The 130138-nt window shown below is 39.3% G+C and overlaps 1 protein-coding gene across 3 annotated transcripts; it reads left to right on the top strand.

Moving 5' to 3' along the window:
• Positions 1-54648: 54648 nt before the first annotated feature.
• On the top strand, positions 54649-128081 carry LOC149791087 (uncharacterized). Of its 3 annotated transcripts, none has more exons than XM_089973006.1 (15): positions 54650-54721; positions 57518-57571; positions 62460-62500; positions 84612-84774; positions 86176-86223; positions 90758-90835; positions 91188-91271; positions 91688-91729; positions 92723-92785; positions 94950-95030; positions 95569-95610; positions 101572-101730; positions 103420-103595; positions 127078-127200; positions 127885-128081. In XM_089973006.1, exons 1-15 carry the CDS (start codon positions 54703-54705, stop codon positions 127981-127983), a joined length of 1272 nt encoding a protein of 423 aa, XP_089829132.1. In that variant the 5' UTR covers positions 54650-54702; the 3' UTR covers positions 127984-128081. The 3 variants fall into 3 exon arrangements, with proteins under 3 accessions (XP_089829134.1, XP_089829132.1, XP_089829133.1); XM_089973007.1 differs by having other exon boundaries at positions 54651-54721; positions 101596-101730; XM_089973008.1 differs by lacking the exon at positions 101572-101730 and having other exon boundaries at positions 54649-54721.
• The last annotated feature ends 2057 nt before the right edge of the window (positions 128082-130138 follow it).

The following is a 130138-nucleotide window of genomic DNA, read 5'->3' as shown; positions in this document are numbered from 1 at the left end:
TACGCTTTGTGACAAGAGTTTAACATTTGTGAGGAAAAAGGTCTTAATTCAGTGTTGTACCTAAATCGTTTAAGTGGTGAGTTTGTAATTTCATCACAGTCATGATGATGTTTGAAAACGATGGAGAAATAAAGGATAGTCGAATGTTATCTTGAAACTGAAATTAAGCAACAATCTAAATTTCGGTGCAGTGTCTGGTACGGGTAAAGGCTGCAAGCTTGCTGATGCCACACACGTAGAGTTTGACACAACCATTAAAATATTTTGTGTGCTGATAATATGTTCTGATGTGTACATTATGAGACAGTACGGCGATGTTCATGCAGGCGTCTGTCAACATCGAGAAAAATGTATGAAGGAAAATGAAAATCTCTTTATTCTGGGACAAAAACAGACGTTAATTTGACCCCCAGCCCCCGAAAACGTTGAAGGATTATATGTGAGAAATAGATGAACCCAAGACGCTGCACTAAAGTTATTTTTATATGTTGGTTCCTCGTTTTAATGCAGCAATTAATTGCATAAGCGCATGGTGGATGCAAATCGAAGGAAAAAGATGGTACTCGCCTTAAGAAAAAATGAAAATACACTCAACAAATCTCTGGTAGACATAAGGAATCATTCAATTTCTGAAATGGAAATGTTTATATTTTCACTCATGGTGAAGCCACAATGTTTCCGTTTCAGTCTGAAATATTTCCTTATATATTCTCAAGACAGATCTTCTCTCTGTCGTGTTCTATATATATATACATACATACATATATATATATATATATATATATATATATATATATATATATATATATATATATATATATATATATATATTGTGATCACCATGTGGTCTTAAACTAAGTAATATAAAAGAGTCAGTACAGCCAATTTTGTAAAATTCAACAAATAATTTATTTCCCTTGAATACAATGTGAAAATGTTTAAAAATAACGTACAATATTGTGAATTAAATCGCAAATAATCGTAAACATTCTATCAAAAGTAAAAATGTATAGATTTCAAATGAATTATGGTGGTATTCCAGATAAATTCCAGTATTGAATAAGCTGATGTGACAATAGCCTCAAATGTGCTATTATGCCAACAGTATTGATGTATCACAAATGATAAAATCCAAAATGTCCATGCGTGAGTTGACAATAATTCCAAAATAGTTATTTAGTCAAGGGGGTACTAACGAGCACTTTTGTAATTCAAATGAATAATATAAATAAATAAATCCTCCAAAATTTAAAAGTAAACACAAGAATAAGACTGGTTCCATTTCGGATATTAACGAAGGAATGATCATTTCTAATATAATCAACCTTAATAAATAAAAACTAAGACATAATTTAATAACTAGTACGAGTCATTTTCCAATAAAATTTTATTCCAGGATATTTTAAGTTTTAAATAAGGTCAGGTCATAGATATACGCACATACAAACAAACAAGTAAATAAACATATGGCATTAAATAAATGTTCTGGAGGCTATGGAGTGACCCTGAAAAAAGCCGGTGATTTCTTCTCTATTTTACTTCATTTCTTCCACCATCTCCTCTGTTTGCCTATAACTTCTCTTTCTGTTTTATTATTCAGGAATCCAGTCTGGATGACCCATATCTCTGAACCTTTCTTGCACCCTCATCCAGTCGTTATTTAACCTCTCAAAGTTTTTCTTTATCTTCTTACTTTCTTTATCCTTCCTCTCCTTTGCCCATGTGGGTTTGATCTCTATCAGTTTTTTCTTTAATGACATTCCTTTCTATATTCCATCTTAAACTCCTTGTTTTAATAACTATCCACGCTGGCATCTGTCTTCGTTAAAATAATACCTTGTCCCTTCCATTCAACTCACCGCCTCCAACAAATTTTCCTTATCTACAATATTGAAAGTCAAGATCCCTTTCATCCTCATCTCTTCCTCCAGCTATACATCTTTGACAAGTTCCCTAGCCCTGTTAAGGTATGACGCTTCACATGGAGTAATTTCTCTGTGTAATTCCAGTTCTTCTCTTTTTTGTTTAAAACATGCTCCATCTCCAACATGCAGTCCCCAGTTTCTCACAAATTATTTTCGGAGCTCATTTTTGTTTATGCGCTGACGGTTCAACTAGGGTCGCTAGACTGGTTAAATCCCACCCTTATATACCTTAGGCATGGTCTTGAACTAAAACATCCCTTTACATACAATACACATGACATGCAAAGCATTCAAATGAGATGGTAGCGCTGATGTAAAAGAATCACTCTTTATAACGTTTACAAACAACCACGCTATTACAAACAAAATATACTACACTCGATATCAACAAACATTTGAGAAGGTAAACTGTGTTTAAAGACAGTCTTCAAAAATTACATACAATAACCAAACGCACACTATCACACAAGCAAAATTAGCAAGTGCGTTTACTCATGCCACTAAACCCTCACATACAGACACACGTTAGAATATGGAAATGTTGGGTTTTTTTAGGGAAAATGCACCTGCTTAATGCCCTCACTTCCCAGGACGAGCACTACAAATATATCGTAAGCTCCATCTATCTCCACCTCGACGTTGATTTTGCGATGGGGAGTGCAGAGACAGTTTGAGTGGCTTCAGAATCTAATCTTCCTATTTAGGGATTCTGAAGACTACCTCACTAGTCTATGTTCTATTTGTTGGAGTTTCTGCCGCTGAGGCTCCCACTCTTGCCACTGCCTCTCCATCTCCACATCCCAGTTTTCAATCTGGAAGACAAATCCCTCTGTGGTGGTGCTTGGCGTTGTGATGGCAGTGGTGTCTTCGCCACACGCTTCACTACGCAGGTCTGTCCCATGATGATGTGAGGCAGTATCTTTCTTTTCATTTACTTTTTCATTTTTCTTCCTCTTTTATCTTCGCCGCTTTTTTCTCGCTAGCTCGTCCAGGTGGTGACCAGCCTATTCAAGCTGCGTTTGAAACTCTAACAGTTTGTGTATCCTTCATTTTGGGGCTGTTGATGAGTCAGCGATGGGTAGCCATACCTTACTTAACTTGAATGTACGTCGCTTTCGCCAATAATGCATATGTGTCGAGTTTATCCACGCAATACGGGCTAAATAATTAATCGCAGGAGGGGAAAGAAGCATCACCTCCTACGCTTTTATGCTTTCATAGTGAGCTGATTACTTCAATTTTAGTCGCAGGACAATGATGTCCCAGTCGACTTGTATGCAAGCCCTTTTGAGTGGGAATCGACCAAACACTCACTCAGTATGATACATGAATCGTGAGGGGTGGAAAGGAACTGCGCCCTATCATGCATATATGCATAGCTTATTCACATTTTTGCTTCCGGACGTGGACGGCAGGTGGAATGGAAGCAAGGCAGAGTTATTTGTTCCAACGTAAATAATTGGGGCCAATTAGATAAAATATTGCTTTCCGCATTGTGCGGAGTTGCCTGATGGCAGGGTTTTTGCAACCTTATATTGTGTAAAGTGAGGTCTTAATGACTGATACCTATCTATTTAGTTGACGCATTGTGCAGCTGGACCTGATGGTCTTGGGATTATGCCCACCTTATAATACTAAGTTTAAGGTTTTGTCTCCTGCGAGAGTGAGTATTTCAGTTGATTTGTATTGTTAGAGATTAGTATGTCTTATACAAGATTGTTAATATTGCATTGCTTATGGTTAATCCCCTATATTGCTGCCTTCATTTGTGAGTTTTCTTTTCCAAAGTTTGCTTATTGCTTATTTATTATTACTGTTGTAGTATCAGTCCTGCTGCCATTGCCATTACTAAGTCGAAGGCATGCACCCACATCATAGCACGGGGGGGTTGGGGGTTGTTCCATATGTCTCTATCAGTATGGAGTCAACCGTATGCACACTGGTATTACTCCACACCCTAAGCGGTTGGTATGAAGCATTTCCCAATTCTAATGTCACCTTTCCTGCCCACCCCCAAGGTCCCAGTGCCGCACCCAATAGAACTGCCTAATTTATTCAAGTTACCCTTGAATTGCTTGTTTGCTCTTAACTATGTGGGGGTCCTGTTTCACTGAACTGCTTTTGATTTTGTTTGCAATCGCTGTTTGCATTGCCTTATTGGGGTATTATACCGGGTTTAGCTGACGTAAAAACGGTATGAGTGTCGTTTCCGCTGTTAGATCCGAGTCTGCTCACCGCCCTATGCGATTCAAATTCTCATGTATCTCATCAGCCGGCATAGATCATGCAGCCATTTGACAAGGCCTGCTAGGTCCCGAGTTTTATTTCCAATGGTGTGTGGCATGGAGAATGAGAAAGTGAGTATTAAATTTCCCCCTCTTTTCACAATGTCTTAAAAAAATTTGATGCTGTGTAAGAATGTTGGTTTATGTTTTCTGGACTCCGGCAATACAGTTTATATTTCAAGTGTTATTGTTCACCACATAGTTTCCTAACATGTTTTCTTGTGGTGTTTTTTCTCAGTTCTTATTTTATTAATAATTGTTTGGTCGTCATTATTTACTAATTTAGGAGGCCTGATATTTCTGAGGAGGTGGTTGAAGAAATGAAGGAAATAAGAGAAGAAACCAATGGCCCTGTTCAAGGCCACTCCATAGCCTCGAAAAGATCTGCTTATTGCCATGTTAGTTTCCTTGTGTGTATGTATATGTTTATGACAGCCTTTACATAGGCACTCCATCAAAAAGATCGCCTTTGTAAGGGAAATAATCGATATGATAGATAAACTGATAAATGACAGTGCATATCTGGTACGTTTATCAGCCCAAGCACTTTCGGAATTTACGATTCCTTTTCCAAGAACACAAAGCCACAAAAGAAAAATTGCACAAAGAAAACATAACCAAACACAAGAAATACAAAAACGTGATAACTATGAAAAGTCTACATTGTGTTTGCTGTAAACTGGTACTGTTAATTACAAATAAAAGTTGTTACCTTTTTGTAATATCAAGGCAAAACAAATCACATTTTCCTGCTATTTATTCGCTTTCTCAAACACATGGTATTACCTGTCATTTTAATGTAAAAATATCAACAACAACAAAAAAAACAGATTGACAAACTTATTGAAAAGCGCTTATTAATCTATTAAATATTACAAATTCAATGATTCAATTATGCTCTAGGACATAACTTCGTGCTTTGCAGAATAGTAGATCCAGGATGAATTATTACATCCGGGATGTAAACTTTTGTAGATGGCGCAGACAAATAATTGCTAACCTACTAACGTATCCAAACTCCATCTGTTATACCATCATTTTGCTGTGGATTGTTTACGATTCTTTCTTGGACGGGATTCTGTCTTTTCAAAATGTTAAAGAATTGATTTAGTAGAAATAGCTATTTAATATTTGCTAATCTATGTCTTTTTTAACGGATTAAATATGTATATGTTTGATAGTGTGTTTGCCTTCTGTCCCTTCATTTTATCAGAAAGCCTCATGGGAATGTATTGAAGGAAAAAACTCATTATTTCACAGACAAATCATAATTGCCAAAATAAGTTTAAATATTGTTTCACGTCCACTTAGGTGCTTATTTATGCTGACTAAAGAATGCATTTATGAAGTAGCTAGATTAGGAGGATATGCTAATGCTTTGTCCTAATGTATGCTGCGTAATATGTGAAAACATTTAAATATAGTTTTGAAATTTATGAGGTTAGATCATAAATATAGGTCATGTCCGATAGTATCAGACCGAAAGCTTTGAACGATTCCAAAACGGGTTAGAAATGTTTGCAAAACAATATTTTCTTATGTTGTACGACATACTTTGGGAGGACCTGATTGAAACGTATACAGATGGTCGTTGCAAGGACTTTTCAGAGATATACATTAATAGAAACATATGTATTTATTATTTTTCTATTAAGGCATCCTACTGTTGATTGTAAAAGTTAAATTTTGAATTATCCTAATGTTGATGTTTACGCAAATGATACGTTTTCTCAATGTTGATGGGTATCCAGGTCAGCATGTTATATTTGACACGTAGGTACCACAGTGCTTTTAAACCGTGTATACGTCGTTAAATAAATACATTATTTGTACATACTCGTATCCACACCAAAATTGTATTGTGTACGCCGTAATCCGCCCAAATACATACTCGTATCCACACCAAATCGTATTGTGTATACCGTCTCGTCTCTAAAATGCAGATGCCAGACGCCAATCTCCTTTGATATAAACATCGAAGATGCATAATTTAGTTTTTCTTTATAGTTTCGAACTCTTAAATAAGTTATGGGAACTTGTTTCTGTCCCAATTAACCGCCGCCTTTAACTTGTGATTCATGGACTCGCTGTTGTTGTTTCTCCATGGTGCACTGACTAATCCTTTGCGTGGTGGACGGTAAACATAAGTGTTGATTTTGTCCAGCACGAACCTTTGCCAGTTTTGATTTAAATGCTAGAAATTGTTGGAAATAAATTTCCAAATTATGACATCTTGAATAAAATTCCGTTTCATCAAAGGCGAATATTATTCCATCATTTTTTTTCCAAAAATAATTTAGAGTATTTTTTAAGTGCTAGTACACATGCTTCATTTTCTTGAAGATGTCGTTTATTGTCATGAATATGTTTGGTACATAAAGAGTTTGCCTGCGGAAATTTTGCTTTCAGGGCGTTCGTCATGCACTTTCTTTATCACTTCCAATAGTTAATCGAGCATTGATTGTAACAAGATAACCGGGTGGGATATTTCGGATTGACAACAGAACACGTTTTGAAGACACAGATATATATGGTTTAATGTGGTGATTTATGAGCAGGAGATTATGAAGACGTGTGCGTATTTATAATACAAATATTGGATTTATTTAACATAAAACGCACAGATTCAAAGATGGAAAAAAAAATACGAATAAATTAGTTTAGTAACACAAAAAAACCACAGGATAAATGATTCACAAATGATTCAATAATGGAAAGATGAATATAGTTCACTCAAATAGTAAACGATGTAAGCTTTTTACTCATAGTAAAAATGTATTCGCTCAGGTAGCGAAATTATGTAGCTAAACACAAGAACGGATATACCATCTATCTTTCCAGTCCTGAATGATACACTGGGTCTTACTAACCCAAAATTAGCCTACAGCTAATAAAATACATGTATGGAGATGCACTCCGTGCACCATATCCGCTCCACAGCTCCAACGAATCAATTTCACAACTGCCACAGACTCCGGACCCTCGGAATACTATGATCACTCGGAACATTAGACCCTCCGGACACCCTGGTCCTTTGACGGCTCTACAGCTGGGTCACCTTAGTCACTCTTGACATTAGACACTCCGGACACTAGACATTAGACACTCCGGCACCTTAAACGTTCCAGACAAAAGGACGTTTCTACACTCAGACGACACCGGACACCCCGGATATTCCTACCCTCAGACAACACCGGACACCCCAAAAATTCCTACCTTCAGACAACACCGGGCACCCCGGATATTCCTACCCTCAGACAGCCCTACAGCTGGAGTTGTGCGAATCCTTTAAGCAGGCCGCTTTCTGACAAAACCATTAGTATTGTAAAGACCCTTTGCATACAGTAAAGTATTGATACGTTTGGACTTTTCGTTTTGCCATATCGAAAGCACCTTGCACGTGTGGCATAGGACGAATCGTACTCACGATTTCGAAATACAATAGACCATATATATAATCACCCTCGGGTATCGTTGTACAGCGAAAAAAACGAAACCCGAGTATATGTATTTAATGAATAACATTTACACCATTCCGTGACATTGATTAAAATCCATCGTTAACGTGTGAGAAACATTTCCCGTAAGTTGACTTTTTGGCATCAAACTGTATCGTGCACGTCCCAAACATCACCGGCAAATCATTGGTTATATTGCTATCTCACATCGGATTTGGAAACGACTGACAGAGACATGTACCTAATTGAAAGTTCTATGAACAACAAGAATAGTTCCGCCATCTTATCACAGTTTATGATCGTATCACTCAATTGTTGGCTACTATTAAAAAAAATGAGATCTCATGTGTTTCGTCAACATTATTTCTTGGATGACTAGATTATTGTGATGCGCACTTGAAACACTGTCCACATCATGAGCCATGTTTTTTTTTGGAGTGTATTTTCTTCACGTTTTCGCTTCCGGTGTCCGAAGGTCTTGTCAGTTATTTGTTTTTTAAATTTTTTGAACATTGAAACTGTTGTCTTCCTTAAGTTTTGTTAGAAGTTTGTTGACTTTCTTGTGATTTGCCAATTCAACTGCTCTGTGAACCTTTGGGGGGTTTTTTTGTTGGGGGGGGTGTGCGTGTTCTTACATATTACTTCGATGTCTTACAATTTCCGTGTTGTTTAAAGACTATTGGCATGTTCCCGCAGTATTCCACAAAAAAGGCTAGTATTTTGTTTCAACAGGAATGGAATCGGGCAATCTAGCAGTTATTGTTACGCATTTGTAGTAGTGAATAGGGGCACCCTAGCGACAATGGGAATTAGCATTACAGAGACCCCTGGGCAACTCTAGCGACAATGGAAATTTAACATGGAGAAAAATCGTGGGCAACTCTAGCGACAAGGGGAATTTAACATGGAGAAAAATCGTGGGCCACTCTAACGACAAGGGGAATTGAACATGGGGGAATAAAGTGTGGGTCTATCTAGGGACAAGGGGAATTGAACATGGGATTTATTTTTTTTTTTAAAATATAAAAAAAAATTTCAAAAAGGGGTAGGCAATGGAAAGTCATTCTCTTTTCGAGAAATATGGGTGGCCCTGAAAAGGGCCCTTGGGTTTATGTTAATGTATCCATTGACATAAAGGGCATCTGCGGCATCTTCTTGTCCTCAAGCTGCGTCTTACTCGAGGGCCATAAATTAGTGTCCTCTTGAGGCAACCTTGTTTTTCTACGTACACTCTTCGTATCCACAGACTGGTGTCTGACTTGTCGACAACGGTCCACTTGGACGGGACATACATGAGCATGTCCGTCCTAAACATCATTGAAGACACAAGGGTGGATGATTCGACTGTGGTCCACATCTTGAAGCGACGAGAACAGGTGAATCAATGCAGTGAACTGCGCTTATTTATAGGTAGAGGAAGGATTGAAACGGATTGAGTTCATTCACCAATCCGAACACGCGTTACAAAATTCAGTCAGCCCGCATCCAATCCGAAGAGAGCAGTATGTGACGTCACGTGGTCTATATAGATTCGCTAGCGCTTGTGTACAGTCAATCTATGCGACAGTGATTCAACATGACGGAAACTCAGAAAACGATCCATTGGGGTGCACCAGCAGGGGAGACTGCCCAAGGGAACCCGGATTTACTTTCAGAAGAGGTGAATTGGGATTTTGTGGATTTTCTTACCTCGCAAGAATTTGTTCCGAAACCTTCGTTACCTTCTTCATTACCGCAAGTGGAGAATTTTAGACAGAGACAGAAAGAAGAATTGGAGAAATTTATACAACGACAAAAGAAAGCGGAACAAGCTTTTCTCCTACAGCAGCAGCATCAAGAAGAAGAGGTAAGAAAAAAACGACAGCAACAACAGCAAGAAGAAGTAGCAGCAAAGAAACAAGAGGGTGAAAATCAAACGGTCACGGTACTGTTGGACATTTTAGCGGAGTTCAGAAGTCTGAAACAAATGTATCAGACTTCTTTATCACGACCGAAGAGAATACGACCTTCCCGAGCTAAACACGTCAACCCTGTGACTAAGCCTACCGTTCCACCCTTAGTGATTTCAACCCAATCATCATCATCAACATTACGCAGTCCAGAAGTAGGCCTTGGCCGTGGCAAACTCTTAAGGCAGTTAAAGTTGATTGCTTAAACTCACCCCTACACCAAAAAAAAAGGCCCTTTTCAGGGCCACGCACATTTCTAGAAAAGAGATAGCCTTTCAATTTGCCAATAACTCAAAAAAAAAAAAAACCAACCCATTTTACCCCTATAGTACGTGTCTGTGTATGAGTGCGTGAGTGTACGTTCTTATTTTAAAATCATAACTCAAAAACACTTACCTTATATCATTAATTTATTCTTTTATCCATTGTTACGATCCAATTCACAATTCACAACAGAACACTTTAATTAAAAGTTCATTTACTTCTTCTTTCTCCTTGTTTGGTCTCTGTTTTTTTGAATTTCTTCACCGTCTTTTCCTCTTCTTTCTCCTCATTTTCTTCGCTTCTTTTCTTCTCCTGTTTCTTTGCCTCTTGTAAATAGAATTGTCTTCTTTCTTCCTCTGAAGAATCCCTCTCTTCCTCTGAAGAATCCCTCTCTTCTTCTGAAGAATTCCTCTTTTCTTCTGACTCCTGTTGTTTCTTTTTTGGGCAATCTGGAGACCAATGTCCTTTTTCTTGACAATAATAACAGGTATCTTGACTTTTGTCTTTTTTAGCCCTTTTTTTTTCTTTTTTGACGGTCTGGACACTCTGAAGACCAATGCCCTTTCTTCTGACAGATATAGCAAGTATCTTGACTTTTATCTCGAAAGGAAGGAGAGTAGTCCGTCGGCTGGTCTGAAGAGAATTTTCTAATGACCCCTCGCAAAGCTCTGACGAAACGTTCGATTTGGCTAGTCTCTTCCATCGTTGTGCTCAGCTTGAGAGTGAAATGAATAGTGAAACGACAAGACACACACCCTTTTATATACGCTGGTCTGCCATGACTATAAATTAGTCTATGGTGTTTAAACTTGAGTCATTTGACGTTTTTCACTCAAGATGAAACGATCCTATTCATTCGAGAAGAAAGAAGAAGAATGTAAGAGGCAGAAACGTGATCTATCGCCTCGTACCAGGGCTGAAATCTTGGCACAAATTCATGCCAGTGATTTTGAAGAGGACATGAGTGAACCAGAATCCGAATCCTCTAAACCAAGTTCACCACCCTTAGTCAACCCTGAAAAATACTATTCCATTCGAGAGACGGAAAAGCGCTTCTCTAGAAAATTTAGAACCACGGCTTACAAATACACGGTGAAGTTTAAAGATTTCAAGGCTGAGGTGCCGTTAGAGAAAGCAGAAGTGTTTATCACTGGGGTGTGGGATTCTTTGCTCACTACACTCAAGCGACAATGTCAACCCAAAGAAGACGATCGCTTGAGACGTTCCATACAACACGACGGTTTGAAATCCCCTGTTTGGATCGAGTTTAGCACAACTGCAGAATTGACCGCTTCCAAAGTCATGGACAAGATTCAACACGTACAACAATCTAATGACCAGTTTGACATCACCGATGGAAAAGCCACACTGGACATGACCCACGTCTCTCCTCCTCAAGGGACTGGACGCAAAAAGATGTTATTGGTGGACGACCTTCGCAACACCAAAACAAGTCTCGTACGAATTAACAACCCTCAAGACCAGATGTGTTTAGCCCGTGCCATCGTGGTGGGACGAACCTATGCCAACAAGAACGACACGGTAGAATGGAAAAGAACCTGGAAAACTATTCAACGATCCGACCGAGCCAAACAACGAAACGAAACAGAACTCCTGTTACAACAAGCCGGACTGTCCAAAGATACACCCTGTGGCATTCCTGAGATGCAAAAATTGCAAGATGCCCTAGCTCCACGATACACCTTGAAAGTGCACCCTCAAGAAATGCGCGGGCCTCTGTTGTTTCGAGGCCAAGATTTTAAGGACGGAAAATACATTCATGTCTATTATCACGATGACCATTTCGATACTATTACCAGTATCACTGCATTCCTGGGATACAGTTATTACTGTGTGAAATGTGATTATGGTTATAATAATCGAGAGCAACACAAGCATTGTTGATGGAAATGCTAAGGATGTTTGGCCTCTCCACCCTGTCTGAGCGAAGAACCAGTGCCTTGTTCAACTTGTCTGCGCACGTTTGTCAGCCCTACCTGTTACCAACAACATTTGAAGACGCAAGGTTCACAGAAGAAATGTGCTTGTCAACTCCTGAGATTGTGCCCTACGTGTGGACAAGGCATATGTACCAATACTGCTAAGGCACACGTATGTCGAGGGAAGAAAAAATGTCACATTTGTCACCACATCGTGGACTTGGAACACCAATGCTACGTGCAAAAATACCAACCTCCACCAGAGAAAGAGGACGGTCACAAGAAGAAAGGCAATTTCATCTTTTTTTATTTCGAATGCATGCAAGAGACCGGCATTCACATTCCTACTTTATGCGTGGCTCATCGAGCGTGCGAGAAGTGCATTCAAGAACCTATCTTCAGTCATTGTCCTCACTGCAGTAAGATTCCTGGAGGGCGTGAAAAAATCTTTCGGGGACCGAACACGTTAGCCGATTTTGCCCAGTGGGTTTTAGAGCCCGTCGACAAGACGTGGAGCCAAGAGGACATCGAACGTTACGGAGATTGTCATCGTCATGCCACGGTGATGGCTCACAATTTTTCCGGATACGATGGACAGTTTCTTTTGAGATACTACACGGAACAAGGCACCGAGCGTCCTAAAGTGACTTTCAACGGAGCCAAGATCATTTTCATGCAAGTGGGACAAGTACAGTTTAAAGATTCGATGAGCTATTTGGCCATGCCTTTGAGCCGAATGCCTAAAACGTTTGGAATGACAGAAATGGCTAAAGGGTACTTTCCACACTTTTTCAATACGGAAGCCAATCAACACGCCGTTCTACCCCATTTACCTGAGGCTCACTATTACGACCCCGACAACATGCGTACCGAACAACGAGAAGCTTTCTACGCTTGGTACCAGGCTCACGCCTCGGACCCTTTCGACTTTCAAGAAGAAATGCTAAAGTATTGTCGTTCCGACGTGGACATTTTACGGCGTTGCTGTGGAAAATTTCGAGGACTGTTCATGGAACACGGAGGGGTCGATCCTTTGAAAGAAGCTTGCACCATTGCCAAAGCGTGTTCCTTAGTGTATCGACAACGATTCATGCCTGAAAACACCGTAGCTGTCATCAGCCCTCAAACGACCCACTATGTCAAACGTCAATACTCGGTCAAAGCCCTACGTTGGTTACATTACTTGTGCGACAAGGAAGACAAATGGATTCAGCATGCCCGCAACGGAGGGGGTGAAAAGACCATCGGAGCGTATTCGGTAGATGGCTGGGACTTAGAAAACCCCAAGATCGTGTACGAGTTTAACGGTTGCTTATTTCACGGATGTCCCGTCTGTTACCCTGATCGTAGCACTAAAAATCAGTTTTTACAACGAACCATGGAAGACTTGTACCAGGACACTTGTCAGCGACGCCTAAAGTTGGAACAGGAAGGATACCAAGTGGTGGAAATGTGGGAACACGAGTACGATCACCGTATGAAAACCGATCCCGAGTTTAAACGCCTCGTGGAAAGTTACCAGTTCATGGACCCGCTGAACCCGAGGGATAGTTTGTACGGAGGAAGGACCAATGCCACCTGTTTGCTGTACCAAGCCGACGAAGAGAAAGGAGAAGAAATCAAATACTTGGACGTGTGTTCGCTGTATCCTTACGTGTGCAAATATTGTCGCTTTCCTGTAGGGCACCCGCAATTGTTCACGGAACACATCGACCTGAAAAACATTCGACAATACGAAGGCTTGATCAAGTGCAAAGTTTTGCCTCCCACGAACCTATACCATCCCGTCTTACCTCACCATTGTCAAGGCAAACTGATGTTTCCATTGTGCCGTACTTGTGCCGAAACGTGCAACCAAGACCAACCTTGTCAGCACACCCAGGAAAAACGGGCCTTGACGGGGACGTGGGTCAGCGTGGAATTGTTCAAAGCTCTGGACATGGGATACCAACTGTTAGAAGTGTACGAAATTTGCCACTTTCCCAAGACAGAACAATACCACAAGGGTGATCCCAGTCAGAAAGGCATTTTCGCTGACTACGTGGATGCCTTTTTGAAACTGAAACAAGAAGCCAGCGGCTATCCTTCCTGGTGTCACACTCCCGAAGACCAAATACAATTCAAAGAGAAATACTATGAACAAGAAGGCATCACTTTAGACCACATCGAGAAAAACGAAGGCAGGCGATCGTTTGCCAAAGTGATGTTAAATTGCTTGTGGGGTAAAATGGCACAACGACCGTGTTTACCCAAGACGGAATATTTGACAGAACCTTCCCGCTACTTCCAAATGATTCACGACAAAACCAAATACATGAAACACGTGGACGTCGTTCGTGAGGATTTGATCTTGGTCAATTACGAAGAAGATCTGGACTTTGTACAAGACGACCCTTTTGGAAATGTCATCATTGCGGCTTACGTGACAGCTCATGCTCGTTTAAAATTGTACGAAGCTTTAGAACTGTTAGGGGAACGCGTCCTGTACTTTGACACGGACAGTTGCATTTACACCCATCACCCGAGTCAACAGCACCCTGACATCGAAGGAGACCGTTTAGGAGCCTGGACAGACGAGCATCCCGACGACAAGATTCTAAGTTTCGTCAGTGGCGGTCCCAAAAATTACGGCTACGAATACCGGGACAAACAAGGAGAAGTGCACACGACGTGCAAAGTGAAAGGACTGACTCTGAATTATCGTACCAGTCGTGTGTTGAACTTTGGGGTATTGAAAGAAGCCTTGCAATCAGGAGAGGATGAACACTTTAAAGTGACCACCTATCAACCGAACAAGATTGTACGTTTACCCACTCACCAAATCGTCAGTCGGCCCTTGGAAAAAGTCTATGAAATCGTGTACCAGAAGCGAGTTCGACTTCCCAGTCATTTCACCTTACCGTATGGACACGTTGGTATAAAACATTGGTTGTAAGAGGATAGTCACCCGCTAGAAGGATGACTTCGCCACAGCAAGAATCGAGTGAGAAACCAGATGAGAACTCCAAGTTCAAACCCTACCATTTTCCAGTCTTCTTGCCTGACTATTGTGATTGTGCCCGTCGATTGGACACGTTTCAGAAATGGCCTACGGATAGGGAAGGATTACCTTCTTCGCATGTTTTAGCTAGAACAGGATTTGTCTACTTGGGACCTGAGTCAGGATTGGGATACGAGGTACAGTGTTTCGCTTGCGGACTCAAGTTACGAATGGATCTATGTATCTATAAAGATTCAGCTATTCTGGAACATACTCGATGGTCTCCGCACTGCCCTTACCTTTCTATGGCCTTCCCACCCATCACACTACGGTACAATTATGACGGTACCTTAGAGACGGTACCTTCCAGAACAAGACATAAAAAACATAAAAAAGGAAAGATGTACAAGCTGGAGACTGCATTGCGACTAGTATAAAAAGGGGCTATGGTCAAGATCGATAGTTCATTGTGACTACCAAGACCGAGCGAACAAGATGAATACTTTCAGAGAAACACAGAACAAGTTGTTTAGAAAGGCACAATTCAAGTGTGAGGCTTCGGAAGTGGAATGCGATTGTGAGCCTTGCGATGGGTACGATGCTGTACGTTGTGACCTTAGCGATGCCGTAAAGCATCATGGGAACTTTGTTCTCACTACACCTATTATGGAAAGTGATGCTGTGCGTGTCAAACCTGAGGGATGCGAAAGTGATGCCGCTCGTCCTCTTGGACATTTTACTGGGTTTCGTTTTAAAGGGGAATGTTCACCTTCACGTCTACCCCCCTACGGATGTCATCCAGCCCTGAGCAAACTCCTGTTCATGTCACCCAACCCTCATCGAAACGAACCTGTGAAAGACGAATATTCGTTTCCTGTGCGTTTGTCGGAATACTGCGACTTTGAAAATCGTCTTCAATCGTTCAAAGGAAAATGGCCTAAGTATCTGGGAGGCCCGACCCCCGAAGAATTAGCCAGAGCCGGATTTTTCTACTTGGGCGAAGGAGATAAAGTCAAGTGCTTCAGTTGCGGTGTGTCACTTCACCACTGGGAACCGCAAGATTCGGCCTACGTAGAACATGCTCGATGGTCACCGAATTGTCATTACTTACCCTTAGTGGGACCCAGACATTGAAGTAACTTACCATAAACTGTTCATGGATACTTTACAAGAGAACATTCGTGCTTTGCCTGTGGAGTTGAGAGAACGCATTTACCGAGAGCTGGTCAAAATCCAAGTGAAACGTAAAGAACAATTGTATCCGTTACGTCACCGGTGTTTGAACCACTGGTACCTGAAGGCCTTACAAGTACTGATTCAATTGAAAGTGTTCCATTGGACAGACATTGATCAACGATCCCCTAGTTTTAAAAAGGATTGGTTTGTTATGGACGATTCTATCTACTACATCATTGTAAACTTACTGCATCGAATTCCAGAGGAAGAGTTAACGAATTACCAACATCTTGAACACAATGTCAACTTAGTGAAAGAGGAAACTTCTGAACGAATTGTAATGTGTAAATTAGTGACTAAACGATTTAAATTCGACACTGAAGTAAAACCATGTCTGTGCAAAGAGTACATTTCTTGTGTCAGACCAAAGAGGATTTAGTATGACCTATTCATGGATACTTTGCTAGAGAACATTCGTGCTTTGCCGGTGGAGTTGAGAGAACGCATTTACCGAGAACTGATCAAAATACAAGTGAAACGCAAACGCAAAGTTATTCAACCGTTTTTAAATTATGCTCTGTTCCAAAGTACAAGAATACTGATTATGAATGGATATTACATTAGGCACAAAGGTAAACGAGGCTATTGGCCACCACCCAAGGATTCCAAAAACAGTGTATATACTTATGGATACTTTACAAGAGAACATTTTGGGCTTGCCTGAGGAGTTGAGAGAAAGGATTTACCGAGAGCTGGTCAAAATACAAGTCAAACGTAAAGAACAATTGCATCCGTTACGTCACCAGATCTTTAACCACTGGTACCTGAATGGTATAAGAGGACTGATTCGTCAGAAATTGTTTCAGTGGTCAGACCTTGTTAGTGAGTTAGTGAATTAAAGAAATGTTCATCATTTTGGTTACTTCGAGATTCACCTAGAGCAACGCATTGAGGAAGACGAGTTAAAGGATTACCAACATATGTTACATGGAATCTACTTAGTGGAAGAGAAAACTTCTAATCGAAGTTTGAACTGTAGGTTACAGTATTCAAGATTTCCTACTGGAGAACGAAGATGTCTGGGTAGAATGTACATGTATTGCTTCCGAAACAAAGAGAGTACAAAAACAGGAATCCATGCCACGGCTTATGTTACAAGTGATTGAACAGATTCCGTGGAAGGAACTCAATGACCATATTCAAACCGTGGATCATTACCATCAATTATTACAAGAACTGTATCCATTCAATTTGGGTCGACAAGTGGTGTGTGTCTTAGTGACTTGTTTTCTGGGATTTCGTTTACCAGCCGATTCCTTGTGGACTCTTTACGAACAGTACTTACCAACTCAATGGCTTAAATGGTCACGAAAGACTCCTTTTGCTCAAAGCCTTGCGTTTTCATCTGGATACTTCTCGACCTCAACAGGAAAAAAAGATTCGTCAACTTTTAGCTACCCAAGACGTGTATGACGATGTGTGTGTAGCTTGTGACTTACATCCCCATTGGACAGATGTCCGTGCCTGGAAAGAATGGGATTTTGAGGCTTGGACCCAAGAAGTGGCCCAGTATGCACGAGAGTTGTTCAAGGAAAAAAGTTACTTTTCAACCCGTGTTAGTGACGGTGCCAGAAGAACCCGTCACCCAGGACGGGACTGTCGTGGACAGGCCTGAAAGACCCTTTCGGGAGGACACTTGCGTGACCTTACCCCCTACTATACAACTGGTTAGAACATTACCCAAAACATGTTGTACAGATACTTGTGTTTATTCCACGTTAATGGTTATCATGTGCCTTTTATCTTTGTACTTAAGCCTTTGGCTTTTATGTATTGTTGTCTTTCGTATTCATGTTTGAAACATTAAATAAACGTGTTCTGAAAAAAGTATATAAACTCTTGTCTTGTTTGTTTTCGTGTCACAAGTGACATTTCTCACACTATGGCTACCTCTGCTGTCTCTGCTCCCTCTTCCTCTACTGTCAAAGTCATCGACGAACACTTAGATCGTGCCAGTTGGGAGGCTTTGTATCTTCGCCATCCTTTTAACATGCTCATTGCCGGACCTAGCGGTTCAGGCAAAACCGAATTCGTCAAACGTTTGATCGAACATAAACATCATTTGATCGATCGGCCACCTCAGCGGATCGTGTGGTGTTACAAAGAGTGGCAATCGGCGTACAGCCTTTTGCGAGAAAGTCAAGGCGATTCCATCGTGTTTGTGGAAGGCATTCCTAAAGAAGACGACGGCATCGTCTCTGACTCCAGTCAAGCCCATTTGGTCATTTTCGACGACATGTTAGGAGAAGACGAAGAAGAAATTAAACTGTCGTTCACGCGCAAAGGGCATCACCGTAATGCCAGTGTCGTTTACATCACCCAAAATTTGTTTCAACAAAGTAAAGCCCATCGCACCATCAGTCTCAATGCGCATTACGTGGTCTTGTTTAAAAGCCCTCGAGATAAATCGCAATTGCAAGTCTTAGCCAAACAGTTAGGAACGTCTTGGCTGACTCAGGCGTACGACGATGCCAATCAAACACCACACACCTATTTACTCGTCGATTTGAAACCTACGACCCCCGAGGATTTGCGATTTCGTACCCACTTGTTTCACCACTGGTGCCAAGACGGAGGGCCTGTCCTGTACACGTCTCCGTCCTCGACTTAATTTCACGCCACATAAAAAAATCTATAAAAACCTCAGACCCTTTTTCGTCTGTCTCACAGAACGTCAACATGACGTCCCTTCAGTCGCATCTTCCCGTCAAATTGATTCGTGCCTTGTATGGCATCAGTCGAGAAAAAAATCCACAAATACGAGCTCGTGTCTTAGAAGCTAGTCTCAAAGAAGTCTTACGATGGTTCACGGTGACGGCACGTCAATTACTCCAAGGAATCGTTCAGATTCCTCATCAAACCAAACGCTTTTTTGATCGAAACAAAGTCGCTTTGGTCCAACTGGCCGATCTCCGCATCGACACTCAAACCAAAAAACATTTTGAAACCTGGAGGGAGCGGTACTCTAGGAGGGGTCATCATTCGCTCTCTCTTAAGATGGGATCCTAATGCCCCCAGAGTTATACTCAAGAAAACAGTCCAACGAAGCCCCAAGAAGAAAAAGAAAAAGACCAGGTCCCCAAGGAGAACTTCTCCAGTGGCGGGACCCTCCTCTTACCAGACACCACCCCGGAAAAAAAAGAAGCCCCCAGAAAAAGAAACAGAAAAATTCCCCAGAAAAAGAAAAGTCCACAGAAGAAAACTAGTCGCAAGAGAGGCACTTCGGCCAGGACGCAACTTTACACTCGCAAACCAGTGACTGCGTCTCCGGCATCCTCACGTTCATCCACTTCTCCGTTGATGACACCAAGAACTGAAGGTACTTGGAGACGTTGATTACACCAAGAACTTCACCGTTGATGACCCCCAAAAGAACTTCCCCAGTGGCAGGACCCTCCAATTTAGCGGCAGTGGCTGCTGCTCACAAAGTACCTTCTGCCAAAATCAAAGTCCAAGAAAGATCGGGCATGTTACAAAGTTTACTGGATTTGTCCAAGCAAGAACTGGCTCGATTTAGTCCGTTACGTACCCCTGCACGACGTGTCATGCCTGTCCTCAAACTAATACGACGTAAAGACAATCAGTGGCGACGCGTTCCAGTATAAAAATGGCCTGTGACCAAGTCGGGGTATCAGTGTTTTTGGTGCTCCTGAAGACTCAAAGATGTCACCCTCCAGAAAACCCCAAGGAAAGAAAAGGAAAGGACTACCACCACGTTTAGTCAAACATGGGGACATGTTATCTGTCCTGTCCAAAGCTTCTCCACCTCTACGAAAAAAACTCATTCAATCGGCCTCTAAAGAGGTCATCGATACCGTGTGCGAATGTTGTTTGAACGTCTTGAAAGGCACGATCCCTTTGTCCAAACACCAGAAACAATGCTTAGGCAAACATCGTCACGTTCTTCGCCAAATGGTTCAAAAGAAAATTCCCATTCGTCAAAAAAAGATGTTGGTCCAACGTGGAGGCATTTTACCCCTCTTGTTAGGTCCCATACTGAAAGGAGTCTTGGGAACCATGTTGGGAGGACTGGTGGGAGCAAGATAAAAAGGCCTCGGAAGTTCCAAGATCTCAGAATCGACCCCTGACAACCCCATGGAAGGACGAAAACTAGCTTTAGTGCCTTACAAACGATGGATGGAATACCATCGGTGGCAAGAACAACGCACCCCGCATTTACCTCCCAATCCCAATTTGAGCGAGATGTCCCAGTTACAACACGAATTGCAGTCCTTGATGGATCGCCAAGATTTGTCCGAAACAGAAAAATCGCAAAAGTACGGTCAACTCTTGCAACGACTGCAACTCTTTCACCAGAAAGCTTTAGACGAAACAGCTCTGCCCACTCTGAAAGATTTTAAGACCTTGATGAAAAGTCCAGCACCATCACCAGTACCAGTACCATCACTACCAGCTACCAAGACAGAAAAAGGAGGAGAAGAAGAAGAAGAAGAAGGGTTTCAAACTCCACCAGAAAAAGTACGCAAGTTAACAACACCACCTACCTCCAGAATTGGATGGATTAAAAAGATGATGGCCACCCCTTCTTCATCACAAGAGAAAAAGAAAGTGAAGACAGAAGTGAAACAAGAACCGATATCCCCTGCTCAGACATCCTCCTCCTCTTCAACACCTATTGCCGGTCGCACACTCAAAGCTTTGCAATCCAAGAAAATACCCCAAGATAAAAAGAGTAGCATCCTCCAAGAGTGGGTGCCTTATTAACACATAAACACAAAAAAATAAAAAATGGAAAAAGTCTTAGCCAGCATTTACTACGATCCCTCCCATCCTGCAGGTTACGCAGGAGTTCAAAAATTGTATCGTGCTGCCAAAACTCGATTGAAAAGTCTCCGTTTACCACAAGTGCAACGATCGTTACAAGAACAAGCTACCTACACTTTACACAAACCCATTCGACGCAAGTTTGCCAGCAGTCGCACCCGAGTGGAAGGCATCGATCATCAATGACAAGCCGATTTAGCCGATGTCTCTCATTTGGCCAGCTACAATTATGGCTACAAATATTTGTTTTGTGTCATCCACGTCTTTTCCAAATTTGCCTGGGTCGTGCCCTTGACTTCCAAATCGAGCAGCGAGTTAGTGCGAGCCCTGCAACGGGTGTTGAAACAAAGCGGTCGTCACCCTCTTCGATGGCAAACGGACAAAGGTACCGAATTTCTAACCAAGCTTTCCAAAAAGAATTAAAGAAACGTGACATTCATTTTTTTACCACCGAGAATCCCGAAACCAAAGCCAGCATCTTGGAACGTTTTCAACGCACTTTGAAAGAACGCATGTGGAAATATTTTACGCATCACCACACTCTGAAGTACATCGACATCTTACCGCACCTGGTGCAAGCGTACAACCAATCTTACCATCGAAGCATCGGACGTGCCCCGCAAGAAGTGACTCCCGACAACGAAGTGCTGGTGTTTGAGCGTCTGTTTGGTACGTCCCCGACGAGGGCTGTCCCCAAGAAAAGTGGAGAGTTGGCCGTAGGAGATTGGGTGCGCACTGGCAAAACCAAACGCACTTTCGACAAAGGTTACTTACCTAACTGGATGACCGAATTGTTTCGTGTCACTGGACGAGTGCATGGTCGTCATCCTGCCGTCTATAAATTGGAAGACATGAACGGAGAAGACGACGTGTACGACATCGAAAGCATTCTCGAACGCAGAACCCGTAAAGTGGGCAAACGACGTGTCAAAGAAGTGAAAGTACGTTGGAAAGGATATCCACCCAGTTTTGATTCTTGGATCGAGGCTTCGCAAGTCATCGACTATAAAAAGAAGTGACCATCATGCCCTTTCACACAGACGCAGCTACGTCGACCACTCCTCCTTCACCTAGTTCTTCTGTGCAAGATTTACAAAAACAACCCTTGTGGGTGTGGTGTGGAGAACGTGTGCCTAAAACGCAAATCGTTTTTTTCTGCCAAATCTTTGTGGTGTATTGTGTCATCGGGGCAGCCATTGCCAATTTGAGTTTGCAACAAGGAGACAAACAATTGTGGACCATTTTATTGAGCAGTTGCATCGGTTACCTGCTTCCCAATCCCTCCCTGAAATTCTCCTCGAACGGGAACCACGGGAACCTTGTGTCCAGTGCCAGTCACCACTCCAACAACAACCACAACCAGAACCCCATTTTGGGCGGAGACACGCCTCTGACGTCCAGTTACCCCTCGGACAGCCACAGAGCTCTGGAATTATGAGTCACCAAAACCAATTTTACTTAACCTTACCCAGTGACAGTTCCATAGAGGTGTTTCCCCACAACACATTGTGCTGTTACACGGCCAAATTACCTCAGGCCATCCCCTTAGATCACGAAGCCCATTGGGAAGTGGCTTTGGTAGAAATTATTCACCCAACACAAATCAAAAACATCACTGAAACTCAAAACACTTTTGACGTCGAAATTCTGGACCCAGCAGTGCAGCAACAGATGACGGGCAGTCCTCAACATAGATCACATCTTGCGAAGGACCCAATACCCCGTAACAGCAGTGACCCTTCTCCTCCTCTTTACGTTTATCACTTTAAAATTAACTCAGGTCATTATTTTAGTGGTCAACATCTGGTGGAGGCCATCGCTGACAAATTCTATGCAACCTTTGACAAAGTTCTGACCAAAGTAGGTAAACGTGTCACCATCGAGTACCACAAACAGTCTCATCGTCTACTCATCAAATTTGAAAATGAGGAAAAAAGTATACGTATTAAATTTTGCCCTGGATTGTATGACATTTTGGGTGGAGACCTCAATTTGGTCACGGATAAGCAGACCAAAACGATTCATATCGCAGACATTGACAACAACATGCATTTTGCATGGTACTTTCATTTCCCGGTAGAACTGAACCAGGGACTAAATTTGATGTTTGTGTACTCCGATGTGGTGGAGTACAACGTGGTGGGACACACCTCCGTGCCGTTACTGCGTGTCATTCCTTTCAAAGTAAATTCTGCCACGGCCACTGACGAGGAAGGTGGAAACACTTACCACGTCCACCGCGAATTTGTACATCCTCATTATTTGCCTGTCAGCAAGTCGTATTTGGACACGGTCAACATTGCTATAAAAGGAGATTTGGGACAAAATATTCCATTCACCAAAGGAAAAGTCACGGTGAAACTCCATTTTCGAAAACGGTTCTCTCACGACTCGTAAGTCATGTATCCAGTGTACCGAGGGGTTTTTCGACAGCGAGGACACGGTTTAGGAGATATGTTAAAATCGGCCTTTCGTTCGGTGGCCCCAGTGTTGAAACCGATGGTGACACGCGGATTGCACGCCTTGAAAGATGCGGCACTGACGCAAGGCAAAGAATTTCTTCAAAATGTCATCATCGACAAACAAAACCCTAAAGAAGCCTTCATGAGGGCAGGCAAAAATGTCTTGCTGCAAACGGGCAAAGACCTTTTGGGCCGACGAGACACACCTATAAATGCCCTGCACGCTACCGAATCAGGCATTCAGCGAGGACAAGGCAGAAAGAGACGACGAAGAAAACACCCTTTCACCAGACTTCACGCGTCTAAAGCGAGAAAGACCAAGAAATGAAGAACCGTTCGAGACTTAGACGTTTTTGATTATTGAGACACAGCAATAAAAAAAATGATGCACCGAGAATCTTGCGCTTGTTCCAAGTCGGAACTGGACCTGTTTGCCATGCCTCCCACGATGATGACGATGCAAGAATCCCAATGGGTGGAATTTCACCCCGTCTCCTCACTGACCGATTCCGCTCCCATCGAGTTTGAAATCAAGGGACAGCCCGAAGATTACATCGATCTGAATAGCAGTTACTTGTACTTGAAAGTCAAAGTTCTAGATAAGGATAACGGTGGAATAGATGCCACTGAGAATACAGCTCCCGTCAACAATTTCATGCATTCCTTGTTCAGCTCAGTGGACTTGTACTTGAATAACAAACTGGGCAGCAGCAGCATGGATACTTACCCTTACCGTGCCTACCTGGAAAATCTCTTGACGTACGGAATAGATGCCAAGAATACTGATCTCAATGCTTGTGTGCTATGGGAACCTGACGAAGCGAAGAAGTTTGAAACATTTAACAATGACAATGACGGCTTTGAGGAAAGACGAAGCAAAATCAAAGATGGACAGAGTTTAGAACTAATGGATCGTTTGCATTTGGACATGTGGTTGCAAAAGAAATATTTGCTGAACGGGTTGAATGTCCGCTTGAGACTGAATCGCAGCAGTGCCGCTTTCCATTTGTTGGCTGATGATGATGCTACTAAGACTGGCAATCCTAAAAGCAAAATCGAGGAGGCCAAACTCTACGTACGACGCGTGGAAGTGTTACCTAACGTGGGAAACGACATCAGTCAGACGTTGAGCAGAACGACCGCCAAGTATCCCATCCGACGCGTGGAAGTGAAAACGTTCACCATTCCCGCTAACCATCAATCCATGATCGAAGATCATCTGTTTCAAGGACAGTTACCCAAGCGTTTAATCCTTGGTATGGTCAACAATGAAGCCTTCAACGGAGACTTCGATAAAAATCCTTTAAACTTTCAACACTTTAAGGTGAAGAAAATCGAAGTCAGTCGCGATGGCAAGACCTTGTGTACCCGACCTTTCGAACCTGACTTTAGTGACACGAAGTTGAATTACTTGAGATCGTACTTGTCCTTGTACGAAGCCACCGGTCAGTTAGGAACCAACACCAGTCACGGCATTACGTACGAGGATTATGCAGGAGGCTATGCTTTGTGGGCTTTCGATTTCACTCCAGACCAGGGCAGCGACGAGGGACATTTCCACCCTATAAAATCTGGCCAGATTCGTGTGGAACTTCAGTTTGCAGACCCACTGAAAGAGACAGTGAACGTCCTCCTGTATGCAGAATTTGATAATACGATAGAAATCAACAGTTTGAGAGAAGTCATTCTAGACTATTAGAAGCTATGGAAGACTGTTATCCCTCTTTACCTAGTGGAGAAACTTTGAAGATGGAATGTGAGGAGACCATGGAAAAAGAAGAAGTGATCATGATGAAGTCGAGATGGCCAGAACAAGAAGCCCATTTAGTCTCCTGTTTTGCCAAACACTTGGTGGAAAAAATGACGGAATTGATCAAGAAAGATTGCTATGGATGTCAAAACGATCATCCCAGTCAAATTCAACACGATAAATGCCTAATGTTGAGTCAAGAAGAAAAATTGGACGAGTATCTGGACGATGCTTGGAGTCTCATCTCGGACGAAGACGTGTTGCACCAGTGGTATAAAGACTTGCGTGAACATTCTTGTCCACCATTAACCATTCAAGAGATCGATCGTATCGAAGCTCTCCTGAATCAGAGTGAGGAGACGAAACGAAGAAACGGTTATTTGTCAGACATTTTCAAGCAAAAAGTCAGGATCGAATTGATGACATATTATTACCTGTGAAGAAGAAAAAAACCCCACACAAATGGATACCTGGGAACTTTATTACCTTTTGAACCACAGTTCGTATACGGCTTCTTGGAATCCTGTCGTCTGTGCTAAAGATGAACTCCCTCATCGCAAACCTCAAGACCATCAAGCTTACGTGATCAACACGGACGACAGTCATCTCCCAAAAACCCACTGGGTAGCCGTTTACTTTCCTCAAGAAGGATGTGTGGAATATTTCGATTCATACGGATTGCCCCCTTTGGAAGACGGTATCATTGACTTTATGAGAAGAAATGCTCAGACCATCCGATTCAATAATGTGAAATTACAAGGCACAGATTCCTTGGTGTGTGGACAATATTGTGTGTATTTTCTGCATCATCGCAGCTTGGGCTATTCCTTAGAACATTTAGTGACTCATTTTGATCCTCGTTCTTCTTCTAGAAACGATGTGAAAGTAGATCGATGGTTTTGTGACCATTATGCTTATCTTTTGTCTCAAGCTAGGAAACGTAGTGTCCATCAATGGCCTAATGACTTCCAACAGTGGAAATGACAATTTCATTCACAACGTTGTCAGCCCTGTTTAAAGTAGACTGTAAATTGAAAAAATGTTTGTGATTTGTGTAACAAGATAACCGGGTGGGATATTTCGGATTAACAACAGAACACGTTTTGACGACACCGATATATATGATTTAATGTGGCGATTTATATGAATAGTGGATTATGAAGATGTGTGCGTATTTATAATCCAAATATTGGATCTTTTAACATAAAAACGCACAGTTTCAAAGATGGAAAAAATATACAAATAAATTAGTTCAGTAACACTAGAACACAGGATAAATGATTTCACAAATGATTCAATAATGGAAAGATGAATATAGTTCACTCAAATAGTAAACGATGTAAGTCTTTACACATAGTAAAAAAATGTATTCGCTCAGGTAGCGAAATTATGTCACTAAACACAAGGACGGATATACAATCTATCCTTCCAGTCCTGAATAATACACTGGGTCTTACTAACCCAAAATTAGCATACAGCTAATAAAATACATGTGTGGAGATGCACTCCGTCACCCGTGCACCATATCCGCTCCACAGCTCCTCCGAATCAATTTCACAACTGCTATAGACTCCGGACCCTCGGAATACTATGATCACTTGAATATTAGACCCTCCGGACACTTGAAATATTAGACCCTCCGGACCCCCTGGTCCTTTGACGGCTCTACAGCTGGGTCACCTTAGTCACTCTTGACATTAGACAGTCCGGACGCTAGACATTAGACACTCCGGCACCTTAAACGTTCCGGACAAACGGACGTTTCTACACTCGGACAACACCGGACACCCCGGATATTCCTACCCTCAGACAACACCGGACACCCCGGATATTCCTACCATCAAAAACACAGCCCTACAGCTGGAGTTGTGCGAATCCTTTAAGCAGGCCGCTTGCTGACAAAACCATTAGTATTGTAAAGGTCCTTTACATGTAGTAACGTATTTATACCTTTAGAATTTTCGTTATTCCTTATCGAAGGCACCTTGCACGTGTGGCATAGGACGAATCGTACTCACGATTTCGAAATACAATAGACCCTAATATAATCACCCTCGGGTATCGTTGTACAGCGAAAAGAAACGAAACCCGAGTACATGTATTTAATTAACAACATTTACACCATTCCGTGACAATTTGAAAAAAATGTTTGATGTTATAGTGTTGGATTATTGTTAAAAAAATGTTAGAGTTGTTGTTTAGTGTTAAGTGATTTTTGAATAAAAAATGTTGTGTTTTGAAAAAAATGCCTTTGTCGTTTGTTTGGCTATAAGAATGTTTGATTCATGCTCTTTGACTTCTTACTATCCCTCTCATGACACTCATTGAACGTTGTGGCTCGAAAACCATGGAGGGATGTTTTCCTTCACGTCCGCGCTTTGACTTTAAGAACCGGGTTGTTTCCAGTCTAACCATCCATTGTCGACTCATCCTCCTACGAAGATGTGCTCCAAACTAGCTAAGCTAAACGAAGCCTACGTGAATTTGCATAGGGTCAGACACAGTCTGATACCGAAACCAGAAGAGATAGAGAATGTGAGAATGCTAAAAGTCACTGAAGACCTGATAGAAGAGCTCTTCAGAGAAGAAGTGAACAGGGAGAAAGAAGAATGGACAGAGAAGTACAGACTTCAGAGACAGCAGCAGCAACAACAACAACAACAGCAGCAGCAGCAGCAACCTGAACCTGACAGAGGCTTTGTCGATTGTCGTATCGACACCAAAGAGTTCTTCTTCTCTTTTTTCGAAGAAGCAGACCTATCGCCAGAAAGTATCCTCAGAGGACATCGCATTCTTAGAAACTAAAAGATTGCCATAGGTAACAAAAAAAAAACAGCCCTTTTCAGGGCTACCCCAATACTCTAGAAAAGAAATAACCATCAATTTGCCAATGTGTGAAGGTAGAGTAGTGTGAATATAAACACTAACTCTTTTTTATAGTGTGAGGGTATGTGTTTGTGTATAGGATTGTGTGTTACTAAGTGCTCACGTACGTTGGTGTGGATAGTAGATTAAGATCATGTCTTTTTTGGTGTTTGAGGTGTGGGGAGAGTAGATTTAAGGTTAGATTACTTTGCGTATGTGGATAGTATATTGAAGTGATTAATGAAAAAATTTTTAGAATAGTGATGGGTAGTATAAAAAAGTGAGTGAGTGTTTCTTTTAGGTCCGCGCGTTGTTTTTGGTCATGATCTAGGTAAGATCAATTTTATGTTTTTAGGGGGATGTTTTCCTTCACGTCCGCACTTTTAGTATAAATTGAAACTCGTTCCGCAGTCCAGCTACCCTTGTTGATTCATCAACACCAGAATGAACACCAGACTAGCGAAACTGTTGGAACTTCTTGTGCATCTGGAATATGCCAGGCGCCTGTTGAACGAACTGGCCGCGGAAGCCATTGTGGAAGAGGGAAGGATGAGAGAGGAGGAGAGAAGATACAAAGAAGAGGAAGAGGAGAGAAGAAACAAAGAAGAGGAGGAAAAGGAGAGAAGAAATTTCAGAATCCCAGAAACAGAAATTTGGGATTCTGAAGCTATTTATCCCGCCTCTGCTCTCTCCCCAAAAAAAGTAAAAAGCAACTGGAAAACAAGATGTGTATGTGGCGCCAGGCCTGGAAGGCGCCATCATTAACCAGGTGTCCATGAAGTTAAAAAAAAACAGCCCTTTTCAGGGCTACCCAATACTCAAGAAAAGAAATAACCATCAATTTGCCAATGTGTGTAGGTAGAGTAGTGTGAATATAAACACTGACTCTTTTTTTATAGTGTGAGTGTATGTGTTTGTGTTTGTAACTGATCACGTAAGTTTGTGTGAATAGTAGATTATGGGTTTCTTTATTGTTTCTTAGCGTATGTGGAGAGTATAGTTAGGTTTTATTATATGAAATGAGAAAGTGGGGGATGTTTTCCTTCACGTACGCGCGTTGTTTGGTCATGATCTAGGTAAGATCAATTTTATGTTTTAGGGGGATGTTTTCCTTCACGTCCGCGCTTTTCGTATAAGAACCCACAGTATTCGTCGTTCAAACCATTCTACAAAGAATAAAAAAGAAGATGGCTTCGAACCATCTTGACAAAATGCAAAAATTACAAGACGTTTTGGACAATTTAGGAATAATGGAGCAGATGTTAGTGAGACTCAATGAAGACCACTATTCCTATAGTCCCCATCGAGTAAAGATGGAGATTAATAACTTAAGAAAAGTAAAGGACATAATAAGTGGTGTCATGAAACAGATAAAGGAGGATGAAGAGGAAAGGACAAGGATAAGAGAATGGAACGAAAAAATTGAAAAAGAAAAAGAAAATGAGTGGAGGAAGAAATAAGAGGAGGAGAAGAAAGAATGTTTGATTGATTGTTTGTTTTTTAACGGCGCATCAGCACTTTTAGGCTATTTAGCGCCAAACAAAGTGTTACTTGTATAATCTTTTAAAACTTATAAAAGGTTCTATATCGACCAGCGATATAAAATAACAAATGGTTGAAATTAAAAACGGTAAGATGGTAACGGTGCAAAATAAAGCTTCCCGATCAACGGGAGATGTAAAAAGGTGAATAGGTATTAAAATGGGACGGTATATATAATGCATAAAACTGCACAAGGTGACAGCATAAAAGTCAGAGTTTAGAGTAAATATTTACGGCTTTCAAGAACTCGATAATACGAGTGATGTTTATATTATCAGAAAGTTCTTTCATGTCATGCACAACGTAATAACGATCGCGCGTAGGTTGTAGGTCAAAGCACTCTATCATAAAGTGCTTGACAGTGAATGGTTCATTGCAAGAAACGCACTCTGGTGGGTCTTCACCTTTTAGTATGTGGGTGTGGGTGATATAAGTATGACCAATTCGGATTCTTGCAATGACTACCTCCTCCCTACGAATGGTTCTGTAGGAAGGAGTCCATTCTCCTAGAGTTGGTTTGATTGCATGAAGTTTGTTATTTACAGCATCATTCCATGATGCCTGCCACTTCTGACGAAAGAACTTTCTGATACAAGGTTTAAAATCAGTATATGGTATTTTAACATCAGATGGTTCTTGAGAAAGGGCCATTTTAGCAGCGCGATCTGCTTTTTCGTTACCTTTAATACCAATGTGGCTAGGTAACCAACAGTATATTATATTGTGGGAGACACTCAGCTCGGTATTTTTTACGAGTATGTTTTTCAATAATGGGTTCTCCAGTTTTCTATTGTGTAGTGACTGGAGTACTGATAGCGAGTCGGAGAAGATGATACTGTTTAAAATACAGTTCTTTTCTATATGTTGCAGAGCAAGGTCTATTGCTCTGATTTCGGCTGTAAAAATTGATGCTCCATTTGGTAAGCGAACTTGCGTTGTGTGATTTCCACAAACAAAGGCTGCAGCAGCCATTTCCTCATCCTTTGATCCATCAGTGTAAATTCTGGTGTAGTTTTTAAATTCGGTGAGGAGTTCATGGTAAGAGTTGTGGAAGATAGAAGGGTTTGTTTCGGATTTTTTTTCCATCGTGTAGCGTAAAACGTACTTTTGGTTGTTTAATTAGCCAGGGTGGTGTTTCGGAGATGGATGTTTTCTGAATTTTTGAAAGATCTATATTTGTAGTGTCAAGGCTGGATGATATTCTAATGCCAAATTAAGGTATGGCGTTTGGTTTATTTTCGTATAAAGTTTTGTATTTGGGTTGAAAAACAGCCGAAAAAGCAGGATTCAGAGGGTTTGATTTTAATTTGAGAGCATACTGTGCGGAAAGCATTTCTCTACGATGCGATAACGGTGGTTCATTCGCCTCAGCTAGAAGGCTTTCACACGGGGATGTTTTAAATGCTCCCAGAGCCAGTCTTATTCCCTGATGATGAATTGGATCAAGCATTTTAAGATACGATTTTCTGGCTGAACCATACACAACGCAACCATAGTCCACTTTGGAGCGAATAAACGTTCTGTATAAATTTAGGATGACTTTTCTATCAGCACCCCAGTCAGTGTGCGCTACTACTTTAAGTAGGTTAAGTGCTTTTAAGCATTTAGCTTTTAAGTTCTTTAGGTGTGGAATAAAGGTCAGTTTTCTGTCAAAGATTATACCTAAAAATTTGGTTTCCTCAACAACTGGAATAGGTGTTCCATCCAGCGTGAGGTTCGGTTCATCGTGATGTTTTCGTAGTTGACAGAAATGCATGCATACCGTTTTTGATTTCGAGAATTTGAAACCGTTTGCACTGGCCCAATTTTGAATTTTGTTTATATTTTGCTGCAGTTGTCTTTCAATTGTATGCATGTGCTTTGACCGATAACATATTAGAAAATCATCAACGTATAACGAGCAATCCACACCAGGAGTCAAACACTTGGTGATGCTATTAATTTTGATGTTAAAGAGCGTCACAGATAAAATACTGCCCTGGGGCACACCCATCTCTTGCTCGTGCAGATCTGAGAGGGTAGAGCCCACTCGTACTTTGAATTCTCTGTCGGAGAGAAAGCTGGATATGAAAGAGGGCAGACGGCCTTTTAGACCTAGATCGTTCAGGTTATTTAGTATCCCGTACTTCCATGTCGTGTCATAGGCCTTTTCTAAATCAAAGAAAACCGCTACTAAATGTTCTTTCTTAATAAATGCATCGCGAATGAATGTTTCTAGTCTAACCAGATGATCATTGGTGCTCCGGCCATATCGAAAGCCACTTTGGAAAGGAGATATTAAATTGTTAGTTTCCAAATACCAGACAAGCCGAGAATTGATCATTCGTTCCATTGTTTTGCACACACAGCTTGTGAGTGCAATTGGTCGATAGCTGTTGGGGTCTTCGCTATCTTTACCGGGTTTGGGAACTGGTATTACAGTTGCTTCTTTCCAGATTTTTGGTACATTACCAGTAATCCATAAATCATTGACGCCCGAGAATTTAAGTAAATATCGTATTCTCCGGGCCAAAGCTCGCCGCACAATCAAAGAAAGTAAACGAGCATCATGGATGAAATATGTTTCCTCTTTAAACTCTCGTTCCTCAATTAAGAAAGTTTGGGACACGATCCGAAAAATAAATGGAAAGAGAAAACACAATTCTTTCCGACATCTAAAAGTGAACAATAACAATCTTAGCTCAAAACGTGACATAGCAAATGTTCTTGCTGATACATTCTCTAAAAATTCGTCATCATCTAATTATTCCGAAGCCTTCCAAAAATTGAAAACTCAAAAAGAAAAGTCACGTTTATAATTCACATCCAACAACTCGGAAAGCTACAACCAGCTGTTTTCACTATCAGAACTTATGGAGGCTTTAGACAAGGCCCATGATACTTCCGCTGGGCCTGACAAAATACATTACCAGTTTTTAAAACATCTTCCAGAATCATCTTTAACATCTCTTTTAAAACTCTTCAATGATTTATGGATTACTGGTAACCTACCTAAAATATGGAAAGAAGCAACAGTAATACCAGTTCCCAAACCCGGTAAAGATAGCGAAGATCCTACCAACTATCGACCTATTGCACTTACGAGCTGCATGTGCAAAACAATGGAACGAATGATCAATTCTCGGCTTGTATGGTACCTGGAAACTAACAATTTAATATCTTCTTTCCAAAGTGGCTTTCGTTATGGACGGAGCACCAACGATCATCTGGTTAGACTAGAAACATTCATTCGCGATGCATTTATCAAGAAAGAACATTTAGTAGCGGTTTTCTTTGATTTAGAAAAGGCCTATGACACAACATGGAAGTACGGGATACTAAAAGACCTGCACGATCTAGGTCTTAAAGGCCGTCTGCCCTCTTTCATATCCAACTTCCTCTCCGACAGAGAATTCAAGGTACGAGTGGGCTGTACTCTCTCAGATTTGCACGAGCAAGAGATGGGTGTGCCCCAGGGCAGTATTTTATCTGTGACACTTTTCAATATCAAAATTAATAACATCACCAAGTGTTTGACTCCTGGTGTGGATTGCTCACTATATGTTGATGATTTTCTCATATGTTATCGGTCAAAGCACATGCATACAATTGAAAGACAACTACAGCAAAATATCAACAAGATTCAAAATTGGGCTAGTACGAACGGTTTCAAATTCTCGAAATCAAAAACGGTATGTATGTATTTCTGTCAATTACGACGACACCACGATGAACCTAAACTCACGCTGGACGGAACACCTATTCCAGTTGTTGAGGAAACAAAATTTTTGGGTATTATCTTTGACAGAAAACTGACCTTTATTCCACACCTAAAAAACTTGAAAGCCAAATGCTTAAAAGCACTTGACCTACTTAAAGTAGTAGCGCACACTGACTGGGGTGCTGATAGAAAAGTCATCCTGAATTTATATAGAACGTTTATTCGCTCCAAACTAGACTATGGTTGCGTTGTGTATGGTTCTGCCAGAAAATCGTATCTTAAAATGCTTGATCCAATTCATCATCAGGGAATAAGACTGGCTCTGGGAGCATTTAAAACATCCCCGTGTGAAAGCCTTCTAGCTGAGGCGAATGAACCACCGTTATCGCATCGTAGATAAATGCTTTCCGCACAGTATGCTCTCAAATTAAAATCAAACCCTCTGAATCCTGCTTTTTCGGCTGTTTTTCAACCCAAATACAAAACTTTATACGAAAATAAACCAAACGCCATACCTTCCTTTGGCATTAGAATATCTTCCAGCCTTGACACTACAAATATAGATCTTTCAAAAATTCAGAAAACATCCATCTCCGAAACACCACCCTGGCTAATTAAACAACCAAAAGTACGTTTTACGCTACACGATGGAAAAAAATCCGAAACAAACCCTTCTATCTTCCACAACTCTTACCATGAACTCCTCACCGAATTTAAAAACTACACCAGAATTTACACTGATGGATCAAAGGATGAGGAAAAGGCTGCTGCAGCCTTTGTTTGTGGAAATCACACAACGCAAGTTCGCTTACCAAATGGAGCATCAATTTTTACAGCCGAAATCAGAGCAATAGACCTTGCTCTGCAACATATAGAAAAGAACTGTATTTTAAACAGTATAATCTTCTCCGACTCGCAATCAGTACTCCAGTCACTACACAATAGAAAACTGGAGAACCCATTATTAAAAAACATACTCTTCAAAAATACCGAGCTGAGTGTCTCCCACAATATAATATACTGTTGGTTACCTAGCCACATTGGTATTAAAGGTAACGAAAAAGCAGATCGCGCTGCTAAAATGGCCCTTTCTCAAGAACCATCTGATTTTAAAATACCATATACTGATTTTAAACCTTGTATCAGAAAGTTCTTACGTCAGAAGTGGCAGGCATCATGGAATGATGCTGTAAATAACAAACTTCACGCAATCAAACCAACTCTAGGAGAATGGACTCCTTCCTACAGAACCATTGGTAGGGAGGAGGTAGTCATTGCAAGAATCCGAATTGGTCATACTTATATCACCCACACCTACATACTAAAAGGTGAAGACCCACTAGAGTGCGTTTCTTGCAATGAACCATTCACTGTCAAGCACTTTATGATAGAGTGCTTTGACCTACAACCTACGCGCGATCGTTATTACGTTGTGCATGACATGAAAGAACTTTTTGATAATATAAACATCACTCGTATTATCGAGTTCTTGAAAGCCGTAAATATTTACTCTAAACTCTGACTTTTATGCTATCATCTTGTGCAGTTTTATGCAATATATATACCGTCCCATTTTAATACCTATTCATCTTTTTTACATCTCCCGTTGATCGGGAAGCTTTATTTTGCACCGTTACCATCATACCGTTTTTAATTTCAACCATTTGTTCTTTTATATCGCTGGTCGATATAGAACCTTTTATAAGTTTTAAAAGATTATACAAGTAACACTTTGTTTGGCGCTAAATAGCCTAAAAGTGCTGATGCGCCGTTAAAAAACAAGCAATCAATCAATCAATCATATATATATATATATATATATATATATATATATATATATATATATATATATGTATATAGACTCACGGGAATACAGTGTTATAAAACTAAACTAATGCTAGTATTCATTGTTTTTGTATATTTAAAAACACAACTGTTATTCAGATTAAATTATAGATTTCGTTTCAATAAGATCAGATGCAGCATCCATTGACAGTATCAAATATAAATGAAACTAAATTCGTACATTTGTTCAGTTGTGTCCTTCAGCCTGTACCACTTCTTGTGGACGTTAATTAAATGTCACGTATGTTCCGTGACTCACCAAACTGTGAATCCTAAATGTCTAACAACGGAAGAACAGTTGCCATGTATTTTCTTATCTTTGTACAGGTTAATAGTTCAGGATACCTTGCACCACAATTATGTGATCAATGTGTCACACTGTCCCATCCAAGAATGTGCCATTCTCAGTCTTTTGTGCTGCAAATACGAACTTATTCGTGTTGAATACCCCAGCGATACGTTTTTCATTGTAACCCTTATTCCTCTCGTTACGTCAAGTGTTAATCCGATTGGCACTTTCTTTCTGATTTAACCCATAGCGGGTCCGGGGTTGTATAATTGGCCCGACATGCCTCGCTACCTGTCGTAAGAGGCGTCCATTTAGAGGAAACCTGTTTGCCGTGGGTTGCGTCCCGTGTCGGGGGAGGAAAGGATCCTGGTAGTTGCCCAGAGGCTTTCCGATGCAATACACTACTGTGGACTCGACTTCTTCTAGACGGGTGGTCGGGATGGGTCCGGTCTCGACAAATTGGCTCGTCACGCCGAGCCTTAGTAAGTCTTTATTTACTCGCTCACCTTTATCTTTCTTGTATCTCTCTTGATACCACCGTTGCCCCTATAGTCTATTCCTTTATCTTTCCGTTTCCAAAGTATTAGAAGACTTCATAGAAGTGGTGTCTTAACGGGTCAATCAGGAGGTAATTTTACCGACCCTAGAAGACGGTGGGTTCACGGGTCAATCATAGGTAATTTTAACAGTATAGCATATGTGTATCCTTGACACTTTAAAAGTGTCCCCCTGATGGGCAACATGGTGGGTGGGGAGCAAGGGTGCTGAATTTTAATAAATCCAACATGGACATTAAAAAAAAAAAACGTACCGAAACTGGATCTGAATTAGATGACGAACGATGTAGTGTGGAGTCATTTCCACGTTTCATGGTCATACGGTATTAAGATGCCACAAAACCGCTTGCCTCACCATCTCCATTTGTCATTGAAAAGATGATCACAGTATCTATTGGCACACCAAAAATTTTAATCGGATGGCCTTTTCATTGAGTGTGAGCGACGAGGTCAAACGGAAAACATCAAGAAAATGAAAACTTTCTTCGGTATCGCAGTGACCTCGTTCGCTCACACCACATTCAATACGGCCAAAGGCGTGATTCGCTGTCGTGACTTGGCTGGAATCGGCGAAACATATAGAAGAGATGAAAAACGAAGGTGTCACTGCAGTTCGTAGAATAAGTATGCAGCGTAATAACAATATGTAGGACACTAACACCATAGTACTCGCCTTCAACAAACCAACAGTACCCAAAGTGGTAAAAGTTGGCTTTTTGCAAGTGAAGGTCGAAATCTTCATTCCAAACCCCTTTCGGTGCTATACGTGTCACAAAATACGGCCATCACGAAGACCGCTGTTCAAAAAGCCAAGTATGTGGCCGATACGGAGACCATTCTCACCATGAATCTGATTGTAGAGCAACTGTGGAAAGGAGCACCACGCCAATTCCAAGGATTGTGATACTTAGAAACAGTAGGAAATACAGAGGGTAAAGTACACAGCTAACATTCCCTATCCACATGCCATAAAACTTGTACAGGCCAAACCAGCCCATCCTTCTCCGCAGTAGTGAAGAACAATCCCAAAACAACGAAAGCAGCTCAAACAAAGACATTTACCACCAAGCTCTAATAATTCCCGTTACCAAGGACATAAAACACGGCATCTATTCCGATAAACTTTAATAATACATAAACCACCGTAATCACCAAAGAATACAAATATCGTAGAAACAGGCAACAAAAGGGGTTGGATGACCCATCAAGCTCTATAACAATTGGAGACATTGAGAGCATGGATGCAGGAGAAACTGCTCTATGCGCTCAAGGTAGCTCCAGACCTACAAACAAAAAATGCAACCAAATTTCCTCCGTGAAAGGTCTAACCTAGCTCCACAATTTTTGATTTAAACATATAATGAAGAACACCATCATATAATGGAACTGTCGAGGAATTGAAGCAAATTACAATGATATTCTCATTTTAAAAGAACATGATCCTGCAGTACTATGCCTTCAGGAAACATTCTTGAAAGATACGGCTAACATTACATTTAAAAACTACTCCAAAGTCTTGACAAGGCCTCGGGAGTTTCTGTTGTTGTGGACAATAGAGCCCCTCATAGCGTCCTCCTTTTAATCACAAATGTGCAAGCCATTGCTGTAAGCGTCACTCTGCATCGAGTGGTTACATTTTGTTCTTTTTGCTTATCACCAAACATTAATGTAGTACCAGCTGATTTAAACAAACTTGTTCAACAACTTCCCGCACTAATTGTTTTACTCTGTGATTTTAATGGCCAAAACATTTTATGGGGATCAAACCACATAAGTGAACGAGGCCGCAAAGCAGAAGAAGCTATGTTAAAAATCAAAATTACACACACCCGTGAACGGGTACATACACGTGTATCGAATTGACAATGGTTTCCCCATCGCTGCTTTTGGACAATGAATGGAAGGTCGCTGATGACCTTCACAGCAGTGACCACTTTCCAGTCTCTTTTAAGAACACCAAGGCTAGAATTGAGGAAGGAATAACACAGTGGAATTTTATGAAAGCCAACTGGGCCAAATTTGAAACTGTGCACAGCTAGGCTTAAAAGGGATTCCGTTTTAGACGACGATAACCCTTGTTCAATATTTTCCTTCTGTTTTAACCGACATTGCAGAAGAATCCATTCCCATATCCTCACCAAACTGAAAGAAGCCAACTGTGGTTTGCAAAAGAATGTAAAGAAGCCATTAGACAACGTCGAGAAGCACTGAAAAAGTTTAATAATCGTCCAACGCTCGAAAATTTAACTAAGTACCGTATTGTTCGGGCCAACGCCCACCGCACGATTAAAGAACGTAAATGAACATCTTGGAACAAATGTTTTAACTTTAAATTATCGTTCGTCTATAAAGAAAGTTTGGGACACGATGCGCAAAATAAATGGAAAGGGAAATTAAAATTCATTTCGGCATCTCAAACTAAACAAGAATTTCAATTCCAAACTTGACATAGTTATTATACTTGCTGAAAGTTTCTCTAAAAATTCACCATCGTCTGATTATTCAGAAGATTAAAAACTCGAAAAGAAAAGACATGGTTGAAATTCACATCGAATAACTCAAAGTTATAATCAACCGTTTACACTGAGCTGCTAAAATTTCTGAATAAGGCCCATAATACATGCACTAGTCGTAACGAAACACATTACCAGAGTTTCAAACACTTTCCAGAACCATCATTAACAGTTAGTCTAGAAATCTTTAATGATTTATTGATTACTGGTAATGTTCCTAAGATTTGGAAAGCAACAGTAATACCAGTTCCTAAACCAGGTAAAGATAGCGCAGATCCTGCCAACTACCGACCTATTGTCACAAGATCAAGCCTGGTTGGGGCTGGGTTAGTGAATCCACACAAAGCAACTGCGTTAACAAGATGTATATATAAACGCAAATTAAATATTAACAAATCTCACACCTTTATAAACAAAAAAGATATGGAAAATTATAAAGTTCCTAATATTGAACTATTAACAAGTAAGTCAACGAGAAAACTCAAACATAAATTTACCGAATGGAATTTCAAACAAACGTGAATTAAGTCCTATCACCGATCAACAAAATAAGAGTATATAATCTACACCCCAATATAAACAAGGTCTTATTAAACACCAAGGCATCTGTATGAAATGATGAATCTATTATATATATAACTATCGTGGAGCGCATTTGACGTCCAAGATGTATCTCCGGTTTTAACACAGACCCGATGGTAGCGAAGCATTGGTCCCCCGCATTGAGAACACCAGTACGTTCTTCCGAACCAAGGTCAGCAGACACAACGTACACGTCACAAGAAACCACACAGTTATGTGACTCCACATCACCAAACCATACATAAGGCAGCTCTACAGCTGGAGATTTACTCCCGTAAAGAGGTAAGCTTCCTGACAAGACTCGTCATGTAATTAGTTTATAGAGAATTTGCTATGTATACTAGCTGTGACAGATATGCGCAGCTAGGTACTTAGGTTTTTGCTGCAGGCAATTTGCACATGCAGCATGGGTTGAGTTTCGCTCAGTATTTCGAAATAACTAGAGCCGAAAAAATATACCACCCTCGGATGACGCTGTACGCGGCAACGAAACCAGAGTACATTTTTGATCACACATACATATTGATATTAATCATACACAATTCCGTGACACCTATTGCACTCACAAGTTGTGTGTGCAAAACGATGGACCGAATGATAAATTCTCGTCTTGTATCGTACCTGGAACGTAACAATTTAATATCTCCTTTCCAAAGTGGCTTTCGATATGGCCAGACCACCAGTGATCACCATTTACATCCCCTTTTGATCGGGAAGCCTTATTTTTCACCGTTACCATTTTATCGCTTTTAATTTCAACTAACTGGCTTTGGTATCGCTAATTTTTAAACGATAATACATATAAATTTTGTCCCCCTGCGGGTCCGGGGTTGTAGAATTGGCCCGACGTGCCTCGCTACGTGTCGTAAAAGGCGACTAAGTAGAGGCAACCTGTTTGCCGTGGGTTGCGTCCCGTGTCGGGGGAGGAAAGGATCCTGGTAGTTGAGCAGAGGCTTTCCCTGCAATACACTACTTTGGCCTCTACTTTTCTTAGACGGGTGGTCGGGATGGGCCCGGTTCCGACAAATCGGCTGGTCACGCCGAGCCCTAGGAGGTCTTTATTAACTTTCTCACCTTCTTTCTCTTTCTCCTTGTATCTCTCTTGATACCACCGTTGCCCCTATATTCTATTCCTTTATATTTCCCTTTTCCAAGTCTTACAAGGCTTCCTAGAAGGCGGTGGCTTAACGGGTCAATCGGGGGGTAATTTTACCGACCTTAGAAACTGGCGACTTCAAGGTCAATCAAAGGTAATTTTATCAACTGAGTATGGCATTTGTGTATCCCTGGCACTTGAAAAGTGTCCCCTTGTTGGGCTCCTTGGTGGGTGGGGAGCACGGGTGCTGAAATTTTAATCTAGCCATCATGGATAATTCCAAAAAAAATCAGCCGTCTGTGGAAATCACACAACGAAAGTTCGCTTACCAAATGGAACATCAATTTTTACAGCCGAAATCAGAGCAATAGACCTTGCTCTGCAACATATAGAAAAGAAACATAGCTTAAACAGTATCATCTTCTCCGACTCGCTATCACTACTCCAGTCACCACACAATAGAAAACTGGAGAACCCATTATTGAAAAACATACTCGTCAAAAATACCGAGCTGAGTGTCTCCCACAATATAATATACTGTTGTTTACCTAGCCGTATTGGTATTAAAGGTAACGAAAAAGCAGATCGCGCTGCTAAAATGGCCCTTACTCAAGAACCATCTGATTTTAAAATACCGTATACTGATTTTAAAACTTGTATCAGAAGGTTCTTTCGTCAGAAGTGGCAGGCATCATGGAATGATGCCGTGAATAACAAACTTCATGCAATCAAGCCAACTCCAGGAGAATGGACTCCTTCCTACAGAACCATGCGTAGGGAGGAGGTAGTCATTGCAAGAATCCGAATTGGTCATACTTACATAACCCACTCCAATCTACTAAAAGGTGAAGACCCACCAGAGTGCATTTCTTGCAATGAACCATTCACTGTCAAGCACTTTATGATAGAGTGTTTTGACCTGCAACCTACGCGCGATCGTTATTACATAATGCGTGACATGAAAGACTTTTTGATACTATAAACATCACTCGTATTATAGAGTTCCTGAAAGCAGTAAATATTTACTCTAAACTCTAACTTTTATGCTGTCACCTTGTGCAGGTTTATGCAATATATATACTGTCCCTTTTTAATACCTTTTCATCATTTTTCATTAACATACGGTATATAAATCCCCCTTGATCGAGAGGCTTTCTTTTGCACAATTACCGTCCTACCGTTTTAATTTCAACTGTTTGTTTTTTATATGGCTGGTCGATATGAGACTTATCATAATTTTTAAAAGATTATACATATAACATTTTGTTTGGCGCTAAATAGCCTTACAGTGCTGATGCGCCGTTAAAAATAGAATCAATCGATCAATCGATTTCGGCCTCGGTAAGAGCACGAATGAGAATTATTCGTCTAAATAAGTAATTATGAACTGAAAAAAGAACTTTATAATTTTATTCGTTTTTATTTAGGTCTTTTTTCTTAAAGTTTCCTTATATATATATATATATATATATATATATATATATATATATATATATATATATATATATATAGATAGATAGATAGATAGATAGATAGATAGATAGATAGATAGATATATGGACTATCTCATTCAATTCCGATATGAAAGACAAATATGCCTGCCATGGGGCAAGTACTGAGTTTATCGGCTCTGAGTATCTTAACAAATTTGGCGGCTAGAAGTAGAGGCATTCTTTAAAAATGGAATGGCTAATATGAAGTGTTCGCTTTTTAGTGGCGGAGCTCTTAATCGTAGGCGTTTCCCAATCAGGTAAGGGTTATGTGAATTATTTATTTCTATAGTATGTTCGGTTTACACTAGGATTTGTAACTCAAAGTAACTCAATTCCTTAGTACATTTTGACTAACTTGCAACCAGTTTTGTTTAACTAAGCTAAGAAAATTTGATGTGGATGATGGTATTGGCATTCAGAACTGTATTAGGATTTTTTAGATTTTCATTTCTTAGAATTTTGGGAGAGATCTACTTGGAAAAATGACGCAGTGGATGAGTGTGACACTTCGTATAACATGGTATCATGGTTATTTGCTCTGTATAAAATACACACTGTCATGGTTGTTAACAATGTGCAAGAGGATGAAAATATTACTCTATCTTTCATGTGAAATATGTGAGGTTATAAAACGCGGAGATATACCGATAGATATATGTGAGATATACGTTCAGTGCCTTTTTACTTTTTTCCAGAATATGCGTTCCTCTATATATGGCAACGAATGGAACTGCCTGAACGTACCCAACCTGATTTTGTGTTCATGTGTGCTTAATGTGTAGGTGTGTCATTTATAATCAGATTTTGCTTACGATCTTCACAGAACCATGCTGAGTTGGTAAGTCAGCCACATCAAGTATCGTGGTTCAATAGTTAAAACTTTTATGTATTTTGTAAGTTGCTTTTGTGCACTGTTGATCGCACTTGCCTTCTACTCATTGGTGAGACGATATAAGTCCAATATTTTGTTCAGTATTGGATTTATTGTGCATTATTGGGTTGATAGGTGGAGATTGAGACATTTCTCCTTGCTTTGTTACATACACCCTCATCAAAGAACAGTTTAGACCAGGTTAAATGAACAAACAAATTATGCAGTGTACAAACGAGTCGAAACATAAATATCAGTCTATATAAGCACAGGATGAATATCACTGTCAATGACAAGACTCAGATGATATACAAAGTCTCAGTGAACATGCTTCACAGAACATTTCTTGAATCCCATGAATGAAACAAAATAAACACAGTCGGAGTTCCATTTGTATTATTCTAAATTGATATGGCTGGAGTACCAACATGTCCACATCCACTGGCAGCGTGATACTAAAGGGATTGCATCTTTTGCGTCTATTCTTGTTTAATCCACTTGGTCCTGCCCTCCTTCCATCATTCACATATACACAGCCTCGGCTTCAGCACAATAAGTCCCACGACCCTCAGCACAGTAAGTCCCACGGTGGGCGCCAAATGTTACAGGACTTTCCTTCTACTCACTGGTGAGACGATACAAGTCCAGTGTTTTGTTCAGTATTTGGTTTATTGTTCATTATTGGGTTGATAGGTGGAGATTGAGACATTTCTCCTGCTTTGTTACATACACCCTACAAATACAATAAATATACTTTTACTACAATAATTAATATCGTGATCAGTGCATTATTGTTCTGCATGTTTACATTGATAATCTTTACAGTACATTCAATACGAATAACTTACAATTCCATATATTTATTAATTATCCATCTAGAGAAATAGTGGATCACCTAAACCTAAACAACAGTCAGTGTTTAGAGCAAAAGTAGGGTACAGACAGACAGACAGACAAAGGTATGGACAGAACGATATGCTAATAATAAAATGCAGGTTGATAACCTATTAAAATGTATTAAAATACATCAACATGCATTCCAGAGAAATATGCAGAGTACATATAAAATAAACTATTACATTAACCATATTATAAATCTATTTACCTTATCATATGGGACAAAGGCCAATTTACATCTTCTTGCAAGCACATGAAACATCAGGCACTTTAATGCAATGCCATGACCAGCACCCTTCAGAAACTCTAATGGACTGACCACTAATATGCGGTTCATACTATATTGTTTATACAGACAAGTAGCAAACTAACCAATAAGAAAGTTGTTTACCACTTGTCATACAATAGAACAACCCAGCATGACCAGCAATCAGGGTAGCTGCATTGCTCAGTGAACAAAACTCTTAACAGGTAATCATGGTTCAAGGTTACCTAAATGGCTAAATGTGTAAAATGAGAATAACACAATAATTACAACTGATTACTGTATTTCATTCAATAATAAATATTAACTACATAAAACAATAAAATACCTACTTCTGTGTAATTAAAACATGAATATAAAATTATAAAACATATGCTCCTGCTACATTACGTCACACCATTGTAAAGGTCTACTCAGTCCTCGTGACTTTCGTTATCTTATTGTGTTATGTATTATGTGCATAGCAAATAGATAATGAGCAAATCAGATATTTATGAGTTGACAAAATTATGGCATTAGACGTGTTAGACTTGATACCGTTACACTGTGGTAATTCTGAGTTACACCAGGTAGCATGTCTCGTTAATACGGTGAGAACAGTTACAGCTAAGTGATGCACGAGAGGTAGCAGAACATACAACTGTTATATATATGTGGTTATATATCTGTGTTCTAGACCCCCTGCGGGGCCGGGGTTGTAGAATAGGCCCGACGTGCCTCGCTACGTGTCGTAAAAGGCGACTAAGTAGAGGCAACCTGTTTGCCGTGGGTTGCATCCCGTGTCGGGGGAGGAAAGGATCCTGGTAGTTGATCAGAGGCTTTCCCTGCAATACACTACTTTGGCCTCTACTTCTCTTAGACGGGTGGTCGGGATGGGCCCGGTCTCGACAAATCGGCTGGTCACGCCAAGCCGTAGGAAGTCTTTATTTATAATCTCACATTTATCTTTCTCCTTATATCTCTCTTGATACTACCGGTGCCCCTATAGTCTTTTCCTTTATCTTTGCCTTTCCCAAGTCTTAGAAGGCGGTGGCTTAACGGGTCAATCATGGGGTAATTTTACCGACCTTAAAAATTGGCGACTTCAGGGTCAATCAAAGGTAATTTTATCAACTGAGTATGGCATCTATATATCCCTCGCACTTGAAAAGTGTCCCCTTGTTGGGCTTCTTGGTGGGTGGGGAGAACGGGTGCTGAATTTTAATTAAGCCAAGATGGAAAATCAAAATAAGCGTACCAAAACGGGAACTGACTCAGATGATGAACCATGTAGTGTGGAATCCTTTCCTCGCTTCATGGTCATCCAATCAAAGGATGAAACCAGATTCCTAGCCGCACTATCGCCATTTATAATCGAAAAGACTATACTTGGATTAGTCGGCAAACCAAAATGCATTAAAAAGATCAAATCAGGTGGTCTGCTTGTGGAGTGCGAACGTAAATCACATACTGAGAACATTAAAAAAATTAAGATATTTCATGATATCCCAGTAACTTGTTTCGCACACACATCTCTAAATACATCAAAAGGCGTCATTCGTTGCCGTGACTTGGCTGGAGTCAGCGACAAAGAAATCGTAGAGGGGATGAAAAGTGAAGGTGTCAGTGCAGTTCGTAGATTCGTATCAAACGAAACAACAATCTGCAGGACACCAAACCATTATACTCACCTTCAAAAAACCACGGTACCTAAACTTGTCAAAGTTGAGTTCCTACAAATTAAGGTTGAGATATACATACCAAATCCCTTCCGATGCTACAAATGTCAAAAATACGGTCATCATGAAGACCGCTGTTCCAGAAACCAAATATGTGGACGATGTGGAGACCCTTCTCATCGGCAATCGGAGTGCAAAGCCAATTCAAAAGATTGCGATACATGGAAACAGGAGAAGGAAATCCAAAGGGTTAAATACACATCCAACATCCCATATCCAGAGGCCAGGAAGCTTGTACAAGCTAGAACATTAGTCCCCGGCCCTTCCTTCTCAACTATAGTGAAGAGCAACCAAAAATCAACGAAAGATGTCCAAACCCAAACAGACCCACCTGAATCCCATTCCGACTCGAACATTCCGCATTACAAACCCCAGAAAAACTCAACATCGACGCAAACAACATTCAACAATACTCCACCACCAAGATCACCAAACAGTAAAAAAAAAAGTCGACAACAAATAGGCAGCAAAATGAGTCTAATGACCCAATAAAACTGCACAATAGGTTTGGAGACTTAGAGCATATCGATGCAGAAGAATCTCCTCCATGTCCTCAAGGTGGCTCCAGACCTAACAACAAAAAATACACCCCCGTACTTCCTCCAGATAAATAATCAAACAGATTGCCTCCGCGAAAGGTCTAACCTAGCTCCACAATCTTCAATATAAACTTGTAATGAAGAACACCATCATACAATGGAACTGTAGAGGACTTAAAGCCAACTACCATGATATTCTTCTGCTTTTAAACGAACATGATCCTGCAGTACTATGTCTTCAGGAAACATTTTTGAAAGATACGGATAACATCACACTTAAAAACTACTCCCTGTTTAACAACTACTCTCATAAGGTTGACAGGGCCTCAGGAGGAGTCGCTGTTATTGTGAACAACAGAACCCCTCATAGCGTCATCCCTTTAAACATAAATTTACAAGCCATTGCTGTGAGCGTCACTCTACATCGGGTGATTACCTTTTGTTCTATCTACATATCACCAAACACCAACCTAGTACCAATCGAATTAGACAGCCTTGTTCAACAACTCTCCGCACCCTTTGTTTTACTCGGGGATTTTAATGCCCATAACATTTTGTGGGGTTCAAATCACATAAGTGACAGAGGTCACAAAATAGAAGACTTCCTTTCCAGACACGATTTGTTTCTATATAATACCAAATCACCGACATATTTACACCCATGAACGGGTACATACACATGTATCGATTTGACAATTTGTTCCCCATCGCTGCTTTTGGACTATGAATGGAAGGTTGCTGATGACCTTCACAGCAGTGATCACTTTCCAATCTCTCTTAACAATACCAACGTTACAACTGACGAAGCAGTTCCACATTGGAATTTAAAAAAGGCCGTCTGGGCCACATTTGAAACACTTTGTACAACTAGACTTAACAAGGATACTGTTTTAAACGACAATAACCCTTTTCAATATTTTACTTCTGTTTTAATCGACATTGCAGAAGAATCCATTCCCAAGTCCTCACCAAACGGTAAAAAACTCTCAAAACCGTGGTTCACAAAAGAATGTAAAGAGGCCATTAGACAACGCCAAGAAGCACTGAAAAATTTTAATAATCGTCCAACACCCGAAAATTTAACTAAGTACCGTATTGTTCGGGCCAATGCCCGCCGCACGATTAAACAAAGTAAAAGAGCATCATCGAAAAAATATGTTTCCACTCTAAATTCTCGTTCCTCTATAAAGAAAGTTTGGGACACGATCCGCAAAATAAATGGAAATAGGAAATACAATTCCTTTCGACATCTCAAAGTAAACAACAAGAATATCAATTCCAAACATGATATTGTTAATATACTTGCTGATAGCTTCTCAAAAAATTCCTCATCCTCTAATTATTCAGAACCCTTCAGAAGATTAAAAACATACAAAGAAAAGACACGGTTAAAATTCATATCGAATAACTCAGAAAGTTATAATCAACCGTTTATACTGTTTGAGCTGAAGGAATCTCTGAATAAGGCCCACGATACATCCACTGGGCCTGACTAAATACATTACCAGTTTTTGAAACACCTCCCAGAAACTTCATTAACAGCCCTTCTGGAAATTTTCAATAATTTATGGATTACTGGTAATGTATCTAAAATCTGGAAAGAGGCAACAGTAATACCAGTTCCCGTACCCGGTAAAGGGAGCGCAGATCCTAACAGCTATCGACCAATTGCACTCACAAGTTTTGTGTGCAAAACAATGGAACGAATGATAAATTATCGGCTTGTCTGGTACTTGGAAACTAATAATTTAATATCTCCTTTCCAAAGTGGCTTTCGATATGGCCGGAGCACCAACGATCATCTGGTTAGACTAGAAACATCCATTCGCGATGCATTTATCAAGAAAGAACACTTAGTAGCGGTTTTCTTTGATTTAGAAAGAGCCTATGACACAACCTTTAACTACGGGATACTAAATGACCTGCACGAGCTAGGTCTAAAAGGCCGTCTGCCCTCTTTCATATCCAACTTTTTCTCAGACAGAGGATTCAAGGTACGAGTGGGTTCTACTCTCTCAGATCTGCACGAGCAAGAGATGGGTGTGCCTCAGGGCAGTATTTTATCTGTGACACTTTTCAATATCAAAATTAATAGCATCACCAAGTGTTTGACTCCTGGTGTGGATTGCTCGCTATATGTTGATGATTTTCTCATATGTTATCGATCGAAGTACATGCATACAATTGAAAGACAACTGCAGCAAAATATAAACAAGATTTAAAATTGGGCCAGTGCAAACGGTTTCAAATTCTCGAAGTCCAAAACAGTATGCAGGCATTTCTGTCAGTTACGAAGACATCACGATGAATCTCACCTCACGCTGGACGGAACACCTATTCCAGTTGTTGAGGAAACAAATTTTTTAGGTATTATCTTTGACAGAAAACTGACCTTTATTCCACACCTAAAGAACTTGAAAGCTAAATGCTCAAAAGCACTTGACCTACTTAAAGTAGTAGCGCACACTGACTGGGGTGCTGATAGAAAAGTCATACTCAATTTATATAGAACGTTTATACGGTCCAAACTGGACTATGGTTGCGTTGTGTATGGTTCAGCCAGAAAATCATATCTTAAAATGCTTGATCCAATTCATCATCAGGGAATAAGACTGGCTCTGGGAGCATTAAAAATATCCCCGTGTGAAAGCCTACTAGCTGAAGCGAACGAACCACCGTTATCGCATCGTAGAGAAATGCTTTCCGCACTGTATGCTCTCAAATTAAAATCAAACCCTCAGAATCCTGCTTTTTCGGCTGTTTTTCAACCCAAATACAAAACCTTATACAAAAATAAACCAAACGCCATACCTACCTTTGGCATTAGAATATCATCCAGCCTTGACAGTACAAAAATTGGTCTTTCTAAAATTCAGAAAACGTCCATCTCTGAAACACCACCCTGGCTACTTAAAGAACCAAAAGTACTTTTTACGTTACACGATGAAAATAAAAAACAGACAAACCCTTCCGTCTTCCACAACCGTTTTCAAGAACTCCTCACCGAATTTAACAACTACACAATAATTTATACCGACGGATCAAAGGATGAGGAAAAGGCTGCTGCAGCCTTCGTTTGTGGAAATCACACAACGCAAGTTCGCTTACCAAATGGAGCATCAATTTTTTCAGCCGAAATCAGAGCAATAGACCTTGCTGTGCAACATATAGAAAACATACGTATTTTAAACACCATCATCTTCGCTGACTCACTATCAGTACTTCAGTCACTACACAATAGAAAACTGGAGAATCCATTAATGAAAAGCATACTCGTTAAAAATACCAATGTGAGTGTCTCCCACAATATTATATATTGTTGGTTACCTAGCCATATTGGTTTTAAAGCTAACGAACAAGCAGATCGCGCTGCTAAAATGGCTCTTACTCAAGAACCATCTGTTTTTAAAATACCTTATACTGATTTTAAAACTAGTGTTAGAAAGTCCTTACGTCAGAAGTGGCAGGCATCATTAAATGGTGCATTGAATACCAAACTCCATGCAATCAAGCTAACTCTAGGAGAATGGACTCCTTCCTACAGAACCATGCGTAGGGAGGAGGTAGTCATTGCAAGAATCCGAATTGGTCATACTTATATCACCCACACCCACATACTAAAAGGTGAAGACCCACCAGAGTGCGTTTCTTGCAATGAACCATTCACTGTCAAGCACTTTATGATGGCGTGTTTTGACTTGCAACATACGCGCGATCAGTATTACACTGTGCATGACATGTAGGAACTTTTGATACTATAAACATCACTCGTATTATAGAGTTCCTGAAAGCCGTAAATATTTACTCTAAACTCTGACTTTTATGCTATCACCTTGTGCAGTTTTATGCAATATATATACCGTCCCTTTTTGAATACCTGTTGATCATTCTTCATTAACATACACCATTTACATCCCCCGTTGATCGGGAAGCTTTATTTTTCACCGTTACCATCTTATCTTTTTAATGTCAACTATTTGATGTTTATATCGCTGGTTGATATGAGACTTTTTATAATTTTTAAAAGATTATACATATAACATTTTGTTTGGCGCTAAATAGCCTAACAGTGCTGATGCGCCGTTAAAAAATCAATCAATCAATCTGTGTTCTAGAAGAAGAGGACTCCCATTTGTGAGTGCAAGTGCGAGCGATCTAAAACAGCAACTTTAAACGGGCATTGCTGTAAACAGATGACATGGATGACGAACAAGAAACAGATGAGCGGTATATTGGTGATGAACCCTCCGGCTTAGAAGAAGTCTTGTTAGCAACTCGGACTGAGAAAAATATATACCTTCAAATCGATTCAAAATTTGCAACTTTGTACAGATATAATTTTTTTTAAATGTGTTTTGAATTGGATGCGCAGAATTTAAAAGATATAAGACCATTAGGATAGGAAGAAGTGACAGTGCATCGCTAGAGGAAAGATAGGCTGAGGATATATTTATTTTGTATTATTTCTTAGCAGGAGACAACAATTTATCTGAAGTAAAAAGCCTTGCGTCGAGACATAACCCAAGTATAGGTATGCTTGATAGCAGCACACGTGTGAGCCGAGCATCTAAAAGAGAAGGATCTAAAACAGTCACAGCTATCAGAACCAGAACCAGTAACACAGATTTCGGCTCACAGTTCAATACTATCTCTTTCAAATGATAAAAATCACATTTCAGTAACAAAGGAGAACTTGTGCAAGGTAATGGATCTAAAACATTTAATACAATGCAGTATTCAACAAATAAAAGACGACATTAGAAGTTACCTGAAAACTGAACTTGACCAGATACGTAAAGGACGTCATACTAGAGATGCTAACTCAACTAGACTGCAGTCGGAATTAGAAAGATGCTAGGAGGAATAGAAGTTATTAACGGCCAATTTGGCCATGAGAATATCAGTCGAGGAAAAGAACAAACAGCGGGAAAATATTAAGGTTCACGAACTGACTCCACACCAAATGCTAGAGGACAGAATATGTAATAAGGATAAAGGAAATATAAATACAAAACGCGCGGCACACACTCAAACGACACTAGCTGATGTATTAGTGCATATGGGCAAACCTTCAATTGAAACACCAACGGTAAATACGGTGAATATGATAAATGATCTTGATTTTGATTCTACCAAACGGCGGAAGCATTTATCGGACCGAAAGGAATATACGGCCAAGAACAAAGGCGGTTGTATAAAATCCACTGGCTCATGGGCGGGATTGGCGTTGACTATGTCCACCATACTCAGTACTTCAAATGAAGAATTTACGGTAATCAAAGATAACGGAGGACGTGGTTATCACCATGATCAGAAATATTTGGCACGAAAAATTACAAGAAACAACGACAGGGATAGAAGGTCACCATCCGCAACTAAATCGGGAAGCACGACAAAGGACGTGGATAAAGCACATAAAATAATCGATGTCACCACAACCAACTGAAACTACAGGCCACAAAAACGTGGGAGGAACTCTTATGAACTTCGGGTCTTACTGTCAAAGATACCGGTTGACAGATCGAGGGACGGGATGAGAACATGTATAGTAAAGCACGTTAGATTAAAAGGAATATAAGTAATAGACACTCGGGTGTTACAGTGGCGAGTTAGACGAGGAAAGGACACATTTACTGCTTTAGACACGGTAGACGAGTCAGACTTTGAGATGGCTTTAGAGAAACGTTTTCGGGCAAATTTTGTTTAGACAAGATAATTGTATGAGGATTATGTTGATAAGAAAACTAGGCAGTACCGGAGAAACTAGATAAAGGAGTAGCAAGTCGCATACGTATATTATGATTAAATATTTTATAATCTTTTCAATACTTGTTTTGAAACTCTATTCGTTAGGTCAACAAATATCCAGCCATACATTACGTCTGATGACATGGAACGTACAAGGAGTTATATATGGTTCACCTTACTTGTACTCCCACTAAATGAGATAGATATTGCAGTTCTTACTGAGCAGTGGCTTTTCTTGGAGCAGACCAATTTTCTGGACAATATACATCCAGACTTCCAATTTTTCTCACGCTCTCACTATAGGCTAACAGTGAATTTTGAAGAAAAACTAAGGCATACAGGGTTTGAGGGAATATCAGCCCTATATAGGAAGTCACTTTGCGTTAATCCTTTGTCGAGCATTGGCAGCGACAGAGTTTTAGGGATAGAGCTAAAATGGAACAAAAAATTTAAACATTTTGATTTCGGGGCCCTTTTGCCATCAACAAATTTTTCGACTGCAAGTTACTCCGAAACTATAGCAGAATTCAAGGACCAATTTGACATATTTTGCAGTGAAGGCATTTCCATTTCTTGCGGAAGATTTCAACGGCCAGTTAAATTCACTGTTTAACTCCAAAACCAACCAACTATCTAACATCAAACGCTAGAGGCGCTGTTAGAAAGTTTTTGAGCGATAGGCATTTATTATCAGTTAACAGCCAATCCATTTGTCGAGGGCCTGATTTTACCTTTTTCTCAGCCGATAGTAAATCTACATTTATACTATTGCAAAAAGGTACGTTCGACTTAGTGGTTAAGACCGAAACAATAGATGATCATCCTTTGAACAGTTCAGATCATGATCCTGTAAAGATATAGTTACTCAGACCATTTATACATAACACAACCGTAGCCGACGAGCATATAATTAATTCTATAAACTGGAAGAAAGCCTCGGCAAAACAGATAAATAGGTATAAGGAAGCAATGGATTTTTAGCGTTACTGCATAAGGCAGAATTAGTGACGAATATCGATATTGAAATTATTATTCAATACACGATTTTACATCACACAGCTTATAGATTTCTGCTCATAAATAAGTTTTGCCCGTAAGCTAACCTATATTGTACACTACTAAACGTAAAATAGTTTCACACGGAAATGCGGCTAAAGCGTAGGGAATGGATCACTAATGGCAGTCCAAGAGGCTGGAAATATCTGTAATACGCAAACTATAAGAAAGTGAAGAAGCTATTTGCAAAAGAATGATTGAAAGCTAAAGAAATGTACGATGGAGAACAGTTCAGCGAGTTTGACAAAGCTGTAGAGCTGGATATTTCCACGTTTTATAAGTTTATATGGAAGAAAAGACATAAACACGATTACACTTACGAAATCGAATCAAACGGAAAACTTGTACGGGATCACGACTCTATTAGAGTTCTGGACAAATCATTTTTTAAATTTCTCACTACCTGACAATATATATCTGTACGATGAGTATCATTACCAGAGGGTCTTATCAGAGGTTACCATGATTATTATTACCAGAGGGTCTTATCAGAGGTTAGATAAAGTTGTTGACAAAATCCCCACTCGATAAGAAATCGGCAGTGCAATTAGTTCTCAATAAAGATAAGGCATGTGGTCACGACCGTATCATTAATAAGAATTTAATGTTTGGAGACACTCCAAACAGTGTACAATTACTCGAAATTATATTTACAAAAGTGTACGAGGCCGTAAAATATCCGTGCCACTTCAAACATGGTTTAGTAATAAAAATTGTTAAAGGAGAGTGAAACATCAAATTATAGATGAATAATTACCGTGATATAACTATTGTTCCAGTACTTTAGAACAAATTATATACAATGGACTAGTTTTATTTTCTAAGCAGATTTCTTTATAAAATCCATTGCAACAGGGTTTTAGAAATAATTGTTGTAGTATCACTGAGGCATTCTGTATTAAAGAACATATATTGTCTTATACAGACAGAAATAGTCTCTTGTCTATGTTGTATTCCTTGATAATGCTAAGTCATTTAAAGGCAGTATGACACAACGTGTTATTTTACAAGTTGTACAGACTTGGCATCAAAGGAGAGACATGGCGCATCACGAAAGACTCGTTTGAGAGCGTAACAAGTTCTGTTTTATTTGCGGGCACACCGTCCAAGCGTTTAGATATTCAGCAGGGTGTATGCCATGGTTGTATCTTGTCTGTGTGGTTCATTCTTGTAGTGATAGGTGATTGGATCACACTGTGCCTGGTCTAAAACTTGCCGATCTCCACATGCCTTTTGTCGTATTCTCAGATGACACAACCGTAATGTCTATTTCGCATCATTCGATGCAACGTCTACTTGATACAATTTCTAACTATGCGAAAAGTTGGAGACTTGGGTATAACGCAGATAAAAGTTGCACTTTCTTGTTTACTAACACCGCACACAACTTAAAACCAAACGGCCCGATAAAAGATGCATGCGATACTGGCAAACATTTGTTAGACTCTTTTTATTGTATTGCTATCGGAGACAGAGGAATGAATCCTTTAACATGTGTGAATATTTTGAAAAGAATTATTCTACCTTCGATCCTTTATGGATAATATGGTCAGATACCACAAACTCCAATATATAAGAACTTCAGTTATGTCAGAGGTATGCAGCGAGACGTATGCAAGCTTTCGATATATATTTGCCTATAGATGCAACATGTAGTAACTTAGGACTTTGGCCTATGGACGAAATTCTTTTGCAACCGACTTTGTAGGGACGAGTGGACTTTAATCTGGAAAAGGATTTTCACCATGCGTTTATGTCAGTATCTGACAAACCCGTTAAAAAAGACGGTGTTTCAACCAGATATTGACAGAATAACTAAGAAATATGGTCTGGGAAGGGTTCTTTTCGACTATGCACATCACAAACATACATACTTATTTCAAGGTCTCTGTGAATATGAAATGATCACCAGCTGAAAATGTGAGCTGAATGAGAAACTGAAAAAGCCATATGGTCATACATGCTTACGTGTCAAAAGTTAAGGTTAGTAGATCATTTATCAAAATTTGATCTAATTTTAGGTTGAGGTTATCTGAGTGAATTTAGAACGATTCTGGGGTTAAATTAGGTGTAGGAGATTCTTCCTCCAAGCATGTCTCCGATCTTCAAAGGTAATGTTATTTTCAATATTCAAACTTACATATGCACAAAAAACAAAGACTTTTTCATTTAACTTCAGCAGGCTGGTATGAAACGCTCCCTCGATTATGTATTATTAGTTAGATAAATGCAGATAGTTTACGACACGAATGGCGGCCTTGGTCGTCTTCATTTGAAATAAAGATTTTACTATGCATGACACCTCCGCTATTAGCAAAGGCTTTTGTCGCAAGACAATCATATGCAATTATTTAGAACTCCTCCAATGGTAAGTATAACATACTTTATGCTTAGAACTTTTAACTATCGTTTACAGCTTGCGTAAGACCAATAACAATGGCTGCGAAAATCTCTAGGTTAAGAGACTCGGTGTATTTGATTGGGAGATAAAGAATATCTAGTCAAACTGACAATTTAAAATTGTAATACAAATGAAGTTTCAGTAGTGATTAAGGTGTAATCAGTTTGTTATGCTTTAATCCAGTATTAATGACGATTCATGTAAATAGGCTTTGACATATTAATACTCCATGTTTCCTTCCTGTATCACAATATTTCGTAATATGTCTTGATTACTCGCCGAATATCGCGGTAGAAATTGCGATAATCGATATAATTAATTTGTTGCCAAGCTTTCATATAATCATGATCTCGTTTCTCGTTGGACGTGGGGGAGGGGGGGGGGCATTTGAAATTAGCTTTAGACAACCAAACAGTCTCTTGGGTGATGGTTGCATCCTCATATCATCTATTACAAAACAGATTCCAACACCTCGATTATGTATTACATCATTATCTAAGTACGATGTCTGGACACTGTTTATTATGCAATATACAAAAGGTCAGCTCTATAGCAATTGTTTAATGGACCTATATCTTTCACGATTTACTGTCGAATCTTAAGTCATATTTCTATCAATTGACTTCTTAGAAGAATTTTTGTTAAAAATTTTATAAAACTAGTGATGCTAAGGGATGGGATCATTATTTTTCTATTTTTTATACATATTTTTTAAATTAGATATCGAAATCAATTTAGTGATCTATTTATAAAAGAATCGCATGCGATTTAATCGTCATTCGTAACTGCTGTGAAATCTGGTTCGCGAATGAGGATTTTGTTTGATAAAAGGCGCTGTGATATTGTCGTTTTCGGCATCAATATAACGAATAAGTGGTTTGGCATCAGAGTAGTTTTGTTTGAGTATAAAATTTAATCCATTTAAATAGAACATGCTCTTAAACTGTTAATTTGTATTACTGCATACAATATTTTGTTTTGCAGTTATTTTTTTATTATCATTCATCTAATTTTGTTGCATTATGTTATTTGTAAAATTCACTAATCATTGAATTTCAGTGCTTTGTATATTACTTTATCAGAAGCTTCACCTGTGATTATCATTCAACCACAACATGGAGTTTATCTCAAGGTTGAGTCCTTGCCAATTTGGAAGGATTGCACTTAATAACACACCAGAGGCTTCGCTAGCACTGGAACAGTTTTAATGCGTCTTGTTAGTTCACTCCAACCTTGATTTAGATTATTTCAATATCAACAAGTATACAACAACAAACAAACCAAGAACTGACAAAGGTTTGTTTTTTGTTTTTTTCGGGGGGGGGGCTAAATTCTGTATCATTTAGAGAAGACTACTTAACACTGCTGAAACAAAATAAATACATGCGGAGACAACTTGCTTAGCTAATACTAAATTTAATTAATCACGTTTCATCATATTTATAGCCGTTTCATTCCATTCTGATTTCATAGATGCATTAGCTAAGATTTTCATGTTGACGGGAATTCCATGGAAAAAATAATTTTATTCCGCTCTTTGCTCCATCGGAGCACATTTTCGGAGGTTTTCAACCACCGTACACAGAAGTAACATTATTTTTTCTATCATAATATGTGAACATATTTTCCAAGGGTGCAAATACCAGATTTAATGAAAGAATGACTTGAAAAGTATAAACATTATCATCGTGACCCACATTTGACATTTTCTCACGTTGTATCATGTATCCCGGTAAAACATTCAGGATGTCTTAAATATAGGAAACAATGCATACTCTATATTATTAATAACTTTTTGAGGACCTAATTCTTTAGTATGTCTTCATCAGTTATTCTTTCTTTTTTCTTTTTTTTATTTCGTCGTCTGTTTTTTGTTTTTTTCATTCGGTTGTTATTCATCGTGATACCGATATTTGATACTATTTGCTGAACAAGAACATCCATAACGCACCTCAGTTTCATTATATCGCAAAAGAGTGAGAAATACGTTATCATTTTGTTGTATAGTGTTGTTTTACTTACGCTGGAGAAGGTGAAAATAAGTCTTGTTCAATGCAAACTTAACATTTCTAGCGTAAATGCCAGTTATTAGATGGCCAAGATATTTTCCTATCTAATTTACTAGACCAAATGTAATTCAATAACTTTATCTAAAGACACATTAGCTCGTTTTAGTGAATTATCTGTTTCTTTTATCAACATTGTACCTACAATGTGCACAACATTTCCGATATCTTGAACACACTCAGTCTACAGGTGTATGCATCAGTCACAATGAAAACCTCACTTTTATTCATTTTCTGTTGCTAATTGACCTGTTCGCTTGTACAAAGCCAAATCGTTTACGAATTAATGATTTATACCTTGCTAAAATAAATTCATTTAGCTTCTATTAGTTCCTATATATAGAATTATATTCATCCATCTTTAATTAATTAGTAATATATATATATATATATATATATATATATATATATATATATATATATATATTCTTCTCTTGCAGCAGCTGGATTCCTGTTGGTTTTATATGTGTGCCACGCATCAATTCATGTAACAGGTATATGAATCAGAAGAGAAAATATATGGACGGATGGATGCCTACATACATACATACATACATACATACAGTCAGTCAGTCAGTCAGTCAGTCATACATACATACATAGTTGGATATAAAGAACATACATACATACAAACATACTGGAGAATCCATTATTGAAAAACATGCAGAATATAATATACTGCTGGTTACCTAGCCATATTGGTATTAAAGGTGACGATCTAGCAGATCGCGCTGCTAAAATGGCCCTTACTCAAGAATCATCTGATTTTAAACCTATTGTCAGAAAGTCCTTATGTCAGAAGTGGCAGGCATCATGGAATGATGCCGTGAATAGCAAACTTCATTCAATCGAGCCAACTGTACGAGAATGGACTCCTTCCTACAGGACCATGCGTAGGGAGGAGGTAGTCATTGCAAGAATCCGAACTGGTCATACTTATATCACCCACTCCCACATACTAAAAGGTGAAGACCCACCAGAGTGCATTTCTTGCAATGAACCATTCACTGTCAAGCACTTTATGATAGAGTGTTTTGACCTGCAACCTACCGCGATCGTTATTACATTGTGCATGACATGAAAGAACTTTTTGATACTATAAACATCACTCGTATTATAGAGTTCCTGAAAGCAGTAAATATTTACTTTAAACTCTAACGTTTATGCTATCACCTTGTGCAGTTTTATGCATTATATATACCGTCCCATTTTAATATCCTTTCATCATTTTTCATTAACATAGAATATTTACATCCCCAATTGATCGGGAAACTTTATTTTTCACCGTTACCATCTTACCGTTTTAATTTCAACCATTTGTTCTTTTATATCGCTGGTCGATATAGGACCTTTTATAATTTTTAAAAGATTATACAAATAACATTTTGTTTGGCGCTAAATAGCCTAACAGTGCTGATGCGCCGTTAAAAATAAAATCAATCAATCATACATACATACATACATACAAACGTACATATATATACGCACTTACGTATATATATATATATATATATATATATATATATATATATATATATATATATATATATATATATATGATTCTGTGTATTAGAGTATAATATCTTTGTGTACTTTTTTCACTTAGACTTACGTTTTACTTTAGTATGCGATTACCCCAAATAGATTAGACTGGCATTTTCTACAATTGGATGTCATTTTTATTATTCGATGGTGAAAAAGGGGAAGACAATAAATTCTGCTGTTTGTTTAATTAGGATTACAAAGAGGTTGCAGTTTAAAATCATGTAAATATGATATGTCACGTTTTATTCAATGATCGGAGGAGTATATTTACCACATTGCTAGGGCCCCGAGTGGCCGAGTGGTCTAAAGCGCTCATCGTTACGGATCACTGCCATCTCACCTCTTTCTGCGTGTGTTCGAGTCCGAGGCTCGGCTTGCGTGGGTACGTGGGAAAGCCTGTCAGTGGCTTCTCGTGGGTCGGTGGTTCTTCCCTGAGTTTTCCAGGGTTCTTCCTCCACCAGTTATATTGGCCGGCATGTATAACCTATCTTGTGCTGAAAAATGGCGTTAAACCCTAGAACAACAACAACAACTACCACATTGTTGTTTGGTGAACCCAAATATAATTACATTATTTAATCTGCTACAGAGTAGAATAACTTTAACGCGCGTAGCGTATTGGTCTTTTGTGTAATGCATTCAGGGAAAGTAAAATAATTGATGTGACCCCTATGGTATTGGTCGCTTTTTCAGTGTATTATATGCTTCTCAGTTTAATTACATGGTGGCCTTGAATTACATGATAAATAGTCTTCGCTTGTCTTGTATACATAGAGCATTACATACGTACATACATACACGCGTAAATGCATAAACGCGTACACGCATGTCGCCATAAATACATATATACACACGCATACATAAACACATACACGCATACATGCACGCAAGGGTGATATAAATCATGTTACTAGATAACTTTAGTAGATAGGAATACAGGACACTGAAGAGTGATATAAATCATGTTACTAGATAACTTTAGTAGGGTGATAGAAATCATGCTAATGGATCACAGTGGTAAATATAAAAGCGGGATACTGAGGAGTGATAGAAGTCATGTTTTTGGTTCATTGAAGGAGACAGAAAACATGACACGAAGGAGTGATGAGATTACTAAACTGGATCACGGTGAAACATTGAACATGAGGACATGAAGGAGTGGTAGAACCAGGAAAAGGAGAAGTGATAGTTTATATTAATGTGGCAGATGGAAACGTAAGACACGGAGGAATGATAGAAAGCATTTCACTGCGTTACTGTGATAGGTAGAAAAGTCGGACTTGGGTGTGTGTTATTAACGGTCGTAATGAATCATTGCAATATAGAGAAAAGCAAGACACAGGAGTGATAGAAATAATATTTCTGGAACAGTGTTGTAGATAGAAAAGCAGAAAACTAAGGAGTGATAGAAGTTATATCACTGGAAACTGGCATATAATAAGTAGGAATCATATTACTGGATCACTGTGGTAGATAGGAAAACAGAACACAGAGGAGTTTATGTTATTGATGGCTGCGGTAGAACGAATAACAGAACAATGATAGAACAATAACAGAACACTAGTAAAAAGAATAAAAGAACATTGGTAGATAGAATAACAGTATGATGAATAGTGATTGACAATAATGTTATTGTATTCCTTTGTCAGCTAAAAGCAGGACAAGGTGGAATGATATAAATCATGTCACTGGATCTCTGTAGTAGGTAGAATAGATAACACAGAGGGTTGGTGGAAATCATGCCACTGTTTCAGTGGTGTCGTAGATAGAAACGAAGGACACGGAAGAGTGATACAAATGATGTTACTGAATAACTGTGGCAGATAGAAAAGGAGGCTACGGATCAGAGATAGAGATCAAGTTACTTGACCACTGTGATCGATAGAAATGCAGGACACAGAGGAGTGATACAAATTATGTTAACGGATCACTGTGATCGATATAAAAGCAGGCAATGGATGAGTGTTACAAACCATGTTATTTGATCGCTGTGGTAGATAGAAAAGCAGGCTACGGAGGAGTGATACAAATCATGTTATTGGATAACTGGTAGATAGAAAAGCAGGCTACAGAGGACTGATACAAATCATGGTATTCGATCAACGTGGTTTATAGAAAAGCTGGCTACGGTGATAAAAATCGTGTTATTGGATCAATGTGGTAGATAGAAAAATTGGCTACGGAGAAGTGATAAGAATCATGTTATTGGATCACTGTGGCAGTTATCAAAGCGGGCCATTGAGGAGTAATAGGAACGACGTTATTGTGTCATTACTTTTGATAGAAAAACAAGACACTGGAGAGAATGAAATGATGTTCCTGGATGGCTGATGTGGATAGGATAGTAGGATACAAATTAATTATATAAGAAATGTTACCGGAAGAACGAAAGACAGAAAATTAGGATACTCAGTAGGGATAGAAATGATTTTACTGCTTCGTTGTGGTAGATAGATAATCAAGAAAGTAAGATATGGTCAAATTCAGGTTAGTGGATCACAGTGGTAGGTATGAAAGCAAGGCGCTGAGGAGTGATACGCATCGTCCTACTGTATCGGCTTCCTGGATATTAAAGGAGAAAACAGAGGAGTGACATAAATCATGTTCCCATTTCTCTTTGAGATTGATATAAAAGCAGGACAAGATGGATTGATAAAAATAGTTTACTGAATCAATGTTGTAAATAGAAAAGTAGAACACGGAGAAATGATAGAAATGGTGTTATTGGATGACTGTGATATGTGGTAGATTGAAAACCATGGCACGATGGACTGATACAAATCATGATATTGGATTGTTGTTGGACATCATACAAATGATGTTAATGTGTCAGAGTGGTAAAAAGAAAAGTATTAAACTTTGGAGTGATGCAAATGATTTACTGGATCAATGTTACGGATAGAAAATTAAAAAAAAGGAGAATTGATAGAAAATGTGTTTTGATATTATTGCGGTAGATAGAAAATCGGTACACTGAAGAGCGACAAGAATGATGTTGCTGGATCACCGTTGTAGATATAAAGCTGGACTATAAGGAGTGAGTGAAATCATAGGACTATATGACTGCTTTAGTCACTGATAAGCGATAGAATTTATATTACTCGGGATATATATATATATATATATATATATATATATATATATATATATATATATATATATATATATATATATATATATATATATATATATATATATATATATATATATATGTGTGTGTGTGTGTGTGTGTGTGTGCCTGTAAGCAAGTAAACATTACGTAATGCACACGTGCACATATCCAGTCAGCCAGTCATATACACACAGGCTCAATCACATACGTACGTATGCACATACATACATACATATATGTTTCCATCTTACAATCAACAATCTCAGTAAATGTTGGGATCTGTTGCACGTAACGTTTTCAATGAATATGGTGTAAGATTACCTTTTAAATATGCATCTGCTCAAATGAATAAACATGAACTGACTGGCCGTATGTATTTATCAGATTTAAAGGTGCCAGGGAAATGATGCAACACCATAAAAGAGACGTTAGGTTTATGTGTCTGTATCTGAAAGGATGTGCAATGATTGATATCTAGCTACCACAAATATTTGATAGTATAACATTAAATAAAACAAAACCTTGCCATTTCTATCATCGATCATATTTTGTATTCCCTCTCTGTTTCTCTCTCTGTTTCTCTCTCTCTCTCTCTCTCTCTCTCTCTCTTTATATATATGTATGTTTGTGTGTATGTGTGTTTTATGTGTGAGAACACGTCTACTATCTTTCACCATATAACGGCACTCTTATTTTTAAATAGTAAATTCTTGTATTTTTAACAGGTGCACACGAGAAGAGATTTATTTTTGAACAAACACAAGACGTAAGTGATGTGGTCGCATGTACGTTCGCATTTTACAAACATCTATACTGCGCTAGTAGGTATAATACGAAATGTGTTTAAATAAGTGGGTAAGCTAGGCCTTATAGAGGGGAATTTATTGGTATGTCATAAAACAAGTTAACAATGAGTGAAACTATAAAATGGTAAAATACGAACTTATGTGAAAATCAGGATTGTTTGAAAACACATAACTACTTGATAGAAATATTGCATGTTAACATAACAGTCGCATTCATGGTCCTTCAAGATGATTTGCATTTTTTGCACAAGTTATGATGAGTTATATATGGTAACAGCGGTTTGTGATGCAAAACAAGAATAAATATAGATTTTCAGATTGCATTCAGTGATCATAGCATATAGGTAATAGTACAAGGTCAATGGTCTTGTACTAAGGAACAGAAAGAGGCAATACCAATAAGCTTCGTGAAACGTAACAAAAAATTTAGTTATCTATGTTATAAAACAAAAATTTCAGATGAAATTATACTATTGCGATATAAATGCATAATAAACTTAAAAGTCCAAAAGAACAATGTGCTGAATGAATTATACTATTGCGATATAAATGCATAATAAACTTAAAAGTCCAAAAGAACAATGTTCTGAATGAATTTCAGGTCTTGAATATCTTGATGTACCAATAGCCTTGAATGTACTGAAGTGCCAATAGTATTGCTGTATCACAAGGTCATTATCCATTATTACTTTGAAAGTATTAACAATAATTCCAAAGTCGTGCCTAGTCCAAACAGTCACATGAGATACATGATTCCTCTCAAATTAAATATAAACACAACATTAAATACTTCATCTTTCTTCTGAGATCAATCTACGACAATTCGACAAAATGTACATCAAGATATAACATCACTTTGCTGTTGAGTACATAAACCATCTTATGCAGGATTGTCTCCCCCTGCGAGTCCGGAGTTGTAGAATAGGCCCGACGTGCCTCGCTACGTATCGTAAAAGGCGACTAAGTAGAGGCAACCTGTTTGCCGTGGGTTGCGTCCCGTGTTGAGGGAGGAAAGGATCCTGGTAGTTGAGCAGAGGCTTTCCATGCAATACACTACTTTGGCCTCTACTTCTCTTAGACGGGTGGTCGGGATGGGACCGGCTCCGACAAATCGGCTGGTCACGCCGAGCCCTAGGAAGTCTTTATTAACTTTCTCACCTTCTTTTTCTTTCTCCTTGTATCTCTCTTGATACCACCGTTGCCCCTATATTATATTCCTTTAATCTTTCCCATTACCAAGTCTTAGAAGACTTCCTAGAAGGCGGTGGCTTAACGGGTCAATCATAGGGTAATGTTACTGACCTTAGAAATTGGCGACTTCAGGGTCAATCAAAGGTAATTTTATCTACTGAGTATGGCATCTGTGTATCCCTGACACTTGAAAAGTGTCCCCTTGTTGGGCTCCTTGGTGGGTGGGGAGCACGGGTGCTGAATTTTTATTCAAGCCAAGATGGAAAATCACAAAAATCAAAATAAGCGTACCAAAACGGGAACTGACTCAGATGATGAACCATGTAGTGTGGAATCCTTTCCTCGCTTCATGGTCATCCAATCAAAAGATGAAACCAAATCCCTAGCCGCACTATCGCCATTTATAATCGAAAAGACTATACTTGGATTAGTCGGCAAACCAAAAAGCATTAAAAAGATCAAATCAGGTGGTCTGCTTGTGGAGTGCGAACATAAAGCACACACTGAGAACATTCAAAAAATTAAGGTATTTCATGACATCCCAGTAACTTGTTTCGCATACACATCTCTAAATACATCAAAAGGCGTCATTTGTTGCCGTGACATGGCTGGAGTCAGCGACAAAGACATCGTAGAGGGGATGAAAATTGAAGGTGTCACTGCAGTTCGTAGCATTCGTATCAAACGAAACAACGATCTGCAGGACACCAACACCATTATACTCACCTTCAACAAACCAACGGTACCTAAAGTTGTCAAAGTTGGGTTCCTACAAGTTAAGGTTGAGATATACATACCAAATCCCCTCCGATGCTACAACTGTCAAAAATACGGTCATCATGAAGACCGCTGTTCCAGAAACCAAGTATGTGGACGATGTGGAGACCCTTCTCCTCGGGAATCCGACTGCAAAGCCACTCCGCATTGCGTCAACTGTGGCAAGGAACACCATGCAAATTCAAAAGATTGCGATAATGGAAACAGGAGAACGAAACCCAGAGGGTCAAATACACATCCAGCATTCCATATCCAGAGGCCAGGAAGCTTGTACAAGCTAGAACATCACTCCCCGGCCCATCCTTCTCATCTATAGTGAAGAGCAACCAAAAAGCAACGAAAGACGCCCAAACCCAAACAGACCCACCTGAATCCCATTCCGTCTCGAACATTGCGCATTACAAACCCCAGAAAAACTCAACATCGACGCAAACAACATTCAACAATCCTCCACCACCAAGATCACCAAACAGTAAAAAAAGTCGACAACAAATAGGCAGCAAAAAGGGTCTGATGATCCAAAAAAACTGCACAATAGGTTTGGAAACTTTGAGGATATGGATGCAGAAGAATCTACTCCATGTCCTCAAGGTGGCTCCAGACCTAACACCAAAAAATATACCCCCGTACTTCCTCCAGATAAATAACCAAGCAGATTGCCTCCGCGAAAGGTCTAATCTAGCTCCAGAGTCTTCAATATAAAGTTGTAATGAAGAACACCATTTTGACAATGGAACTGTAGAGGACTTAAAGTCAGCTACCATGATATTCTTCTGCTTTTAAACGAACATGATCCTGCAGTACTATGTCTTCAGGAAACATTTTTGAAAAATACAGATAACATCACACTTAAAAAGTACTCCCTGTTTAACAACTACTCTCAAAATGTTGACAGAGCCTCAGGAGGAGTTTCTGTTATTGTGAACAACAGAGCCCCTCATAGCGTCATCCCTTTAAACACAAATTTACAAGCGATTGCTGTAAGCGTCACTCTTCATCGAGTGACTACATGTTCCTCTATTTACTTACCACCAAACACTAAACTTTTTCCAAACGACATAGACACCCTTGTTCAACAACTTCCCGCGCCATTTATTTTACTCGGGGATTTTAATGCCCATAACATTTTATGGGGATCAAATCATAGAAGTGACAGAGGTCACAAAGTTGAAGACTTTATTTCTAGACACGATCTGTGTCTATATAACACCAAAATACCAACATATTTACACCCAGGCACGGGTACATACACATGCATCGATTTGACAATTTGTTCTCCTTCGCTGCTTTTGGACTATGAATGGAAGGTCGCTGACGACCTTCACAGCAGCGATCACTTCCCAATCTCCCTTGTAAATCCTAACTCTACAATTGATGAAGTAATTCCACAATGGAATTTAAAGAAGGCCGACTGGGCCAAGTTTGAAACACTCTGTAAAACTAGGCTGAATGAGGATACAGTTTTCAATGTTAACGACCCCATTCAGCATTTTATATCTATTTTAACAGAGATTGCAGAGGAATCCGTTCCCAAGTCCTCGCCGTATTGTAAAAGAACCCCAAAACCTTGGGTCACTAAGGAATGTAAGGAAGCCATTAGACTACGCCGAGAAGCATTATAAAAATTTAATAATCATCCAACGCCCGAAAACTTAAATATATATCGCATTGTCCGGGCCAAAGCTCGCCGCACAATCAAAGAAAGTAAAGAGCATCATGGAAGAAATATGTTTCTTCTTTAAACTCTCGTTCCTCTGTTAAGAAAGTTTGGGGCACTATACGCAAAATAAACGGAAAGAGAAAACAAAACCCTCTCCGACATCTGACACTGAACAATAACAACTTTAGTTCAAAACATGACATTACAAATATTCTTGCTGACAGTTTCTCGAAACATTCATCATCATCTAATTATTCAGAAGCCTTCCGAAAACTTAAAACTCAAACAGAAAAGTCACGTTTAAAATTAACATCCAACAACTCGGAAAGTTATAATCAATTGTTCTCACTATCGGAGCTTAGGGAGGCTTTGAATAAGGCCCATGATACATCATTAACATCTCTTTTGAAACTCTTCAATGATTTATGGATTACTGGTAATGTACCAAAAATCTGGAAAGAAGCAACTGTAATACCAGTCCCCAAACCCGGTAAAGATAGTGAAGACCACAACAGCTATCGACCAACTGCACTCACAAGCTGTGTGTGCAAAACAATGGAACGAATGATCAATTCTCGGCTTGTCTGGTACATGGAAACTAACAATTTAATATCTTCTTTCCAAAGTGGCTTTCGATATGGCCGGAGCACCAATGATCATCTGGTTATACTGGAAACATTTATTCGCGATGCACTTATTAAGAAAGAACATTTAGTAGCGGTTTTCTTTGATTTAGAAAAGGTCTATGATACTACATGGAAGTACGGGATACTAAATGACCTGCACGATCTAGGTCTAAAAGGCCGTCTGCCCTCTTTCATATCCAACTTACTCTCCGACAGAGAATTCAAAGTACAAGTCGGCTGTACCCTCTCAGATCTGCACGAGCAAGAGATGGGTGTGCCTCAGGGCAGTATTTTATCTGTGACACTCTTTAACATCAAAATTAATACCATTACCAAGTGTTTGGCTTCTGGTGTGGATTGCTCGTCTAATACGTTGATGATTTTCTAATATGTTATCGATCAAAGCACATGCATACAATTGAAAGACAACTGCAGCAAAATATAAACAAGATTCAAAATTGGGCCAGTGCAAACGGTTTCGAATTCTCGAAATCAAAAACGGTATGCATGCATTTCTGTCAGTTACGAAGACATCACGATGAACCGAACCTCACGCTGGATGGAACACCTATTCCAGTTGTTGAGGAAACAAAATTTTTAGGTATAATCTTTGACGGAAAACTGTCCTTTATTCCTCACCTAAAGAACTTGAAAGCTAAATGCTTAAAAGCACTTAACCTACTTAAAGTAGTAGCGCACACTGACTGGGGTGCTGATAGAAAAGTCATCCCGAATTTATACAGAACGTTTATTCGCTCCAAACTGGACTATGGTTGCGTTGTGTATGGTTCAGCCAGAAAATCGTATCTTGAAATGCTTGATCCAATTCATCATCAAGGAATAAGACTGGCTCTGGGGGCATTTAAAACATCCCCGTATGAAAGCCTTCTAGCTGAGGCGAATGAACCACCGTTATCGCATCGCAGAGAAATGCTTTCCGCACAGTATGCTCTCAAATTAAAATCAAACCCTCAGAATCCTGCTTTTTCGGCTGTTTTTCAACCCAAATACAAAACCTTATACGAAAATAAACCAAACGCCATACCTTCCTTTGGCATTAGAATATCTGCCAGCCTTGACATTACAAAAATTGATCTTTCTAAAATTCAGAAAACGTCCATCTCTGAAACACCACCCTGGCTAATTAAAGAACCAAAAGTACTTTTTAAGCTACACGATGGAAAAAAATCCGAAACAAACCCTTTTGTCTTCCACAACTCTTACCATGAACTCCTCACCGAATTTAAAAACTACACCAGAATTTACACTGATGGATCAAAGGATGAAGAAAAGGCTGCTGCAGCCTTTGTATGTGGAAATCACACAACGCAAGTTCGCTTAGCAAATGGAGCATCAGTTTTTACAGTCGAAATCAGAGCAATAGACCTTGCTCTGCAACATAGAGAAAAGAACCATTTTTTAAACAGTATCATCTTCTCCGACTAACTATCAGTACTCCAGTCACTACACAATAGAAAACTGGAGAACCTATTATTGAAAAACATACCCGTCAAAAATACCGAGCTGAGTGTCTCCCACAATATAATATACTGTTGGTTACCTAGCCACATTGGTATTAAAGGTAACGAAAAAGCAGATCGCGCTGCTAAAATGGCCCTTACTCAAGAACCATCTGATTTTAAAATACCGTATACTGATTTAAACCTTGTATCAGAAAGTTCTTTCGTCAGAAGTGGCAGGCATCATGGAATGATGCCGTGAATAACAAACTTCATGCAATCAAGCCAACTCTAGGAGAATGGACTGCTTCCTACAGAATCATGCGTAAGGAGGAGGTAGTCATTGCAAGAATCCGAATTGGTCATACTTATATCACCCACACCCACATACTAAAAGGTAAAGACCCACCAGAGTGCGTTTCTTGCAATGAACCATTCACTGTCAAGCGCTTTATGATAGAGTGCTTTGACCTGCAACCTACGCGCGATCGTTATTACATTGCGCATGACATGAAAGAACTTTTTGATACTATAAACATCACTCGTATTATAGAGTTCCTGAAAGCCGTAAATATTTACTCTAAACTCTGACTTTTATGCTATCACCTTGTGCAGTTTTATGCAATATATATATACCGTCCCATTTTAAGACCTTTTCATTTTTTTTCATTAACATAGAACATTTACATCTCCCGTTGATCGGGAAGCTTTCTTTTGCACCGATACCAACTTATCGTTTTTAATTTCAACCATTTCTTCTTTTATATCGCTGGTCGATATAGGACCTTTTATAAGTTTTAAAAAATATTATAGAAATAACATTTTATTTGGCGCTAAATAGCCTAACAGTGATGATGCGCCGTTAAAAAAATCAATCAATCAATGAATCAATCAATCAAGCAGGATTGTCACATTTCTTCAGTTCAACGCCTTCAGCGATCGAACACAGCATTTAAAATTAGAACATACAGAAAAATAAACGGTAAACCACTGAGAACGAAATAGTGACAAGAGGCAATCAAAAATGAAAGACGTGGGAAATGTTTGCCAATGTTAGAGCTGCAAAAGTCTGGAATCATTATCAGGTCTTGTAATTGATAGTGCAAAATCGTTGCTTAGAAAATGTATTATCGCAGGAAACGCGGAAATGACACACATTTAAACTGAATGAGTACATGACATATACTGTAATCATATACTGTAATAGAGTTTTTCCATATAAGCCTTATCTGCATCAGAGGCAAATTTTACAAGATCCATAAATTTACATTTTGATTCGACATTAGCTGACAATTATAAAAATGACTTCAATAAAATCTTTGCCAAACGAAAATACCGTAATGTTTTGCTGAAGCAGAACTACAAAGCATTTTTGAAGGTTGTTGTTGTTGTTATGGGGTTTAACGCCATTTTTCCGCACAAGATATGCTATACATGGCGGCCAGTATTAATGGTGGAGGAAGAACCCGGAAAGAACCACCGACCCACGAGAAACTACTGGCAAGCATTCTCACATACCAACACTGACGGAATCCAAGAATCGAACCCACGCAGACAGAGGTGAGATGCCAGTGATCCGTAACGGAGAGCGCTTTAGACCACTCGGGGGCAGTGTTGCCACTCCTAGGTTTTTCCACCTAGATCTAGGTTTTTTTGGCACAATCTAGGTGTCTAGGTTTTTTATGTTATAATCTAGGTTGTTTTTTTATCGAAATCATGATTTAATTTTTTAACAACTGTAAAATAGTTTCATCGTTTTCATTTAGTAGTTTCGAACTGTACAAATGATAAATTTTGCGCAGCTTCAAATTATATAATATTATTCACCTACATTTTAAGTGTTTGGACTATGATTACGTCGGCTTTTTACTATTTTGGGCTTCTTTTACTTCTAAGCCATGGCAACCGACTGGTTTGGCACTTTGGCGTGTGGGCCGTGTGGAAGTCTGGCAGTGGCCATTTTTATTTTAGTCAGAGAAGCGGTTCAAGCGGAGTTTGTCATTTTGGCATTTGATAAATTTGTACTTCAAAGTATTAATCTTATTATCATATTTCTTTTATTAACTTATGGCTGACATAGGTGAACCAGAATCCGAACCCTCTAAACAAAGTTCATCACCCTTAGTCAACCCTGAAAACTACTATTCCATTCAAGAGAGGGAAAAGCGTCCCTCTAGAAAATTTAGAACCACGGCTTACAAATACATGGTGAAGTTTAAAGATTTCAAGTCCGAAGTACCGTTAGAGAAAGCAGAAGGGTTCATCACCGAGATGTGGGATTCTTTGCTTACCACACTCAAGCGACAATGTCAACTCAAAGAAGACGATCGCTTGAGACTTTCCATACAACACGACGGCTTGAAATCCCCTGTTTGGATCGAGTTTAGCAGCCCTGCAGAATTGACCGCTTCCAAAGTCATGGACAAGATTCAACACGTACAACAATCCAATGACCAGTTTAACATCACCGATGGAAAAGCCACACTGGACATGACCCACGTCTCTCCTCCTCAAGGGACCGGACAACGAAAAAAGGTGTTATTGGTGAACGGCTTTCGTAGTACCAAAAAGAACCTCGTCCAAATTTACAATTCTCAAGACCAGATGTGTTTAGCCAGGGCTATCGTGGTGGGACGAACCTATGCCGACAAAAACGACACGGCAGAATGGAAAAGAGCATGGGAGAACATTCGAAAATCGAACCGAGCCAAACAGCGAAACGAAGCAGAACTCCTGTTACAACAAGCCAGCCTGTCCAAAGACAGACCCTGCGGTATTCCTGAGATGCAAAAATTGCAAGATGTCCTAGCTCCACGCTACACCTAGAAAGTGCACCGTCAAGAAGTGCGCGGCCATCTGTTGATTCGAGGGAAAGACTTTAAGGATGGAAAATACATTCATGTCTATCATCACGATGACCATTTCGATACGATTGCCACTATCACCGGATTCCTGGGATATGTTTATTATTGCTAGAAATGTGACTATTGTTATAATAATCGAGAGGAACACAAACATTGCGGATCGAAATGCTCAGGATGTTTGGCCTCTCCATCCTGTCTGAGCGAAGGACAAGAACAAGTCCATTGTTCTGCTTGTCTGCGCACGTTTGTCAGCCCTGCCTGTTACCAGCAACATTTGAAGACGCAAGGTTCACAGAAGAAATGTGCTTGTCAACTGCTGAGACTGTGCCCTACGTGTGGACAAGGCATACGTACCAATAATACCAAGGCACACGTATGTCGAGGAAAGAAAAAATGTCACATTTGTCACCACATCGTGGACTTGGAACACCAATGCTGCGTTCAAAAATACCAACCCCAACCAGAGAAAGAAGATGGACAGAAGAAGAAGGGGAATTTCATCTTTTTCGATTTCGAATGCATGCAAGAGACCGGCATTCACATTCCTAATTTCTGCGTGGCTCATCGAGCGTGCGAGAAGTGCATTCAAGAACCTATCTTGAGTTGTTGCCCTCACTGCAGCAAGATTCCTGGAGGGCATGAAAAAATCTTTCGAGGACCGAACACGCTAGCCGATTTCGCTCGATGGGTCTTAGACCCCATCGACAAGACGTGGAGCCAAGAGGACATCGAACGTTATGGAGATTGTCATCGTCATGCCACGGTGATGGCTCACAATTTCTCCGGACACGATGGACAGTTTCTTTTGAGATACTATACGGAACATGGCACCGAACGTCCTAAAGTCACTTTGAACGGAGCCAAAATCATTTTCATGCAAGTGGGAAAAGTACAGTTTAAAGATTCGATGAGCTAATTAGCCATGCCTTTGAGTCGAATGCCTAAAACGTTTGGAATGACAGCAATGGCTAAAGGGTACTTTCCTCACTTTTTTAATACGGAAGCCAATCAACATGCCGTTCTACCCCATTTGCCCGAGGCTGTTACCCTGACCGTGGCACTAACAATCATTTATTACAACGAACCATGGAAGACTTGTACCAGGCCACTTGTCAGCGACGCCTAAAGTTAGAACAGGAAGGATACCAAGTGGTGGAAATATGGGAACACGAGTACAATCACCGTTTGAAAATCGATCCCGAGTTTACACTCATCGTGGAAAGTGACCAGTGGGTGGACCCCCTGAACCCGAGGGACAGTTTGTACGGAGGAAGGACTAATGCCACCTGTTTGCTGTACCAAGCTGACGGAGAGAAAGGAGAAGAAATCTAATACTTGGACGTGTGTTCGCTGTATTCCTACGTGTGCAAATATTGTCGCTTTCCTGCAGGACACCCGCAAATGCTAACGGAACATATTGACCTGAAAAACATTCGACAATACGAAGGCTTGATCAAGTGCAAAGTTTTGCCTCCCACGAACCTATACCATCCCGTCTTACCTCACCATTGCCAAGGCAAACTGATGTTTCCTTTGTGCCGTACTTGTGCCGAAACCAGATCAACCTTGTCATCACACCCAGGAAGAACGGGCCTTGACGGGGACGTGGGTCAGCGTAGAATTGTTCAAAGCTTTGGACATGGGATACCAACTGTTAGAAGTGTATGAAATTTGCCACTTTTCCAAGACACAACAATACCACAAGGGTGACCCCACGCAGAAAGGCACTTTCGCAGACTACGTGGATGCCTTTTTGAAACTGAAGCAAGAAGCCAGTGGCTATCCGTCCTGGTGTCACAATCCCGAAGACCAAAAGATATTCAAAGAGAAATACTGTTCACAAGAAGTCATTACTTTAGATCACATCGAGAAAAACGAAGGCAGGCGATCGTTTGCCAAAGTGATGTTAAATTGCTTCTTGGGCAAAATGGCACAACGACCGTATTTAACCACGACGGAATATTTGACGGAACCTTCCCGCTACTTCCAGATGATTCACGACAAAACCAAATTCATCAAACACGTGGACATCGTTCGCGAGAATTTGATCTTGGTCAATTACGAAGAAGATCTGGACTTTGTACAAGACGACCCCTTTGGAAATGTCATCATTGCGGGTGACGTGACAGCTCATGCTCGCTTAAAATTGTACGAAGCTTTAGAACTGTTAGGGGAACGTGTCTTGTACTTTGACACGGACAGTTGCATTTACATCCATTACCCGAGTCAACATCACTCTGACATCGAAGGAGACCGTTTAGGAGCCTGGACAGAAGAGCACCCAGACGACAAGATTTTAAGTTTCGTCAGTGGTGGTCCTAAACATTACGGCTACAAATACCGGGACAAACAAGGAGAAGTGCACAGGAAGTGTAAAGTGAAAGGACTGACTCTGAATTATCGTACCGGTCGAGTGGTGGACTTTGGGGTATTGAAAGAAGCCTTGCAGTCTAGAGAAGATGAACACTTTAAAGTGACCACCTATCAACACAACAAGATTGTACGTTTACCCACTCACCACATCGTCAGTCGACCCTTGGAAAAAGTCTATCAAATCGTGTACCAGAAGCGAGTGCGACTTCCCAATCATTTCACCTTACCGTATGGACACGTCGGTATTGGTCTGTATATAAAAAGGAACCCTAGGCAAGATCGATAGTTCATTGTGACTACCAAGACCAAGCGAACAACATGAATACTTTCAGAGAAACACAAAACAAGTTCAGAAAGGCACAATTCAAGTTTGGGGCTTCTGAAGTGGAATGCGATTGTGAGCCTTGCGATGGGAACCATGCTGTACGCTGTGACCTTAGCGATGCCGTAAAGCATCATGGAAACTATGTTCTCACTACCCCTATCATGGAAAGTGATGCTGTGCGTGTCAAACCTGAGGGATGCCGCTCGTCCTCTTGGACACTTTACTGGGTTTCGTTTTAAAGGTGGATGTCAACCTTCACGTCTACCCCCCTACGGATGTCATCCAGCCCTGAGCCCTGAGCAAACGCCTGTCCATGTCACCCAACCCTCATCGAAACGAACCTGTGAAAGACGAATATTCGTTTCCTGTGCGTTTGTCGGAATACAGCGACTTTGAAAATCGTCTTCAATCGTTCAAAGGAAAATGGCCTAAGTATCTGGGAGGACCGATCCCTGAAGAATTATGCAGAGCCGGATTTTTCTACTTGGGCGAAGGGGATAAAGTCAAGTGCTTCAGTTGCGGTGTGTCACTTCACCACTGGGAACCACAAGATTCGGAAATGCTCGTTGGTCACCGAATTGTCATTACTTACCTTTCGTGGGACCGAGACATTGAAGAAACTTACCATGTCGTGGAAGAAGAAGAAACCAGATTGGCTATGAGTCAAATGTTGGACATCACCAAGACCAGTGACAATTTGTTCTCCTTCGCTGCTTTTGGACTATCAATGGAAGGTCGCTTATGACCTTCACAGCAGCGATCACTTCCCAATCTCCCTTGTAAATCTTAACTCTACAATTGAGGAAGTAATTCCACAATGGAATTTAAAGAAGGCCAACTGGGCCAAGTTTGAAACACTCTGTAAAACTAGGCTGAATGAGGATACAGTGTTCAATGTAAATGACTCTATTCAGCATTTTACATCTATTTTAATAGAGATTGCAGAAGAATCCGTTCCCAAGTCCTCGCCGTATTGTAAAAGAACCCAAAAACCTTGGGTCACTAAGGAATGTAAGGAAGCCATTAGACTACGCCGAGAAGCATTAAGGAAATTTAATAATCATCCGACGCCCGAAAACTTAAATATATATCGCATTGCCGTTTTAAAACTAACAATCAATCAATCAGTCACTATAAAACAAAAATTTAAGATGAAATTATACTATTGCGATATAAGTACATAATAAACTTAAAAGTCCAAAAGAAAAATGTGCTGAATGAATTTTAGGTCTTGAATATCTTGATATAACAATAGCCTTGAATGTGCTGAAGTGCCAATAGTATTGCTGTATCACAAGGTCATTATCCATTATTACTTTGAAAGTATTAACAATAATTACAAAGTCGTGCCTAGTCCAAACAGTCGCATGAGATACATGATTCCTCTCAAATTAATATAAACACAACATTAAATACTTCATCTTTCTTCTGAGATCAGTCTACGACAATTCGACAAAATATACATCAAGATATAACATCACTTTCCTGTTGAGTATATAAACCATCCTATGCAGGATTGTCTCCCCCTGCGGGTCCGGAGTTGTAGAATAGGCCCGACGTGCCTCGCTACGTGTCGTAAAACGCGACTAAGTAGAGGCAACCTGTTTGCCATCGGTTGCGTCTCGTGTCGGGGGAGCAAAGGATCCTGGTAGTTGAGCAGAGGCTTTCCATGCAATACACTACTTTGGCCTCTACTTCTCTTAGACGGGTGGTCGGGATGGGCCCGGCTCCGACAAATCGGCTGGTCACGCCGAGCCCTAGGAAGTCTTTATTAACTTTCTCACCTACTTTTTCTTTCTCCTTGTATCTCTCTTGATACCACCGTTGCCCCTATATTCTATTCCTTTAATATTTCCCATTACCAAGTCTTAGAAGACGTCCTAGAAGGCGGTGGCTTAACGGGTCAATCGGGGGGTAATTTTACCGACCATAGAAATTGGCGACTTCAGGGTCAATCAAAGGTAATTTTATCAACTGAGTATGGCATCTGTGTATCCCTGGCACTTGAAAAGTGTCCCCTTGTTGGGCTCCTTGGTGGGTGGGGAGCACGGGTGCTGAATTTTTATTCAAGCCAAGATGGAAAATAAAAAAAATCAAAATAAGCGTACCAAAACGGGAACTGACTCAGATGATGAACCATGTAGTGTGGAATCCTTTCCTCGCTTCATGGTCATCAAATCAAATGATGAAACCAAATCCCTAGCCGCACTGACGCCATTTATAATCGAAAAGACTATACTTGGATTAGTCGGCAAACCAAAAAGCATTAAAAAGATCAAATCAGGTGGTCTGCTTGTGGAGTGCGAACGTAAATCACATACTGAGAACATTAAAAAAATTAAGATATTTCATGACATCCCAGTAACTTGTTTCGCAAACTCATCTCTAAATACATCAAAAGGCGTCATTCGTTGCCGTGACTTGGCTGGAGTCAGCGACAAAGACATCGTAGAGGGGATGAAAAGTGAAGGTGTCACTGCAGTTCATAGGATTCGTATCAAACGAAACAACGATCTGCAGGACACCAACACCATTATACTCACCTTCAACAAACCAACGGTACCTAAAGTTGTCAAAGTTGGGTTCCTACAAGTTAAGGTTGAGATATACATACCAAATCCCCTCCTATGCTACAAATGTCAAAAATACGGTCATCATGAAGACCGCTGTTCCAGAAACCAAGTATGTGGACGATGTGGAGACCCTTCTCCTCGGGAATCCGACTGCAAAGCCACTCCGCATTGCGTCATCTGTGGCAAGGAACACCATGCAAATTCAAAAGATTGCGATACATGGAAACAGGAGAAGGAAATCCAAAGGGTCAAATACATATCCAACATTCCATATCCAGAGGCCAGGAAGCTTGTACAAGCTAAAACATCACTCCCCGGCCCATCCTTCTCATCTATAGTGAAGAGCAACCAAAAAACAACGAAAGACACCCAAACCCAAACAGACCCACCTGAATCCCCTTCCGTCTCGAACATTGCGCATTACAAACCCCAGAAAAACTCAACTTCGACGCAAGCAACATTCAACAATCCTCCACCACCAAGATCACCAAACAGTAAAAAAAGTCGACAACAAATAGACAGCAAAAAGGGTCTGATGACCCAATAAAACAGCACAATAGGTTTGGAGACTTTGAGGATATGAATACAGAAGAATCTACTCCATGTCCTCAAGGTGGCTCCAGACCTAACAACAAAAAATATACCCCCGTACTTCCTCCAGATAAATAACCAAGCAGATTGCCTCCGCGAAAGGTCTAATCTCCCTCCAGAATCTTCAATATAAAGTTGTAATGAAGAACACTATTTTGACAATGGAACTGTAGAGGACTTAAAGCCAAGTACCATGATATTCTTCTCCTTTTAAACGAACATGATCCTGCAGTACTATGTCTTCAGGAAACATTTTTGAAAAATAGAGATAACATCACAGTTAAAAAGTACTCCCTGTTTAACAACTACTCTCAAAATGTTGACAGGGCCTCAGGAGAAGTCTCTGTTATTGTGAACAACAGAGCCCCTCATAGCGTCATCCCTTTAAACACAAATTTACAAGCGATTGCTGTAAGCGTCACTCTTCATCGAGTGATTACATTTTGCTCTATTTACTTACCACCAAACACTAAACTTTTTCCAAACGAATTAGACACCCTTGTTCAACAACTTCCTGCGCCATTTATTTTACTCGGGGATTTTAATGCCCATAACATTTTATGGGGATCAAATCATAGAAGTGACAGAGGTCACAAAGTTGAAGACTTTATTTCTAGACACGATCTATGTCTATATAACACCAAAACACCAACATATTTACACCCAGGCACGGGTACATACACATGCATCGATTTGACAATTTGTTCTCCTTCGCTGCTTTTGGACTATGAATGGAAGGTCACTGACGACCTTCACAGCAGCGATCACTTCCCAATCTCCCTTGTAAATCCTAACTCTACAATTGATGAAGTAATTCCACGATGGAATTTAAAGAAGGCCGACTTGGCCAAGTTTGAAACACTCTGTAAAACTAGGCTGAATGAGGGTACATTTTCAATGTTAACGACCCCATTCAGCATTTTACATCTATTTTAATAGATATTGCAGAGGAATCCGTTCCCAAGTCCTCGCCGTATTGTAAAAGAACCCCAAAACCTTGGGTCACTAAGGAATGTAAGGAAGCCATTAGACTACGCCGAGAAGCATTACAAAAATTTAATAATCATCCGACGCCCGAAAACTTAAATATATATCGCATTGTCTGGGCCACAGCTCGCGGCACAATCAAAGAAAGTAAAGAGCATCATGGAAGAAATATGTTTCTTCTTTAAACTCTCGTTCCTCTGTTAAGAAAGTTTAAGGCACTATACGCAAAATAAACGGAAAGAGAAAACAAAACCCTCTCCGACATCTGACACTGAACAATAACAACTTTAGTTCAAAACGTGACATTCAAATACTCTTGCTGACAGTTTCTCGAAACATTCATCATCATCTAATTATTCAGAAGCCTTCCGAAATCTTAAAACTCAAACAGAAAAGTCACGTTTAAAATTCACATCCAACAACTCGGAAAGTTATAATCAATTGTTCTCACTATCGGAGCTTCGGGAGGCTTTGAATAAGGCCCATGATACATCCGCTGGGCCTGACGAAATGTATTACCAGTTTTTGAAACACCTTCCAGAATCATCATTAACATCTCTTTTGAAACTCTTCAATGATTTATGGATTACTGGTAATGTGCCAAAAGCCTGGAAAGAAGCAACTGTAATACCAGTTCCCAAACCCGGTAAAGATAGTGAAGACCGCAACAGCTATCGACCAACTGCACTCACAAGCTGTGTGTGCAAAACAATGGAACGAATGATCAATTCTCGGCTTGTCTGGTACTTGGAAACTAACAATTTAATATCTGCTTTCCAAAGTGGCTTTCGATATGGCCGTAGCACCAATCATCATCTGGTTAGACTGGAAACATTTATTCGCGATGCATTTATTAAGAAAGAACATTTAGTAGCGGTTTTCTTTGATTTAGGAAAGGTCTATGACACTACATGTAAGTACGGGATACTAAATGACCTGCACGATCTAGGTCTAAAAGGCCGTATGCCCTCTTAAATATCCAACCTCCTCTTCGACAGAGAATTCAAAGTACAAGTCGGCTCTACCCTCTCAGATCAGCACGAGCAAGAGATGGGTGTGCCCCAGGGCAGTATTTTATCTGTGACACTCTTTAACATCAAAATTAATAGCATTACCAAGTGTTTGGCTTCTGGTGTGGATTCCTCGTGTTATACGTTGATGATTTTCTAATATGTTATCGATCAAAGCACATGCATACAATTGAAAGACAACTGCAGCAAAATATAAACAAGATTCAAAATTGGGCCAGTGCAAACGGTTTCGAATTCTCGAAATCAAAAACGGTATGCATGCATTTCTGTCAGTTACGAAGACATCACGATGAACCGAACCTCACGCTGGATGTAACACTTATTCCAGTTGTTGAGGAAACCAAATTTTTAGGTATAATCTTTGACAGAAAACTGACCTTTATTCCACACCTAAAGAACTTGAAAGCTAAATGCTTAAAAGCACTTGACCTACTTAAAGTAGTAGCGCACACTGACTGGGGTGCTGATAGAAAAGTCATACTCAATTTATACAGAAAGTTTATTCGCTCCAAACTGGACTATGGTTGCGTTGTGCATGGTTCAGCCAGAAAATCGTATCTTAAAATGCTTGATCCAGTTCATCACCAGGGAATAAGACTGGCTCTGGGAGCATTTAAAACATCCCCGTATGAAAGCCTTCTAGCTGAGGCGAATGAATCACCGTTATCGCATCGTAGAGAAATGCTTTCCGCACAGTATGCTCTCAAATTAAAATCAAACCCTCTGAATCCTGCTTTTTCGGCTGTTTTTCAACCCAAATACAAAACTTTATACGAAAATAAACCAAACGCCATACCTTCCTTTGGCATTAGAATATCTTCCAGCCTTGACATTACAAAAATTGATCTTTCTACAATTCAGAAAACGTCCATCTCTGAAACACCACCCTGGCTAATTAAACAACCAAAACTACTTTTTAAGCTACACGATGGAAAAAAATCCGAAACAAACCCTTCTGTCTTCCACAACTCTTACCATGAACTCCTCACCGAATTTAAAAACTACACCAGAATTTACACTGATGGATCAAAGGATGAGGAAAAGGCTGCTGGAGCCTTTGTTTGTCGAAATCACACAACGCAAGTTCGCTTAGCAAATGGAGCATCAATTTTTACAGTCGATATCAGAGCAATAGAGCTTGCTCTGCAACATATAGGAAAGAACCATATTTTAAACAGTATCATCTTCTCCGACTCACTATCAGTACTGCAGTCACTACACAATAGAAAACTGGAGAACCTATTATTGAAAAACATACTCGTCAAAAATACCGAGCTGAGTGTCTCCCACAATATAATATACTGTTGGTTACCTAGCCACATTGGTATTAAAGGTAACGAAAAAGCAGATCGCGCTGCTAAAATGGCCCTTACTCAAGAACCATCTGATTTTAAAATACCGTATACTGATTTTAAACCTTGTATCAGAAAGTTCTTTCGTCAGAAGTGGCAGGCATCATGGAATGATGCCGTGAATAACAAACTTCATGCAATCAAGCCAACTCTAGGAGAATGGACTCCTTCCTACAGAACCATGCGTAAGGAGGAGGTAGTCATTGCAAGAATCCGAATTGGTCATACTTATATCACCCACACCCACATACTAAAAGATGAAGACCCACCAGAGTGCATTTCTTGCAATGAACCATTCACTGTCAAGCACTTTATGATAGAGTTCCTTGACCTGCAACCTACGCGCGATCGTTATTACATTGTGCATGACATGAAAGAACTGTTTGATACTATAAACATCACTCGTATTATAGAGTTCCTGAAAGCCGTAAATATTTACTCTAAACTCTGACTTTTATGCTATCACCTTGTGCAGTTTTATGCAATATATGCACCGTCCCATTTTAATACCTTTTCATCTTTTTCATTAACATAGAACATTTACATATCCCGTTGATCGGGAAGCTTTCTTTTGCACCGTTACTATCTTATCGTTTTTAATTTAAACCATTTCTTCTTTTATATCGCTGGTCGATATAGGACCTTTCATAATTTTTTAAAAATGTTATACAAATAACATTTTATTTGGCGCTAAATAGCCTAACAGTGATGATGCGCCGTTAAAAAATCAATCAATCAATCAATCAATCAATCAAGCAGGATTGTCACATTTCTGCAGTTCAACGCCTTCAGCGATCGAACACAGCATTTAAAATTAGAACATACAGAAAAATAAACGGTAAACCACTGAGAACGAAATAGTGACAAGAGGCAATCAAAAATGAAAGACGTGGGAAATGTTTGCCAATGTTAGAGCTGCAAAAGTCTGGAATCATTATCAGGTCTTGTAATTGATAGTGCAAAATCGTTGCTTAGAAAATGTATTATCGCAGGAAACGCGGAAATGACACACATTTAAACTGAATGAGTACATGACATATACTGTAATCATATACTGTAATAGAGTTTTTCCATATAAACCTTATCTGCATCAGAGGCAAATTTTACAAGATCCATAAATTTACATTTTGATTCGACATTAGCTGACAATTATAAAAAAGACTTCAATAAAATCTTTGCCAAACGAAAATACCGTAATGTTTTGCTGAAGCAAAACTACAAAGCATTTTTTGAAGGTTGTTGTTGTTATGGGGTTTAACGCCATTTTCCCGCACAATATATGCTGTACATGGCGGCCAGTATTAATGGTGGAGGAAGAACCCGGAAAGAACCACCGACCCACGAGAAACTACTGGCACGCTTTCTCACATGCCAACACTGGCGGAATCCAAGAATCGAACCCACGCAGACAGAGGTGAGATGGCAGTGATCCGTAACGGAGAGCGCTTTAGACCACTCGGGGGCAGTGTTGCCACTCCTATGTTTTTCCACCTAGATCTAGGTTTTTTTGGCACAATCTAAGTGTCTAGGTTTTTTATGTTATAATCTAGGTTGTTTTTTATCGAAATCATGATTTAATTTTTTAACAACTGTAAAATAGTTTCATCGTTTTCATTTAGTAATTTCGAAGTGTACAAATGATAAATTTTACGCAGCTTCAAATTATATAATATTATTCACCTACATTTTAAGTGTTTGGACTATGATTACGTCGGCTTTTTACTATTTTGGGCTTCTTTTACTTCTAAGCTATGGCAACCGACTGGTTTGGCACTTTGGCGTGTGGGCCGTGTGGAAGTCTGGCAGTGGCCATTTTTATTTTAGTCAGAGAAGCGGTTCAAGCGGAGTTTGTCATTTTGGCATTTGGTAAATTGGTACTTCAAAGTATTAATCTGATTATCATATTTCTTTTATTAACTTGCTCGGTTACCCAATGTCTACTATTACTGAATCAGATTCGGAATGCGGAGATTTATGTGTGGGTGGTCCGGCGCCGATAAAAAAGGCTTACTATAACCAAGCATTTAAAGATGAATGGTTGCAGGATCCAGAGCTGAAAGACTGGATTAAGTGTGACCCAAGAACAAGTACGTGGTGTTCTGTAAAGTTTGTGATTCTAAGCTCGTTAATGCAAACAAAAGCGGTCTAATTGCGCACAAAGGATCAACAAAGAACATGAAAAGCTTTGAGTCAAAGAAGAACATGACCACATTGACTACTTTTGTAAAAAATCCAGTAAAAGACTTGGACCATAAAGTTGGTGTGGCTGAAGTTTTGTTTTCAGCTTTCATGGCGGAACACAATACGCCATTTACACATGCAGACCACCTTGTTCAGTGCATGAAATCTATGTTTCCCGATAGCACCATAGCGTCACGAATGACCATGAAGCGAACCAAGATGTCATACGTTTGGCTGCTGGCAAATGTGTATTGTGCTGCTAAGTGCTAAGTGCTAAAATTTGCTATTATATTAGTCTTATTAATGCATTTTGTAGGCCTAATAATATCATGCACTATGTATTATTACACAACAGTCTACAGGATTTAAAACAATTTATTATGTATACGTGTATGGCATACCCAATTAAACGTGTGATGCATCTAGGGGTTTTTTTTGGTGAATGGTCTAGGTTTCTCCAAAAAGTTATGGCAACACTGCTCATGGGCCCCCATTTTCTGAATGAGAAAGGGTTCGCGTGCAGCTAACCTTGGTGGACAATTTGGGAAACGATCACAGGGATTCAGGTAATCAAAAACCAAACCATTAAGGAAAGAACAAGTGTACTCATTTCAAACTTGGAGGAAATTACACTACGTAAAAGAAATCAAGCTCAGACAACATAATATATTATTTCATAGAAGGTGGCTCAGATGCTTCAATAATTTTGCGAATTGAGTGAAAATGCTTTCACCAGATTCTACGTTATCAAACGCGATGCAACTCGATTGATCATAGCACAGAGTGGCAATATGTTCTGCACTAGGCAATGAAAATACACACGCAATGCCTATACGAAGTTCAAGAACGAGATAAAACCTTGTCAGTAACATACACTGGAGCTTATGCCTATAGGGTAAGACTTCTCTTGAAAGGAGCCTTCTTACTGATCAACAAGGTCTCTATAACTTAATGAACTAGAACACTGGCTAATATGTCTCAACCCTATTTACCAAGTAGCACTTTACTTTTCTCTCACCGTTAAATACAGTCAGTTCACAATCAACTATCTAACAGCTCGTGGATGTTTACTCGGCAAAGCTCTCAACACAGTACAACTGAGTGTAAAATCATGTTAACTTATGCCTGTAATACACAACACCATGTCAACTGAGAAACGAAAATAGTATCGACGCTGATTACCACGCGACATTAAGAGCTGCTTTTAATAGTACATGCATTATACTTTTATAAACGATCTTGGGGTTTTCAAATGAATCACAACCAACGATTAGATATTGAGGAAATTTCAAGGATATCATTGCAGCGTTTTTGCCCAGTTCACAATTCATTAGAAATGAGTATCCCTCACTTGTCAAACTCTAATAATAACATCTGAAACAAAAGATGTTTTCAAGGCAATATAACAGTATGTGACATGTTGGCGTGAACGCTTTGATCAACGTGAGTAACACTACAATGGCATGAGAAAAGAAAATGCAAAAAGAGGTAAATAAAATTTGTAAATTTGCAACCGCATATATTTAGTAGTTTCAGCTGGCGTAGATATTTCAACAGCTGGATTGTCTTTATCGGGAATAAGCAATTGGTGTAGGTGACTATACCAAGAACATTCATTGAATCTAAACATCGGTTATATGAATTATTTTCAAATATATTACGTTAGCAGCAAATTGTAAAAATAATCACTAGTGTTTATTGCTTATCACAGTGTCAGTAATAATTGTATGTTTATTATATGAAAATTATCGTCAAAATTTGTCAAGAATAGTTATTTCCTTTTTAACGGGGCTAAAATTATCGACCTTGGCTGGCATCGGTGGGTATGGAATCCGCCACAGTTGGATCACCATTCCCACGCTCTCTAATCTAAACTACCTCAGTTCCACTACCCAAATAAGATAGGAAAAGTAGAAAAAAGCCAAAGGCTTAAATATAACATCAATATCACCGTGTGTTTGATAAAGACGAACGTGATGTTCTGCATGACTGCAGTACCTCTCAGTCACAAGACGATTTGATGCAGAGTAATCTTATATGAAAAATTAACATAAATCAAAACTTCTTAATTAATTTTCAGGGCTTTGTTATCAATTTGAACCCGTTCGGATACAACCAGTACGCTGCGAGTACCCACAACAACAACAACGAAAAGAATGAGAACAAGTTAAATACTGACAACAATGGCATAACTGTCCACGAAAGTCCTTTTCAAGGCTGTGGAATGTACATGGAATACAATGGTAACCTACCACCTTCACAGCAAACTACACACATACATGCATACATAGATACATACATACATACATACGTACATACATACATACATTTACACACATATATACATGCATACGCAAGTACATGCATAAATAAACAAATGCATGCATGTCAAATCCTCAAATAATGATGTGTATATATATATATATATATATATATATATATATATAGATATATATATATATATATATGTGTGTGTGTGTGTGTGTGTGTGTGTGTGTGTGTTTATATATGTACGTATGTATGTATGTGCATATGTATAGATGCATATATGTGTGTGTGCGTTTATGTATTTCTGTATATTTCCTAGAGATTTCTATGTGATTTTATGTATTTATATATCTCGTCTTGTAAATGCATTAGTTGACAATGTAGTTCTCTTGTTTGCGTTCTCGTCTATGCTGTGTCTCATAATCTAATATGTATAAGCGGTATTTTTATTAACCTGATGTAATCTTTGTTGAAGAGGTAATGAAGACAGTTAGACAGTCAGTCATAGATAAATGCATGCACGAAAGCATACACGCATACAAGTATGCGTTATATAGAAAGAACTGCATATATAATGACACTGGTATACATTTTCCTTTTCCTTTTCGTTGTTGCTATTTCAAAGTTAATGCTTAAGCACATAACAATATAAACGTATTAACATTTTCAAAATATTAAATATTATCATCAAGCAATTGTTAAAAGATCAGTACCATGCTAAGCCAAATGCTAGTTAGCTCTGATTACAGATTTGCATAATTGCAGGTATTGAGATATTTCATTTTGTAAATATGGTAACTTACTCAGCACTGCTGTTGTATTTTTGTCACTTTCTGTTGCATTTCATGATCTTGTATTATCCTAAATTTGATTAATCTGATGTAATCTCTGTTGAAGAGGAAATAAAGTCAGTCATACATACATACATACATACATACATACATACATGCTTACATACATGCATAATGAATTATGAGAGTTGGTACTCGAAATATAACACGTAACAAGCATTTTAGCATTACCTTTTCTGAATTGACTGACAAATATTTAACTTAGCCTGAACAGAATGGCACGATATTCTTGGATATTATATTTAAATGAGAATGCAACTTAATTAGTTTTAAAATGCTATATAACTTTATGTTAAAAGAAAGTCATTGATGGGAAAGATTTTAAATATGTTTTGTACTTGTTTTGGACTATTACCAATGTTCTTTTCATGAAAAGTCCTAAGTACGGTTTATATTCATAAGTAAAGTAAAGTTCCTATCTGGAGACTCAAATATAATTGATAGGTATATCTTGTTTTTATGCTTAATTAAATACACCGCATGAACGTTGAAAATTCTCTAATGCCATTCTTCTTTGCGTTCCAGACCTACTCCATTTAAAAGATGCTCTCGAATGTCACACCGTAGACTATGGTATTGATCTCTCTCTCTCTCTCTCTCTCTCTCTCTCTCTCTCTCAAAAGAGGTGGCGATTCTGATCTTACCTTGCCGAGCTCGCGAATAGAATGGTGTAGGTCCGAATTTTGCCCAGATCGGACTGTTTAGGCCGCAGTAGCAAAACACATTACAGCGATTGACTCGGCACAATATGTTGTTTTTCTAATCTGCCTTAACACCAATCCATTATCCAATCAATCAATCCATCAATCAGTCAATCAACCAATCAATCAACTCTCATTATTTCTTATTTTGTTACTAATGGCATCGTTAACACACTATATTGTAGCCTTCTAACTGAGTTTGCATATAAAGAACAGCACAAGCTAGAAATGCCTGACACCGACTACCATGACAGCCTGAACGTGACCAGCATGAATGCCTGAGCGTGACCAGCGTAAATGCTTGAGCATGACTCACCAAAATGATGCATAAGCATAACCATCATGAATTGATGACCAAGATCGGCATGTATGCGTGAACACGACCGGTGTGAACGCCTGAACATGACTGGCCATCATCAATACATTAGCTTAAAGCATGTACGCCTGAGGATGACCAGCATGTATGTCTGACCATGACCAACATGCATGTCTGAGTTGTTGTTGTTGTGGGGTTTAACGCCATTTTTCAACACACTATAGGCTGTGCATGGCGGCCAGTATTAATGGTGGAGGAAGAACAACCGACCCACGAGAAGCTACTGGCAAGCTTTCTCACATACCCACATTGGCAGAATCCTATACTCGAACCCACGCAGGCAGAGGTGAGATGGCAGTGATCCGTAAAGGAGAGCGCTTTAGACCACTCGGCCACTCGGAGCCCCTGTATACCTGTATATCTGAGCATGACCGGTATGTATGCCATAGCATGATCAGAATGTATGTCCGAGCATTACCAACAGGTATGTCTGAGCATGACCAGCACGAATGCTTAAGAATAATTGAAGTGCATTACCAGCATGAATGCCTGAGCATAATCATCATGAATGCCTGGGCATTACCAGCATATATGCCTGAGCATGAACGTCTAAGCATGACCATCATGAATGCCTGGTCATTACCATCATGAACGTCTGAGCATGACCATCATGAATGCCTGGGCATTACCAGCATGTATGCCTGAGCATGACCATCATTAACGTCTGAGCATGACCAGCAAGAATGCATAAGAATAACCATCATGAATGTCTGTGCATTACCAGCATGAATGCCTGAGCATGACCATCATGAATGCCTGAGCATGACCATCATGAACGTCTGAGCATGACCAGCATGTATGCCTGAGCATGACCAGCATCTATGCATGAGCATGGCCATCATGAATGTATGTGCATGACCAGCATGAATGCATATCATAATCATCATGAATGACTCAGCATGACCAGCAATTATGCCAGACCATGTAAGTCTGAGCATGATGAATGAGTGAACATGACCAGCATGTATGCCTGAGCGAAACCAGTATGTATGCCTAAGAATGAACAGTGTGAATGCCTGATGTCCAGCATCAATGCATTAGCATGAGCAGCATGTATGCCTAGGAACGACCTGCGTGAATGCCTGAATATGACCAGTTTAACTGCATTAGCTAGACTGTTATGAATGCATGAGTATAGCCGGCAAGTATGACTGAACCTGACATGTATGTCTGAGCATGACAGATTTCATATTTAGAATATGAGATGGAATTGCATTCATTGTAATTGACCAGTTTTGTATAGTATTTTATAGGAAATGTTTTAATTTAAATTTTCGATTTCTGTTTATTTGATATATACATTTATTCATGTGTTTTTTCATAATTCGTTTAAATATTGCATTGATTTTGATGAGCCCTGTGTAGTTTTTGCCTGCCTCCTCTCAAAGCTAATTTTCGTTCTAGGAACTAGTGACATAACTGCCTTTTATCATGGAATACAGTTCATATGTGATGCACTTCAATAGCTACACACGTGAATAACAGGGAGACATCATTACTTTCAAAAGTCTCGTTATCACACGACTGATTAGTCTTAAAAAGCATGATCATGGCAACCAAACATGATGTTTTCAAAGGCTCGGAATCTTAGTTAAAGAACCAGCAAATATCAATGTCCTCCTCTCCCATCAATTTCAAAGCCTAAATGATTGATAAGTTAACCGTGAACAATGGAAGATTCGTCACACTGGCATCCGAGACAGGTCAAAATCTGGAGCAATTAAACTTACCATTTACACCAAAGTGGGTATATGACAAAGCCGGCCAGTAACTTCCCCTTGGTCTATAGTTTTTCATGGAGTCTTGCTGACGTCTTCCTCTACTAAATATACTGCCTATAAAGCTTATCATGTGCTAAAAATTGCCGTTAAACCGCATAAAAACAGACATAACAAGAACGCAGACTACATCAGTGTCAAATTATGTGTTAAGCATATTTTATAGATTAACTTCAGACACGCACACCAACAACGTAATGTAATAGCTGTCTTAAAATATTAAAAACAGGATCAATGAACTAACGAACAGTATATTTCTATGACTCTGCTCAACTCTAAGGCAACTATTAAATCATAGTCCAAGAAGAATATCACAGCCATCACCAAAAGATCGATAGACTTTTATAACAGAACGAAAAGAACATAAAGAGATTGAAATATAGGATAATATAAGAAATGTAAACGATATATCCAAAACGCATAGCGTTATTCCTACTGGAACTAAATACGCTAAATTATCGAAGCAGATGACATACAGATGTATGTTTGGAATTGCATTTAGACACAGCGGAAAGACTACTCAAGTGTTTACCAACTCATTAAAAACGGAAATGTAGTAGCCCTCCGAAACTATATACATGCATCTGAAATATACAATGCCAGTCAGTTTTACTCTTAAGTAAGACGGTTTTCTGTACTTGACCAAGAGACTGCCGATTTGAAGCTATGTTACACATCACACTTGCTACTAACGGAGTAGACAGACGGTTCAAGGAAATGTAACACACAAACAAGCATTAAGTCCTGACAAGTTCAAACGTACTCCAAGAATATTCAGCATCTTTGTAGAGTGTCAGTTTCAATTGGATCCTGGACACCAGGACAGCTCATGAATATTAAAGAAATGCTAACATCACAAGAGTTTGTATCAAAATGGAATTGATACGATGTCACTAAATATTGTCTGTTAATGTACCTCGGGTATAAATAATTGTTTCTCGATATCATATATCACCGTGTAAAAAATGCTTTGAATACGAATTGTGAAACCCAGCTCGTTACCATGATTAATGACTTTCTTCTTCAATAGACAAAAGGTATCAGAAAGAAATTGTCACTCTGCTCTAACTATAGCCTTTTGGATCGTGTTTCTACTCTGTTTGAGCAGGTACATCAATGAATAGTCTTTTCTTTCAAGCCACGAGATACTCATAGAAATCACCATATCAGACAATGTACCAGATATCAGTTGTGTTACACATGGTACTGCCTTGGGACCTCACTTTCTCTTATTTTCATAAACGACCTAGCACATTAGGATCATTCTAGCCACTAACTCATTGCAGATGAGAAGACCCACATGCTACGATTAGCACCATGAAAACCTGATATATATATATATATATATATATATATATATATATATATATATATATATATATATATATATATATATATATATATATATATACATGACTACCTCACCTCCCTACCTGTATGCTTACGTACTTCTTTCGGCTTATTAACCGAGCACTACAAAGAGTATTGTGCATACTACCTGAAATAAGTTTATTATTCTAAAAGCTATTCTTTTTACCTGCACATAAACATGTTTATCATTTTCGTATGTGTATCCTCATTTTCATATGTGTATCATACGGTAGTACTTTTTTCTGTATTTTACCGCACTGAATAAGTATAATTACAATTCGATAGATTCGCATATCATATCCGTCATGTCCTTTCCACTGGTAACTTCATCATATATGTATGTGTGTGTGTGTGCGTGTGTATAAGAGTGTGAATATGCATGTATAAGTGTGTGTGTACGAGTGATATACGCTTTATCATCGGATCATTGATATACCACTGGATGTATCATATATTCATTACCAGCAAAAGAAGCTTGACCATTTTCTTTTGAATGACAAATTTACATACCGAGTGGTATAACAAAGATACAGCGCGCATACTATAGCTCTGTTTTATTAATAGTCTATACAAATACATATAATTATCTTTCCAAAGGAGTTAAGATTAATATAGGAAACTACACTGACGGTAAAGCCATTATATTGATGACATGCACGTACGCAATAAAATGTAGTTCTGCACTACAACTTTTAAAATTCCTTTCTGAAAATGATTCTTGATAATAATGTCCAAGACAATATGTCTTTCCAGAAATATAAATGTACCGCAACCTTATAATACAAGTTGTTTCCCACCCTTGTCACTTGTGTTAAAGTGACCTATTTTATTCCGAATGCTTTATTATGTATGGATAACAATCGTTTTGTTTTGATTGGAAGCGTTGGCAATTCTTCATGCCTTGCACGAACATCCACACGGACCAGAATGCATGCGTGACGTTATTGAAAACTTTAAAGGTATCTCTCTCTCTCTCTCGTCTTTCATTTTCGCATCATTGTGTAAATTGTGGACGTTTCCTTTCGATGTATTAGGACATAAAATATATAATGTAAAATATGTAGAGCGTTGAATATCGAGGAAAATGACGCCAACAGTGTATGAAATATGAATAATAAGAAATCTCATTCTAGAAAATGATAGTCATACATGTGAAAGAGACTACTTTTAAGATATTTGGAGTCAGCCTGGCCCATAATCAAAGTACTTATTATGCAGTGAGAGAAAAAAGGATCACTGGTTAAGATTGATAAAATAAAATTAGCCACTCGGCTTATTCCTTGATACACGTATTTCCTTATACCGTTGCAGTATATTTCGCTCAGGGCGACTTCCATGGTAAGGACTGTCTGTGTACTGGATATGTGGCCTATAACATCGATAGGACCCAACAAAGTAAGTTACAAAATACAAATATGGGAGTCAACTATTATTTTATCACCATGTATCGCAGCCAGTCATACAAAAGTGAAAAGTATTCAATTATACATACATACATACATATACACATACATACATACATACATACATGCATGCATCCATCCATCTATTCATACATAAATCCATACATACATGCCAAAAATAGACAAGCATATAGAGAAATACATCGCATTACTGAAATATTTATTAGCTATATATTTCCCTACGAATGAAATGAAGATTTTAAATTTCAGCATATACAACTGAAACAAATATTACTGGCACAACGAAAAATGTTTCTCTTTTGCCAGAGTGTACGCCAATGTAAACTTCACTTATTTGATGCTTGATATAAAAACTTATAAAAGGATTTTTTTTTGATTGATTTTCAGGTAGTTTTAAAACATGCGCTCATCAGGATCGTATGTCTGCTGGTATATTCTCTCTCTCTCTCTCTCTCTCTCTCTCTCTCTCTCCTTATACTTATTTATTTTTAACAGTGGTTTGTATCTCTTTTACGGATATTCTCTTACTACTACTACTACTAATACTACTACTACTACTAGTAATAATACTAATAATGACAATAACAATAAAGAATAATGCATGTTACCGTAGCGGAAATATTTGATAATGTTCAAGTGCCTTAGACTACCGGGCTCAATTCCTTTATGGAATGTGCGATTAATATTCTACTCAGTAAGGACGTTCAAGCGGCATCTTGAAACAAACGCAGCATTGTAGATAAAATAAACTAGGTGTATATTTTAATTTTGTTGAAGGAATATAAATAAACAAATGTAGCTGAAACAAAACGGCATGACGGTTGTTTTATTTTAATGTTGATGATTTTAAAGCTTCCAATTAAATATTTTACCGAATAGAAAATTTGCATAAACAAACAAAGCTCTCACTTCAACATTATATTAACAGCTGTATTTATGGAGTAATTAGTCAGTAAGTTTTATGTTACAGCATACAACTATGTACAGCGAGTAGCGATCTATTTTTAGAATGTCTCTTTCCCCACGCAGTAAGAAGCGTAGGCAGATGTGTTTCACATTTTGCATGGAAATGAGATCATACGAAGGTTTATGGTGCTGCATCCTATGTTATTCCATTCTTAAGAAAATTATTCATAATGAGTATGTGTGTTTGTTGCCTTAGATCTTTCCAAAACCACACAAAGGATTATGAGCAAGGTAAGGTGATTCACAAATGTTTTAGATATGGCAAACTGTGTGCATCATTAAATGCTTTAGATATGGCAAACTGTGTGCATCATTAAATGTTTTAGATATGGCAAACTGTGTGCATCATGAAATATTTTAGATATGGCAAACTGTGTGCATCATTAAATGTTCAACATTCGGTTTAGAGGCAGGGCTTCATGGTTATTCTTACTTGCTTTCTTCATTCATCTTCAGAAGCAAATAACGTTTTGTTCCTAAACGGTAGTAGTGTGGGTCCATGTGCGCATCACCATTCAGGTAAGTTAGCATGTCTCGTTAAGCAATATTTTCATATAATTAGTTTATAATGATAATGTATGCTGTTTTAAATATATAGTTATAAAATGTTATAAACCTAGATCTTGAAACTGGTAAAATAACATAGATAATTGAGAACATTAGTGAATAGATAAGATAAAAATATATACAACAGTTTTATGCCACTTTAGAAGCTATAATATCTTACATGAAGCTGGATTACATTCAGTTAGGACTCTTATATATATTTAATGAGAAAGCAATGATTGCGACTATGGCACGTACATGCATAATTCAGCTGCTTACAAAACCGACATGTCTCACCTGCAGGATTGGATCACTTTTCAGTAGGCCCCCGTATCCGCCTAGACTCCACCCTCTACCCTAATCCCATCCTCGCCATTAGTGGTTTTGGATCATTCCGTCCAGTATCAGATGTGATTTGATGAGAGAGGTTACCATGACACCCTTGCATTCTGTCGTGCCTTACCGACAAACCATTACACTGTAAACTCACTTTGCCGCTATCACTCAAGCGAGATCACTTGTATGCAGCTTCATTGGATTTCTCTCCACGTGTTTACTTTTGGTCAGTATCAGCTCGCATGGAAATGCTGCCGTTCCATATTTTTGAAGTTCATGTTTGAATCTACACAAGTACACAAAATTTGTCAAAATCGGTATTAAACTAGTTCATTTCGTAACAAACATCAAGTATCCATTTGTAACTAACGTCACTCAACGAAGAGTTTCAAAACTTCCAAATTATCTACGTGTTATTAAGTTTGCTCATTACTTATCATCCATCAGTTGAGTTTGAGCGTATGTTCAATGTGGCATCCTTCATTTCTCTCTGTTGGTCTGAGACACGTAAGGATAATTTCACATAATGATGACAACCATATTTTCATCTCGCTTATCTAGGATCCACCATCATGTCACAACTTGACCATAACAACAGACATTGCTTGACTACTTGACCATTTCCAGCTTCTGATGATGATTTGAAGATTTATATTGCTCTTGCCCTTAAGCCCTGCGCGCTTTGCTTATTCTGTAAGACCTCACAGTGGCTGACGAAAATCCGAAGCAGCTCTTTGGTACAATCATAGTGTGCTTCTTCATGTGTCCCATAGGGCAGAAAACAAATGTATATACAGTCTAAAAGACCAGTTCATTCTAGGCAAATATCCCAAACTGTAGACACTCGTTTCCACTTTGCCTTTCTTTCTCGACTTGCATTTAAATACCGAAAATCTAGACTCCTGACTTGTTTCATATTCCCGAAACTGACGAAAAGACATTGTTCTTAAAATGAAGATGAATATTCCTAATAAATCTATTTTGTGTGAGTTCAAGTGGCACTAATCCCATAACAGTGAACTTCGAATCTCCAAATGTAAAACCAACGTTAAGCACTCCATGTAAACATCTTTATGTGTCTGATTTACACCAAAATCCTCCGATCTATTCTTGTCTCCTAATCCATCTGACAGCAGATCGTCGGAGTAGAGGTTGGAGGTTTGATGCACTGATTGTAACTACTGTACCGTAGTAAGTTTCGATCGTGCTACAGTTGTAGCATCGGCTGCCGCTTAGCATTGGGAACTAGGCAAGCGGCTGATTACTAATCCAAAGGATTTGTGAAAGTCACTGCCATATAAATATATTCTTAATAAACTATTTTTTGGTTTTATCACCACCAAATATAATGTCCGCCATTTATAGCCTATCATGGTTTGATGCCCAAAAGCCCATATTAAGCCCCTCAAGCCAAAAGCCAAAGTTAACACGTGGTTAACATTTATGTGGTGTTGACGATGATCTCGGTTTAGCCGAATATCACCCAACCTATCCTATCCCGTATTTTTCAGCTATGAGTTATATCTTCATTAATCGCCATCCTGTTCAAAACACGTTATATTACGTGTTATGTATCTCTATGTTTGTGTGTAGACAGATATTGTTACAAGAATATGTTTAAATCATTTTGCCATTGCTATGATATTGACGTTATAAGATTCTGTAAAATGCCAATTGTTTTCCTGCACACACACACACACACGCACACGCACAAATACCTACCAAATAACAAAGCAATAAGAAAACAAAGACATCATGCACATTCAATGATTTCTATCAATACCGACAACTTTTATTATAGTGTGGCATTTGATTGGTTCGGTGCCGACCAACCTATCCGGGTCTTTGGACTGCCAATGGGAAATGTTAAAGCATTTTAATGGTATGTAACAACTCATATAAAAACCATAGATTCAGCTAGTGAGTTACTAAGTTTGTAGTTTACTTAAATGCAGTATATCAATGTTATACATGAACCATTTCATATGCAGCTGAGTATTAAATTGTGATCCAGCTTGTATTTAGAGTTTGACTTTGAATAAGTTCATAAACGCATTGCAATCTTATTAAATAATGATGATAATATAAACTATTTTTGATAATGTATCATCAGCAATCTCAGGTTCAAGCTCAAACCTTCGAGCACTTAGGTGAATATGATTCAGTAAGAGGGTTTTGACAATAAGGAACGTGATGCATGTCAAGCTAAATGAAGAAAAAAAAACCTTATAATTTCAAATTTCAGTGTTTGGGGACTTTTTTGTCATGTTCAACTATCCATACAATACATCTTGATATATCTTAGTACAGAATTTAAACAAATGAATCCTTACATTCTCATCTATTTCTCTCTCACACGCACACACACTTTTTTCCCAAACGTTTCTGCATGCAAATGACATTCAACCGATATTTTGCAGGCATTCTTGATAAACAAGATTCCCAATGTACATGCGAACATGGTATGTATTATGAAACCTCATTCGTAGAAACATTTTTAAATCTGTTGAATACACTTCAATATGATATCGAAGTATCGTAAATATTAGGTCAACTATATTTTTGAAATAGAATACCTAGTAACTTTCAATGAAATAAAACAACTCTTAGTTTTCAAGATCATTTTGACCTCAACTATAAACTGCCACATTGCAGACATCGTAGCGATATGACTGAAATTTTTTAAAGCTACCTTAAAAATCCAAATCACATCACATCACAACACATTTTGACCTCAACGATTACAAACACCTACTGTTGTTTATCATTTTTGTTTTTAAAGCAATGTGCTGTCATTCAGTGTTTTATTTTTTAAATAAAGTGTTGTGTTTGGGTGTTGATGGTAGTTTGCTTTATCTTTATTTGTATTAAATATGTTTGTTTTATTTTTTAGTCTAGTGTAATATAATATATTAAAATAGTTCATAAACAGTTGATGTAAAAGAGTTGATTTTCATAAAACGATAAGCCTGGGTAGAAACCGGAGTGGGAGTCTGAAAACCCGCTGGAAGACTAGAGATCAGCCGATTGAAGGCCAATATTCGGTGTCAACACTCGCGAGCAAAGGTGGGAAGTGGAGTCGGCGGCCAATAGATCAGTCGGTTGGAATAAGATGGGTTAAACATTATTCCCCATCTAGACTGGCACAAAATCGTTACTTTATGCATTTTTAAATATTGTAGTACTGTAGTTAAAATGTGTACCTAATGCTTTATTGTTGATGCCTTTGTACCTTTGCTGACATTGGGCGGCTTCGCTAGTGGTTGTTTTTGGAATTTACGCAGCACGTCTGGCATGCAATGTTTACAGTGGCATTGATAGTTAACGACTTTTACTGCAGATCTGCGGACCATAGCGGATGAGCGACATAGTACGTAATGTGGCTACTTAAATTGACTAAACAAAATTAGCAGCGTTTCACAAGAATATAAAATAAGCAGGAAAACTAGGGGAAAACAGGGAACGTTAGGCCTTGAAGCCGGCATACAGGTTTAGTAATTGTAACAGGGAAATGCAGTCTGTGTAGTATTCGTTATTTTTTCAGTGACCTAGGGTTTTTTTTGGCGATGTCCCCAAGGAACATGCATAAGCGAAACATGTCAATGGCATTTATAAGGGACCCTTTGGACCCGCGTGCTTGTTGCTGATGACTACGCGGATCGCGCGCAAGCTGAGAAAATTATTTGGCACTTGAAAGCAATTATTCATAACCTAATGGGGTACTTCTTCAGACAGGAAATAATCATCTGGCTGCACGAATTAATGAATTCAAGAAAATAAGAATTTCCTTCTGTCCATGATTATTGCTGACTTTGCACGTTTATCTACAACGTTTGTTTGACAAACCCATTGTACATCTGTATCCACCTAATGAATAACTTTACAAAACTCGCAGCAGCTCCTACGACGGGGTATTGAAGTGGGGCGCTGACAATAGGCCCCGATTAGTTAGAAGCTGAACATCTGGAACGACAACAGAACCATTTCAGTGGATATTGTTCATGAAAACCACACGGGTTTTTACTCTTCCGTGGGCTATTTTAACTCGTTGTTTGCTACTTTTTCCATTCCAACCGATGTACATGCCTTATGTGACGACGGTGGTATCAAACAGTAGTGTAATTTTACTTTAATGTCACTGGTTATGTAAATAACACAGTCTTTGTGCGGCGGGTAACTGCTGTTATTTTCTATCCTGATGATTAAAAGATTGGCCCCCGATACATTACCACAATTACCATTGAAGTCAGTTAAGTAATACCCGGCTCCCGGAGTGTGATAATGCTTTTGTTGTGACCGAGAGTAAATCCATGAAAGGTACGTAAGTTTTGAATTGAATTTCAGTGAAAGTAACCAGACCCATGTATTGCTCTATTTTCACTGCCCGATGTGATATTATCTGCTGTTTAATACCGGCCATGATAGCAAGTGTCCACTGATGACTTTTTAATCCAAAGGAGCATCCTATGGGAATGCCACGCTTCCAAGTCGATGAGGCAGGCTGTGAACCGGAAGAGGACGTTACGGTATGTAACTTGGAGGTAACATTGGCTGGCGTCTGATACATGGTTGGTGGCAAAGTTCAATGCGGAGACATCATGGGGTCGATTGATCGCCAAATATATGCGTTACTATGTTGATATTCATCACCTGCGGGCCGCTATTTATACCACCGATGTTCAAGACCCTCGGTGTAGTACCCTAGTTGAAATAGTAGAGTCCAGATATATATATATATATATATATATATATATATATATATATATATATATATATATATATATATATATATATATATATATATATATATATATATATATATATATATATATACATATATATATATATATATATATACATATATATATATATATATATATATATATATATATATATATATATATATATATATATATATATATATATATATATATATATATGGCATGGCTTACATCTACACTAAGATAAAAGGATACAAATATACAATTAAATTAGTACTGGCGGTGCTTGACTAAAGGACACAGTGTATAGCACTGATGAGCAGGCTGGAGTAAGGACAGACGCTGTCAAATCGAAAATGAGGCTTGATGAGTAAACAATATCGTCTAATGTGAATATCTGAAATTATTTTAAACCTTAGATAGGACCGCCAATGGTCACAATGAAACTTTGAAATGAAATTTTGACAATGGTTGTTGAAATTCCTTGAAGCTTGTATTCCTAATGACGACAGATTAGGGAGGTGGTCCACATAGTTTCGTCATTACTTTCTTCTTGTGATATGCGCAGCAGGGCGTAGAAGTCGGTCATGCAGTTTGATACTTTATATCATGATCCTTATTTTCCTTTAGATGTCTTCGTGTAAGTTGAAGGCATTGCAAAAACAGTAAGAACAGTTATACTCAGAATAAGCTTTAGAAATAAACTTGCTTTTGTTGATGAAATTTGTATGTAGATGCAAAATCCGCCTTGCACTAGCTTTGACCACCCTGTTATCTACTTATTGTATTGTAACCACATCATGTGGGTCGACGTGGTCGTTCTCAGACAACATCCAATTTTGTAGGTCATGTCTTGATGTTGCCAGGTCATAACAGCCCTGAGTGTGATGCTCCAGTGGACACATTTTTAAGGCGGATTATCGATACTGTATGGGGTAAAGCAGATTAAGCAGATTATGACCATAACACTTGGCAATATCAACAACTTGATACCAGCTAATGGGCACCGATATTGTTCATTGCACCATGGACAGCAAAAACCGCAATGACTGATTTGATAAGTAGCGCAAAGGCGTCGAATAACAGGCCTAGGTCATTCAGATCTACGTTAATAGTGCGGTTGCTATAATCCGCAATGAATACCGTGGCCGTAGATTCGGAGGACAAGAGCGGTTGTTGATTGCAACAGAACGTCAGTATTGCCTGGATCTCAGCGTTTGGAATGCTAGCGTCCTGATATATCAAAAGACATTATTTGTGTTTACACTATACCAAACAAGAGAATTATGTTCCTCATTGAAAAATCGACATATAATATCTCATACAACAATGTGTATGGTCATTTTGCGCTTAAGCGCCTTAAACACCGCAAGGCAAATGTTGTAGTACACTTGAACGCTGGCCCGTCTTTAATCGGAAGCAAGATGTAGGTAAACTGCAGCTATTTAATGTTGCTCTGTTCAGGTATGAATCTAATTCAGCAGATGGAACCGTATGGTCAAAGTTGGGATGGTGTGGTCAAGAAGGCTGCCCAATGCGTCAAGCGATACTGTGAAGAGACGAGTCTAGGAAAATGATACCAGCTCCATACCCTTTGTGCCCTGACTTATGTGCCAAATCATTCAGCATGCAGATGCAGACGAAGTTTTTTTTAAGCGCTTTGCAATATTCAGCATGTTAGAGAAAGTCTTTAACGCCGCCTCAAGTGACTAAGGCTTTCGTAGGATACTGGCGCACTTGGCGGCGTCGACGACTCAACTTTAGAAGTGGTAGGAAAAGTACAAACGTTGATGTTATTCTCCCTTCCACAGCTAAAGAAGCGCATAGATTATTCATTTTGCATCTGAAGTATCAGTTCGTCATCGATTATCATCTATCTTCATTTCAGTTTTCTTTCAATTGTCTTCCGATTCATACATCTTCATCTCTGTTCGTTTTAATTTCTGCTTTATATATTTACCGTAACACAGCTGACATTCGACTAGACCCCGACGCTCCAGATAATTCTGGCGAGGCTCCGAAAAACTGTGTAGATTCCGCGTACTAGCGACAGAACCTAGTGTACTCGAACAGCCGCGACATCTGCGACCCGCAAAAGAGTGATATGGACATGATCTATGACTTAAACAAGATCCAGGTACCAAAAGTCTGGTGGTCGCTGGCTTGTTGAAAGGGAGATGGGAATCAAGCGGGTAGTGGACATGCACCATTAATGTGGACGACAAATACACTGATGCAATGCATTTATGGGCCATGAGCATTAAGAAATACATAAGCGTCGACTGCAAGATTTTCTGGCACGAAGATTCGCTAGTTGTTTTCACATTCGCTGTGCTATTACATATATTTACAATGCTGGAAACTTCATACATTTCTTGGCCTCACTTTGTTGTCACGCTGCCTAGCTCTGTCTGGCTGATTATCGTTAAGTAGCATGTCTATCAAATCGTCTTGTGGAATAGTCCTGTCGACAATATGATTTGGCTGCTGGGTTGAAACGTGTTGCTCAACACTGGACTTTGGTGTCTACATTGAATTAGTTTATTAGTAATACTAAGTGTACGTAAGTTCTACGTGTGATCCCAATAAACAAATGTCGTGATGCGTGTGGTTGTTTCTGGCCTTCCTCAATTACTGCAATACGTTCTCAAACTGCTTACTGTCACTCTTTTCTTATTTACCTGATTGTGTTGCACCCTGTTGCTATCACTCTTACAATAAAGCCTAGATTCGGTGTGCATGTCCCTTTCATACATCTGGCATTTTGAAAGCGAAACGCGAAACGTTTCACTTTGTTTCCTATATAGATTATTTCTACAGTGAGCCCGTAAACACTAATGTACGCAGCACCCTCCCACCCCACCCCCACCCCCCGAACCATGTTTAGCAAGTATAGCCTTTACTTATCATTCGGGGAATACTAGTTGCAAAATAGTTACTAGTATTTAAAATAAACTACACTAATCAGGCACTGCAATTATTTTTATTTTTTCATTATCCCGTAGATGAAAAATAGTGATCATCTTTATCCGTTTCAGTTTCCGTTCATATATTTACCATAGCACGCTTGCAGATTCGATAATCCATTATAAGACCACCACAGCATTTCTAGCATTATAAGGTTTTGCACCCCACCAGATCCTCATGGCATGAATAATATTGTATAGTTTATTGGTATCAACATTTTTAGCAAGAGCACTCGTGTTTGCCTTGAAACTCCTTCTACTATGTATATAAGTATTTTATTTTTATTTTCTAAATTGAAAATGTTGCAACAAAGTGAAAACCAATTCAATGCTGGCATATAGGGTGAATGGGAGGTGGCTCGGCCCGCCTGATAACCTCATGTTTTCTCATCGCGTTCCAGCTAGGCTAACCGCAGGCCCCAACCAGTTGACCACTGGCACCAGTTGGACAGATAACCAGCTGATTCCCTGGTTCCATACACCGGTTCCCAACCAGACTCACTTGTATTAACACAAGAAACAATGGCCCACATCAGCTGAAATCTGGCCCTTTAACTGGCTCCTTAGACTCGCCGAGGTGTAGACAAATGCCCCTGTAATATGTGCATAAATATAATAGGAGTTATTGTATTTTTCTTTAATAACCATTGTTACTTGATAACTGTCTAAACTACATACAATAGATTTAGTTGGTTACTTTACCTTAGTCACGAGTATGCGTCTCCTCACATCCCACCGCCTGTCATCGCTTCGTCAACAGGTTCTACGACAACTCTCGGCGCTGATCCTCTCAACCCCTTGTCAACAAAAGACGCTACAAATACGGCAACACCGACTCCAACAAACGCAACTTTAACCACATCAGTTATGATGGCAACACCGTCGCAATTAATGGGTAGGCACTATAAATCCTTTTTCCATTAGAAAATAGTTATATATTTACATGTACATTTATATATCATATTCAAGAAAGAATGTTCATTTGATCTCAGTGGAATACATATAATCTATACAATTAAAATTACAGCAAGTCTTTAAACAGATAATTATTTAAGCCTTGTATATCTTGTAGTATATAAGACAAGCAATGGAACGGGGAAGTTGGTTCCTGCACGGTGCGAATTCATGGCCCTCAACATTGGCATTACTAATCATTATTGAAGCAAATAATCTGTTATCAATATATTGGTGACAGTGCATACACAATTCTAGAATATTTGTGGAATATTTATTGTGTAGTGATTCGAGCTTTCCAGTATGGGAAGATGAATATTTTGAAAACCAAAGGTGTTTCCGATGGAACATAACATTTAGCAATCCAAGACACTGATTTCCTCAATGGAAAAAGGACTATTTAGCAAACCAGTGACAGTTGATAACTTCAATGCATACATGACAATTTAGAAAAAATAATTTTGATTTCATAAATCGTATTCATCATTTTACGTCATCATTGCCATTAGACTAATCAGAAAAATCATCAATGTCATTCGACCAATCAAGAAAATCACCAACGGCTTTAGACCAATCATAAATTGATTGACTAGGTATTTACTCTGTAAGGCCTGTGACTGAAGGTTTAAAAAACACTCTTCTAGATTTTCCTTTTCTTTTTCAAAAATCTAAATATTTTTCAGATAACATGTTAACATATATTCCCAAGACTTTCCAAGAGAAAGTTTCGGAAAATTTATAAAAACTGACTGGGAAAATGTCAGGCAAGACTAAAAACTTACTCCAGTAGATGAAATGTTTTCACCTTTAAAAATCCGTGATTAAACCCCGTTCTTATTTGATAATCAAATGTTTTTCCCTATCAGAGACTGTGATCTGAAAATATCTAGTCTGTACTAAACGAAATATTTGTAGTTGTTGAAATCTATTGTCTAGCCCGTGTGGTAAAATTATGGATGGCATCATGAATGGTCATACGATATGAATATTAGTATAATCCACTAGAAGCTAAATATTCTGCCACGTATAAAGACTACTGCTGTGGTAATTGGACTGGTTTTAATCCATCCTTCAGATCCATGTAATTTCAACTCTTCAACATTTAAAATAGCTTTTATATGAAAATGAAAAGTTTTATCAAAAGATTCTGACACGGCCCACTCGAAAACGCGTATTCAGGTATATAATTAAAATGTTTGTGCGACATTTCATTGTTAGATAGCAAGAGAAGTTTGTTTCTAAAAGAGTATAAATTAAAATATTTAAAGTTCTCCTTCAAATAGTCAAGTTGTTGAAAGAAAATGTTCAAATTATGATTAATTATATTTTTCATTTAATGATGATTCAGAAACACCAACATTCTAATCACATACATGAAAAGTTGTAAAGCTTTAAAGACAAGGCCATCATAAACTTTCAAATAATGACCTCCCTTACCGTAGGGAGTATATGAATAAACATCAATATAGTGAAACAATATTAAAGAAAGATAGGTAGCTTGAATACATACATAGTAGAGACTGACATGCAGACATGTTTGTATATATGCAACTGAGTAACTTGCATGCATACAATTGTGTGTACCCATCAGCGATATAAATTCAGTTTATTTGTTCTGTATACATTTCAGTAACGTATGCCTGCATGAAGGCGCCAACAATTAGCATTATAGCACATGGTTTAATGCAGACAAATACCGAGGCGGGAGACTGCCATCCGGGGAGCAAAGATCACGTGGCGTCGGAGGCATTAGTTATTAATATGTGCAAAACATTAGAACCACACAATTGGAAGGAAGGACAACATGTGAGTGTATATATTAATCTCTGTGTGTGTGTGTGTGTGTGTGTGAGAGAGAGAGAGAGAGAGAGAGAGTAGTGAAGTGGGGCTGTTTAGCCTCAATGGGAATTAGCATTAAAAACACCCCTGGGCCTGTTTAGCCTCAGTGGAAATTTAACATGGGAGAAACACCTGGGCCTGTTTAGCCTCAAGGGAATTTAACATGGGAAAAAAAATAATCTTGGGCCTGTTTAGCCTCAAGGGGAATTTAACATAGGGAATAAATCGTGGGACTGTCTAGGGACAAGGGGAATTAAACAGGGGAATAGAGTTTGGGCCTTTCTAGGGACAAGGGAAATTAACATGGGAAATTGAAACAGGGAAGGGTCTCTATTTTTTTTTTAAAATAAAAAAAAGTGGGGTAGGCAATTGAAAGGCAAGGTCTTTTCGAGAGATTGAAGTGGCCCTGAAAAGGGCCTTTAGGTTTCTTCTTCTTCTTCTAATTTCTTCTATTTCTCCACCAGCTTCTTATTTTCTGTCCTTTTCTATTCTTTTCTTTCTTTTCTTCCTCCTTTTTCTTCTTTTTCTCTTCTTTCTTCCTCTTCTCATTTTCTTCTTCTTTTTCAATTTTTTCGTTCCATGCTTTCATCTTTATCCTTTCCTCTTCGTCCTCCTTGTCCTCCTTTATTTCTTTTAAGAGATCACTGATGATGTCCTTTAGTTTTCTTAAAATGTTGATCTCCATCTTCACTCGATGGAGACTATAAGAATAGTGATACTCGTTTAGGTTAACCAACATTTGCTCCATCATGCCCAAATTGTCCAGGACGTCTTGCAATTTTTTCATTTTATCAAAGTGGTTCGAAGCCATCTTCTTTTTTATTCTTTGTAGAATGGTGTGAACGACGAATACTGTGGGTTCTTATAGTCAAAGCGCGGACGTGATGGAAAACATCCCCCTAAAGCCTAAAAATTATATTACCTAGATCACTACCAAACAACGCGCGGACATGAAGGAAAACATCCCCTACTTTTCTCATCTCATATTATCTACTATCCACATACGTGAAGCAGTAATAAACGAACCCAAAATCTACTATCACACACGCAAAGCATTAAAATGAAACCCAAATATACTATCCACACAAACCAACTTAAGCGCTTACAAAACCCAATAATCTACTATTCACACAAACGTACGTGAGCGCTGACTAACACAAACACATACAATCACACCAGAAAAGAGTGAGTGTTTATATTCACACTACTCTACTTACACACATAGGCAAATCGATTACTATTTCTTTTCTAAAGGTTTGGTTAGCCCTGAAAAGGGCTGTTTGTTTTGAACTCCAGGGCACCTGGTTAATGATGGCACCTTCCAGGTCTGGCACCACACACACATCTCCGACTCCAGTCTCCTTTCACTCTTCTTTTGACTGGGAGCGCAGAGGGAGGATGATTGGCTTTAGCACCCCAATCCTCTGTCTCTGGAATATTGTATGACATCCTCTCTCCTATTTTCTTTTCCTCCTCTTCCCTCTGTCTTCTCTCCTCCTCTTCCTTCTTTATTCTTCCCTCTTCTACTATGGCCTCCGCTGCCAGTTCATTTAACAAGCGCCTGGCGTATTCCAGATGCATCTGGAGTTCAAGAAGTTTGCTTATTCTTGTATTCATTGTCTTGTTAACGAATGAACAGGGTAGCTAGACTGCCAAGCGATTTTCAATTTATAGTTAAAGCGCGGACGTGAAGGAAAACATCCCAAAACAAAATTTATCTTACCTAGATCATAACCAAACAACGCGCGGACCTAAAAGAAACACTCACTCACTTTTTTATACTACCCATTACTAATTTAAAAATTTTCTTTAATCACTTCAATATACTATCCACATACGCAAAGCAATCAAATCAAACCCCAAATCTACTCTCCACGCACGTCAAACAGCAAAAAACTTTACTCTACATTGGCAAATCGATTGTTATTTCTTTTCTAGAGTAAAGGGCTGTTTTTTGTGTGCGAAGTTGAAGCTAGGGCGATCTTTTAGTTTCTAAGAATGCCACGTCCTCTGACGATAGGTCTGCTTCTTCGGAAAGAGAAGAAGAACTCTTTTGTGTCGATACGACAGTCGATAAAGCCTCTGTCAGGTTCAGGTTTCTGCTGCTGCTGTTGTTGCTGTTGCTGCTCTCCCTCTGCTGTTTCTGAAGTCTGTACTTCTCTGTCCATTCTTCTTTCTCCCTGTTCATTGCTTCTCTGAAGAGCTCTTCTATCAGGTCTTCAGTGACTTTTAACATTCTCACATTCTCTGTCTCTTCAGGCTTCGGTATCAGACTGTGTCTGACCCTATGCAAATTCACGTAGTCTTCGTTTAGCTTAGGTAGTCTGGAGCACATCTTCGTAGGAGGATGAGTCGACAATGGATGGTTAGACTGGAGGCTGCCCCGGCTTTAAAGTCAGAGCGCCGACGTGAAGGAAAACATCCCTCCACGGTTTTCGAGCCGGAACGTTCAATGAATGTCATGAGAGGGATAGTAAGAAGTCAAAGAGCATGAATCAAGATTCTTATAGCCAAACAAACCACAAAGGCATTTTTTTCAAAACACAACATTTTTTATTCAAAATCACTTAACACTAACAAACAACTAACAAACAACTATAACATTTTTTAACAATAATATAACATCAAACATTTTTTTTCAAATCACAAACATTTTTTCTCAGCTAACACATTATTTTGGACAGGGCTGACAACGTTGTGAATGAAATTGTGATTTCCACTGTTGGAAGTCATTAGGCCATTGATGGACACTACGTTTCCTAGCTTGAGACAAAAGATAAGCATAATGGTCACAAAACCATTTATCTACTTTCACATCGTTTCTAGAAGAAGAACGAGGATCAAAATGAGTCACTAAATGTTCTAAGGAATAGCCCAGGCTGCGATGATGCAGAAAATACACACAATATTGTCCACACACCAAGGAATCTGTGCCTTGTAATTTCACATTATTGAATCGGGTGGTCTGAGCATTTCTTCTCATAAAGTCAATGATATCGTCTTCCAGAGGAGGCAATCAATAGGAATCGAAATATTCCACACATCCTTCTTGAGGAAAGTAGACGGCTACCCAGTGGGTTCCTGGGAGATGACTGTCGTCCGTGTTGATCACATAAGCTTGATGGTCTTGAGGTTTGCGATGAGGGAGTTCATCTTTAGCACAGACGACAGGATTCCAAGAAGCCGTGTACGAACTGTGGTTCAAAAGATAATAAAGTTCCCAGGTATCCATTGATTTCTGTGGGTTTTTTTCTTCTTCTTCACAGGTAATGATAAGTGATCAATTCGACCCTGACTTTTTGTTTGAAAATGTCTGACAAGTAAAAGGCGTTTAGCTCCGACTTCTTACTCTGGTCAAAGAGAGATACGATGCGACGGCACTCCAGAGACGTTAATGGAGGAGAAGAATGTTTATCCAAGCCTTTATACCACTCGTTCAACACGAATTCTATCTCGATGTGACCCCAAGTTTTGTCCAGATATTCGTCCAATTTTTCTTCTTGACTCAACATTAGACATTTGTCGTGTTGAATTTGACTGGGATGATCGTTGTGACATCCATAGCACTCTTCCTTGATCAATTCTTTCATTATATCTGCCAGGAATGTAGCAAAACAGGAAATTAAATGGGCTTCTTGTTCTGGCCATGTTGACTTCATCATGATAACTTCTTCGTCTTTGTCTTGAGATTCTTCTTCCCCGGTCTCCTCACATTCCATCTCCAACGTTTCTCCAGTAGGTAAAGAGGGATAACAGTCTTCCATGGCTTCTAATAATCTAGAATGACTTCTCTCCAACTGTTGATTTCTATGGTATTGTCAAATTCTGCATACAGGAGGACGTTCACTGTGTGATCTGGAGGTGGATTTGCAAACTGAAGTTCCACACGAATCTGACCCGATTTTATAGGGTGGAAATGTCCCTCGTCGCTGCCTTGGTCTGGAGTGAAATCAAAACCCCACACAGCATAGCCTCCTGCATAATCGTCGTACGAAATACCGTGACTGGTGTTCCTAACTGTCCCGTGGCTTCGTACAGGGACAAGTACGATCTCAAATAATTCTTCGCGACACCAAAGTTAGGCTCAAAGGGTCGGGTACACAAGGTCTTGCCGTCGCGACTGACTTCGATCTTGGACACATTGTAATGTTGAAACTCAAAAGGATTTTGATCGTGGGTTCCGTTGAAGACTGAATTCCTGACGATACCAACAATAAAACGTTTGGGTAACTGTCCTTGGAACAGATGATCTTCGATCATAGATCGCTGTCCAGCGGGAATGGTGAACATTTTCACTTCTACGCGTCGTATCGGATACTTGGCGGTCGTTCTGCTCAACGTGTGACTGACGTCGTTTCCCACTTTAGGTAACACTTCCACACGACGCACGTGAAGTCGAGCTTCTTGAATGATAGTTTTGTATTCATTGGCATGGGCCATCAAATGGAAAGCGGCACTACTACGATTTAGTCTCAGACGGATATCCACCCCGTTGAGCAAATACTTTTTTTGTAACCACATGTCCAAATTCAAACGATCCATCAGTTCTAAACTTCGCCCTTGCAGAATTTTCTTACGACGGTCGTTAAACCCCTCATTGTGAGGATTGTCATCTTCTGTCAGGACTGTGTCGCTAAACGTGGCTACACCTGCCGTGTCAGGTTTCCATACCACGCAAGCATCCAGATCAGTATTCTTGGCTTCTTTTCCGTACGTCAAGAGATTTTCCAGGTAGGCACGATATGGGTAAGTATCCATGCTGCTGCTGACCAGTTTGTTATTCAAGTACAAGTCCAATTCGCTGAACAAGGAATGCATGAAATTGTTGACAGGAGCTACACTAGCATCGCCTCCTGGATTGGTGTTGTCCATTTTGATCACTTTCACTTTCAAGTACAGGTAACTGCTATTCAGATCGATGTAATCTTCGGGCTGACCTTTGATTTCAAACTCGATTGGAGCGGAATCCGTCAAAGAGGAGACTGGGTGAAATTACACCCATTGGGATTCGTGCATCGTCATCATGGTGGGGGGCATGGCAAACAGATCCAGTTCCGACTTGGAACAGGCGCAAGACTCTAGGTGCATCATTTTTTCTGTTTCTCAATAACCGAAAACGTCTAAGTCTCAAACGGTTCTTCTTTTCTTTGTCTTTCTAGCTTTAGACGTGTGAAGTCTGGTGAAAGGGTGTTTTCTTCGCCGTCTTTTTCTACCGTGTCCTTGCTGTGGCTTCAAAGCGGGAATGCCTGACTCGGTAGCGTTCAGGGCATTTATATGTGTTTCTCGTCGACCCAAAAGATCTTTGCCCGTTTGCAGCAAGACATTTTTACTTGCCCTCAATAAGGCTTCTTTTGGGTTTTGTTTGTCAATGATGACATTTTGGAGAAATTCTTTACCGTGTGTCAATGCCGCATCTTTCAAGGCGTGCAATCCGCGTGTCACCATCGGTTACAACACCGGAGCCACCGAACGAAAGGGTGATTTTAGCATATCTCTTAAACCGTGTCCTCGCTGTCGAGCAACCCCTCGGTACACTGGATACATGACTTACGAGTCGTGAGAGAACCATTTTCGAAAATGGAGTTTCGCCGTGACTTTTCCGTTGGTGAATGGAATATTTTGTCCCAGATCTCTTTTTATAGCAATGTTGACCGTGTCCAAATACGACTTGCTGACAGGCAAATAATGAGGATGTACAAATTCGCTGTGGACGTGATAAGTGTTTCCACCTTCCTCGTCAGCAGCCGTGCCAGAATCCACTTTGAAAGGAATGACACGCAGTAATGGCACGGAGGTGTGTCCCACCACGTTGTACTCCACCACATCGGAGTACACAAAGATCAAATGCAGTCCTTGGTTCAGTTCTACTGGGGAACGAAATAACTTGCTAAAAGAATCGTTGTCGGAAATGATTGGCAATTCGTTTGTCTTGAGCATGGCCATCCTCATCTCCGTATCCCCACCCAACATGTCAAACAATTCAGGACAAAATAAAATGGACATGATTTTACCCCCTCAGGAAATTTCATTAGGAAGCGACGAGCTACTTTGTGGTATTCCAGGGTGACACTTTTTTTGACACTCTCCAAAGCTTTAAGAAACACGACATTAAACCTGGAAGCAATGGTGCTCACCAAATGTTGACCACTAAAATAATAGCCTGGAGGAATGAACAAGTGACAGGTGGTCGACTTTTGAGTTTTTGTGCCAGGGGTTTTCTTATCATATTTGACGTGGGCATCCAAGTACTGTTGCAAGGGTTCGTCATGAACTTCCACCGTAAAAATATTTTGATTGGGAAGGACATTGAGGACTTGGGTCGGGTGGATGATTTCCACTAAAGCCACTTCCCAATGGGCTTCGTGATCTAACTGGATGGCCTCAGGTAATTTGCCCGTGTAACAGCACAACGTGTTGTGGGGAAACATCTCCATGGAACTGTCACTGGGTAAGGTTAAGTAAAATTGGTTGTTATTGTTCATAATTCCAGAGTTCTATGGCTGTCCGATAGGTTACTGGACGTCAGAGGAGTGTCTCCGCCCAAAATGAGGTTATTGTTGTTGTTGGAGTAGTGACTGACACTGGCACTGGACACAAGGTTCCCGTTGTTCCCGTTGGAAGAGAATTTCATGGAGGAATTGGAAAGCAGGTAACCGATGCAACTGCTTAATAAAATGGTCCACAATTGTTTGTCTCCTTGTTGCAAACTCAAATTGGCAATGGCTGCCCCGATGACACAATACACCACGAAGATTTGGCAGAAAAAGACGATTTGCGTTTGAGGCACACGTTCTCCACACCACACCCACAAGGGTTGTTTCTGTAAATCTTGCAGAGAAGAACTGGGTGAAGGAGTGGTCGACGTAGCTGCGTCTGTGTGAAAGGGCATGATGGTCACTTCTTTTTATAGTCGATGACTTGCGAAGCGTCGATCCAAGAATCAAAACTGAGTGGATATCCTTTCCAACGTTCTTTGACTTCTTTGACACGTCGTTCACCCAATTTACGGGTTCTGCGTTCGAGAATGCTTTCGATGTCGTACACGTCGACTTCTTTTTTGGTGACACGTTGTAACTCGGGCAAATAAAACGTTCCTTTGAGCACTTCTCCGTTCATGTCTTCTAATTTATAGACGGCAGGATGACGGCCATGCATTCGTCCAGTGACACGAAACAATTCGGTCGTCCAGTTAGGTAAGTAACCTTTGTCGAAAGTGCCTTTGGTTTTGCCAATGCGCACCCAATCTCCTACGGTCAACACTCCACTTTTCTAGGGGACGTACCAAACAGGCGCTCAAACACCAGCACTTCGTTCTCGGGAGTCACTTCTTGCGGGGCACGTCAAATGCTTCGATGGTAAGATTGGTTGTACGCTTGCACCAGGTGCGGTAAGATGTCGATGTACTTCAGAGTGTGGTGATGCGTAAAATATTTCCACATGCGTTCTTTCAAAGTGCGTTGAAAACGTTCCACGCTGCTGGCTTTGGTTTCAGGATTCTCGGTGGTAAAAAAATGAATGTCACGTTTCTTTAATTCTTTTTGGAAAGCTTGGTTCAGAAATTCTTGTAATAACTGATGGTAATGATCCACGGTTTGAATATGGTCATTGAGTTCTTTCCAAGGAATCTGTTCAATCACATGTGATAAAAGTCGTGGCATGGATTCCTGTTTTTATACTCTCTTTGTTTCTAGCCAGACATCTTCGTTCTCCAGTGGGGAATCTAAATCTTGCATGCTGTAACCTAAACTTCAGAGTTCGATTAGAAGTTTCCTCTTCCTCAAAGTAGATTCCACGTAAAATATGTTGGTAATCCTTTAACTTGTCTTCATCAATGCGATCCACTAGGTGAATCTCGAAGTAACCAAAATGATGAACATTTCGTTCATTCACTAACTCAAAGCGTTGAACAAGGTCTGACCACTGAAACAATTTCTGACGAATCAGTTCTTTTATACCATTCAGGTACCAGTGGTTAAACATCTGGTGACGTAACGGATGTAAATGTTCTTTACGTTTGACTTGTATTTTGACCAGCTCTCGGTAAATGCGTTCTCTCAACTCCACAGGCAAAGCACGAATGTTCTCTTGTAAAGTATCCATGAATAGGTCATACTAAATTCTCTTTCTGACACAATAAATGTACCGTTTGCACAGACATGGTTTTAATTCATTGTCGAATTTAAATCGTTTAATCACTAATCTACACATTAAAATTCGTTCAGAAGTTTCCTCTTTTACTAAGTTGACATTGCGTAAAAGATGTTGGTAATTCGTTAACTCTTCCTCTGGAATTGGATCCAGTAAGTTTGCAATGTAGTAGATAGAATTATCAATACCAAACCAATTCTTTTTAAAACCAGGGGGTCGTTGCTCAATGTCTGTCCAATGGAACACTTTCAACTCAATCAGTCCTTGTATAGCATTCAGGTACCAGTGGTTCAAACACCGGTGACGTAACGGATGCAACTGTTCTTTACGTTTCACTTGTATTTTGACCAGCTCTCGGTAAATGCGTTCTCTCAACTCCACAGGCAAAGCACGAATGTTCTCTTGTAAAGATCCATGAACAGGTCAGTCCGTACAATTCACAATCTTCTCCTAGAGCAAAAGTAATCCACATAGTGAGTAATTTCTGACCATTGCCATTCAGGGTAACGTCCAAGAATGTCACTGAACTCTTTTGATGTAAACGGTCTAGAATAATATAATAGGACGAATGCACACTTGACCCAGAGAAATCTAACACTTTCATTGACTTTTTTCACTTTCCTCTTGTGAATTTCTCGGCACAAAAGTTCTACAGTCACCCACTGAGATTTCACTCTGGCAAAACACTGCCAAACGTCCTTGTAAATCTTCTCTTGCAGTTCTTTAGGTAATGATTCAATATCGTTTTTGAAATGAAGTTTAAATACTGGTCTCGGTGATGTCCAACATTTGACTCCTAACCAATCTTGTTTCTTCTTCAACGACATGGTCAGTTACTTCAATGTCTCGGTCCCACTAAGGGTAAGTAATGACAATCCGGTGACCAACGAGCATGTTCCAGGTAGGCCGAATATTGCGGTTCCCAGTGGTGAAGTGACACACCGCAATTGAAGCACTTGACTTTATCCCCTTCGCCCAAGTAGAAAAATCCAGCTCTGGCTAATTCTTCAGTGGTCGGTACTCCCAGATACTTAGGCCATTTTCCTTTGAACGATTGAAGACCATTTTCAAAGTCGCAGTATTCCAACAAACGCACAGGAAACGAATATTCGTCTTTCACAGGTTCATTTCGATGAGGGTTGGGTGACATGGACAGGAGTTTGCTCAGGGCTGGATGACATCCGTAGGGGGGTAAACGTGAAGGTGGATATTCCCCTTTAAAACGAAACCCAGTAAAGTGTCCAAGAGGACGAGCGGCATCGCTTTCGCATCCGTCATGTTTGACACGCACAGCATCACTTTCCATGATAGGGGTAGTGAGAACAAAGTTCCCATGATGCTTTACGGCATCGCTAAGGTCACAGCGCACAGCATCGTTCCCATCGCAAGGCTCACAATCGCATTCCACTTCAGAAGCCCCAAACTTGAATTGTGCCTTTCTGAACTTGTTTTGTGTTTCTCTGAAAGTATTCATCTTGTTCGCTTGGTCTTGGTAGTCACAATGAACTATCGATCTTGCCTAGGGTTCCTTTTTATATAAAGACCAATACCGACGTGTCCATACGGTAAGGTGAAATGATTGGGAAGTCGCACTTGCTTCTGGTAGACTATTTGATAGACTTTTTCCAAGGGTCGACTGACGATGTGGTGAGTGGGTAAACGTACAATTTTGTTGGGCTGGTAGGTGGTCACTTTAAAGTATTCATCTTCTCCAGACTGCAAGGCTTCTTTCAATACGTCAAAGCTCACCACTCGACTGGTACGATAATTCAGAGTCAATCCTTTCACTTTACACTTCGTGTGCACTTCTCCTTGTTTGTCCCAGTATTCGTAGCCGTAATGTTTTGGACCACCACTGACGAAACTTAGAATCTTGTCATCGGGGTACTCGTCTGTCAAGGCTCCTAAACGGTCTCCTTCGATGTCAGGGTGCTGTTGAATCGGGTGATGGATGTAAATGCAACTGTCCGTGTCAAAGTACAGGACGCGTTCCCCTAACAGTTCTAAAGCTTCGTACAATTTTAAGCGAGCATGAGCTGTCACGTAAGCCGCAACGATGACATTTCCAAAGGGGTCGTCTTGTACAAAGTCCAGATCTTCTTCGTAATTGACCAAGATCAAATCCTCGCAAACGACGTCCACGTGTTTGATGAATTTGGTTCTGTCGTGAATCATCTGGAAGTAGCGGGAAGGTTCGGTCAAATATTCCGTCTTGGGTAAACACTGTCGTTGTGCCATTTTTCCCCACAAGCAATTTAACATCACTTTGGCAAACGATCGCCTGCCTTCGTTTTTCTCGATGTGATCTAAAGTAATGCCTTCTTGTGCCCAGTATTTCTCTTTGAATGTCTTTTGGTCTTCGGGAGTGTGACACCAGGAAGAATAGCCACTGGCTTCTTGCTTCAATTTCAAAAAGGCATCCACGTAGTCTGCGAAAATGCCTTTCTGCGTGGGGTCACCCTTGTGGTATTGTTGTGTCTTGGGAAAGTGGCAAATTTCATACACTTCTAACAGTTGGTATCCCATGTCCAAAGCTTTGAACAATTCAACGCTGACCCACGTCCCCGTCAAGGCCCGTTCTTCTTGGGTGTGATGACAAGGTTGATCTTGGTTGCACGTTTCGGCACAAGTACGGTACAAAGGAAACATCAGTTTGCCTTGACAATGGTGAGGTAGTACGGGATGGTACAAGTCGGTGGGAAGCAAAACTTTGCACTTGATCAAGCCTTTGTACTGTCGAGGGTTTTTCAGGTCGATGTGTTCGGTGAACAGTTGTGGGTGCCCTGCAGGAAAGCGACAATATTTGCACACGTAGGGATACAGCGAACACACGTCCAAGTATTTCATTTTTTCTCCTTTCTCTTCGTCGGCTTGGTACAGAAAACAGGTGGCATTTGTCCTTCCTCCGTACAAACTATCCCTCGGGTTCAGGGGGTCCATGAACTGGTAACTTTCCACGAGACGTTTAAACTCGGGATCGGTTTTCATACGGTGATCGTACTCGTGTTCCCACATTTCCACCACTTGGTATCCTTCCTGTTCTAACTTTAGACGTCGCTGACAAGTGGCCTGGTACAAGTCTTCGATGGATCGTTGTAAAAACTGATTTTTAGTGCCGCGGTCAGGGTAACAGACGGGACATCCGTGAAATAAGCAACCGTTAAACTCGTACACAATCTTGGGGTTTTCTAAGTCCCAGCCATCGACCGAATGCCTTCCGATGGTCTTTTCACCCCCTCCGTTGCGGGCATGCTCAATCCATTTGTCTTCCTTGTCGCACAAGTAATGTAACCAGCGTAGGGCTTTGACCGAGTATTGACGTTTGACATAGTTGGTCGTTTGAGGACTGATGACAGCCACGGTGTTTTCAGGCATGAATCGTTGTCGGTAGACTAAGGAACACGCTTTGGCAATGGTGCAAGCTTCTTTCAAAGGATCGACCCCTCCGTGTTCCATGAACAGTTCTCGAAATTTTCCACAGCATCGCCGTAAAATGTTCACGTGGGAACGCCAATACTTTAGCATTTCTTCCTGAAAGTCGAAAGGGTCTGAGGCATGAGCCTGGTACCAAGCGTAGAAAGCTTCTCGTTGTTCGGTACGCATGTTGTCGGGGTCGTAATAGTGAGCCTCTGGCAAATGGGGTAGAACGGGGTGTTGATTGGCTTGCGTATTGAAAAAGTGTGGAAAGTACCCTTTAGCCATTTCTGTCATTCCAAACGTTTTAGGCATTCTACTCAAAGGCATGGCCAAATAGCTCATCGAATTTTTAAACTGCACTTGTCCCACTTGCATGAAAATGATTTTGGCTCCGTTCAAAGTGACTTTAGGACGTTCGGTGCCTTGTTCCGTATAGTGTCTGAGAAGAAACTGTCCATCGTATCCGGAGAAATTGTGAGCCATCACCGTGGCATGACGATGACAATCTCCGTAACGTTCGATGTCCTCTTGGCTCCACGTCTTGTCGATGGGGTCTAAGACCCATCAAGCGAAATCGGCTAGCGTGTTCGGTCCTCGAAAGATTTTTTCAAGCCCTCCAGGAATCTTACTGCAGTGAGGGCAATGACTGAAAATAGGTTCATGAATGCACTTCTCGTACGCTCGATGAGACACGCAGAAATTAGGAATGTGAAATGCCGGTCTCTTGCATGCATTCAAAATCGAAAAAGATGAAATTGCCTTTCTTCTTGTGTCCATCCTCTTTCTCTGGTTGGGGATGGTACTTTTGCACGCAGCAGTGGTGTTCCAAGTCCACAATGTGGTGAAAAATGTGACATCGTTTCTTTCCTCGACATACGTGTACCTTGGTATTATTGGTACGTATGCCTTGTCCACACGTGGGGCACAATCTCAGCAGTTGACAAGCACATTTCTGCTGTGAACCTTGCGTCTTTAGATGCTGTTGGTAACAGGCACGGCTGACAAACGTGCGCAGACAAGCTGGACAATGCACCAGTTCTTGCCCTTCGTTCAGACAGGGTGGATACGCCAAACATCCTGAGCATTTCGATCCGCAATGCTTGTGTTGCTCTCGAATGTTATAGCCATAGTCACATTTCTCACAGTAATAACTCTATCCCAGGAATGGGGTGATACTGGTAACGGTATCGAAATGGTCATCGTGATGATAGAGGTGAATGTATTTTCCATCCTTAAAGTCTTTCCCTCGAAACAACAGAGGTCCGCGCACTTCTTGAGGGTGCACTTTCAAGGTGTAGCGTGGAGCTAGGACATCTAGCAATGTTTGCATTTCAGGAATGCCACAGGGTTTGTCTTTGGGCAAGCCGGCTTGTTGTAACAGTTCTGCTTCGTTTCGTTGTTTGGCTCTGCCCGATTGTCGAATAGTTTTCCAGGCTCTTTTCCATTCTGCCGTGTCGTTCTTGTTGGCATAGGTTCGTCCCACCACGATGGCCCTGGCTAAACACATCTGGTCTTGCGAATTGTGAATTTGGACGAGGCACTTTTTGGTGCTGCGAAGACCTTTCACCAATAACATCTTTTTGCGTTGTCCGGTCCCTTGAGGAATACAGACGTGGGTCATGTCCAGTGTGGCTTTTCCATCGGTGATGTCAAACTGGTCATTAGATTGTTGCACGTGTTGAATCGTGTCCATGACTTTGGAAGCGGTCAATTCTGCAGGGGTGCTAAACTCGATCCAAACAGGGGATTTCAAACCGTCGTGTTGTATTGAAAGTCTCAAACGATCGTCTTCTTTGGGTTGACATTGTCGCTTGAGCGTGGTGAGCAAAGAATCCCACATGTCGGTGTTGAACCCTTCTGCTTTCTCTAACGGTACTTCGGACTTGAAATCTTTAAACTTCACCGTGTATTTGTAAGCCGTGGTTCTAAATTTTCTAGAGGGACGCTTTTCCGTCTCTCGAATGGAATAGTATTTTTCAGGGTTGACTAAGGGTGATGAACTTTGTTTAGAGGGTTTGGATTCTGGTTCACTCATGTCCTCTTCAAAATCACTGGCATGAATTTGTGCCAAGACTTCAGCCCTGGTACGATGCGATAGATCACGTTTCTGCCTCTTACTTTCTTCTTCTTCTTTCTTCTCAAATAAATTGGATCGTTTCATCTTGATAGCAAAACGTCAAATGAGTAAAGTTTAAACACCAAGGACTAATTTATAGTCATAGCAGACCAGCGTGTATAAAAGGGTATGTGTCTTGTCCTTTCACTATTCATTTCACTCTCAAACCGAGCACAACGATGGAAGAGACTACCCAGATCGAACGTTTCATCAGAGCTTTGCGAGGGGTCATCCGAAAATTTTCTTCAGACCAGCCGACGGACTACTCTCCTTCCTTTCAAGATAAAAGTCAAGATACTTGCCATATCTGTCAGAAGAAAGGGCATTGGTCTTCAGAGTGTCCAGACCGTCAAAAAAGAAAAAAAGGGGCTAGAAAAGACAAAAGTCAAGATACCTGTTATTATTGTCAAGAAAAAGGACATTGGTCTCCAGATTGCCCAAAAAAGAAACAAGAGGAGTCAGAAGAAGAGAGGGATTCTTCAGAGGAAGAAAGCAGCCAGGTAAAGAAAAAGAAACAGGAGAAGAAAAGAAGAAGGGAAGAAAGTGAGGAGGAAGAGGAGGAAAAGACTGTGACGGTGAAGAAATTTAAAAAACAGAGAGTCTAAACAATGAGACAGAAGAAGTGTATGAACTTTTTAAAGTGTTCTGTTGAGAATTGTGAATTGTGAATTGGATTGTAAATATTTATAAAAGAATAAATTAGGTATAAAAAGATAAGTGTCTTTGAGTTTTGATTTTAAAATAAGAACGTACACTCACACACTCATACACACGTACTATAGGGGTAAAATGTTTTTTGTTTTTTTGTTTTTTTTGTTTTTTATTTTTTTGAGTTTGAATGGATGTTGGCAAATGAAAGTCTATCTCTTTTCGAGAGACGTGGGTGGCCCTGAAAAGGGCCTTTTTGGTGTAGGGGTGAGTTTAAGCAATCAACTTTAACTGTCTTAAGCCTTTGCCATGTCCAAGGCCTACTTCTGGACTGCGTACTGTTGATGATGGTGATGATTTGGTTGAAATCACTAAGGGTGGCACGGTAGGCTTAATCACAGGGTTGGAGTGTTTAGCTCGGGAAGGTCGTATTCTCTTCGGAGGTAATAAAGAAGTCTAATACATTTGTTTCAGACTTCTTAACTCCGCTAAAATGTCTAACAGTACCGTGACCGTTTGATTTTCACACCCTTGTTTCTTTGCTGCTGCTTCTTCTTGTTGCTGTTTTTTTCTTACCTCTTCTTCTTGCTGTTCTTGCTGTAGGAGAAAAGCTTGTTCCGCTTCTTTTTGCTGTTGTATAAATTTCTCCAATTCTTCTTTCTGTCTCTGCCTAAAATTCTCCACGTGTGGAAATGAAGGAGAAGGTGGCGAAGGTTCTGGAACAAATTCTTGCGAGGTAAGAAAATCCACAAAATCCCAATTTACCTCTTCTGAAAGTAAGTCCGGGTTCCCTTGGGTGGTCTCCACTGCCGGTGCACCCCAATTTATCGTTTTCTGAGTTTCCGTCATGTTGAAAAACTTTCGCATGAATTGACTGCGCACAGGCGCTAGCGAATCTATACAGACAACATGACGTCACAGACTAATCTCTTCGGATTGGATGCGGGCTGACTGAATTTTGTAACGCGTGTTTGGATTGGTCAACAAACTCAATCCGTTTCAATCCTTCCTTTCCCTATAAATAAGTGCAGTTCACTGTATTGATTCACCTGTTCTCGGCGCCTCAACATGTGGACCGACGTACAATCTTCCACGCTTGTGTCTTCGATGATGTTCCGGACGGACATACCAATGAATGTCCGATCCAACTGGACAGTTGTCCATAGGACAGACACCAGCCTATGGATACGTAGGATCTATGTAGAACGTCAAAGATGCCTCAAAAGAGTCCTGATTTACGGTCCTGCAGTCAGGCGCAGCCTAAGGACAAGAAGAAGACCAATGCGGTGCCCTAACATAAAACCCAAAGGCCCTTTTCAGGGCCACTCTAATCTCTCGAAAAGAGATAGACTTTCAATTGCCTACTCCATTTTTTTTTATTTTAAAAAAAAAATATAGACCCCTCCCTGTTTCAATTTCCCATGTTAATTTCCCTTGTCCCTAGACAGGCCCAAACTCTATTCCCCTGTTCAATTCCCCTTGTCCCTAGACAGTCCCACGATTTATTCCCTATGTTAAATTCCCCTTGAGGCTAAACAGGCCCAAGATTATTTTTTTTCCCATGTTAAATTCCCCTTGAGGCTAAACAGGCCCAAAAAATTTTCCCATGTTAAATTCCCTTGAGGCTAAACAGGCCCAGGTGTTTCTCCCATGTTAAATTTCCATTGAGGCTAAACAGGCCCAGGGGTGTTTTTAATGCTAATTCCCATTGAGGCTAAACAGCCCCAGTTCACTACTTGTGTGTGTCTATTCATTCATATTTATATACCGGCCAAGTAATGGTTCCACTGACTCCCCTACCCGGTTCCGATTTCCAGTAATGGAAATAATTATAACTATTTAACCTGTTTGACAATATTCTTTGTTCCTACCATGTATTTCATATTATCACGCATATTGCTAAAGGAATAGCATGTATTTGTAAAGTATAAGAATGGATAGGATCTGGGAGTTTGTGACTTAAGGCAAAGCGATCGAGCCGAACTCACCCAGGCTTGCCAGTAGCACAATGCTAACTATAGCTCTTTCTTTGACCATCTCATTTTTTACTCTTTATAATCTAAACTAAGTAATAGAAAAGCGCGAAAATCAGCATGTTTTATTAAATTCAACAATTATTTCTATTCAATACAGAGTCACAATTTAAAAGAACTTACAGGAAATGAACTAAATTTCAGATAGTCATAAAAGGTCTGTCACAAGTCCAAATGTATGAAGTTCCAGTTGAATTCCAGTGGTGTTCCAAATAAATTCCAATATTGAATGTATTGATTTGCTTGTGATCACGAATGTGTTCATGTACAATGTGTTAAGAGTCTTTTATGTATCACAGTATTATAATCCAAGCTGTCCGTGACTGAATTAAATATAATTCAAAATTAATGTTTTAGTCCACGAATATTACTGAGCACTTTGTAATTTCAGGGATTAATATTTTGAATAAATAAATCCCTCAAATTAAAAAATGAACCTTAGAATAAGACTGGTTCTGTTTCGGATGATAAGGCAGGAGTGAGTAAATGTTCAAGTGTACAGCATTAATTCTAAAAGCTGAAACACAGTAATAGTCAGGATGTAGGCCCTCAAACATTCAAAGATGTTAAAATGTTTAGGCATTTCCAAGTGAAAACCTTAATGCCCTAGACTCAGATTCAAGTAAACATATCTACCTCCAATAATAATGATCTGAATATTTAATTTTTAACCAATGAGTAATATTACCTACGTATTATGTTGCTTACAAAATAAATGTCACTTGCTAGGGGCACCATTAAGTTTTTTTTATTTTTATTTAGACACAGGTCAATTATAATATATATATATATATATATATATATATATATATATATATATATATATATATATATATATATATATATATATATAGTCAGCATATATAATAATACCCATGTATATAAACATTGTAGCAACCGTGTGCTGTTGGTTCTAGATCAATGATGAATTTCCACACATTAATCATTATAGACGTATGAAAATAACAATAAAAAGGATTAATAATCCCCGATTACACAATTTCATCGCAATCCTTTCTGTTGTCTGCCCCCCCCCCCCCCGCATAACGTTCAAACTGGGCAAAAATCTTGAGTGAGAGAAACGTATTTTGCTCTGAATAAAAACCTGGAAATCGAACTTACACCAACTACCCTAGAAGAATTATGTGTGCACTTTCCTTGGAATTTAAGTACAGTGTGTATATAATGAATGACACAAAGTTGCAAAGCCTATCGACATTATAGGGTACAAATTGCTAGGTTATGTGGTACACATACTGTGATGTATTGAAAGTTTTCATGTTTTTGTTGTTGTTGCTGTTTCTTAGACCTGTTATAATGTTCTAAAATCGATTATTAGTAATTAATTATGAAAATGAACAAAGCCCCCCCCCCCCCGACTATCGTAGCATGATACGGGTGATAATCTAAGAAGAAATATGCGAGCGTAGATGATTCTTGCTTGTCATATCACGATGTGTCTTGACTTATGAATGATGGTAAAAGTTTAGTCAAACCGACCAAAGGATGAGAGAGAGTGATTGATTGATTGATTGATTGATTTTTTAACGGCGCATCAGCACTGTTAGGCTATTTAGCGCCAAACAAAATGTAATTTGTATATTATTTTAAAAATTATAAAGATCCTATATCTACCAGCGATATAAAAGAAGAATTGGTTGAAATTAAAAACGGTAAGATGGTAACGGTGCAAAATAAAGCTTCCCGATCAACGGGAGATGTAAATGTTTTATGTTCATGAAAAACGATTAAAAAGGTATTAAAATGGGACGGAGCATATATTGCATAAAACTGCACAAGGTGATAGCATAAAAGTCAGAGTTTGGGGTAAATATTTACTGCTTTCAGGAACTCTATAATACGAGTGAGTTTTATAGTATCAAAAAGTTCTTTCATGTCATGCACAATGTAATAACGATCGCGCGTAGGTTGCAGGTCAAAGCACTCGATCATAAAGTGCTTGACAGTGAATGGTTCATTACAAGAAACGCACTCTGGTGGGTCTTCACCTTTTAGTATGTGGGTGTGGGTGATATAAGTATGACCAATTCGGATTCTTGCAATGACTACCTCCTCCCTACGCATGGTTCTGTAGGAAGGAGTCCATTCTCCTAGAGTTGGCTTGATTGCATGAAGTTTGTTATTCACAGCATCATTCCATGATGCCTGCCACTTCTGACGAAAGAACTCTCTGATACAAGGTTTAAAATCACTATACGGTATTTTAAAATCAGATGGTTCTTGAGTAAGGGCCATTTTAGCAGCGCGATCTGCTTTTTCGTTACCTTTAATACAAATGTGGCTAGGGAACCAACAGTATGTTATATTGTGGGAGACACTCAGCTCGGTATTTTTGAATAGTATGTTTTTTAATAATGGGTTCTCCAGTTTTCTATTGTGTAGTGATTGGAGTACTGATAGCGAGTCGGAGAAGATGATACTGTTTAAAATATGTTTATTTTCTATATGTTGCAGAGCAAGGTCTATTGCTCTGATTTCGGCTGTAAAAATTGATGCTCCATTTGGTAAGCGAACTTACGTTGTGTGATTTCCACAAACAAAGGTTGCAGCAGCCTTTTCCTCATCCTTTGATCCCTCAGTGTAAATTCTGGTGTAGTTTTTAAATTCGGTGATGAGTTCATGGTAAGAGTTGTGGAAGACAGAAGGGTTTGTTTCGGATTTTTTTCCATCGTGTAGCGTAAAACGTACTTTTGGTTGTTTAATTAGCCAGGGTAGTGTTTCGGAGATGGACGTTTTCTGAATTTTAGAAAGATCTATATTTGTAGTGTCAAGGCTGGATGATATTCTAATGCCAAAGGAAGGTATGGCGTTTGGTTTATTTTCGTATAAAGTTTTGTATTTGGGTTGAAAAACAGCCGAAAAAGCAGGATTCAGAGGGTTTGATTTTAATTTGACAGCATACTGTGCGGAAAGCATTTCTCTACGATGCGATAACGGTGGTTCATTCGCCTCAGCTAGAAGGCTTTCACACGGGGATGTTTTAAATGCTCCCAGAGCCAGTCTTATTCCCTGATGATGAATTGGATCAAGCATTTTAAGATATGACTTTCGGGCTGAACCATACACAACGTAACCATAGTCTAGTTTGGAGCGAATAAACGTTCTATATAAATTCAGGATGACTTTTCTATCAGCACCCCAGTCAGTGTGCGCTACTACTTTAAGTAGGTCAAGTGCTTTTAAGCATTTGGCTTTCAAGTTTTTTAAGTGTGGAATAAAAGTCAGTTTTCTGTCAAAGATAATACCCAAAAATTTTGTTTCCTCAACAACTGGAACAGGTGTTCCGTCCAGCGTGAGGTGAGGTTCTTCGTGGTGTCGTCGTAACTGACAGAAATGCATGCATACAGTTTTTGATTTTGAGAATTTGAAGCCGGTCGTACTTGCCCAATTTTGAATCTTGTTGATATTTTGCTGTAGTTGTCTTTCAATTGTATGCATGTGCTTTGACCTATAACATATGAGAAAATCATCAACATATAGTGAGCAATCCACACCAGGAGTCAAACACTTGGTGATGTTTTTAATTTTGGTATTGAAAAGTGTCACAGATAAAATACTGCCCTGGGGCACACCCATCTCTTGCTCGTGCAAATCTGAGAGAGTAGAGCCCACTCGTACCTTGAATTCTCTGTCGGAGAGGAAATTGGATATGAAAGAGGGCAGACGGCCTTTTAGACCTAGATCGTGCAGGTCTTTTAGTATCCCGTACTTACATGTTGTGTCATAGGCCTTTTCTAAATCAGTGAAAACCGCTACTAAATGTTCTTTCTTGATAAATGCATCGCGAATGAATGTTTCTAGTCTAACCAGATGATCTTTGGTGTTCCGTCCATAACGAAAGCCACTTTGGAAAGGAGATATTAAAATTGTTAGTTTCCGGGTACCATACAAGCCGAGAATTGATCATTCGTTCCATTGTTTTGCACATGCAGCTTGTGAGTGCAATAGGTCGATAGTTGGTAGAATCTTCGCTATCTTTACCGGGTTTGGGAACTGGTATGACTTTTGCTTCTTTGCATATCTTAGGTAGATTACCAGTAATCCATAAATCATTGAAGAGTTTCAAAAGAGATGTTAAAGATGATTCTGGAATATGTTTTAAAAACTGGTAATGTATTTTGTCAGGACCAGCGGAAGTATCATGGGCCTTGTCTAAAGCCTCCATAAGTTCTGATAGTGAAAACAGTTGGTTGTAACTTTCCGAGTTGTTGGATGTGAATTTTAAACGTGACTTTTCTTTTTGAGTTTTCAATTTTTGGAAGGCTTCGGAATAATTAGATGATGAGAAATTTTTAGAGAATGTATCAGCAAGAACATTTGCTATGTCACGTTTTGAGCTAAAATTGTTATTGTTCAGTTTCAGATGTCGGAAGGAAATGTGTTTTCTCTTTCCGTTTATTTTGCGGATCGTGTCCCAAACTTTCTTAATTGAGGAACGAGAGTTTAAACAGGAAACATATTTCTTCCATGATGCTCGTTTACTCTCTTTGATTGTGCGGCGAGCTTTGGCCCGGAGAATACGATATTTACTTAAATTTTCGGGCGTCCGATGATTGTTAAATTTTTTCAAGGCTTCTCGGCGTTGCCGTATGGCTTCCTTACATTCCTTAGTGAGCCAAGGTTTTAGGGTTCTTTTACAGTTTGTTGAGGACTTGGGGATAGATTCTTCTGCAATGTCGGTTAAAATAGATGTAAAATGCTGAATGGGATCGTTGACATTGAAAACTGTATCCTCATTCAGCCTAGTTTTACAGAGTGTTTCGAACTTGGCCCAGTCGGCCTTCTTTAAATTCCATTGTGGAATTACTTCATCAATTGTAGAGTTAAGATTTACAAGGGAGATTGGGAAGTGATCGCTGCTGTGAAGGTCATCAGCGACCTTCCATTCATAGTCCAAAAGCAGCGAAGGAGAACAAATTGTCAAATCGATGCAAGTGTATGTACCCGTACCTGGGTGTAAATATGTCGGTGTTTTGGTGTTATATAGACACAGATCGTGTCTAGAAATAAAGTCTTCAACTTTGTGACCTCTGTCACTTATATGATTTGATCCCCATAAAATGTTATGGGCATTAAAATCCCGAGTAAAATTAATGGCGCGGGAAGCTGTTGAACAAGGGTGTCTAATTCGTTTGGAACTAGGTTAGTGTTTGGTGGTAAGTAAATAGAGCAAAATGTAACCACTCGATGAAGAGTAACGCTTACAGCAATGGCTTGTAAATTTGTGTTTAAAGGGATGACGCTATGAGGGGCTCTGTTGTTCACAATAACAGAGACTCCTCCTGAGGCCCTGTCAACATTTTGAGAGTAGTTGTTAAACAGGGAGTAGCTTTTAAGTGTGATGTTATCTGTATTTTTCAAAAATGTTAACTGAAGATATAGTACTGCAGGATCTTGGATGAGAGAGAGAGTTTTAAAGTCAAACCGATCAGAGAGAGAGAGAGAGAGAGAGAGAGATTATGGTTTGTCAGACTGTTATTAAAGCAAAATAATGATTTAGATCAACTTAATGTATTAAAATATTTCAATTAACTCTCGGGCACACTCTGAGATGTGAAGAGTTCATTCACTTGGTCAATACACAGTTACCTTTAGTAAATCTTAATTCCGTTCAAAGGGCAATGATACCCCACTCGTTGTATAATTCTTTCTTGCCTGTAGTAAATCTTAACTCGGTTCAGAAGGCAAATATATGTATTTGCATGTGATATAAATAATTATATATATATATATATAGAGAGAGAGAGAGAGAGAGAGAGAGAGTTTGTTTCTCTGCATCAATGATATACTACTCGTATAAATATATTAAAAGGAAACTCGGCAACCCTCGTTTCCATTTAATGAAAAATGCATACATCTCGTGGTATATCACTCATACAGCGTACATACTATACATATATTCTCTCTCTCTCTCTCTCTCTCTCTCTCTCTCTATATATATATATATATATATATATATATATATATATATATATATATATATATATATATATAAAGAATACAAATCATATGGCCTAAAACAGTCGTTTCGAGTGCACTGGATCCATCAATGGTTCACGTATGTCAGGGATTGGTTAGGATAAATGCAATAACCCTCAGGGGTCTGGCGCGTTATCAATAAAGTACAGCGAAATCTTTGACAATATGAAATCACCTTATTGGTAATATCAATGAACACGAGGAGTGCAGGCGTGACCACAGCCCTCCGCTCGATTCGACTTTTCTCACGCGACTTTTATCGCTTCAGAATCGCAAGAAGACTGAAAAACTACACGTGTTCATTCAAAAGACAGTGACGTACCAGCGCATAACTCTCGGACGACCATCGCACGAATCCAATCCGACGAATTAACCTTTACTTTCACCATTACGGTCACAATTCCTTCCTATTAGAATCATCCAGACGGAAGTAACCTATTCTAACAGTTTCTACCCTACAGTAAATATGCGTTAGGGTCGTACTAAACACGGCGCAGAATCTGTGTTATCTTTTAATACTAGTGATATTTAATACTGCTGTATATATTAGTTGAATGGGCATGGGGAAAAGCAGAGGAAGGAATTCAAAGATTTAAAACAAAAATATTGAACTTCAACAATCAGGAGAAGGAAAAACAAAATATGTAGGAATTCACAAGAATTCATGTGATAATTTGTAATGGCAAAATATTGAAATCGTGTCCTTAATTATTGAGAAATCGCGCATTATTTTTCTGATACATTGGACTCTGCCATGCTTATAATAAACATGCAGTGCAAGAACTTGGTGAGAACCATTGCACTTATGGAGCAGACTATTGAACTCGGCTTACCGTGTGTGTGTGTGTGTATATATATATATATATATATATAAAATTTGCTATACATTATTGATATATCAAATTGCTTTATACCAACACCATGTTATTTTTAATGTACATGGTATATATATATATATATATATATATATATATACTTTTTACTTTTCATATTTATGTATGTCAAGTTCTGGTTATTCTATTTCAAAACCAATAAATGTTCCAAGTTCCAATTTTTTCTCACCGGGTTATATTTTTATGTACCCTAGGTGATGTCAGTGTGCGATTCAATTCCTCTTTTCACACCCGTCGCCACATTCTTTGATGGAAAATATTCTAATCAGGGAGGACTTGCGGGTATTTTCGTCGGATGTATGGAAGATGGCTTTAAGGTAGTACTGCTACTACTACTACTACTAATAATAATAATAATAATAATAATAATAATAATAATAATTATTATTATTATTATTATTATTATTATTATTATTATTGGTAAGCCTAACTGTTCTTTAGCTCATGAAATCGTACACTTGTGCAAATGAAATTTGATTATTTCAACTAACGTATATAATATTATTTCGTTGTTTTGAAAATTATTTCGTTGAGGCATTATCGTGACACTAATTCTTCAAAGGTAATTGAAAAACATCGTGAAAAATTAATTTGTGAACCTAAATATTCTCCATCAATTTACGAGAGTTGCATGTTCCACTGCTCATTCCTTTCTGTGGTTTGAATTAGCCTAATTCTAAAGATATATCATTCATTTTCGTAATATCGACACCTGCCATTTAATCCTAGCAAACAATAAACAAATCGCAGATGAATCAAGTTACTTCTGACGGTTTCAAAACAGTAATATGTCAGTACAAAACCGACTTCCAGTTTTTGCTGCTTACTGGTGAAATTTGAAGTGCTTTGGAAGCAACATTTTGCCAGTAGCTGCATTTGACAAGTGATGGAAAATTATGCAAAGATGTCTTCCACAATCGATAAGTAAAAGTTTTCCCCATAATTGTTATCCGTTCGCATTCTTTCTAATGGCATTTTGACATAGATTTCTTTTTCTTCAGATGATTGTTCAAGAGTGCGACAGAAATATAACAGTGATGCATTTAACAACTGGAGGGCATTTTTTAATGGACCCAAGGAGTTATTCTATCGTAAACTGAGTCATGGATTTTCAAATGAATCGGTTTCATGTTGTTTATTACATCATATCCTCAGTTGGTTGCCATGACCAAGACTAAAATTAAAATAGGAAAACAAATTGCAATATATATTTTCATTACGAAACCACTGACCATGAAACGATACCTACGAATTCCATGGTACAATTTATACCTCTCTCACATTATTCGTTACAGCTGCTTATTGCTTATCTCTCTCTCTCTCTCTCTCTCTCTCTCTCTATATATATATATATATATATATATATATATATATATATATATATATATATATATATATATATATATATATAATTAAATTATCATGGTTTGGTATTTATCGATGTGTAAATTTTACCTAATCACCCACAAAGTAAAATAAAGAGCGAAGAATCGCTTGTCAAATATACAGAACATTCTTTGGCAAGGATGATACTAAATATGGTCCCAAAATCCCCACAATACATGAATTTGCTAGAACGATATTTTATGTACTATCTACAATTCTACATCATTCGTTCAAGGAAAACAAACGATGCAAAAATGCCTACCAGGCTTTACATAATACACATGCCACGAAGGAATGGTACATATCAATAAATCCAACAAATCCATCCCAAAATGTAAATGCTTTTAGTTCATGTAAAATGTGTAATATTATAATTCTTGCTTAATAAACAAGTGAGCTGTCATTAGTAAGTAGCCATTAATATCCAGGTCTACTTGTGAATCTAGGTGTGTTTGGGACTGGGGTCCAAACTTTCAAGAGTGCCCTGACATTCTTCAAAAGGGCACCAAAGGAAAAGTCTATGTGTCTATTTACTCAAAGTGTACATAATACCCAATACACGTGCGCAAGAATAAGACGATGGTCAAATTTTGAAGTGAAAAGCGTTTGTACTTTTGTATGTGTGTACGGTTATTTTTAAGGCTGGGGGTTCCAGAAACCCCAGACCCTCTCTCTCTCTCTCACACACACACACACACACACACACACACACACACACACACACCGGTCCTGTAACGCCTCAAAAAACTTGAAGCATTGGAAAAGTCAACTGCAGATTTACCTAACTGCAAGTGGTGGAAATGATGAAAATGAGGAGATACCAAGGGCGCTTTCATAATTACTTGGAGTCGGGTGGCGCAGAAATGTGATTAGCTATTAAGTTTCACGGATGTACCCCAAAACATGTCTAGCGATAAAATGGCGAGGGGGGGGGGGTAACCCCACTCTCCTTGTCCCTATGTGTGGGCGTCCATGCGAGGTACAAACGGACATAATTTTGCATTGATGCGTATTGTAACTTTTACGAGTTTATGCTCGTACAACAGAAAAGAGCGAAAGACAACAAGCTTTGTAAAATTTAACATAATTTATATCCCTAGAATACAAATTAAAAACGACAAAAAAAGAACTTACGGTATTGCGAATTAAATCCCAAAATGATCCAAGAATTACAGACACAAGTCCTGATAGTTTAAAGTTCTAAATAAAATAAAAAAAGAGGTCCTAGAATCACCTCTGTTCTGCAATGTACCATGCCCAGAACCTTTCAAAGGCTTTCGATCTGAGCTTAGGACGAGAGCTTCGTCATGTAATTTCAGCGAAAATGATAGAATGATAAAGGATAAAATAGTTTTCACAGTGACATAAATTGCGGCAACTTTTACTCAGAGAAGACAAGCTAAACTTGGACAAAACCGTACATGTGTCGTGTATTTGAGCAGTTAAATAAGCAAATCAAATAAATGCAGGAAACCGGCTCTATCAGTCACACTGTTAATAAAGTAACTCATGGAAATAAAGCATAAACCCGAAGCCAAAGAAAAAGAGATACCAACAGTCAACCTGGGGTCGGCAAAGTACGAAATAAACCGCCCTCGCGGGTTCATGGTAAAAAGAGCGTTTCCTTTAAGGACTGTCATTTCTGCGGACGTAAACATGAGTTTAAAAAGGAACAGAGTCCGGCATGTGGCAAACCTTGCGACGTGTGCAAAGGGAGAAGTCATTCCAAAAGTCAAATGAAATAAAATCCAGTAAAATAGTGCTAAAATAACACACGAATAGCAAACAGATTATGATAAAACTTAGCTTAATACCATAGAAACCAGTCAGAAAAGTAGAATTTCTGCATTAATGAATGTCAACTGCTGT

This window comes from Sinohyriopsis cumingii, chromosome 10 (assembly GCF_028554795.1).
Source record: "Sinohyriopsis cumingii isolate HCF-2022 chromosome 10, ASM2855479v2, whole genome shotgun sequence".
NCBI lineage: Eukaryota > Metazoa > Mollusca > Bivalvia > Unionida > Unionidae > Sinohyriopsis > Sinohyriopsis cumingii.
Note: the sequence above shows the minus strand (reverse complement) of the source record. Positions and strands in the feature narration are given on the sequence as shown.

Excerpts from the sequence above, each read along its gene's own strand:
- LOC149791087 (XM_089973006.1), top strand. Across the intron at positions 62,501-84,611 it reads TTTTTGAACAAACACAAGAC|GGCTTTGTTATCAATTTGAA; the intron begins GTAAGTGATGTG and ends ATTAATTTTCAG. Across the intron at positions 84,775-86,175 it reads AATGTACATGGAATACAATG|ACCTACTCCATTTAAAAGAT; the intron begins GTAACCTACCAC and ends TTTGCGTTCCAG.